This window comes from Pantherophis guttatus, chromosome 3, assembly GCF_059756535.1.
Source record: "Pantherophis guttatus breed Tessera chromosome 3, ASM5975653v1, whole genome shotgun sequence".
Lineage (NCBI taxonomy): Eukaryota > Metazoa > Chordata > Lepidosauria > Squamata > Colubridae > Pantherophis > Pantherophis guttatus.
Genome location: NC_142065.1, coordinates 35,542,783 through 35,673,410, shown reverse-complemented (window position 1 = coordinate 35,673,410; position 130,628 = coordinate 35,542,783). Strand labels below are relative to the sequence as shown.

The following is a 130,628-nucleotide window of genomic DNA, read 5'->3' as shown; positions in this document are numbered from 1 at the left end:
AAATTAACTGTACTTCTCTTTATCACTTTCTAAATATCCTCAGTGTGCTGTTAAATGCAGAATGAAATAGAGAAGGCCAAATTATATCTGTCTTGTTTTCTTCCTGACCAGTAGCAATTTCAGAACTATAATTTGAGTTGTGACTATAGTATATAGAGGAAAATATATGTTTCCCAGTTCTCCAGTTAAAATCAAATCCGTACTACCTCCCACAACTGCATATTAAATAAAAAAATACTGATAGCTCCAAATACAAATTTCTCACATCATGCATTATAACTATTAAAAGGTATAATGCTGTCTTACTCTGGACTTCATTCTATTCTTGCCTAAACATCTCTGCCTTCTTCAGAAAGACTGCTGTTCTCTGTTCGTTCAGTCCCCAGAACACATGCTGAATAGAAGGACTGGTGCTTCAGTTCTGCTTCTTTCTTTTGTTCTTATACTGCAAACACATCCCTGAATCTGAAGCCTTCAATGTTCCTTTATGTCATTTTGGAAGTAAGTGTAATTCTTTCATCAAATTTCTGGTCAGAATAACAGGCTCGAATTTCATGGAAACAAAATGTGAATGGTCAAGGAAATAATGTTATAGAAAAACAAAAATCAACTTTGTTCATTCTTTTTTTTTTTTTTTATTGTAAAAGTTTTACAATTACATTTTCACCCCGTTTTCACCCCCCTAACCCACCCCAAACTCCCCATCCCATCCTCCCTAACCCCCCCTATCCCTCCCCTCCCCCCCGGACTTCCATAGAGTGTTCCCCATCATTATCCCCTTTATATAAAAAAAAACCCCTTGAACTTTAAACCCCCCCAACCCCCATATCATTTTTCATCTTCACATAGTTCAAATATTTCTATCTTAATGTAATATAATACTATCAATAAAAAGCTATTTGATACTTCCTAGTTTGATATTTGTTCTGCACATAATCTATCCATTTTTTCCATTCACATTCATAAGTCTCTTGTGAGCGGTCTTTTAAATATGCTGAAATCTTCGCCATCTCAGCGAAACTGGCCATCTTCAAAGTCCATTCTTGAACGGTGGGCAAAGCTGCATTTTTCCAATATTTACCTATCAACAATCTCGCTGCTGTAATCATATACAAAATCAACTTTGTTTCATCCACTGTAAAACCCTTAGCTATACCCAATAAGAACAATTGTGGAGAAAATTGAATTTTTTTCTTCAAAACATTCTGCATAACCCACCAAATTTTTATCCAAAAAGCCTTAACTTTCTTACAGGTCCACCAAATATGAAAATATGTAGCATCTGTACAATCACACCTCCAACATTTTGGCTGAACATTAGGATACATACACGACAATTTCTTAGGGTCTAGATGCCATCTATAAAACATTTTGTAAAAATTTTCCCTCAAATTCTGCGACTGTGTAAATTTAACATTCTGGACCCAAATTTTTTCCCATGTTTCCAACTTCACTGGTTCTTCAAAATTTTGTGCCCACTTAATCATACAGTCTTTAACTAATTCAGTTTCTGAATCCCTTTCTAGCAAAACATTATAAAGCCTTTTAATATGCATTGGACCTTTCTCTCTTATATGTCTAACCAATTCTTCCTCATGCAACATAATACCAGTTTTTTGGTCCTCTTTCCATCTCAATTGTAATTGATTATATTGTAACCAAGTTAAATTAATCCCTTCGTCCAACAGTGTCTGCAAATTCTTCAACTGCCATCTGCCCGCATCTGTAAAAAGAACCTCTTTGTATAAAAACCCCCCGAGTGACATTATATTTGTATTCCACAAAGTATGACCAAGATCCAACCATAGCGGTATTTTATAATCCCATTTGAGTCGGTGCTTCTTCCAAACTCTCATCAAAGAGTCTCTAAGTATATGACTTTTAAATATTTTATCAACTTTGTCATCATAAAATAAGTAAGCGTGCCATCCAAATTCAAGATCAAAACTTTCTGCATTCAATATTCCAGCCTTTTTACTTCCAAACCAATCACTTGTTAAAGTTAAAGCTGCTGCATCATAATATAACTGTAGGTTTGGAAGTTTAAGACCTCCTCTTTCTGGAACATCTTGCATAATTTTCAATTTCACTCTCGGCTTCTTCTCGTTCCAGACGAACTTATTCACTCCAAATTGCCAAACTTTCAATTGTTTATCACTTTTGAGCACCGGAATCATTTGAAACAAAAAAAGAAATCTTGGCAAAATATTCATCTTAACTGCTGCTATTCTTCCAAGTAGAGACAGCTGCAGTTTTTTCCAAGTCTCCATATCTTTCTGCACCTCTCGCCACAACACCTCATAATTATTTTGAAACAATTTCATGTTTGATTCTGCAACCTGAACTCCTAGATATTTTACCTTAGGTACAATCTCAAAACCTGCCCTCCTTTCAAGCTCATGTTTGCGATCTTGTGTCATGTTTTTAACTATCATTTTAGTCTTTTTTGGATTCAATCTGAAACCTGAAACTTTACCATAATCTTGTATAATGTCCTTCATCAAGATTATTGATTCCATTGGTTGTGATAGGGTAACAACCAGATCATCTGCAAATGCCTTTATTCTGTAATCCTCTTGCCTAATCTTTATACCTTTCAAGGTATTAGAGTCCCGTATTGTATTTAACAAAACTTCTAGTGTTAAGATAAATAAAAGTGGGGACAACGGACATCCCTGTCTTGTTCCTTTTTCAATTTTAAACTCTGTTGTCAAACTTCCATTAATAATAATCTGTGCCTTTTGCTCTTGATGAATTGCCGAGATCGCCTGTATAAATTGGTCCCCAAAGTCCATCTTTTTCAAAGTTTTTACTAGAAAATTCCAATCCACTCTATCAAAGGCCTTCTCTGCATCCAAAAAAACCAGCACTGCAGGGATCTGTTTATTCTTCTCAAGATATTCCAGTAAATTTATTACTTGCCTTACATTATCCTTCATATATCTGCCCTCGATAAATCCCGCTTGATCATCATGAATCACCTCTTGAATTACTGGCATCAATCTGTTGGCTAATACTTTTGCGTAAATTTTATAGTCATTATTTAAAAGAGATATTGGTCTATAATTTTCCGGTTTTTTAGGACCTACATGTTCTTTTGGTATCAAAGTAATATATGCTGATTTCCATGATGGGGGTATTTTACCCCCTTGTTGTATATTGCAAAATAAGTCTCTAAGTTGTTCCACCATTTCTGCTTGTAAAGTTTTATAATACACTGCAGTCAATCCATCTGTTCCAGGAGCTTTAGCTGTTTTCAATTGTTTAATTGCTGCAATTATTTCCTCAACTGTTATAGGATAGTTCATTCTTTCTTTTTGTTGACTAGTAATTTTTGAGACTCTTTTCTCTTCTAGATATTTTTCTATAAGTCCATTCTGTATATCATCTTTGGCATATAATTTAGTATAATATTCTACAAAGACTTCTTTAATCAATTTTTGTTGAGAAATTTCTTTCCCTCCAATGTCAATACTCTCAATAGTCCGTATACTCTGCTTCTTCCTTAAGGTATAGGCCAACCATCTTCCCGGTTTATTAGCATTACAAAACGTGTTATGCTTCGCATATTGTAAATTTGTTGCAGCTTGCTCCGCCAGGAGCATTTGAAATTGATCTTTCAAAAGTTTTATAGCACCAGATATTCTTTCATCTGTTGGGTTTTTAATGAGTAGCTGTTCCTTATTCTTTATTTCTACTTCCAATTCAAGTCTTTTCTTTTGTCGATTCTGTTTATGTTTAGAATTCATATAAATGAGTACCCCTCTCATATACGCTTTACTCGCATCCCATACAATTTCGATTGGGGTACCCTTATTCAAGTTCATCTCAAAAAATTCTTTCATCTGTTTTTTAAGTTCTGTTATATTTTTTTCATATCTAAACAAATTTTCATTTAATCTCCATGACCTTCTCTCAGTTTTTCCCATCTCAATTTCTATCCATACAGAACTATGATCAGTTAAAGTTCTTGGAAATATCTTTGTTCTTTTTGTTTTAACAAGTAAATCATCTGATAGCAGGATAAAGTCAATCCTGGAAAAAGATCTATGTCTGTCAGAAAAAAAAGTATAGTCCAATTCTTTTGGGTTATAAATTCTCCAGATATCTTTTAATTCCAAATCTTCTTTCATATCAAAAAAAGTCTGTGGTAGTCTGATCCTTACTTTCGCCAAACTCTTTTTATCTAGTTTAGAATCAATTACTCCATTCCAATCTCCCATTATTAAAATAGATCTATAATCCCATTGCAATATTTTATTATGTAAAGTCTTATAAAAATGATCCTGTTGTTGGTTCGGAGCATAAATTCCAATCAGAAGAATTTGGCCAATTGCTGTATACAATTCAATTGCAATAAACCTACCACCTTCATCTGCTTCTATAATTTTAGCAGACAATCTTTTATTTACATAAATAACCACACCATTCTTTTTTTCCGAGTTTGAAGCTATAAAATGTGTTCCTAATTTAGAGTTTATCAGGTATTTGTGATCTTGAGTTCGAATATGAGTTTCTTGTAGACAAATTATGTCATTATTAAATTGTCTCAGATATGTAAATAACTTGTTCCTTTTTTGTGGTGAGTTTAATCCGTTAACATTCCAAGATAAAAGCCTAATTGTCATCTTGACCTTTCTGAAGCGATGAGCTGCCTTGCCTCGCTTCTTCTGAGGTCTTCGGCTTTGCTCCCCCCATAGCTTCACTTTGTGTGGTGCTTTTGGCTCCCCCTTTATGTTGGCTTACTTGTTGTTGTTTTTCTTTTATTTGCTTGGAGACTGCGCGAGTTATACGTTGGTCCTTAACTTCAGGTATCCGAGCTGGATCCAAAGCAGCATCTCTTGTTGACAAAATTGGTAAAGATTCTAGCAGGGATTCCTCCATAAGGCCTCCTCCTCCTACAGCTCCCTGCATTTCCACTAATTCCGTCTGCTTGGACTGTTGTTCCCGCTCATGCTGAAATTGCTTTTCCTTATCACATTTTATCTCCAGCATTGTAGATGTACGTGGGGATGATGATCTTTCTTTAAGAATATTATAGTAAAAATATTCCGCCTTCTGAAAAGTATTCAATCGGTGTCCTTCTCCATTGTATTTCAGAATTATACCAGTTGGGGCATCCCACCGGAATGGTATTTCTTGTTTTTGCAATTCATTCACTAGAAACCTATATTCTTTTCGATCTTTTAACATCTTAGGTGGCAGTTCCTTATAGACTCCAATTTGAGCTCCCTCCACTTGCACAGAGGAAAGAAAGGATCTTTGCAAAATATCATTTCTTATTCTTCTGTCTGTAAAATATATCACCACATCTCTGGGTAATTTTCTTTGTCTAGCCACCCATGAATTTACTCTATAAATTTTATCTATTTTATAGACCACGTCTGCTGGATCAATTTTTAACAATACAGCCAAGGCATCTGAACAAATCTGTCTCAAATCTTGCCTATCATTTTCTTTTATTCCTCGAAGCCTAATAGCAAATTCCATGGATCGAAACTGTAACATTGTAATCTCATTTTCAACTCTCTGCACTTTATTGTCCACATCAACAATTTTAGAATCAGTATCCTTCATTTTAACATTTACTTCTGATTTAAATTCTTCCAGTTTGGAATCCACTTTGCTGATGGTTTCTGCCAGATCAGAAACCACATTTGTCAATTTGTCAGACACCTTGTCATAATTCTCTTTCAACTTTGTTCATTCTTAAAAGTTGGTGCTAAGAGCTCTTCCTTTGCCAGTAAGAATATGATTTGTCCTAGACATATTAGTATTTCCAAGTCACTGGTTAGTATGATCTAACTGGGTAAAGAAATATATATTTTCCTTCTATTGCCAGAAATTATGATACTTGTTAGAAGGTTCTCACACGTTATTAATGGAATTAACATTTACTGTTTCCTTTTCGTGTCAGTTCTGCTGTAAAATTAGATCCTTTAAGATGATCTATGTTGTAATGCCAAAGTTTTTGTTCACTCTTTACCTCATAGTATTTTTTGAGATTTAGCTGCTTTTAAGGTAACAAATCTGGAAATATTAATTTCTAGATTCCAAATAAGGCCATCTTTTGAGAGTTTGTTATGAATTATATATACATCTATGCAGCAACATATGGATTATCCTGGGGTAAAGGCTATATTATTTGTGGGTTCTTACAGAAAGAGTAATGCAGCATTTCTCATCCAGGGATCATCCAAATATGTAGATTTTATTTCCCAGAATTCTCTAAATAGCATAACTGCCTAAAAAATCTGAGAGTTGAACTGTCACATTTCAGTTTGGGGGGGAGGGGCAGGGAGAAACTGGAATAAGGCAATATATCACATACCTATTTCAACTATGTTATCAGGCAGACACAAGTGATACCCATGGATCTGTACGTAATTGATACTTTAAACCTCACTAAACCCAAAATCCAGGCATTGATTATGATACATAAAGTTTCATTTGATGTAGTTGATTAGCCTGAGATTTCTGAGGAGTTAAGTGCTTTTCAAATAGGCTTCTCTACTAGAATTTGGCTAGTCCTCTTGATAAAATCAGAAATGGGATCTTAATTCTAAGTAATAAGGATTAGAATCCTATTAATTTGTACTTGGAGAAAGCCCCATTAAACTCAGTGGGATTGACTTCTGAGTAAACATTCATGTGATTGTTAAAATATTGGGTTATATCTAACATAATCCTTTCACTATTGTACACTACTGACAATTCAAATTCAGAATTATTTTTGCAGCTTCTAGGTGTCCTCCAGATCAGTTTTATAGGACAAGGAGATGAATAGAAGCGATTACTGTTTGAAGAGAAATACATTCACACATAACAGATGTAGTCCATCATGCTTTTGGTATTCCTCAGACTTACCAAAATGAGAGTTTCTTGAGCCTATTTCTATGACGATGTAGGAGATTCTGGATTTCCTTAGACTGGTTCTGTTTGTGCTATAAGTTTTCTATCCTGCATCTTTGTACAATGGGAAATATTAACCAATATGCAAGGTGTCATATATCTACCCTACTTTTTTAAATTTTGTATTTATTAATTTGTTTTAAGATGTTCTCTGATGCACACGTTTCCAGGTTTAAACACTGTTGACAACTAAAATATGATGGATAATTGTCACAATTATATCCCCCCCAGCATGTCACTATAATCCAATCATAAACTGACTATTCTTTAATAATGTTTTGTCCTACCCCTTCTGGGCAGCAAAATAGGTTAAAAAATTACACTGGATTTTTCCCAATATACTTGTAAATGTGAATCTGCAAAATATACTGTCATTGTTAAAGAATAAACATTTTGGTCAATACACCTGGTACTTTGAAAACAGGTTCATTTATTTGTAGATTTAGATCCATTGTTCCCAAATTGGTACCCTTTAGATATGTTGAACTGCAACTCCTAGTATTTCCAACCTGTCTTGGCCATAATAGCTTGGAAATCTGTACGTTATCATCCTACACTTTTGAAGGGCACAAATCAGATAAAATTGTTTTAAGTTCATTACCTGCAAGGTTGGATTCAAGTATATCAAATCAGCCATCTGAACATTTCACCATGATTATTAAGAGTACTTTCAGGTTCTTTTTAGTGCTATATTTGTATTCGTTGGTTTCTACTCATAACAGGAGCTCATTTGCTGCCATATGGAAAGTAACCCTTATGCAATATAAATGTATAGAAATGTGTTTTTTTGTTTTCAGATTCATGTTTATATATTCAAATATTTAGGCTTTTATTTAAACATATGAATATATCACTGAAGCTGATCCAGTAACTCTTCTGTAATCAACCAACAAAAATGTGATCCAAATGACAGAATCTCTGGCAGTACAGGTAGTCTTTGAGTTATAACCATTCATTTGGTAACCGTTTGATGTTACAATGGCACTGAAAAAGTGACATGACCATTTTTCACACTGACAACCATTGCAGGATCCCCATGGTCACATGATCAAAATTCAGATATGAGTCTTGGCAACTGACTCATATTGTTTCAGTGTCCTGGGGTATGTGATCACCTTTTGCCACCTTCTGACAAGCAAAGTCAATGGGGAAGCCAAATTCATATAACAACTGTGTTACTAACTTAACAAGTACAGTTATTCACTTAGCAGTTGTGGCAAGAAAGATCATAAAATGGGGCAAAACTCACTTAACTGTCTCTCTTAGCAACAGAAATGTTGGGCTCAATTGTGGTTGTAAGTCGAGGATACCGGTACAGGTCAATTTCATCCCTAATGGATGCAAAAGACAAGGTGGTAATAAAATCAAATCTCGCCGCTAATTAGGATTCTTGTTTTCCAGAGGCAGATCTATACAAATTACCTTGTAATAGTCTATCCTGAAAATCACTAAGGCAGGTGTGAGAATGTGAAAGGAAGAAAACAGAACAGGATATCATTCACAGATAAGGTCCCTCTCTATCAGTCAGGGTTCCAAGTAACACCCCCAACCAAGTAAGACTCCGAGGCAAGCATTTCCTCAAAGTTCCATTTTATTAGAGATGTCATATTGGCACATCAGGGAAAACCCGAATCTGAAGTCTCCTGGGTTTTCCCCACCTCAAAGGAAATCCAAGTCCTTTCCCCATGCACCCACGTGTCTATCACATGGTCCAATCAGGCCACCATCCTAACCGAAGTAGCTTCCCAGTCACGCCTCTCCAGGTGCAAGTTGAATGTCATTGACTCCCAGTGAAAGAATATTGTTGTTGTTATGGCTATACATCTCACCCCGTTGCCATCCAACCTCCCTCCCAGTTCCCACAGCATGCCCAACCGCTAAGTGTGGCAACCCTGAAGATCCAAAGAAAAAGATGGCCTCCAGGGCTGACACTATACCTTACAGATACCACAATTCCATGTTTCAATCAATTGTTACAAAAAGAGAGCACACCACAAACATTTATTTGAAAGAACACACATATCTGAGATAAATAAAATTTTAATAGCCAAAAATTATAGAGTGTATAATCTTTAACATTTTGCCCATATTCCCATAATTCACAGTTCTCCATTTTGGTGTAGTCATTTTGTTACTAATCACAATCCTATCCACAGAACCACTTTGTAACAAATATAAATGGATTAATGCATTACTTGATAAACTTTTTTCCCCTTAATAGCTAAAATTATATTTTCCCAATGCAAAAAGCAGTGTCCTGTAAACTAGAAATTCCATTAAGGAAGAAAATTTCAAAAGTCTATTATAATTTTGATGAAAAGTGCTATACACTTGTCATTATACAATTAAACCTACAGTGCAAAACTATTTACATTCTACATTTGCATTACCTAGATTCTTTAACAAAGGATTTCACTTAATATGGCTTCTATTGCATTGTCATTTTGTGTAGTATCACTAATATTGTTATATAACATGCCCAATTATTGAATTGAAGCATTAATTATATATTCTTATACTGCAATTTTAGTTCTATGCCGCTCAAGGGACAGATATGTTTGAGACAGATTGAAATAGCTACAAAATCTTATCACTAGCCCTGAATTGTATTTATATTTGGCACTTTTGACATCCTATTATAAATATGACATCCTTTAATACGGGTAGTATTCAACTTTCAACCATTCATTTAATCACTGTTTGAAGTTACAATGGTGCTGAAAAAGTATCTTACAAGAAGTCCTTGCACTTACAATAGTCAAGATGTCCCTATGGTCACATGATTACAATCCAGGTGGTTGGCAACCAGTTATGATAGCTGCAGCATTCTGGGGCCACATGATTACCATTTACAACCTTCCCAGCTGGCTTTAAGCAAGCAAAGTCAGTACTGGGAAGCCAGTAGGAAAGGTCATAGTTGTGTTCTATCTCAATGACTGTGATTTGTTTAATAACCCCAGCAAAAATCTAAAATCAGGTGTGGTTGGTTACATGATGTCTCAGTTAGCAATTGCATTGCTTAATAAATTTTCTGGTCCCAGTTGTGGTTGAGGATTACGCATAACAAAGGATTTTTCTCCATTTCCCTTTAAAATTTGCTAATTATTTTGTGATATGCCATGAAATGATGGATATTGAATGACTTGAAGGCAGTATTCACGCAGCACAGTATGCCATAGCTTTGCTTAAATACAGCTTATTAGAAAACATAATTGTATACATGACAAGTATATAGGAAAGCCAGTTTGATGTAGTGGTTAAGATGCCAGAATAGAAATTGGAGACTGTGAGTTCTAATCCTGCCTTAGGCACAAAGCCAGTTGGGTGACTTTGGGCCACTCTCAGCCTTAGGAAGGAGGCAATGGAAAGCCACTTCTTAAAAGCTCTGCCAAGAAAACTACAGGGGCTACAAAAGTTTCCATTATTAGGTTGTATAATGGAAGTCATGCAACTGTAGTATAAATTAGCTATTCAATGCTACATTTAGTTATGACTTCAAATTCCATTTTCTGCAAAAAAAAAAAAGTTATAGATTTGCATGATATAGCAACTAGTAAGACTGCAAATTTAATTGACAAGATCATGTGCTAGTACAGAGATGGCTAACCTTTTCTGGACTGAGTGCCCAAGGCACGCATGTGTGAACGAGAATGCGCACATGTGTGCCCAAACCCCAACAATGCAATGCGTGCACGACCCCTGAACATGTGCCCCGCCCCCTGTGTAGACCCGAAGACCAGCTGGCCAGCAGGAGGTGCATGCGCATGTGCAGCAAACTGAACTGGGGTGATGGCTTGTGTGCCATCAGAGAGGGCGCTGTGTGCCACTTCTGGCACACGTGCCATAGGTTCGCCATCATAGTGCTAGTACGTGTGGTGAAAAGAGTTATAATGGTGTATCTAACCTCAACCACATAATGTACTACAGGCACTTATTGTGTTAAACACATCAAATTAACTCAAGAGACACACAACTTGAGGTCCCAAGGCCACATGAGGTCCCGGAAAGATTTAAATGTACCCATGCATTTAGAAGGGAGATAATTTCAAAAGGTACAGATCAGAACATCATCATCATATCATTTAATACAGTATTTATAAGATATTCTAATCTATACAGACTGGTAGAATACAACAGCTTCAAATAAAATACAATTAAAATTATAACAACTCACTGATGGTCACTCAAACAGAATAATGGGCCAACAGCTAACTGGGACAGTAGCACTGTAAATTGCTTCCTTAAGGCAAGGACTATTGGGCCACCCATACTGGGGTAATACATACTGGTATTTCATAATGGAAATCATTCCTGAGAAGATCTGTTGCTTGTCTATGCATCACAAATCTTCCAAGGAATCGGATCTTCAACAGAATCTGTGTAAATGCTGAACAGATATTCTTTTGGAAAAGCATTGGCTGATCTAGCTCAGTCCTTCACCCTGAATGGCTTTAAAGGTAATAACTAAAACTTTGTATTGGTCCTGGAAGCCTGCTGGAACCAATTCAGCAACTCCAAAACTGGGTAGGAGTTAGCCCTATCAGCAATTATAACACTGCTTGCTATACCAATTGGAGTTTCCAGGTCATCTCCAAAGGCAACCCCACATAGACCATCTAATGAAGTGATGATTAACTTGCCAATACATCCTGATCAAGGTAGGGTGGTAACTAGTCAAAGTTGGACAGTCCCCTGGCTACAGCTTCCTTCTATTTTAATAGAAACTGACAATCCAGTAGACCCCAAGTCACAAACTTAACTGTTTCAGGGGTGTATGCCCCATCAAAACTAAGTACAGGACTATAGTAAATACAGTATAGGACTTCTCAGTTGTTTACTGGCAAGCAGCTCCAGCTTGGAATGGTTTAATCTGAGCTGCTCTTGTCCCATCAAGATCCTTAGAGCCTCCAGGAACTGATTCAGGACTTACAAGACAGGATCTTGGGCTTCAGATTTTTATACCAGGTTTGATTAGTACATGCATTGGGATTTTTCTTGGTAGTGGGCTAGGTTTATAAAATTGTATTCTTTAAAAAGTGTTTGTAAAGCAAATTTCAAAGAAGCACTTGTCTCAAAATTGTCATTTAATACCGTTTTTAAATTCCTGCAGATTTCTGAGCAAGAAATAACGCTTCTGGCATTATGTGGACGACCTAATGAGAATAGTAATAACATGTACAAGCAGCTTTGACAAGTGTCATTAGCTATTAATTATAGTGGGTGGGGCAGCTGCGCCAAGCCTCACACGTGAAGATTCGTGTAAGTATGTTGCTTCGTTCATGATTTAGTGTTATATCGAGCATAATCAAGAGGAGCGAAAGAATTTTCCAGTATTTCGGATTTCTTCTAGTTTGTGGGCTTTCGATTTTGATGAAATATACGGGAGCATATGTAAGGCTTAATCCACCCATTTATCTCTTGACGTTCCTTACTATACGGGTAAACGTGATCCTATGAAGCTGCCATGAGTGGGGTTAATTTGCAGCCCAGGATTTCCTCCAGTAGTAGACTATAACGTCTCAGGGCGAAGTCATGCCGAACCTGGTTACCGAAGATTCTTTTAAGCAACTAAAAGATACCAAAGAACTAAATCTGCACTCCGAATACGTGATTTCATATTACACCGCGATATCCTTTTTTTTCCGGTTTCTTTCTTTTCAGGCTTAAAGAGCGTGTAATTTTGTGGAAGAAAACTGTCTCTCCTCCGTCCCATTACGTATTACTTTGTATACTAGACTTAACAGCAGCGCGATGCTGTTGCGGATGCTCGTGGATAAAGACCGCTAGACAGCCGAGCGTTTCAGTTTCTGAATATCTGCAACACGACTCGAGATCCAGCGACAGCGACCGCGCGGGATCGGCGATCTCATTCGTCCACGGGAAAGGTTCCGAATGGGAGAGATTGTGAGTAAACTGTGCCTCTCCGGACTCCAAAAGCCACGCCCCCGCCCGCTCCTCCCACCGAAGACCCTCCCTCCTTTCCCCCCCCCCTCCTCCTCCTCACGGCGATCGGACTAGCGGCATTGCAGCCGTGGCGGCCATTTTGTGGCACTGCTGCGTCGTCGTCGGCGGCGGTTGTTTGGTTTCGGTAACAGGAGCTCGCGGGAAGAATCAGCTTCCACGCTCACGCCTTTTTTTTTTTTCCGTGCGAAGAACCCGGTAAGATACACGACGCTTCTTAGGGAACTCCCGGCGGAAAGCAGCCGGAGGGAAACCCGGCAGGGAAACACCAAGGGCTCCCGCCACGGCCTCACAAAGGCGGAGAGGGGCGGGGACCGGCCGGGAGCCTGTGGGAGACTCCCGGGATTTGGGTGCCTGATTTTTGCTCAGTGTGGAGCCCAGCGGCGCACCGTGTAGGCGAATGGCTCCTGAGCTGCCGGGTTCTCTGAAGCCTTTTTTAAGGGGGCTGGCCCTGGGGCCTGGCGTACCGGCCCCTCCGACTCGTAGCGCCCGCGTGGGCTTGGCGAGCGGAGGCCTCGCGAGTTCTTGCTGGGGGGCGGGAGGTGTTGCCGGCCTCGCCATGCTTTCCGCTTTGCCTCTCCCGAGTCGGAGGCCGGGGATGATGCCCGGCCCCTGTCCGAGGCAGAACGCCAAGGCGTAAACGCGCTTTCTTTCTGCCTAAAGAAGTGCTGGCTTTTCTTTTTTTTTCTTTTTTTCTGGGATGCCACGCTACTTTTGTGACCTTGATCGCCGGGAAGGTGCTGCATTCGCCTTTTAAATCGGAACGTCTGGCTTCAAATCGGGCCGCAAAGCCGCGTCGATGCCTAAACGGCATGAAAAGTTGTACTTCTGTGTATGACAAGCCTTGGCGCGCGTGGTTGCTTTTTTCATTCCGTCTCCTGTTTTCAGGGACCGCCTCCGGATTAACGTTTTTCAAAAATAGCCTTTTTAGTTAGTGGTCGCAGCAATTGACATCGCTGTGCTGTGATTATCTTTCAAAACTGCATTCCCCAAATCAACTGTTAGGATAATGAATAAGTGCTGACGAATCGCTGGGACTTGGGAGCGCGTATTATTAACTTGACAGGCGAGTGATGGGTGTTGCAGTTATATAACATTACTTTCCCTCTAATTGCTTGGCCTCGGGGTTCTTATTGTTTGAAGAGGTCAGTCCTCGGAAGGGTTGTACCGACCATAGACATTGCAAGGTTGTTGTTTTTTTTAATTTACCGAATTGTCTGCATGCTAGTCTGTATTGGTTTTTTTTTTTTAAATTACCTTTATGGGCGAACAACCTGGAATAAATTATTTTTCCTGCTTTTACCTAGAAATCTTGATAGCTTGATTTATTTTTCACAGAATTGGCCTTAATTGGTCTGACCAAGAAATCAACTAAACATATTCATTCTTAGTGGGGTTAGAATAATTCATTTTTCAAGTTTCTGAAGTTACCTAAAAGATGTTGGTAGAACAAAATAGTTGAACTTGTGTGTAGTTTTCTGTCTTTATTAAGGGTGATTCTTTATAACTAGATCTTTCATATTTCAAACATGGAGTAATGGTATGGCAACAGTGGAGTCTGAAATACTTTAAATTAAAGGAATTTATTTTGCGGGCTAATGAAAATACAGTATTTTTTCAGAAAGGTTTTTTTTTTGAAAATTTTATTTAAATAATAAATTCTTATAATGATGTTTCTTCATCACTTTGTCTAATTTAGCAGTAATGAAACTTTTGAAAATGTACTGCTAGTTCATTCCAAAATATAACATTTTTACTGCAGCATATGCCACTTAGAAAAACAGTTCTCCTCAAAAGTGGCTTTATTGAACCTGCTTGCCCAAGATGATAATGTGTGGCAGTTTGCCCATACAACCTTGTGCTGCCTTCCTGATGTGCTGTGTATCTTACATGTGTCATAATTGTTTGCAGACTGACCTCTGTTGGTCCAAGCTGGAACTGCACAGGTGACATATGGTTTTGAAAACTAGTCCTGCCCACTTCCCAGTTCTTAATATAAGAGGAAGGCAAAATTATGAAACACCATTGACTTTTGTTGTTCTTTTGCTTACTCTGTTTTTATCTTGACTGTGGTTTACGTTGGTGTGTTGTTTTTATTGTTGCATGATTTATGGTATTTTTAACTGTTAACTTTTCAGTTATATGAGATGGGAAGCCATATAAATTAAAAATTAAAAATGTTATTTAAGTGTAGTTTTTAAGTTTTTTTCTTAGCCCCATCAACTTTTGGATTTAGTTTGGCATAAACTTAACTGAACGAAAATCCTTAAGTATAGAATGTAAGAGAAACTATTAATTTTTTAAAATACATATTTCTGGTTTGATTATGTTGAATCTTAGAAATCAACCAGAAACCCCACATTCAAAATAATGCCTTTCTAGGTATATATTTTTTATCTTTTTAAAAATTAAACAAAAGCAAGGCAAACATTATTTAAAATATTGAATTAAAAAACTAAGATAAAAGAAAAAATCCAAATAAACATATGTATGTTTAACATATGTTTAAAATCTTCGCATTTCATCCTGTCCTACTTTCCTACTCTTTTTTATCAAGTATATTTTTACAACCTGAAAAAAACCTTTAGAACAACATTGTTACTACAGATAAAGAATAATAATCAAATTTAAATAAACCAATCAGTAATTGAAGGGTTTTTCAAAGCCTTCCTTTAATGTTTCAACTAAAAGTGATTGCCGAAATTTTTGAATACACTGCACCAAAAAAAGAGTACTTCAGTATTCAAGTTTGTTAAGATAAGAATTTGAATATATTTCTTATGTTGTAACAATTTAAGTGCCTTAAGAAACATTGTCAATGGCAGGAGTCCTATTAACATTTGTTGGGTGATTTCACCAATATCTTCAAAACATTTGACCAAAAAGAATGGATAATGAGCATTTCTATCAGAACCGATTCTAAATATGTTATAATCCCATCAACCCAATCTTTAGTTAATTTGATTTATATTTATCTTATGAGTTAAAATTTATGTAATGTAATTTTAGTGGTAGGAAATGCAGCTTTGGATGATTTTCCAGATCAATATTTGATGATTTTATACATAAATTTCTTCTAAAATTCATTACATTTAGATCTCAAACAATCCTCCCAGAATTGATTATTTTATGCACAATGGGATTCTTTAAAGAGTTGTGGCTCACTTATTTTGGTCATGTAATGCGAGGAAATTCACTGGAGAAAGCAATTTATGCTAGGAAGAGTTAGCAATAAAAGGAAACCAGGCCTTCAAAGAACAAGATAGCTGAACAGCATCAAAGCTAACACCAGCCAGAGCATAGTAAATTCAAAGAAATAGTGTAAGATCAAAAGATGTAGAGCAGTGGTGTTAAATTGGTGGCCTGCAGCCCAGATGCATGACACACACAGGCCATGCCCACCCCAGCTCTGCGAAGACAAAAAAGTCACAGTCACGTGACATCAACATGACACAGCAAGTTTGACACCCGTGATGTAGAGAGACCTGGCCTTATGAAATCACCAAGACTCTGACACAACTGAACAGATTACATCATCCTCATCATGAAAGAGTTTTATATAATATTGAATAATTATTGATTTTTAGTAAGAAAAAAATTATACCACTCCTTAAGTATCTGTCAAGCCATTTTAAAGATTTAGGAACAGTTCCAACAAAGGATAGTTATGAACTAAATAAATGTATTGATTATGATCTCCACATGAGTAAACCAATTACTGTTGCCACTACAAGACTAAATCTTCTGTTACTAGTTCCATTGCCTGTTACTTGGTTTCATAATACAGGTAATCCTCATTTAACATGGTATTGGGACCCAAATTTCTTCTGTTAAGCAACATTGTCAAAATGGTGATGTCATGGGACTGTGCCATTTAGCCATGGCAGTTCCAACACTTTTGGTTGCCATTGTTAACTGAATCCACTTGCCCTGAAGATGGCAGTGTAGGTCGCAAATTATGATTACATGACCACAAAACACTACAACATCATAGTAGCGAGCCAATTGCTGTGTGTCTGGATTGTGATACTGTGACTGCAGGAACAACCAGTTGTAAATATCACTCATTCAACTCTGTCGTAAATTCGGTCACTGAACAAATGATTATTAAGTAAAACTACCTATATGAAAATAATTTTCCTTTAAATTTTCACATGACAATAAAGAGGATTTAGCAAACTGCACACTGCAAGCAAAAATATGATGGAGATAAGTATAAGACAACTTTTTCCACTTATGCAGCAAATGTTGCTGAAGCAAGGCCCACCCACCGGTCCCCACCATTCGGCCATTTTTGGCCTGCATGGGTCGCATTTTTGGCATCCGCATACTCCTGTTTTAGACCCATTCCAGACTAGAGATCACCACAGCATATTGCTGCCGATCACCACCTCCGCGCATCGAGTTTTCGGCTGGTTCCAGGCAGCGGGGATTGGCGGTGGCAATCCCTGCCGCCTGGAACGGGCCAAAAACGCAATGTGCAGAGGCCAGAAACGCGGCGTGCGGAGGCCAAAAACGTGATCCGCATGGGCGGCAATGTGCTGTGGCGATCCTGGCAGCCTGGAACAGGTCTAAAATGGAGCGCACAGAGGCCAAAAACGGAGGCGGTGGTAGGCTGTGGCGATTCCCGCAGCCTGGAACAGCTGATTGGCAGTATTCCACAACCACCAATCAGCTGCTCGTGCTGAATCAGGGTGCGATAACGTGCTGAAGCTGACCAGGCTGTTTGCTGTTTGCTGCAAGGATGCTAGCCAGATGAATACATCTATGCTAGTAGGCAGAGGCAAAAAAAAATTTTCTTGTTTTCCTCCCCAAAAACTAATGTGTGTCTTATACTCCGGAGCGTCTTATACTCCGAAAAATACGGTACTTTATTTGAAACATTGATAATTTACAATTAAGGGAATGAATTCATTTTTAAAATTCAAATAAATTTGGGCATATTAATTCATATAGCATTGGATTCCCTATCTAACCTGTATCATTAATATCTGCTATCTCTAATCCATGTTTCAAAATTTTGGAAGCTTGAAAAAATGGAAAGAACTTTCAGAAAAGTTTTGCCAGGATAAACGAGAAGTTGGGGGAAAAGAATGAAAATAGATTTTTAACCTAAGGAATAGTACCTCTTTTGGCTGTACAGGATATTAACAAAGATATTTTGAAGAGAGAAAATTATAAGCTAAAGCCGAATTTAAAATAACACATGAGTTGTTAGCTAACTTAATATTTAACTGATGCAATATGCCAGAAGTAAACCATATTTATTCCTGTAGTGGAATCAGTCATTCACTCATCAGCACAAAAGCATATGAAACCTAGTATTATATAAACATCTGGCCAGTGGAAAACATGCAGAATAGTACATTATTTTAGCCTGAAAATAATCTCTTGAAAAAATTTAGTTTATAGTCTTGCTTCCATATTAATGAAATTAATTTTGAAATAACAATTGAGTAAGTTTTTTTCTGAGGGTTAGCAATGTAGCAATGAAAAAATGCAATATATATTTAAAATAATATATAAAGATACTGTATTTAAATTTAACTGCAGTATATATGTTTCAGAACCATAAACAAAGCTTTCTTTACATTTTAATTGTGCCTATAATTGATTGATTATGTGCCATCAAATTATTTTCAATTTTTAGTGAAAAATATAGATAGATTTTCTCCAGAAGGATATGTCCCCAACTTCAGATGGTCTCATAGTGCTATAACTGAGTCCAACCACCTTGTTGTTGGACATTTTCTCTTCTTTCTACCCTTCTCAACATTACAGACTTTTTGACAATTCACAAATTGTTCACTTTATGATAATTTGAGCTTGTACAAGTGAGATCCGTGAATTGTTTTGTTATATGATCTATTTGTACATTTTCTTACCTGTTCATGCTATTATCAGGAATCGTAATATTTCAAAAGCGTTAGTATCCTTGTCCTGTTTGAAAGTCAACTCACTTCCATAGAAAATCATAAGAAAATCCATTGCCTGCACTATTTGATGTTTTAAGGTCTAGACCAGTGATGGCTAACCTTTTTGGTGCCTAGTGCCCAAAGGGCGCGCAAATGCACGCACGTGTGTCAGAACCTCCAAAATGCAATGCGGGCCCCCACACATGCACGCATGTCCCCTGCATATGCACCCCCCGCGCTCCATTTTGGCTTCCAGGTTGGTGCAGGAGGCTTTACAGGCCCAAAACAGGGCACGGGGAGCCTGGAAAGCCTCCTGTATCAACCTGGAAGCCAAACAGGTTGTGGGGGTGCCGCACGCGCCCCCCCTGCATACCATTTTGGGCCTGGAAAGCCACCACCCCTGTGCATGTATCCTGCCCCCCTGTACATGCTTGTGTGCTTCCCCCGCATGTGCCCCCCCCATGCACAGCAGAGACCTGAAGACCAGCTGGCTGGTGGGAGGCGTGCACATATATGCAATGGAGCTGGGCTGGGGCAATGGCTGGCATGCCCGCAGAGAGAGCTCTGCGTGTCACCTATGGCATGTATGCCATAGGTTCGCAATCACAGGTCTAGACAAATCACAGCATATGAACATGTTTTCTAAAGTCTTCATAGTTACTGTATACAAGGAGGGTGTCAAACTCAATTTCATTGAGGGCCCCATCAGGAACAGGTTTGACCTTGGAGGGCTGGGGGGCGTGGCCATGGTGGGCATGGCACAGGACCACACCTCCGCAGACATGGTTTTATAAACTTGTAAAAATAGGGAGGTGTACACTTCTCTGATTTTGTTTTTTTAGTACTTGATCTACTTGATCACCTTATGAGAGAGATCAAATCAAGAAACTGACTCCATAGGAAGACTAGAACTATAAATTATTGACATTGGCAATAGTAGCAGAATCCTGAAGCCTGAAAATTAAAATATTTTACTTTTCCTCTCTTTTATAACCTTCTGAGTCAAGGACGGCCTCCTGGAGCACTCTGGAAGCCCCGTTTTAGGCCTGGAAGGCCCCCTGCACCACTCCGGAGTCCCCGTTTTGGGCCTGGAAGGCCTCCTGGACCAATCTGGAGGCCCTGTTTTGGGCTTAGAAGGCCGCCTGGACTACTCCCGAGGCCAAAAGCGGTTGCAGGGGGGGCACCCTGCTCGCTCCCCATTTTTGCTTGCAGAGGCACCGTGGGCCAGTCCTTTGCTATTTCCAGACCGACTCCATGGGCCAGAGCTAAACAAGCCGCAGGCTGCATACAGCCCACTGGTCTTAAATTTGATACCCCTGCTCTATACAGTGCTAGCATGCATCCAAAAAATTGTGGAATTCTAAGCATAGGGTTCTTACCATAAATCAATTATCTCCCCATTCATTTAATATTCTTATTCAAGCTATTTTAGAATAATAAGTACTTATTAAAAGACTGTATATATCCTTTTATAGTTAATTATTGCTATATTTAGCAGTAAGTATAGTAAAGTGATAAATGTTGCTCACAAAGAATATACTAAAACATTACATTACAAATGTACTAAAAGGTTGGGAAAAAGTTAAATTTTCATATTTTGTATTATTACAGCATAATTGAGCATTTCTTAAGCTTGTCTGATTTGAACCTTTTCTAGAAATAAACAATTTTTAGAATTCCAAGACTCACCAAATTGAGACAAGTATAAGAAGAATTAAAAGGCAGAATTTCTTTGATCATATTTAGTATATAAAAATATTTTTCCTGAATCAGAACTGCAAGTAAATTTGTATGTACATTCTACTCACCCAAATATTTCGTTTCAGTGATGTTTCTAATTAATTTCTACATTCAAATTGAACAATTATAGGTTGGAATTGATCTACATTAAACAAATCTATTTCACAAACATTTCTTTAGTACAGTATAAAAGTCATCCAGTTGCAAAGATCAAGTATCAGACACTCACTGCTGCAATTTTGGATTAACCAATCAAATCAAATGACCACTGCCATTCAGAATTGCAGGGGATGAACTGGATGAGCTTATCATTGTTCTTGATGGTATGGCATGTTTTACTATTCCTACTATGCTAATAGTAGGTTTTGAAGAGCTACTGTTATATGTGTGTGTGTTAACCTTTTTCCTGAAGATAGAAAGCTGATTTGGAAACATTCATTGCCTGGTGGGATGAAATTCAAGAGAATATTAGAGCATGTGCTGACCAATAAGTGCTGGTCTAAATTTTAAAAAATTCCCATAATGACTACAAGTAGTCCTTAACTTACATTTTCATTAATAATGACCTCAGAAAGGGTGGTTTATGGCTTGTAAATGCTTTATAGCATTTCTAACCATCACAAAATGTCTCCTACCCCAGCTTGTGATCACAATCTAGGTGCTTGGTAACCTGTTTATACTTACAGCTGGTTGCCAGGCACCCCACGATCATGTGTTAACCATTTGCTGTCTTCTCTGTCAGCTTCCCCAGAAATTCTAAAGGGAAGGTTACAAGATATGGGGGCTGGTTGAAAGAGCATCCTATTGAAGGATTTCAGCTCCATGCTTGAAATCCTTTGGCAGGAGCTTTTTCAACCAGCCCCTAGAGATAAGAAGGAACCAAAACCCAAGCAGGATTTTGCAGAGAGACAGCACACTAAGGTATGGAGCACGGGGTGCCTCAGAGGGGAGGGGAGGCCCTGGAAAGCCCAGCACAGATATTGTGAGAATGTCTCCCCACTCGGGCTGAAAATATTGCTTGGGTTTTGAGCCAAGCCTCCCAGGATCTTCCCCCAAAACCCTGAGGCACCCTGCACTCTTTACCTGGGATTTCACTTAATGACTCATGTAATCGCTTAACATCTGCAACCAAGAGTTCCAACATTCTGGTCATTGAACAAAGCAGTCACATGTCTCAATAACTTCACTTAATGACCAAGATTCTGGTCTCAATTGTGGTAATAGGTTGAGGACTACCAATACTTGGCTTCAGTGATTGAAATTCACACTTCTTCCCTTTGATACAATAAAGAAAATAAGATGTTCTTAACTACTATAATATTTTCAATATTATGAAAAATGTATTGGTAGAGATTTTTAGAGCAAAAATTGAATACTCACAGCAGCTTTTCAGCTATATAACTGCAGCATATATATTCAGTGGTGGTTAATAGTTTTTAGGAATAATAATAGCACTTAGACTTATATACCGCTTCATAGTACTTTACAGCCCTCTCTAAGCGGTTTACAGAGTCAGCATATTGCCCCCAACAATCTGGGTCCTCATTTTACCGACCTCAGAAGATGGAAGGCTGAGTCAACCTTGAACCTAGTGAGATTCGATCTGCCAAACTGCTGGCAGCTGGTGATCAGCAGAAGTAGCCTGCAGTACTGCACTCTAACCACTGTGTGCCACCACGGCTTTTGAGATGTTTGGTAGAGAAGAGTTTGTGCTAAATGATGATCTAATATGTAGCAGTAAATTGTTCATAGCATGCATATTATTAGAACTGTATGACCTGAATATTTATGTAGTTTTCTCTTTTTAATGTACTTGTTAACTTATTTTCTCACTCATTTGAGAAAAATTACTTTTGTGGCAATATCAGGGAGGATAGTTTTATTTATCAAATTTGTATAGCTGCCCATCCCCCCAAAAGCAATTCTTTGCAGTACAGACTTAAAAAGTTAAGATTTTTAGCATAGCATATTCCGTACATGCTATCTACAGTAAACACTGTCCCATGTATTTGCTTGTCCTTTATTTATAACAGTTTGTACATATCCTCTTTCATGTTTTTTCATCCATTCAGTTTGAATGCTTATATGGGCCTATGGTCTGTTACACTCCTCTGGTGAGGTGACACTGTCTCCCTGGCAGCTATTTCTGCAGTGGCACTCAGAGCCATGGCTGAGGTAAGTGAGCTTACTGCAAGCCATGGTACCAGTTTATGATTAAGATAAGAGCAATTTAACACTAATTTCAGCCTGGATTGGGTTGAACAGCATGTTAAACTTAAGCTTGGTGTAGCTTTGCATTCAATGGAAACTAAACCATTTGGAAAAAGAAAAGGTTATAAAAGCCAACTTCTATTTGTACAATTGTTTCGAAATAGAAGGTAATTTTCTTAAGGAGATAGTAAAGATTACTTCAAGATGAATTTTAGCTTTTAATCCCCTAGGTAAATCTGTTTTCTAGATCTATAAAGAAGAGTAAGAAGAGTAATATGTACAGTGTACTCAGAAAAGGAGATAATTACATTGCTCTGCTTTCATTAGACTGTCTGTACTAGAAGGGATAGTTTTGGTCTATATGGTAAAAGGCTTACCTAATAAACATAATAACACAACCTCCGGCTTTTTCATGGAATCTCAGAAGGGCATAAAACATTGTTTTAGAGAAAATCTCTGTCCTACAACTTCAAGTTGCAGAATACAGAATAGAATGTAGAGTAACTGAGTTGGGAGGGACCTTGGAGATCTTCTAGTCCAACCCCCTGTTTATACAGGAGACCCTGTAGGCTTTCACTTTAGCTGCTGATCTGTTGTGCTCTTTACAAAACTGCAAGTTTTAATCAAGTCATACAATTTATTTGTAGTTATTAAAACCAGTAGTACTGTACAATATACCCAAAATTATGCCAGTTTAAGCTATTGTATAATATTCTCATGAAAGAATTTGTACTGATGTGGTTTCAGTTTGTAGTTTTATTAGTTCAAATTAGAAATGATCAAATTCTGATCAGGAGCTTAGTTTATGATATTTAAAACAGCATTTTAAAGCTATTTTATAATTTGAGTTGTACATAAAACTAAACTGTAAAGCTGAAAGCTGATGAAACTGTAGGGATAATTGTATATTCCTTGACAGAAACTTGCAAACTTTTAAACAAGTGAGTTCCATTATATTAAATATAACACAGTGGGGTTACAGTGTTTGCAGTCTTACATTTAGTAAACCATTTCATGCCCCAAATTAACAATATGAATATCCTAAATATTTAGAAGAAGTTTGACCAAAATTGAAAGTTGAAATCTGTTGCTCAGATAGTTTGTTGACCGTTAAATGATTTAAATACAGTAGAATTATGAAACTAGTGGCAAAAGCACATTGATTATTGACTTGTGCCATCAAGTCAGTGTTGATCATAAAGATATTCTTAAGGACAATCTGTTCTCTATATCAGGTATACATTATTGCAAATTATAGCAATATTATATGCAGCTACTGAATGGAAGCCACTTGAAACAGTTATTACCTATAATAGCTATTCCATGTGGCACATATTCTTTGTCTGTGCTATTTAATTATGCTTAGTCTGTGCAGCTATACAGAGGTAAAACATTCAGAAAGATAATAGATCACGGATGTCAAACTTGCGTCGTCATGGTGGCATCACATGATGTATCACAACTTTTTTTCCCTTTGCTAAGCCGGGCATGGCTGTGACCAGTGTGTGATGCATCTGGCCTGCAGGTCCCAAGTTTGACAGCCCTTAGACGGAGCAAGTAAAGATATATAGAACAAATCATTTTGTACCAACACTATATTAAATTGTCTTCCCAGGCATAAAATGCTTATAATAAGTAATGGCCTAAAAATTACTTGCACAAGATACTTTAATTCCAAGCAGTCTGTATTTTAATTTAATTCATACACATAGAAGACACAATTCTTGAGATGGAACTTCTTGTATAATAAGTCTGACATGGCAGTCACAATTAAAACAATTCAGTTTTAATAAGGTTTGAGATAAAGACTATACAAATACGATCTTCACCTTGAGAAGACAATAACGTGCTTTCAACATAATGCTACAGATTGTTTTTACTTGAAATATGGATTGTGAATTATTTTAATTAAACAGTTTATCAAAAAGAGCATAACTCTAGTTCTGGTGATTGATGTTTAATTGCATTTTTCAGGGAAATAAAAGCAACGTCTTATAACAAAATGAAAAAACATCCACCAAACAGAAGAGGTATCAACTTTGAAGTGGGAGCCCAGTTGGAAGCCCGAGACAGATTAAAAAACTGGTATTTCTTATTTCATGATCAAACTTGGATACATCTTTTGTAATGCTGTCTTATTGTGTTGCAAACAAGGAGTCAAACCAACAAATCTTTCAATGCAGATCCATTTGTGATTTAGCTATTTATTTATTTACTTATTTATTTAGCTTGTTTGGCTTTATTCCAATAACATTTAAGGAAGTAATTTACCTGAACTTGCTGGCTGTATTCATGTGGAAAAACCTTTAAATTATTAAGCTGATTTAATAACTAATAAAATACCATAGTGACATTTGTCTAAGCTTTAATATAATGTACTGAACAAAAATAGCTAAATTTATATTGGTATTTGCAACAAATTATATAAAGAAAGTTTTTTTTTAATTGTTTGCCTTAAATGTAACTATGTCTTGGAGTGAAAATGAGCAGTGGACTTCAATATTTACTACTTCTCTTCCATGGCAAATCTGGTTTAAGAGGATTTTGGGATTTAATAAAATGTTGATTTCAGGATATCTAAGGAGAAGTTAATTTAAGCACCACATATATCAGAACTACTAATTAGAATCCTGGATTTGGACATTACACTAATCATGAATGGTTGGCTCTCAGAATCCCCCCAAGATGCTCCTATAGGATTAAATTTATGAAATCGTTTTTTGGTTTTCATTGGAAGATAAGAAATAGGTATAGTAAACTATAATATTTAATAGATTACTCTTCAATTATACTATCATCTTTCCAACTTTGGTTTGTAACCAGATAAGTATAAGCATAGTTCCCAACTGCTAAAAGCTTGCACGTCTTTGCTCTAAACTATTTTAGTGCAAGGTAGTGCAACTTTTTTCTCAGATGACATTTGCCTTTTGAATAACATGTTGGAAACCATACTCTAAAATGGACCGAACCAAAGTTAAAAAATAAGCATATTTTGAATTAAATATAAACTAATTAAATGCAATTAATATTATTCCTTTCCATATATTTAATAATTACCTTTTTGTTATATTAAAATTATATTAATATTTGAAACCATTTAATATGGTTTAGTCAAGGATTGAAGGGCTGCATGTCACAGGTTGTGCAAATATAAAGAGTTGTGAGTATTAACTTTCCCTTAGACCAGTGGTCCCCCAACCTTTCTGGCTTAGCGACCCAGCAGGGGGGAGGGGATGGTTATGTGAGAGCAGCCAGTGTGTGCTGCTGCTGCTCGCGTGAGTGGAGCTTCGCAGATGAATGGAAGCACACACCACTTGCGTGAGGAGAGCTGCACACACGCGCTCACCTGGCATTTTCTGTGGCCCGGTCCCAAACTGACTGCAGCTCGATAGTGGGCCGCGCAGCCCGGAGGGTTGGGGACCCCTGCTTTAGACTCATCTGCTTTTTCCTTTTTTCATAGGGCTTCCAGGATTGGTTAACCTCTATTTTTATAAATCAGTTAGTGACATTTTCTATTGCTATAATTAATCTGAGTTCTATTCATTTATTCATTCATTCAATTTCTATAGCTGCTCATCTCCATCAGTGACACTCTGTTTATATACAGTAGCTTGTCCTGTAAGTGTTGGTGGGAGTGTTGTTTTTTCCTTGGTAGTTTTTGATTAGATCATTGTTTACTGCTTGAGGAATTATCAGGGAGAAAGCAACACATCCATCAACATTGACAGGGCAAGCTATTGTATATAAACAGAGCAAATCCTACTCCCTTCTAATACTCAAGGAGTTATCTAGTCAGGTAATGAAATGTTTGCAAATAACCAACTAAACTAAGGTCAGAGAGCACCAAGGAGCCTATAGTTCAACCTTGAAATGCATCTATTCTCTTCTAATGGTTTGTAAATATGTTGAACCATTTTATATATATAGAACAGAAGCTATTAAATAAACAATTCAAGTAACATGTACAAGTAAATATTAATTATTAGAAGGAAAATGTCAATGACAATGTTAGGCAAACCATAATTGACATAACCCGATCATTTCCAGCATCGTACCTTTCTAGACACAATTCTATTCAGCAATTATTTGATTGGGTTTCTTTTAAAAGAGTAGGCTTTTACAAGTATCAGCTCACACAGATTTTGGACTTTTTCTGTTTCAGATATAAATTGAATACTTTACAAGTAAAGCAAAATAGTTTGCAAGAAAAGAAGTAGAGATAGTCCTTGACTATTGACACATTTGAGCCTGGAATCTTATGTGATTGAGCAAAGCAGTTGTTAAGCGAGATGATCGCTTACTCAATTACTGCAATTGTGGCTGATCCAGTCGCAGGCATTAAATGATTGTGTGGAGGATGAGTAGCTCAGTGGGTATGGCAGGCCCATAGACTACAGTGCCCATTGGCATATTGAAAGATGTTACAGGCAAGAGACCCCATTGGTTACCACTGCATGCAGTAAGCTGCCAGGAGACCTGGGCTGGGTACCACATGGCCCAATGGCATCTGCCAGGCTGGCTACAGGGCCCAACAGCACGTGTAAATTGCTTCATTTCTCCAACGCGCAGCTTGGAGAATCCAAAGCTTCGGGTTGTTCAGTAGTTGATAGCCTACACTGAGTGTGTTCCTTTAAGAGATTTCTCTTCAGACACGCCCACTTGCTCAACAGAGTCCCAGTTTAGTTCACTCAGTTGAGCCTGTGACACTGTCTGAAAATTTCTCTGATTACTATCTGAACTGTTCCAGAAACTTTGGATTCTCCAATTCCAGTCCTCTCCTTTCTATAATTGCCGGTGGTGAGTCTGCCTGCTGCTTCAGGCAAGCTGTCAGTTTCTTCCCATCTTCCTGACACTTGCATATTGACTGCCCTCTTTAAATTGCCGCCCTCACCATCTGGACTAAACTTCACCTTGGCGGCTGGAGATTGACGCCCTATGCTCAGCGGCGTCTCTCTCCCTTTCCCTTAATCGTCCTGAGGGCTTCCTGGCGTTTGGATCACTTCTGAGTGATCGCACGCCGTCGCCATCGCAGGGATCGCTGCAGCCTCCTCCCCCACGGACGCCTCGTCGCCGGAGCGATCCTCGAGCGCCGGAGCGCCCCACGTGCGCCCCTTCATCGCCGGAGCGCTCTCCCATCAATCTAGACAGCCGGGGAAGCGCTTCTGAGCCTTCGGCTGTTTTCTCTCTCGGCTTGCAACCTTTCCAAGGGCTCTAGGCGTCGTCGCTTGGACTGCCTTTTAAAGCGCGCGCCTTTTTCCTCCTATTCGCCTCAGCGCTGGGAGCTGCGATCAGCGCAGCTCGCGCCCCTTGGCCTTCCTCCTCCCCCCACAAGGACTCTTCCTGACGCTGGGTCTCCGTTCTGGGCTCAATCTTATCGCCGTTCTGCTCTTTCAAAAGGGAACAGCCCCCCCCATTCCTTCTGTCGCCCTCGCTCTGCAAGCCCTGTTTGGCGCCATTTTCTCTGCCTGACAAGAGAGGATTTCTAACGGCTGTAAAATTCTGCCTGGTGACAGCCTCACGCAGGCGCAGTGAGTTGCAGAGGCCGGTCTTCTGATTGCAAGCATTGGGGGACCTACTAGCCTGTCTCTTTGGAGCAATCGGCTAGTTGCACGGCTTCCATACCCCCCCCCAAATTCCTCCCCCCAGCCTCTACTTCTAAAATAAAATTAGAAGAAAAGACTTACCTGCTAGCCCTGGGCTATCTTCATTTACTCAGTAGTTCTTCAACTGTTTCCTGTTGAAAAAATAAATAAATAAATAAATAAATAAATAAATAAATAAAAAAAAAAAATCAACAAATTAAATACTTACTGAATCTTCATCTTCCTCCCTTCTAAACAAAAAAAAAAAAAAAAAAAAAGGAAAAGGAAACAAAGGTTACAACATGGCTGAACGTGTTCTCTCATCCGATCTGGAGGACAACAGCTCTCCCGAGCGCATTCACGACCAGGCCAAGCAACGTAAACGGTCCCGTAAACGCGCTTCACATTCATCTTCATCGGCGGCTCCACGCTCTAAAAAGACAAAGCACTCATCAGCTGCAGACAAGGACGCCTCCAGGAGACACAAGGCTCTGGAGCGCCAGTTCGAGAAAGCGCGCAACCAGTCAGCACAAGCTGTTTTCGCACACTTACCTACGCCACTCTCGCCAGTTGTCGAAGCTACGGTCCAGCCCGTCCATCAGGCTCCTCAACAACCGTTGTTTCCATCGCCAAACATGGAAGTTTTCCCTGAGGCGTTATCGACTCACTGCATGGAGCCCGTGGACCTCTCGTGCGCTGCCATTCTTCCTCGACGGTCTCAGCCGGAGGCGACCTTTACTCCCACGGCGGCAGGCTTGCGCGCCACGGAGGCAGCTCCTCCACCTTCTCAGTATGATATTCAGCGGATCATCTCTGACACGGTTTCTAGAACACTGGCAGCGACTTCTCAACGGGCTGCACCATATGGAGCCTGGCCTCAGCCACGTTTTCCTCCTCCTCCTCTGGCCCGGGACCCTCAACAGGCCCCTACCCAGTATCAGGCTATGACGCATGAGTCCGAGCTGTATCTGGACCATGGTCACCACGAGGAGTCGTCTTCGGAGGAGGGGGAGTGCGACCCGTCGGATATGGATTTATCTGATGATGCAGATATGCCACCCGAAAAGCCAGCCTTCTCTGGGCTCTTTAGACCCTCGTTATTCAAATCGCTCCTGCGCAAGGCCAAGTTGGCCACAAATATGGCTGACCCAGTCTCTCAAGTTGATCAGCCCGGTTCCTCTCAACAACATGAGGCCTTGTTTACGGCACCTAAGGCGCAAGCGGACTTTATTCCGTGTCCACAGCTTTTTTCTGAGGTGGTCCAACGATCCTGGACCACACCCTCATCCTTGCCCGCTCCTTCCGGGCTAGACAAAAAACTTTACTGTTCGGCGCCTAGTCTCCAAGATCTCCTTCAGTTACCGACTGTAGACGCGCCAGTGGCCAATCTGACGGCTTCCTCTGTAATTTCCAACGACGTCGCCGACGGTTTGCGCTCAGAGGACCGAAAAGCTGAGTTTAACTTCCGACGTACTCACAACGCGGCCGCCTGGGCGGTTAGGGCAGCCACCTCAGCTTCCTTCTTCAGCCGTGCCTGCTTAATCTGGCTCCGCCAACTTCACGAGCGCCTTCCCCCGGCGGATTCACGCCTCCGCCAAGACGTCAACAAACTGGTGGCGGCTACTGAATATACGGCGGACGCTTCGCTCAATGCCGCGAAGTTCGCTTCGCGCGCCCTGGTGTCGTCCGTCACATCTCGCCGGCTATTATGGCTTAAAAATTGGAGAGCTGATGCCAAGTCTAGGTGGCGCCTCGCTTCAACTCCATATAAGGGTTCCCGGCTTTTTGGAGAGGCCTTAGACCCCATCCTTGTCGAGGACAAGGATAAACGGAAGGTGATGCCATCCTCATATAAGAGGGCAGATCGTAGACCATCGTCCTACTTCACCAGGCAGCCCTTTCGGAACGACTCCGGCCCTTCGGGGTCCTTCCCCTCAAGGCCCTATTCTCAAGGATTCGACCGTTCCTTCGATAGACCCACCTTCAGAGACCGTGGTCGAAAGGCCCCAGCGACCAAGCGGCCATTTCGAGGTACGGGCTCCCGTTCCTTTAGAAGAGGGAAGTGACTACATCCATCTTCCCATTGGCGGCCGTCTGACTCATTTTCTTCCCCAGTGGGAGATCTCGACGTCGGACGCCTGGGTGCTCCAAACAATCCGTCTTGGCCTTACCCTGGAGTTCCGCTCCAGACCTCCCTCACACTTTGTCCAATGCCCTATTTCTCCCAACCTGGACAAGCGCCAGCTAATGGAGGCAGAAATCCATCACCTGCTTCAAATCCAAGCCATCGAACCGGTTCCCCACCATCATCGCGGGACCGGCTTCTATTCAATTTTCTTCCTGGTCCCCAAATCATCCGGGGGTCACAGGGGCATCCTAGACCTCAAGAGGCTGAACGAATTTATAGTATATCATCAGTTCAAAATGGAGTCCCTCCGATCAATTCTGGCTTCCATTCGACCATCGGACTGGATGACCTCTATCGATTTGAAAGAAGCGTACCTCCACGTACCCATACGACTGTCCCATCGTCGTTTCCTACGCTTTGCCTACAACAACAGGCATTACCAATACAGAGCAATGCCCTTCGGCCTCTCCTCCGCCCCAAGGACCTTTACAAAGCTCCTGGCAGCAGTGGCGGCCCATCTACGTCAACATCCGGTCCGCCTCCACTGCTACTTGGACGATATCCTAGTGCTCTCCCCTTCTCCGGCCCGGGCATCCCGAGACCTAGAAGTGGTGTGTCGCTGCCTTCGTCATCATGGCTTCTCCCTCAACATTCCGAAGAGCCAACTGCAGCCCACTACTCGCATCCTTCACCTAGGGACAATAATAGATTCCGTAAAGGGCCAGGTGTTCCTGTCAACGGACCGGCGTTCCAGTCTCCAGTCATTAACATCACAGGTCCTCTCCTCTCGGAAGGTGACCTTGCTGCTCCTGTCCCGCCTGCTCGGCAAAATGATTTCCTGCCTGTCTGTCGTCCCTTGGGCGAGATTCCATTCGCGCCAGCTCCAGTGGTTCCTCCTCCCCTTTCAGAGAGCCAGGAGGAGCAACTCTCCCACACTAGTTTCCCTCCCGCCAGAGGTCTCAAGGTCTCTCCTCTGGTGGTCCTCCCAGAGCCTACATCAGGGCAGCTACTTCCAGAATCTACAGCGCCTGGTAGTGACAACGGACGCCAGCCTGACGGGATGGGGAGGTCATCTTTTATCCCACGTTGCCCAGGGAACGTGGTCAGCAGAGGAGAGCCTAAACGAGATCAATTGGTTGGAACTCCGTGCGATCCGCCTCTCCCTTCAACGGTTCCAGCAGATTGTGTCAGGGCACCATGTCCTGATACGCACGGACAATGTAACAGCAAAGGCGCACGTGAACCGCCAGGGGGGGACGCGCTCGGGTCCATTGATGGAGGAAACGACCCTACTGCTGATCTGGGCGGAGACGCACGTCCTGTCCCTTGTGGCGGAGCACATCGCCGGGACCACGAACATCACAGCGGACTGGCTCAGCAGGCAACACTTGGACCACGCCGAGTGGCGACTTCACCCAGATCTGTTCGCCGAGATCGTCCGCAGATTCGGCACGCCTCTGATCGATCTATTTGCCAGCCGCGACAACACTCACCTACCCAGGTTCTTCACCCGGTACCAGTGCCCTCAGGCGGAGGGAGTCGACGCCCTCGCCTCTCCCTGGCCCAGGGGTCTCCTCTATGCCTTTCCCCCTCTACCGCTCCTTCCTCATCTGATCCGCAGGATAATAGCAGAGAGGGCAGACGTCGTTCTGGTCGCACCCCACTGGCCTCGGAGGTCCTGGTTTGCGGATCTGGTGGACCTGTCGGTGGCACGGCCGTGGAGGATTCCAGGGAACAGGATCGTTCTCAGCCAGGGGGTCATTCTGCACCCAGACCCGCAGTGGTTGCAGTTGACCGCCTGGCGCTTGAACGGATCTTGCTAAGGCGAGCCAACGTGCCTAGCAATGCGATCCCCACGATTCAGGCGTCAAGACGGCCGTCAACATGCCGCATTTATAACGCAACCTGGAACTCCTTCTGCTCCTGGTGTGCTAAATCCCACCTGGATCCAACGTCTGCTTCTGTTCCCGAAGTGCTGGGATTCCTTCAGCGGGGCATGGACAAGCACCTTGCGCCTAACACTCTTCGTCGCCAAGTTGCTGCACTTAGTACGGTCCTTTCGACTTCTGCAAAGCTTCCTCTCTCCCAGGACCCGACGATTCGCGACTTTCTGCGAGGGGCATCCAACCTGCGCCCTCCTGTTATACATCGATACCCGACCTGGGATTTGACTCTGGTCCTTCAGGCCCTCATGCACCCTCCATTTGAGCCTCTCGCCTCCATCAGCCTCCGCTTTCTGTCTCTTAAGGTGGCGTTTCTGGTCGCGATTACTTCGGCTCGCCGTGTATCCGAACTAGCTGCACTGTCGGTGAGAAGCGACCTTTGTGTCTTCCATGCAAATCGCGTGGTACTAAGACTAGATCCCTCATTCCTGCCTAAGGTAAATTCCACATTCCATCGAGCCCAGGAATTAATCCTTCCGGACTTCTGCCCCGATCCTCGACATCCTCGGGAAGCAGACTGGCACCTGCTAGATGTCCGACGGGCCCTGCGCAGGTATATTAAACGAACACAGCATTTCCGGAAATCAGAATCGCTCTTCGTTTCCTTTCTGCCCTCCTCCATGGGCCGGAAGGTATCCTCCACAACCATTGGGAGGTGGATTAAGTCCTGCATCTCCAAGGCTTATTCAGCTCGGAATAGACCAATTCCGCAGAGGATTCTTCCACATTCTACCAGGAGCGCCGCCACAACGGCCGCCTGGGCCACTAATGCCTCCATCTCTGACATCTGCAGAGCGGCCACCTGGTCATCCTTGAATCCCTTCATCAGGCACTACAAGGTGGATTCCTTTGCCTCGGCGGAGGCATCCTTCGGCCGCCGGGTGCTCCAAGCTGTATGCAACTCTTCAGACGACGTACAGCAGCCGGGTTCCCTCCCTGTCTGAACTTGCTTGGGTAAATCCCGAAGCTTTGGATTCTCCAAGCTGCGCGTTGGAGAACGGACGTTGCTTACCTGAACGTCCCTTCTCGACGCGCAGCTGGAGAATCCAACCCACCCAGCTTGGCTGCTGGACATTCCTTCCTGACGCTCTACTGCTCCTTACTTCGTGAACAAAACTGGGACTCTGTTGAGCAAGTGGGCGTGTCTGAAGAGAAATCTCTTAAAGGAACACACTCAGTGTAGGCTATCAACTACTGAACAACCCGAAGCTTTGGATTCTCCAGCTGCGCGTCGAGAAGGGACGTTCAGGTAAGCAACGTCCGTTTTCTTTGCATTTTCTGCAATTGTTTGCAGTTGCTCCCAGACAATGTGAGGCACAAATTTCCACAGAGGCTGCCTCGTACCATTCTGCAACCGGGTGCCACTCTTGCAATTGTTCAGAGGGCTCCTTTTCCAAATTGTGCAGTTTGGAGAAGGAGCTTCCCAAATGATTGCAAAGTGGTACCAGCTTTCCATGGTGGTGTATCAGGCCTAGGCCTCCCAGACCATGGCTTATTTCCACAGCTGATGGGCATTGTAGTAGTCAATATGGGTCTTCTGCCTGCAGCAGACTTCCTTGCATTGATGGACCATCTAGTGGCCAGTCTGGGCTTCCCAAGAGTGGTGGGATGCAGACTAGATCTAGGTTTCCAAGATTTGTGCAGTCCAGGTAGGCAGCTGAGATGGGAAGGAGAGCAATGGGTGGGGACAGTTGCAGTCCCCCTGTGTGATTGGTCATAAGAACGGGCGGACTGCCAATTGGCTGAATTATTTCTTGGCCATCCAAAGATTGTCCAGACAGTTTTTGGAGTTTATATGCTTCTTAACTGCTGCAAACCTGGCTGAGATCATTACCACAATATTTATGAAAAGGTTAATCGTAAAATATTCAAGGCCTGTTGAGCAAAAGTATGAATAACAATCACTGTTGCCTCAGTATTTGTATTTGTACTTTATATGTTTTGCCACCGCTGCTAGGATTTGAACTGGAAATTGAAAAAGAGTTATTTATTTCTTCAGAATAATGTGAAGAAATTGTCATGAATAAGATAAAAAAAAATTGTTCACAGATTGATAAACCTCTTAGAGTTAATAAGATATTGCAGGTTAATAAGATATTGGCTAGGGAGCTTCACTTAGTGGGGCCTAACCAACAGGCCTTTTTTGTTGAAGCCACCACATATGTGTGTGAGATGAGCTGTCATATAAAAATGATTAAATAAATAAATGTGTAAGAATATACTGTTGAATGTATATTTTCAGTTTTACTCAAATATATTCGGCAAAAAATACTTTACATTAACTTTGTTTATATAGGTATCCAGCTCACATTGAAGAAATTGATTATGAAGAAGGAAAGGTGCTTATCCATTTTAAACGTTGGAATCACCGCTATGATGAATGGTTTTGCTGGGATAGTCCTTATTTACGTCCTTTAGAAAAAATACAATTAAGGAAAGAAGGATTGCATGAGGATGAAGGATCTTCAGTAAGTAAAAACATTGGTCTAGTAACAGAATTACATATCCACCTAAATTAAATAATTTAGAAATTAGAGGAACTTAACACAATTGCCAGTTTTGCTTTTTTTATTGAACAAATAAGATAAAAATGTACAGATAGTCCTCGGCTTATGGTCACAGTGGAATCAGAATTTTTGTTACTAAGCAATATGGTCTAAAGTGTGGCTGCATCATTTACTACTGGTAATGCCGCAGTTCTAGTTACTGTCGTTAACTGAATTTGTTGCAGTTGTTGGGTGAGGCAGCTTCCTACCAGCTTCCCACGATCCAAACAAATGGAGAAGCCAGCAGGAAGTTGCAAGTCTCAGACCAGCAGGCAGGTAAGTGGCTGCTGCTGTGAGAGATGGGATTTAAAAGATGTGGGAGTATGGGAAAGATGTGAGCAGATGTACAAGAGGCGTCATGCGAGGATGCACGAGGTTGCAGCATGGGTCAGGAAGGGGACCATTTGGGTTAAAGAGGATGCACAGGAGTGAGGTGTAGGTTGGGAAGGGCTTGTGGGGGTGCATGAGGAGAGCCATATGCATTGGGAAAGAGGTGAGGGGGTGCTGTGTGGGTCAGGGAGGGTGCATGAGAAGTGCTACATGAGTTGGGGAGGGGAAATAGTATGTGTGAAAGGTGCTGGTTAGGGAGGGTGCACCCATGTGTGTGAGAAGTGCCATAGGAGGAGGGGTTGTACAAGTGACTGGCATGAGCTCAGAGAGACTTCCTCAGTGTGGAAGACTTAACACATCCACTTGCAACCTTCCCTGCCTGCTTTCCCATTGACATTTTGGGGAAGTCAGCAGGGAAAATTTCAAATGACAATAGCGTGATTGCTGGAGGCTTAGTAAACAGTCTTAAGTACAAATGGGTTGCCAGGTTCCCAGATTGCAATCATGTGACTGCGGGGATGTTGCAGCTGCATAACTTTGGAGACCTGTCATAAGTCCCTTTGTTCAGCACAGTTCTAACTGAACAGTCACTGAACAAATGGTTATAAGTCGAGGACTACCTGCAAAGGAAAATAAACTAGGAAAAAATGAAAAGTTGTTAAATATAAACAGATTTATTTTGCTTAATTATAAATAGTGTAATAAAAGAATGATAACTCGCTTTCTATTAATAAGGCTAGTTTCTAATGAAAAGCTGATGAATAACATGTATTGACTTTCATTCAGGGTTTCCATCATCACAGAACATTTTTCTGCTGAAAGTCAATTTTTCTTAAAACCATATAGATCAGTGGTTCTCAACCTTCGTAATGCCACGACCCTTTAATATAGTTTCTCATGTTGTGGTGACCCCCAACCAGGGGTGGGTTCTAAATTTTTTTACTACCGGTTCTGTGGGTGTGGCTTATTTTGTGGGCGTGGCTTGGAAGTCATGTGACTGAGTGGACGTGGCTAGCTGGTCATGTGACCGGGTGGCCATGGCTATGTGTATAGGGACTAAGAGGGCTGAAAAAAGTCATTTCTGACAGGTCCTCGCACTTTTGACTGGTCCTCACACTTATGACCATCCTCACATTTATGCCTGTGTAGCATTCTTAACAACCATGTCACTCATTTCACTACTGCTTCTCTTCAACATGGTTTAAGATAGGGCAAAAAACGTAAAATGTGAGGACAGTCGTAAGTTCAAGGACTGGTCAAAAGTGCGAGGACCAGTCAAAAATAACTTTTTCAGCCCTCTGAGTAGTCCATATGCATAAAAGGATACAGCAATAGAGAGGGATGAAGGAAGGGAAGGGAAATTAGAGTAGGAGTGAAGGTAAGAGAGGGAGGAAGAGAGGAGGAGAAGGAGAAAGAAAGAGGAAGTAGGGAGAAGAAGAAGGGGGGGAAGAGAAAGTAAGAAAGAAAGAAAAGACAGAGGTGGTAGGTTTGAGGAGAAAGATTGCTGTACAATAAAAAAGATGAAAGGGAAGAAAGCCAACCCCAAACAAATATTAAGATATTAAGATAAAGAATGAATTGTTAAACTTTAAAGAATAAAAGAGAACAAATAGCAATAAATAGCAATAATTAGAAACACACATACAAACATACAACGTGTTTTCTTTGAACAGAGTATTTGGCCGGATCACAAATTTAAACAGTTGTAGGAGGTTAGCACCCACCCCTTTCCTAGAAGAATGAAATATTTTGGGAAATATTAAAAAGGCAGAATATTATATTTTCCTGTATGAGAAATGGAGAAGCATATTTTACAGACAAAGCAACTCCCACCTTCCTGCCCCCCCCCACCCTTTGTTAATGGGCCAGAGGCAGAAACTCAATCCTTTGTCAAAGGACATTTGCAACACAATAGCAACAGAAACTAACACAATGGGCCCCATCAAGCCATGTGATCCTGTCCACCATTAAACCATCTTTCCAAGCAGTCTCCATGTTTCCAGTGTCTTTTTCCCCACTTGGAGCAGAACCCAGAAGGATATTTCTTCCAACACAGTATTTAGTCATTTCAATTAAATTTACAATTTTTATATTTCCTTTTTACCATATTTATTCCTCATCTATTTTTTTAAAAAACCAATATTACCCTTCATCCTCATCTCTAATCTTAATCAAATTCAATTTTTCCCTTCTATTCTATATTATACCCCTTCCCATTGTCATCTATTTTTATATCCATCCTCACATTGGTTAATTATGTAATACAGTTGTTTAATACAAATTCAACATTTTAATATAAATCAATTAGTTATATAACTACCTTTTTTGTATATTAATCAATATGAACATGAATATTCCAATTATTTCCATGCAATCCAATTTCTTACAAATCAATTAATTATATTTACCAATAATAATAAACCAAATAATTTCCCCCATATATTCCTCCAAACCACAACTTAACCATTTCTGCTTTCAACACAATATGCAATTAATAGTATCTCAATTATTACAATTCCCTAGTTAAATAGAGCTTTTTTTCTTCTGTGTTTTAAAATCTTGAACCTCCTCTTGCCCTAAATTTCCCATTGTTTGCAGTTTGCACCTACCTTTTTTGGTGAGGAAAAAGAAAAAGAACTCTCTCTGCCTCATTTTGTCACGTTGCAGCCAAGACCCTGCTTACTTTCAATTTTGCTTTTTCAGCATAGCTAGGGGGAAAAAAATCTGCTCCAGGAATTTACCTCTTTGCAGCTAGCTAGCAACAGAGCCCTCCGCAAAACAGCTGAGAGTAGGGCGGCTCTTTAAAGCCCCACGGCAAGAATTTAAAGTTTTTTTCCCCTCTAGCCATTAGCTGGGACTCCGGAGGCAGGAATAGATTGGGAGTGGGCGGGGTAAGCGAACAGCGACCGGGCGATCCAGCAGAGGCAGATGGTGAGTGAAGGCATGGGGGGGGTGAGAGAGGGCTTTGGCGACCCCTGTGAAATGGCCGTTCGACCCCCAAAGGGGTCGTGACCCCCAGGTTGAGAACCGCTGATATAGATAGTTACTCTGATTAATTTCATTTAAGTTAGCCTCTGGTTAACTCAAAAGAGAATAGCAATATTCAGTTTTCAAATATTTGTGCCATTTCATAGCAGTTTGTTCATTTTGATTATTTTAATTATATCAAGCACAATCTTTGTTATGAGATGCTATTATGATAATGATTTTCTTAATAAGCTGCATAACATGTTTATCATTCAATAGAAAGTAATTAATATATCTGCTGTTGAAAATATTAGTTTGTAACAATAGACTATTTTAAAATTACAATGCAGTAGCATATTTATTTTATACAACTTAGAATGATAAATGCTTCCTGTTTTTCTAGGAATTTCACATAAATGATCAGGTGTTAGCTTGCTGGTCTGATTGTCGTTTTTATCCAGCAAAGGTTACCTCTGTTAACAAGGATGGTAAGGCATCATATGTAACTTTTTAATATCTGGAACTCTGTAGAGATTCTCAGTCATCCAGGTCATGGTTGTACCAAAGGTGCTTTTTCAGGAGGCAACTGGACTTACTTGTTTTTTCTTTGAAGACTGTTCACTTCTCATCCAAGAAGCTTCTTCAGCTCTAACAGGATAATAGGAAATGGAAGGATTTATATTCCTTGCAGACAGCTGGTAATTTGCATCCTTTTAGAGGGCTGTTGAAGCAATATCTGGAAGTCTTCTCCATTACAGCATTCGGAAGTATCACAGAAAACCGTATCATTCTTTTCATGTTGTTCCTGATTTTTATGAACATAAAATGTTTGTTGTACTATTGTTTCTTTGAGATATATATCATTTATCTCAATGAGTATTTTAGGAAGATTAACTTCTTAAATTACTGGCATAGGGTCTAAGAAAACCTCTGATCCAGATATGGGTCATTTTTGGAGATCACCTTCAGCTCTTTAGAAGTTGTCTTTTCTGAATCAGAGCAGAGAATCATAGGCGGGAGTGGCAAAAAGAAGGGCAGATGGAGAAGTATATGTGATAATTGTGCAAATCCAATAGTTTACATGGTTGTGTTAGAGATTTGGCACAAAGATGTAATATAGGTAGTCCTTGACTTACAACCATTCATTTAGTGACCATTCAAAGTTACAATGGGACTGAAAAAAGTGACTTATGACTGTTTTCACACAACTGTTGCAGCTTCTGCAGGCTCACATGATCAAAATTTAGGCATTTGACAACTGACATTTATAACAGTTGCCCTGTCCCAGGATCATGTGATCCCCATTTGTACTTTCCCAGATAGCTTCCAACAAGTAAAGTCAATGACGGAAGCTGGATTCACATAATGACCATATGATTTATTTAACAACTGCAGTGATTTATAGCTGTGACAAAGGGTAAAGAAAGGACTCCCTGTGGATTTTACTCTGCTAGTTGTTGCCAACTGTAGGGGCAGTGCTCATCTCCATTTCAATGGCCATTGAGCCAGCTCTGTCTGAAGATGTTTCCATGATCATGTGGCCAGCATGATGTCATGGAACGCTGTTATCTTCCCATTGAAATGGTACCTATTTATCTACTTGCATTTGCATGCTTTCAAACTGCTAGGTTCATAGGAGCTAGGGTGAACAGGAGCTCGCTCTGTTGCTCAATGCTTGGATCTTGAACTTGGACCACCGGCTTTCCAACTGCCAAGCCCAGTATCTTAACCACTGAGCCATTGCAACTGTGGCAAAAAAGATAGTAAAATGAGAAAACTGACTTAATAACTGCCTTGCTTAACAATGAGAATTTTGGGCTCAATTATAGTCCTAAAACGAGGTCTACCTGTAATAATGATATTTCCTTGATTACATTGTAACATATGGCTTCATTGTTATCATTATGTTTTATTACAAGCATTACTTGTGAAAACTTTAAGGTGCATGGAAGAAAGGATTTTAAAATATAATACAGATTTTTTTCTCCATTAGAACAATTGTACTTTTGAAAGAAGCTAAGTGCAAAATTGCAGAATTTTTCATATTTATTTATTTATTTATTTATTTTATTTTATTTTTATTTGATTTGTATGTCATCCTATCTCCATAGGACTCAGGGCGGCTCACAACAATTAAAATCAATCAGATAAAAACATATTAAAATACAATTAAACATATATTAAAATTCATTAAAATAATCAAACCCCATCAGTCCAGGCTAGGCGATTTAAACAGCCACGTCTTTAGTTCGCAGCGGAAAGTGCGAAGGTCAGGGGCCAACCGGAGCCCCAGGGGGAGTTGGTTCCAAAGGGTGGCCGTGGCCACAGAGAAAGCTCTACCTCTGGGGGCCGCCAGCCAACATTGTCTAGCCGATGCCATCCTGAGTAGGCCCTCCTGTGAGAACGCACCGGTTGATGGGAAGCTGTTGCTGGTTGCAGATGGTCCGACAAATATCCTGGGCCTAAGCAATGTAAGGCTTTATAGGTCATCACCAGCACCTTGAATCTCACCCGGAGGGCAACCGGCAACCAACGCAAGTCACGCAGGAGAAGTGTAATGTGGGAGTATCAAGACCCTCCCATCACAAACCGCGCAGCCGCATTCTGTACCAGCTGAAGCCTCCGAGTGGTCTTCAAGGGCAGCCCCAAGTAGAGAGCATTGCAGTAGTCAAGACTGGAGGTGACTAGCGCATGAGTAACTGTGCGTAGGGCATCTTGGTCCAAATAGGGGCGCAACTGGCGCACCAGGCGAACCTGGGCAAATGCCCCCCTGGTCACGGCTGTTATATGATCTTCTAAACTCAACCGTGAGTCCAGTAGGACACCTAAGTTGCGTGCCCTGTCTAAAGGGGGCAAAACTTCACCCCCTATAGCCAAAGATGGAACCTCTCTATCGGACCGAGATGCCGGTACCCACAGACACTCGGTCTTGGCAGGGTTGAGCCGAAATCTGTTCCTCCCCATCCAGACCCGTACCGCTTCTAGGCACCGGGACATCACGTCGAGGGCATCACTGGGCTGATTCGAAGTGGATATAAAAAGCTGGGTATCATCAGCATACTGATGATACCTCACCCCGAAACCACGGATGATCTCTCCCAGCGGCTTCATATAAATGTTGAACAGAAGGGGCGAGAGGACCGACCCCTGGGGCACCCCACAAGTGAGGGGCTCATGGTCGACCTCTGCCCCCCCGCCAACACCACTTGCGTACGACCCGAGAGGTAAGAGGAGAACCACCGCAAAACGATGCCTCCCACTCCCAACCCCTCGAGGTGTTGCAGCAAGATACCATGGTCGATGGTATCAAAAGCTGCCGAAAGATCTAATAGGACCAGAACAGAGGAATAACCTCTGTCCCGAGCCCTCCAGAGATCATCCACCAGCACGTCTCCGTGCTGTATCCGGTCCTGAAACCCGATTGGAACAGATCCAGATACTCCGCTTCCTCCAGGGCCACCAGGAGCTGACGTGGTTTACTAAAGAACCACAACAAAAAAGTGTTTATTCAGTATTTGCTTTTAATTTGCTAGCCACATTCCTTATCAGAACAGGCATATTTACAGCTGGAGGTGCCAAGCTCTCCTCTTTCTGTTTCAAGGGGTCACAGCCATCTAAACTGCAGAATGACTGAATTTTTTTTCTTTCTTTCCTGAACATTATTATGTAACCTGTTTTTTCCTGATAAAACTATTGATTTTCCACTTATCTTTCACCACCATCAGTGACATTTGCATTTGCTAGATAGGTCCTGAGCTGCTTCCTCCACTTCTGTCTTTGGCAGTTAGTACCTTAGGGATGCACTCTTCTGCTTTGTGGACTTGAGGCCACACTTAACAGGCCTTCAGCTCAATCCAAGTCATTTTGCCACTTTACCTTATTCTTTATTAAAACCATAGATCTTCATCAGCCAGAACTACTTAAGTCCATTTTAGTTCCCGGCCATTACCTCTATTCTCACGGTTCTTCCTAGAGTTTCTCTCATAGTTTTAGATTATCCCTAAGGAAGCCCAGCATCTATGGCCTCTCCCCTTTGGGAAGATGCACTAAGAAAAAGTTATACTCCCAGGTCCTTAATATGCACATCAGTTCAAATTGTTTGTTTGTTTGGGTTTTTGTATGTACATGAGAGCAACCAGTGGGAAGCCATGACTAAATGCAGGCTGTCACACTAATTTTTTTTCTTTTAAATTTCAGGAACTTATACTGTGAAATTTTATGATGGTGTGATTCAGACAGTCAAAAATATACATGTCAAACCTTTTTCCAAAGATCAGGTAGGAAACATATTTTGAAATTTTATGCATATCAAATTGATCTTATTGGTCAATTTGATCAAATCAAAGTTGTTTTGCAGTTTAAGGTATGAGCCACATTTGCATGTCATGCAAAATCATTGTGAATATGAAATGCATTTCTAGCAAATCTAGATTATGCATTAATTCTCTACTTACATAATAGGAAAGAGATTTTTTTGCTTCTGTTTAATCAGGGTTCAGCATATTGTCCATATATGAGAAAAAAATGCCTTTTTAAAATAAAAAAACCACCTTGAAATAAATCTTTTTAATAACATATAAAGCTGTGATTGTTTGAATCAGTTTGTTACAATGTGCTAGTCACACATCACTAACCATACACTATTATTTATAAGGCGTAGTAATTTCATTTATTATTACTGTGCTATGTTAAAATAAAGCCATGTGATTAAAGATCATGTATATATATATATATATATATATATATATATATATATATATATATATATATATATATATATATATATATATATATATATATATAGCTGATGAGAACTAAATAGCTTGAAATATATATCTCTCTCTCAAGCTATTTAGCTCTCATCAGCTAGCCATACCCTTACTCGGATTCGAACTTGGGCTGCCTGAATATTAGGCAGTTGTATTAACCTCTGAGCCATAGGTTCTCCTCCCTTTATCAGCTTGAGCCAGGGGTGAGATTTAAGTGTTTAGAGTATGGCTAGCTGATGGGAGCTAAATAGCTTGAAATAGATCTATATACTAGTCTCCCTTTATTTCTTTATCAGCAAATATTTCTTTATCAACAAACCATTTTATTTGATATAAAATGGTTTGTTGTGAATGCGACTGCTTGAGGGCTCCTGGATTGGAGCTGAAAGGTGAAAGGGAAATAATATGCTCCCTCCCATATTGTGCTTTGACAGAAAAACACTGTGTGTGTGTGTGTGTGTGTGTGTGTGTGTGTTTGTCAATATGAGAAACTTGATAAAAGAAAACAAAAGCTTCCAAAAGTATCTAGGACTTGATGGATTTTAATTATTTCCATATGTCTATTGCATTCAAAACATAGTTTTAGCATGACGTGCAAACGTAGTCACAGAATCCAAGTTTTCTATCAATCTTAATTTTGATTTATTTATTTCTAGTATGTAACATTTTAAAAAGAAAGTATTTGCTTTTTTAAAAAACTTGATTATCATCTGTTTCTTCTGTCAGGTATATTTCTTTTGCAGAAGTTTTCAGTATTGATCATTAATGCTCTATTAAATGATTTTGTTTTACTAGCTTTTTTCCTTAGTTTAATTGCATATCTGATCATCCTCTCCCATCCTGTAAATAAATTAATAAATTAATTTGTAATAAAAATAAATCACACCCACGTCTTTCTTTTTAGTCTATTGTGAATAATTCAAAACCTAAGGAGAGATGTAATGAAATTCCTTCATCTCCTGAAAGATGGGAAAAATTTAAAGAGCAAAGGAAAACAGCTGAAAATAATAAGAAAGACAAGGATGAAAAGCCATTAAAGATTGAACGAAGATCTAAAACTGATAAAGAAGGAAAACTAATTGGTTCTTCAGAGAAAAATAAAGTTTCTGAAAAAGCCCTAGCTAAAAATGGGAAAGAAGACAAGGAGAATATATCTGAAAATGATAGAGAATTCTCAATAGATACACAGATTGAAAAAAAACCAGAAAATGATAATGTGAAGGTCCCATCAGAAAACATCAAAGAAACTAAGCGACGGCGTGGTAGACCACCTGTGGTGCCTCCAGCAGGTCAGTCAAAACTAAATGTTAGGACAAAGATATACAACCTGAGGTCCCAAGATCATATGCAATTTCTCTAAACTGTTAGATTTGGCTCCAAGTAAAGTGTCAAGGAACTATATTTTTTAATATGCTAGAAAGAGAAAATGGTTAAATATATGGGAAATAATCATATTCCCTGTGCTCACTGCATGAATTAGCTTTTATTGAAATGAAATAACATTTTCATTTGATTCTGGGCTTCTAATTTTGTTATCCTTGAACCAACCTACTTCTGGGAATGCAGCTCATAGTACATCAGTTAGTCTAAAACTAATACTCAGTGCTCCATATTTGCACATAAACATTATAGAAACTGTCTTTATGTGTTAAAAATATTTAAAGTGTTGTAGACTGAGTTCTATCTATGATTATGCAATTTGTTTTAAATCACACACATGTGTTTGGGTAGGACTTCTTTGTTGGAATTGGCAGCATAATAGCAATCTTGTTTTTTAAAAAGTATTGATAGTTTTTAAGAAACTGAAGACAGTGATGACATGGAGGTTTCCTTTTGACTTATTTTAATTATAGAATATAATGAATAATTTAAACTACAGTTGCAAGAAAAAGTATGTGAACCCCTTGGGATTACGTGGAGTTTTGCATGAATTGGTCATAAAATGTGCTCTGAACTTCATCTAAGTCACAACAATAGAAAAACACAGTCTGCTTAAAATAATACTACACAAACATTAGATGTTGCCATGGTTTAATTGAACATAACATGTAAACATTCACAGTGCAGGGAGGAAAAAGTATGTGAACCTTTGGACTTAATAACTGGTTGACCCTCCTTTGGCAGCAATAACCTCAACCAAACGTTTCCTGTAGTTGCAGATCAGACCTGCACAACGATCTGGAGTAATTTTGGACCACTCCTCTTCACAAAACTGTTTCAGTGTAGCAATATTCTTGGGATGTCTGGTGTGAATCGCTCTCTTAAGGTCATGCCACAGCATTTCAATCGGGTTGAGGTCAGGACTCTGACTGGGCCACTCCAGAAGGCGTATTCTGTGCTGTTGAAGCCATTTTTTTTGTTGAATTACTTGTATGCTTTGGGTCATTGTCCTGTTGCATCACCCATCCTCTGCGGAGCTTCAGTTGGCGGACAGATGGTCGTACGTTTTCTTGCAAAATGTCTTGATAAACTCTGGAATTCATTTTCCCATCAATGACAATCTGTCCAGGCCCTGAGGCAGCAAAGCAGCCCCAACCATGATGCTCCCTCTGCCATGTTTTACAGTGGGGATGAGGTTTTTTTTTTTTTTTAATAAAAAAGTTTTTATTTTCTAATCAGACAAGTATACAATATAAACAGTCATTCAAACTATCATCAAGAAAAAGAAAAAAAAAATCAATCCTTGGTAATCTCAATCTTCAACCCCTCCTCACCACCCCACCACCCCCGACTTCCCAGAACAGAAAACAGGGCATAGGTTTCACCAAACATTCGCTAAAATAAACTAACTAACTGCAAGATTTAATAACTCCCAAGACCCCTTAACTCCCCTTTTACAATTTCATCAACCTCCCTTTTTATAAACTCACAATAGCGTATAATCCAATAACTCTAAGAGTTTTAAAACCATTAACAAATATTAAACATTCAAACCTTAAAAATTCTCTTAATATATCAGTAAAGTATTCAATTGATTTACAAAAACATTTTTCCCCCTCCTACTTTTCTCAAAGTTCAGATATTTTAAAATCTCATAACAAAAAATAAACCTTAGATATTAGTAGTTAAATTTCTTCATTTTTTAAGTTACCCCTCAGTAATTATAACACCTAAAACATAATCATTTTTTACCATGAATAGAACAACTCTAAGAATTTTAAAACCATTAACAAATATTAAACATTCAAACCTTAAAAATTCTCTTAATATATCAGTAAAATATTCAATTCATTTGCAAAAACATTTTTCCCCTCCTACTTTTCTCAAAGTTCAGATATTTTAAAATCTCATAACCAAAAATAAACCTTAGATATTCAGTAGTTAAATTTCTACATTTTTTAAGTTCCTAAATTTTCCCCCTTCATTATTCCTCCCTCCAGCTTTTAGAATTTTGAAAGATAATCATCAACATAATTAACCATTGATACATCAACTAGAAAACCAAAAAGGGTTAATCTTACATTCAACCATTAATGCATCATATTTAAAATCAATATTTAACTTTATACTTTTTCCCCCTCAGTAGTTATAACACCTAAAACATAATCATTTTTAACCATGAGTAGAACAACTGCAAAGCCAAAAGAAAAGGTTAGTCTTCCATTCTTGCTTTCTTTTTATATTTTTTCCAGTCTTTCTGCAACCCTCCTACTTCTATTTTGAGGAGGCTTTTCATTTTGATCTGAGGTTGATGTAGCTGCAAAGATTGTCCCCTTTTTAAGAAAATTTCCTCTGATTTAGAGCCCCCAAATCGCCTCTTCTTGCTTATATAAATCAGTTCATTCCTTCGTCTATAGGACCAAAGTTTGTCAAGAGTTTGTGAAAAAAAGTTCAGTTGTTTCTTTTCAATTAATTGTATAAATGCCACTGGCAAATCTCCTTCATCTTCTGAAACTTCGAAAGTCTGGTCATTTACTGCTTTTTTCCAAACCAAGTCATAATTTTGAAAGATTCTATCAATTTTTTCAAAAAGAGCAGAGAATAAACTCGAAAATTCTTGAAAAGATTCTTCCACCTTCTCTGCTACAATCAGAATATCTCCTGAATTGTCATCATGCTCCATTCTTGTTTTTGTCTCCTCGGTCATTTCTGTTGTTATCCCTTTAAGAATTGCTATTTGATTACTTATAGCTGCAGTGTGATTATTCATGGCTTCTTTTATAAATTCTGTAAATTCTGCATCAAAATCCTTATAGCTCTGTAAATCAGACAACTGTTCCATTTCTGACACCTCTGAATAGCTTCCAGCACTTTCAGGATCTTCTTTCTTAGAAGCCATTTTATTTTAAAAAGATTTCCTTTCTTCCCACAACCATAAAATCATAAAGTCAGAGCCATCCTTTTAAGCAGCTTTCAGCAATTTCTTTATAAATCACCAAACGAAATAGTCTTTTCCCAAACAGTTCTTCAAAATCTATTCCAGCAACTTAAAGCCAGTCTCTGAGCACTTAGCGAAGACTTTCCTTTCTAACTTTCACTTTTAAAATCGCAACAAAGAAACGCCATCTTACTTCCAGCTCAGCAAGTTCAATTAGAAACATTGTATCCCCGGAGTTAAGTATTATACTTGCAAAAAGCTTGTCCTCCTGCTTCTGTTCCGCCTGCTTTTTTGAAATCATTTAATCTTCTGTTTGACAGCAGAAATTGGACGCAGCACCTAGCTCTGTAAAAAAAAACAGAGTCCCCCCGGATCCGGAGCTTCAGTGGGCTGAACGGGGAGCTCTCACCCTCCTAACCCCTGGAGTTAATCCAGGGGTTTCCGGGGAGCTCTACCCTCACCCACCTGCTCTCCTCCCCTTCTTTTCCCGAAGGGGAGATTTTCAAGCCGTTTGACAGCTGATTAACGCTGTCAGAACGGCTCAACGGGATCGCGGGGGCGGCGGTCTAAAAAGACCGTCAATGGTGCTGCGGAGCCAACCCGGAAGTCCAGTGGGGATGAGGTTTTGATGTTGGTGTGCTGTGCCTTTTTTTTTTTTCTCCACACATAGTGTTGTGTGTTCTTCCCAAACAACTCAATTTTGGTTTCATCTGTCCACAGTATATTTTGCCAGTAGTGCTGTGGAACATCCAGGTGCTCTTTTGCAAACTTCAAACGTGCTGCAATATTTTTTTTGGACAGCAATGGCTTCCTCCGTGGTGTCCTCCCATGTACTCCATTCTTGTTTAATGTTTTCCTTATTGCAGATGTGTCAACAAAAATGTTAGCGTGTGCCAGAGATTTCTGTAGGTCTTTAGCTGACACTCTAGGATTCTTCTTTACTTCATGAAGCATTCTGCGCTGTGCTCTTGCAGTCATTTTTACAGGACGACCACACCTAGGGAGAATAGCAACAGTGCTAAACTTTCTCCATTTGTAGACAGTCTGTCTTACCGTGGATACATGAACATCAAGGCTTTTGGAGATACTTTTGTAACCCTTTCCACCTTCATGCAAGTCAACAATTCTTGATCGTAGGTCTTCTGAGAGCTCTTTTCTGCGAGGCATGGTTCACATCAGACAGTGCTCCTTGAAACCAGTAAACCCAAAACAGGTGTGTGTTTTTAAAGGGCAGGACAGCTGTCAGCAACACATCCAATATCATCACACTGATTGGAGTCAAGGTTGGCTCACTCCTGGCTCCAATTAGCTCTTGGAGAAGTCATTAGGCTAGGGGCTCACATACTTTTTCCTCCCTGCCCTGTGAATGTTTACATGGTTCAATTAAACCATGGCAACATCTAATGTTTGTGTAGTATTATTTTAAGCAGACTGTGTTTTTCTATTGTTGTGACTTAGATGAAGTTCAGAGGACATTTTATGACCAATTCATGCAAAACTCCACGTAATCCCAAGGGGTTCACATACTTTTTCTTGCAACTGTAATAAAAACTACAGGATTCAGATTCTAAATCTTGCAAATGCCTCATACAAAATTACCTTCTCCTAAAGAATGAACTCTTTCATATATATAGAAATATTTATATATTTATATAAATATATAAATTCTATTTATATATTTAGAACAAGGTTCTCAAACACTGCAGCCAATAACTTTAGAACTGAGAAGACGAAAAATTCCTAAAGGAGGAGAGGTCCCTTCAAAACGTCCCCGGCTCCAGAAGAATATGTGTGAGTCAAGCTCTGTTTATTTAAATAGAATAGAAAATGTTCGAAAAAGCAAGTACAGTATAACCTGATTTCAAATTTAGGAATTTAGTGGGGCAGTATTTTTAAATAAAGGTGTATACATAAATGTCACAGTAGGTGCCAATATTATCCAACCTTGGTTCACTACCCTAAACAGGGTGGATGTGAAACTGCCAAGAAATAACTAAGACCGAAGAGTACATCACATACACAAAAAAACACAGAACAATGGGAAATCATAGCTACTCCCATGTAGCTATGAGAAATTTATACAAAGATGTCTATATAGACACCAGATGTCACGGTTGACTCAGGAGAGAAAGTACCTTTATAAGATAACTGTTCTTTATTTGTTTTGTGTATGCATAGCAATGTATTTATGATACTAGTGTACCAATTGCTGTTTGTTTAACAAAACTATTTTTAGCACAAGAGAAGTTGAAAAGTGCTCCAGACAGTGAAAAAGATTCCATAAAGAGACAATCAAGGCATTCTACTACCAGTAGCCATGACACTTTAGACAATAGCATTACCACGCCACTTCTGGATGAAATTGGGCCTTTAGAAGAAACTACTCCAAAAGAAGTTAGTGAAGGTAAAAAGCTCATTTTATATGTGTTGCCAGTAACTTTTGGAATCAAAGCCCAGTTCTAGAGTTGAGGGATCATGTGGCAGTTTGCCCAAAACCATTTTTTATCTTTTTTAAAGATCTTAAGAGGTGTTTTGCTCCTCCTTATAGATCCTAACTATCATCTAGGAATTGTGCCCAATAACCTAAAAGTAATTTTACATTATTTTTCAGGAAATGGGAATGGAAGGATTCAAGACAGGGTTACTTTTATTGGAACAGCTATACTAACAGAAGTTTAAATATGCTTCCTCTTCCTCACTTTGCCTTCATGTGGCTAGGGAGGGGCCTGTTTACTCACATTACTTTCTTGTAGTGGGATAGAACTGTACTTATCTGATTATTGCTATGATTATATTTACTCAAGATTACATTTCACAGATGTTTAATAAAAAATGTAAATTACTGATAGAATTATTTGTAAAACTGTTTAAAACTGTTTAAATGTTTAAAGTATTTTGAACAACTTTTAAATTGTATTTTGTGGGACAAGCAGAAGCTCAGAAATTAAACACATATGTTAAATGTATCAGCATTAATAGTTTTTTAATGCAGATTGTAGCACTGAAAAGAGTCAATAGGCAAGGGAGGTAGAATTTAAAAGTTTGAGGAAAACTTTTTGAAACTAAAGTACTTGGAGGATAAAAATTCTCTTCATGCTAGCTTGGATTTTATTGTTTCATAGTTTGAACTAATTCTACCTCTGAAACTGCACATTCAGTGTAAGCATGCAATTAAGTTACTTTTTTATAGTTGCTCAAAAATTCCTTCTATAATATTGTGTAATCCTCTGTAGATTAAGTTTATTCTTCTGTTTTATCTTTTAGATCTCTTAGAGGCTTGTGCTAAATCTGACCAAAAGATTACTGAAGAGTCTTCTCCACCTTCAGAAGTATCTCAGGCTTCAGTAAATGATAGCAGATTAAAGGAAGAGAACATAGCTGAGTCTTCCTCCTCACCCCGTTTGAAAGAGACTTCTGTCACATCTGTTACAGGTTAATTTGAGGGGGGTGGTCTTTGAGGAGAAAGTGCACCCTGAATTTTGATGGGGCTAGGGTGGTGAAATGCCAGTCTCTTACCCTGCATGCTTTTAATATCTGTTGCATCTTATAATTAAATGTAGGATTTTAAAACTGTTAATACTTGCTGTTTTTGTAGTAAGCAGTTCCTCTAAGAGAATTGATGGTTTTACTGCTTCCAAAACTGCAATCGAACACGAACCTAAATTTCGATGCAAGTTCTTAGACTGTTCCAAATCCTTTCGAAAAGCTAAACTGCTGCATTATCATATGAAGTATTTCCATGGGATTGAGAAATCGCCAGAGCCACAACAAAATCCTGCAACCAGAAATATTCAAACAAGAGGTTCCTTGGCTTCTGAAAAGGCTAGTCAGGAAGGTTGTAACAGAAGGCGGACCACATCTGGTTGCTTATGTAAGTGGTATTTTTTCTTTAAAAAATACATTTAATTACTTTGAATCAGATCACTTGGGTTGCTTTAAAGGCTAGTATTTTTAAAGTTTTTCCTGCTTTTCTTCAATTTAGTACTTAAACAACACAAACTTAACAATTTCACATGATTAACATGTTAATTATGCAGAAATATTAACATATATGAAATGAGGATGATAACTTTGTTTTTGTTTTTTTGAAATTATTAGTTGTTTACTGGCTTTATAGATACAGTTGTAAATTCTGAAAATGAGTGTAAATTTAGAGAGCTGAATAGAGGAAGTCAGTTTGGGAGAAACAGGAAGACATAAAAAGAGAGATGGCAAATAATGCTGAAATGGTGAATAAACATTACATTTAGAAGAGCCTACTGACCACCATTCACTTTCATCATATCTATAGTATATCTGAGTAAAAACCTAATGTTTCTCAACCAGTGGTCCCCAACCTTTGCAGCTTGGCAGCCTGCCTGGGGAAGCGGGGGAGGAGAACCAGGCCGTGTGAGCGGCAGGCTGGCACGTGCATGTACAGTTCCATTCAAGAGAGAAGAGAAGCCTTTGGAGCACAGTCTTGGCTCCTTCAGGCTTCTCCACTTTTGCAAAGGGACAGAAAGCCTGAAGCAGTGCAAGATCGCTCCCCTGAACCCTTTCATCCATTTGCAAAAGCTTTTGGCATGGAAAACAGAAGCCTTTGGGGGCGTGGTCTTGTGCTCCTTCAGACTGCGCAGGGAGTCTCAGTGAGTTAACGAAAATGAGCAGGGTGTGCTTGTCCCACTCAGCCTCTGCTCTCACTGCTCCGCTTTTGGAGCATGGGGAGTAGGCGGCTTGGCAGCTTGGCTGGGGGGGAGAAGGGAAACTGGGCCACACAAGTGGCAGGCTGGCGCATGCACAGCTCCACTCATACAAGAGAGAATCTTTGGGGCCCAGTTGCAAATAGGCCATGGCCCACAGGTTGGGGACCCTGTTTAAACTATAAAGGATAAAACATCATGATGTATCTTATTTTTTTTAAAGCTGCTAAAGAAAAGGATAAAAACAAAGAAAAGAAACCCAGAGACTTTGGAAGATCAAAATCAAAGAAAAAGAAAAAGAAAAAAAAGAAAATAAAAACAGGTAATATTTTAATGGAAAATTGCTACTGAGGGGGATGCCTTTTAATTTTCTTAAGCAGTTTGTACCATTTGAGAGAGAATATATCTAAAACCTATGTTGAAGCCAATAAAATAGATATGCCTACATCAGTTGTCTTTTCATAAAAAAAACCTTGTGAGCCACAGAAACAATTAATTATGGAAAAGAATCTGAAGATCTCTGCTGGTTTACCTGGTGGTCAAATTTTTCTTCTGTGAGAGGAGCTTGCCTCGTAATGCAGAAGTGGGCAATTAACATCCTTCATATATTTTTGATTTTGAAAGCATAATTCCCACTCTATCTCCCAAATGGATTCAAGTGCGATACCTCTGGGAAGTTTAGAAGGCATAGTTATGATCCATTTCCATACCTGTGGTAACTGAAGGAGATTATTATTAATAATATTGAAAGTTGAACAAAAATGTGGACAGGTATAAAGCTTTTAAATACAGTTACATACAGTAGTTGTCATTGCCTACTCATTAGAGATATAACCATGAAACACTAGATATAGCCTACCTATTTTATGGCTATTTTAAATACAGGTATACCCTGCATATTTTACAGCTGTTTCTGGCAGTATGTGGGTTATCTACGTGGTTAATGGACTGCGACAAAATACCACCTCTCTCTCATGTGCATCTTCCTTCATTCCTTGCCATCTTTCTTAATTTTAAGTCAATTTTAATGTTAATATTTATTTCAGTGTTCTATCTGGTTACTTTTGGTTGTAGGATGATTGTTACTTTTACTTTAGGCAAAATGGACAGCATATAAATTTAATAATGAATAAAAATGTTTAAATCAATAAATCATATTATTAGAGTTTGTGTGCATTCATTTTCTGTAATATTCAGTTCTGGATAATAACGCTTAATTAAATTTTCCAGAACATTCAGGAAGTGAAGAAAATGTTGACTTTTCCCAAGATCTTTCTCCTCCAAGGTCTGCTGTTACAACAAGATATAATTCAACAAATCGATCTTGTATACATTTGAGTACACAAATACATAGCTCTGATTCTGGGCATCGTAAACAGAAATTAAAAATCACTGGTAAGACTGCTTTTGCATTTTCTCTGATGGTTTTAACTAAAAAAATTAAAAATAATTCTGAATATTAATGATAATTGGGAATTATTTTCACAGGCTTGCTGTTTATGATTGAGTGTTGATAGCTTTTAAATTATGACATTTGAATTGCAGATTAGTATATCTCAGTTATCTAACACATATACCTTTTTTGTAGTTATTTCTATTCTTTTGTGTAATTTTGAATTATTTAAATCAGGGATATGCAAATTTCTTAAACTTGAAGTCTGCACTTAAGGAAAAAGGTATATAAAAAATGACATAGCATTTCCAGGACCAAATTTTGGGGGTGATATTTTCAGGATTCGAAAGCGAATTTGGGCAGTACAGTTGGTCCTTAAGTTTCACAAAGTTTATGCTTCTTGGCCCTCCACCTCATTTTAGAAGGAATTTTAAATCTTTCTGACAAAACATCTCTGCAAATTTAGATTCTATTATTCAGCAAGAGGCGTTGTTTGCAAAACTTACGAACGTAAGAATAGCCCTGCTGTCTCAGGCCAAGGCCCATCTTAGCCCAGCGGTTTGTTTCTCACAATGGCTAATTGATGCTTTTTTGCTGTTCACAAACAGGAGATGGAGACCATGCCCTTGCCACCATTGTTCTCTTGCAGTTCATGTTTGGAGGATTGTTGTCTTTAACCCAATGTAAACTGGGTTTTCATGACATAAGCATTAAGCTCTGCTTGCCTAGCTTGCACAGGGAGCATTGTGTTGATAGTCGTAGACTTTAGTTTGCTACCTGGTAGCCTAAATTTGATACCCAGGACTTCCTAGCTATATTTCTCAACATTACCGGAGCCAGTGTGGATCATGACTGCTGTTTTTCCCACAGCAATTAATTTAGATGGTCCATGGCATCTGTAGCCTTCACACCTGGTAGATGTATCACCACTTTGTACCACCAATACAAAGTCAATAACCTGCAGTCAGAAACCTTGTATGCTCCCTAAGAGAAATACTAGTACAAAAGAATGGAAATTTATCATCTGAGAGTTGTCCTCCTACAAAAGTATATACTTCATCTTTGAAATAATATGATCCTCCAAATCTCACATATTCCCCGAGAGCAAGAGATGTATCATTGAAATGGGATGAAAACTTAGACTTAGAATAATTTTATTGTCACTTTGAATGTACACTAATCAGCATACATTAAAATGAAATTTCATTGCATACAGCTCTAAAAGGGTCACCATGAATATGACAAAATAAATAAATACAAAATTATGTATATACCCACATATATTATACGACACAGAGAAACAACACAGTCTAGTCCGGATGTATACATGTTCATGGCGAGAAAAGCGAATCTTGGGAGTTTACCAGACAGATAGCATAGGGATCTAAGCTGTTACAGAATCTGGTAGTCCTGCTAGAAATACTTTGAAACCTCCTCACAGAGGGGAGCAACAGAAACCCAACTGAGTGTGTTGGGTCTCCAACAATGCTTTGAGCTCTACGCACATAGCGCTTATAAGCAGTATCCTGAGTAACAGGAAGCAAGCTTCCTATAATTTTCTCGGCTATCCTTACCACTCTCTGTATGGACTTTCTGTCTGAGGCATTGCTGCCACCAAACAAAACAGTGATGTAGTTTGTTAAAACGCTCTCAATTGTGCCTCTGTAAAAAGTAACCAGGACAGAAGGAGAAAGATGTGCTCTCCTCATCCGACACAGGAAATGCAGACTCTGGTTTGCACACTTCACAAAGGATGACATGTGGATTCAGATTTTTGGTTATCTGCACCCCCAGATACTTAATACTGTTGACCACCTCTACAGCTGCATCCTTGATACTGAGTAGAGTATGACTCTGCCGGCTCTTTCTAAAATGTACAACTTATCACATCCTGAAAGATGTCATCTATATACCTTACTGGCTCATCCTGACTCAGCTACTTCGTTTTCAAAGGAACTGGTAAACTTTGAGAGCTAGGAGTTCATTGTACTGAAAACAAACCCATATTATACCCCCAAAGCAGCTGGTACTTTGTTTTAGCCAAACTCATTTATATCAAAAAGCACTGTGGAATAAGATGAACATTTTTCTCTCCCATGCTATCTTTGTATTCCAATCTAGTTATGAATTCTAATGTCTACTAATAAAATACACGGGCTAGAGTCTGCGTAAAATCCCTAAATCTACCGCAGTGCATGGGGATTAATGGGACTCCAATTAAAATGTATAATGATAATGTCAGCAGATAAACTATTCAGGTTTTACCTAATGTAATACCTTTTGTAAAATGGTAAAATATCTAATGTAACAAAACTATATTATGAAGTAGTTTACACTCTTCTGTAAAACTACTCAATAAAAGTAGGGTTTCTCCTCCTCCTTCTATTACTATTATTCCTCTCTTCCAAACATGACTATGCCCTAATGACCTCTAGATTGGATTAATGCAATGTGCTGTACCTTGGGGCTGCCCTTTAAGATAATTTGGAAGCTGCAGTTGGTGCAGAATTGCAGGCAGCTAGCTGGGTCTATTTTTAGGGACCTGTGACACCACTGCATAGCACTGCAATGGCTGCCAGTGTGCTTCTGGGTTCAAGCAGTCGTGGCAGTGCAGTGGTTAGAACACAATTTTGCAGGCTAACTCTGTCCACCGTCAGGAGTTTGATCCTGACCACCAGCTCAAGGTTGATTCAGCCTTCCACCTTTCTGAAATTGGTAAAATGAGGATCCAGATTGCTGGGGACAATATGCTGACATTTGTAAACTGCTCAGAGAGTGCTGGAAAGCCTTATGGAGTGGTATATAGGTGTAAATGTTATTGCTATTGTTAATTCAAGCTGAAGTCCTTTATGGCTTAAGACCAAGTTCTTTAGGAACTGTCTCCTCAGTTGTTGACTGGCAGGCCCAGGAGATCCTTTTCTATCATGGGGCCCATCCTCTGGAATATAATGTTCCCTGCAGTTAGATTGGCAGTGTCCACGTTGGGCTTACTAAGGTGCCAAACGTGATTGTGTGCCTGAGCTTGGGCCTCTGGGTGAGGGTAGAGCTCTTTTCTCATCTTTTGGCTAAGATCAAATATTTCATTTCATTTATTAAATTTTTATACCACCCCTCTCCCGAAGGACTCGGGGCAGTGAACAGCCAGGATTAAAAAACATACAATATAAACATTAAAATAATTTAAAACATAATTAAATCTATATTGGCTATATTGGCATAAATATAGTATCTATGCTGTGGATTTTATATTTTTGTGTATGTTTTAATTATTTTTAATACTGTTAGCCATTCAGAGTCATATATGTGAGAGGAATAGCAAAATAAATCCACTAAATAAATACATGTCTATATTGGATTCTTTTGAATGGTTCTTTATCTGTGATTGTGTTGCAACAATGTCTTTCTGTTGTTAATTATCAATTCATCAGCTCTCCACATGTATGCAAATCAAAATGTATTAAAATATTGCTAATACCTATTGAGTAGCAGGCAATAATTTATAAACCATCCACAATCTGTTGGATTCATTCAAATTCAATGTTTGCACACAGAGGATGATACGCTGAGTGAATCATCTGCAGAAAGTTTGTTTTGGAGTGATGATGACTGCAGTAGAGATATTGATGTAACAACCAATCCTGATGAAGATCTTGAAGATGATGATAATGACTTTGAAATCGTTCGCTGCATTTGTGAAGTAGAGGAAGAAAATGACTTTATGATTCAGGTACATTGTAGAAGATGAGAGTATAACAAAAGAAATTGCCAGTCCCCAAAGAAATGCAAATAGGAATCATAAGATTATTGGAACTCTGTCTTGGATAACTAATTGGGAAGACTTCTTGATAAGTACAATTTTGTAATGGCTAGACAGAATGACCTTGAGAGACAAGAGAAAAAAACTGTCCTTTACTTATGACCACAATTTAGCCCAAAAGTTTTCTTGCTAAACAAGACAGTTTGTTAAATGAATTTTACAACCTTTTTTGCCCAGTTGTTAAGTGAATCACAGCAGTAGTTAAGTTATTAACATTATTGTTATGTGGATCTGACTTGCCTATTGACTTAGTTTGTCAAAAGGTGGCAAAAGGTGATTGCATGACCCCAGGACACTGCAACTGTCACAATTATAAGTCAGTTACCAAGTGGCTGAATTTTGATCATGGGACCATGGGGATGCTGCAACAGTTGTGTGAAAAATGGTCATAAGTCATTTTTTCCAGTGCCATTGTAACTTTGAATGGTCAAATGAACTGTTGTAAATCGAGGACTGTCTATACTAAAGCAATGGTGGGATAATGAGTCGGAACTATAACTTGAGAAACTGTTCCATGCAGGATCTTCCCAAGTTCTCAGGAAGATAAAGGGAAACAAGGGGGAAATGCATTCAGATTGGAAGACTCGGTTAATGTAACTTATAATAAAAATAGTATTGGCCTTCATACTTTTTCCTAGTCTTGTCTACCATGAAGAGATGGCAGATTTTTTCTCAATTTATTGTTTTCTTACTTGTTCTAGATATTTACTGTAGTAGCTCATGGACAAATGCTAAAAAAGTTCAGTTCAACTTATTTGTATTATTTCTGTTCTCCTATGTTTCTATTTATGGATAATGATTGTACTACTTTCCTACCAAAAAAGAAGGGAATTTGTTACCCAGCAGACTGAAGAAATAATCAAAATTATCATAATTTTAAAACAGTAATGATTTATAAGCCTCAAATTTGTTTTCCAACTCAGATTTTCCTTAACGTATCTGATAGATGTTGCTTTAGAGATGGTAACAACAGGATGGAGCATGGTCTAGAAACACCTTAAATGACCATACCTTGACTTGCCCCAATGTTATAGAGAGAGTTTGAAATAGTCTAAATCTGTTGTTTAGCTTATGAAATAGCAAGTTGTGCTTACCTGTTTGATCTAATTCTGCCTAATATTTAACAGTGTGAAGAATGTCTCTGTTGGCAGCATGGAGTTTGTATGGGTTTATTAGAAGAAAATGTACCTGAGAAATATACGTGTTATGTTTGTCAAGATCCTCCAGGTACAAAGATTTCTAAGGTTGCAGAGTCTTCTAATAGTATGTAATAATTATATTATTTTGGTTATTATTGTACTGCTTTTTGATAATACCTTAATTTTTCAAGTATTTGATAGCAAATTGTTTAACTTACCGTAATAGCCAATATAGTGAATATGCTACACTGGTAATATATATAATAATTTGTGAAATTTACTGATTTTGAATCTACATATCATTAATATTGTTCTTTCAGTTGAAAGGGTGGAATATATCTTGTTTAATTAGTAAAAATTGAATTTAGCCAGCTGCTTGAATCTTCCACTATAGTCCTGGCAAGGGGGAAGCTGCTACCACCAACATAGACTCATCATTGTTGAATGTTTAATATTTCTGCATAAAAGTTATCTAAAATATCACTGTTCTCAATACATTTTCTTCAATAAATAAATAAGTGTAATTTTTTACTTATTGATATAATTAGATTCGCTTTCTAGTTTTGGACTTGTATGCAAAAATATTGAAAATTCAAAAGTCTTCACACATTTTTATGCAACATTATACAGCAGAATAAATAAAAACCCCACTCTATTTTAAAGGATTTGTACAATATTCCTAATGTTTTCCTGTTTGTGCCTGAAACTTGATTAAAAGTACTTTCAGTTCTCTAAGAGAAGACAGAATTAGGAATCATGGTTTGGGTGAGAGAATAATACCATTGATATTATTGTGCTTTCTTTAATTAAAATAGTTTTAAACTCACAATTTTACTATTTTTTTACTAATTTATTCAAAAGATTATAATTAAAATGTAGTTTGTTGTAGCTTTTATTATTATTGAAAGTTTTTTCAGATTTGGAGGTTAAATTTCTATGCCAAATATGCAAATGTTTGCTGTTTATTTTAAAAGTGAAAATAGTGGCAGATTAGAATATGGCTAATAATGAGCATATACTTGCTTTTATTTTTAATTTACTTCCCTATTGTTGCTTTAGGCAAGCGATCCAGTTTGAAGTATTGGTATGAAAAGGAATGGTTATGCAATGGCCACATGCATGGTTTAGCATTTTTGGGAGAAAACTATTCCCATCAAAATGCTAAGAAAATAGTAGCTACACACCAGCTTCTTGGCGATGTGCAAAAAGTGATAGAAGTGCTACATGGACTTCAGTTGAAGATGAGCATTTTGCAGTAAGCTATATTTGAATGTATTTGCTTAAATTATAGTGATACAATTCAAAGAATTAAATAAAATTTAATTTCATAAAGCTATTGTATAACCTAACATTTAGATACTGGTGTGCTTATCAGTTTGGTCCAGGATAATATTAAACCAGGGGTGTCAACTGTCAAACCCCTTGACCTTGGATACCTTTCACCTTTCATTTTTCTATCGGTAGAAAAATACACCATCTATACCCAAACCCAAACTAGTTGGAAGAAGCTAGCTTCAGGCCATAAGTGGAATCATAGCAATCATTCTTATTAATCAAACTTTAATTGGTTAATGATTTGTTTTTATAAGATATCAAATAATACTGATAAGAAATAGCAAGGTAGTAGGGTTCCCTGCATTTTAATAGGTCTACTCCTCCCATCTGCTCCTCTTTACCACTGCCAAATGAAACTTCATTTGCAACATTTGTACATGACTATATTTATGTGAAATAACTCAGGTAGGAGTCACTAATCGTTATAGGAATGTTTGAAATAATAATTCATGGGGTAGCTTTTCTTTTTACCTTTTATAGGAGCCTTTGAGGAATATTCCGTGGCACATAATTTGGAAATAACTAGAACACATGCTTGAACTTGTACATCACACGTTCTTTGAAATCATTATGAAGATTTGTCTTCCATTTTACAGTGTTCTAAATACTTATTATATGATTTTTAAGAATCTACTTTTATTGAACATAACGATGGAATCACTGAAGAACTATGTTTTTAAGTATTAACATTAAATTCAGATAGGTTCATTTATGTCAGATGATGCTTTTACTTGTTTTATTTATTCTGTTTAAGTTAATGGTGCTTATAAATAGTAAGATATCTTACTATTAATATACACACGGCAAGCAGTAAAACTATCCTGATTTCTCTGAAATCTGATAGAAGGTTCACAATGGTTAGTTTCCAGCTATTTCAGATGAATTTAGAAGATAAAAGGTGTAAGCTGAATTCTAGTAAAAGTTTTCAATGTAATTTCCATGTATTTATCATTTTAACAGAAGTAAGGAACATCCTGACTTGAAACTTTGGTGTCAGCCTTGGAAGCATCTCAAAATAGAAGAAAAATCTCATACCACTAGACTCATTCACATTGAAGAAAACAGTTGCAAAGAGGAAACCACAAGTTATAGAACTTTTAATGGAACAGTTGAGAAGCCTCCAACCATTCCCTTTGTAGAGGAATCTTATATCACTAGTGAGCATTGTTACCAAAAACCTCGAGCTTACTATCCTGCTATAGAACAGAGACTTGTTGTAGAAACCAGAAATTCGGACATTGATGATGGTGTTAATAGGATAAGAGAAAATGGAGATGATGCCGTAGTGGAGAGATTAGGATGGGAACTGGATAGAGAAATATGCAAGTTGGAAAATGAATCAAAACATAACTATTCTAAGGTATGTTTTACTGAACCCTTTCAGTAAATTAAAAACCCCTAGTTTTTAATTAGAGTTTCCATGACAGATGGAAAATTGGAAATCCTATGCTATTGTGATGATGATTACATTAGTTGGGTTCATGTAGCTAAGGAGAGAGAGATATAGAGAAAGACTGACAGACAGACAGACAAAGAGGAAGGAAGGAAGGAGAGAGAGAGAGAGAGTGTGTGTATAACTTATGATGTATTGGACTTGTTAATTTGTACTTCATTCACAGACAGCCATTATCATTTAATCTTTTCTACCAAAAATATTAGGAATTAAACATATAGCAATACCACTTAAACTTGTATTGCTTTACAGTTGTCTCTGAGCAGTTTACAATGTCAGCATATGGCCCCCAACAATCTGGGCCCTCATTTTACCAACCTCGGAAGGATGGAAGAATGAGTCAATCTTGAGTCAGTCAGGATCAAATTCCTGGGTGTGGACAGAGTTAGCCTACAATACTGCATTCTGACCACTGTGCAACGACAACTCCCTATATATAATCTCTTGAACTGTTTTTCTTTAAAATTGTTCACTGTTTATAGGGAATGTTAACTTTTGTATTTTTCTAGGTAAGAGAAAAAATCACATCAGAAGAAGATACTGAAGTGAAATTGCTTGAGAAAGACAAAGATGGTATTATGAATTCCCAGCTGCAGTGGCAGCTTAACCTTTTAACCCACGTTGAGTCCCTGCAAGATGAAGTTACCCACAGGATGGATTTAATTGAAAAGGAACTAGATGGTAATGGCTTTTTTCTGCTACAAATTTTAACAGTTCAATTAAGATCTGTTCAATTGCTCTGTCTTGTGTTTTATTTCTTACATTAAATCTGTTTAATCTAGGTTCATAATCATATTGGGTTGGCAAACTGAGTTTAGAATCTTCCCGGAAAGGCCAGTGTTTTTCCCTTGTGTCTTTCTATCTATCCAGAGTTGTTCATCTAGGTTTTTTTGTGTCTTCAAAACTGAAATTTTAAAAAGTTCTTCATCAAGTCATCACAGGATGTTTTTCAAATACTACAGTAGCTTAGATGAAACTATCAGTATGCAGGCTGATGCAAGTCCTCTAAAGTGGATCAGGTTAAATCTTGTTAAAACATAGCTGATTCCAGGTAGACTTCTATCATGTATAATATTCCCTTAAATTTAACTGCAGTTTTCCATACTGAAATAGTTCTCTAGCTTTTGTAACTAAAAGAGGCATGGTCATTTACTTATTCATCATATTTATATAGCCATCCATCTAACAATCAAGTGAATTAATGTTGTTCATATAAAAAACAACCCAGAATAAAAAGAGATAAAGCAAAAAGGAGTTAATTACCCAGGAGCCATACCCACTATTTTGCCAGTCCTGAGGCTTGCTAACAAACAGGACCTCCCGAAAGCTAAAACACAGAAGGCCAGCCTCTGTATGTATGTATGTATGTATGTATGTATGTATGTATGTATGTATGTATGTATGTATTTATTTATTTATTTATTTATTTATTTATTTATTTATTTATTTATTTATTTATTAAATTTATATACCGCCCTATTCCTGAGGGACTCAGGGCGGTGAACAGCTAACGATAAAAATACATGTAATACAAACGTTAAAAAACCAATTAAAATATACTAAATACTCTGGTCCTAGATAATTCAAAACATCCCAGTTTATAAAATCACATGAATTAAAAATTTAAAAGAGGAGAGTTAGGCCAGGCCAGTCTGCTGAAATAAAAAAGTTTTGAGAACACGACGAAACCTGCGCAGGTCCGGAATCCTCCGTATCTCTGGGGGGAGCTCGTTCCAGATGGTGGGTGCCCTCACAGAAAAGGCTCTCCCCGTGGGGGCCGCCAGTCGACACTGTTTCGCTGATGGCACCCTGAGAAGCCCCTCTCTATGGGAGCGTACTGGGCAGTGAGAGGCTATTGGTGGCAGAAGGCGGTCTCGTAAGTACCCCGGTCCTAAGCCATGGAGCGCTCTAAAGGTGGTAACTAAGACCTTGAAGCACACCCGGAAGACCACAGGGAGCCAGTGCAGCTCACGCAGGAGGGGAGCCACATGGGAGCGCCATGCTGCTCCCATAACTACCCGCGCGGCCGCATTCTGGACCAGCTGGAGCCTCTGGGTGCTCCTCAAGGGGAGCCCCATGTAGAGGGCATTACAGTAGTCCAGGCGTGAAGTGACAAGGGCATGAGTGACCGTATTTAACGAATCCCGATCCAGAAAGGGACGCAACTGGCGAATCAGGCGAACCTGATAAAAAGACCTCCCGGCCACAGCCGTCAAGTGTTCTTCTAAAGACAGCCGTGAGTCCAAGAGGGCGCCTAAGTTGCGAACCCTCTCCGTGGGGGGCAATGACTCGTCCCCAATAGTCAGTGATGGCACCAACTGACTCTATCGGGACATCGGAAACCACAGCCACTCGGTCTTGGATGGGTTGAGCCTGAGTCTGTTCCTCCCCATCCAGATCCGTACAGCCTCCAGGCACCGGGACATCACTTTAAGGGCATCATTGGGGTGGTCCGGGCTGGAGATGTATAGCTGAGTATCATCAGCATACTGATGATACTTCACCCCAAAACCACGGATGATCTCACCCAGCGGCTTCACATAAATGTTGAACAGAAGGGGTGAGAGAACCGACCCCTGTGGCACCCCACATACAAGGGGCCTCGGGGTCGACCTCTGCTCCCCTGTCAACACAGACTGCGACCGATCAGAGAGAAAGGAGGAGAACCACCGCAACACGGTGCCCCCCACCCCTAACTCTTCCAACCGGTGCAGCATGATACCATGGTCGATGGTATCAAAAGCTGCTGAGAGGTCTAATAGGACCAGGACAGAGGAGCAACCCCTGTCCCGGGCCCTCCAGAGATCATCTACCAATGTGACCAATGCCGTTTCCGTGCTGTATCCAGGCCTGAAGCCCGACTGAAACGGATCTAGATAAGCCGATTCATCCAAGTACTGAGGAAGCTGTCGCGCTACCACACTCTCAACAACCTTCGCAACAAAGCGAAGTATGGGGGGAGGAGAGGGTGTTCCCTAAAGTGGGGGCTACAGCAGAAAAGGCACATTGTCTATGAGCTGCCAAATACAGTAAAATTGTTGATAGGTACTGAAGAAAGTTGTTTATATTTAATAGCAACTAAACTTCTCTGAAATACAGCTGTCTCATTTATTATGGTGGTATAAATTGAATTTGTAGCGCTTCAAAGAAAATGTAAGCCTTAAGTTTAATAGGAAATCATTACAGGTAGTCCTCAACTTACAACCTTTCACTTACTGAGTGTTCAAAATTACAACAGCGCTGAAAAAAGTGACATGACCATTTTTCACAAGTACCACCATTGCAGCATCCCCATGGTCATGTGATCAAAATTCAGACGTTTGACAACTGACTCATATTTATAACGGTTGCAGGTCCTGGAGTAACATGATCACCCTTTGCGATCTTCTGACAAGGAAAGTCAGCAGGGAAGTCAGATTCACTTAACAATTGCATGGATCCACTTAACTGTGGCATGAAAGGCCCTAAAATGGGGCAAAATTCACTTGACAACTGCCTCATTTAGCAACAGAAATGTTGAGTTCAATTGCGGTGGACTATCTGTAACTGATGCTTATGTGCTTTATTATCAGTCATAACATCAATTGGGTGCATTCTCCAACCATTTTAATATAGTATCATTTGAAAATTACATGGAGTAAAGTAACAATTGTTTGATTTCATATGCTTTTCCTGTGATTTCTTAGTTGGTTTCTTTGATTGATTGATTGATTGACTGACTGACAATGGTACTTTTACTGAACAGAGGCTCGATGTATCTGAAAACATTCTAAATAAAGTTACAGTAAATTGATGTAGTTTCCAAGTATAGTTTGAAAACTATATGCCACTAAATACTTGAAATGAAAAATAACAAAATTAATAAATAATGTTGAATCACATCTACTTTCAACTATATGCCTTCATTTACCTAGCTATAACTAGAAAATCAAGAAACAAAACTTTAAGGGAGGAACTTCTTGCTTTCCAGCATGAAGTATTTAGGGATATTATAATATTTTGAATCAGGTAGGTTTTGAAATTGTCAATCTTGTTGATTCTGTATTTTTTAAAACCCAAATGGCTATTAGTTTTGTTTGGGTATTGCCCAGAATCTATTGCTATCTCTTTTCATTTCATTCTTTTTTTTCTGTATTTTGTGCATTAGCATTGGTTCTGAAAAACCAGTAGCGGAAATTTTGAGTAGTTCAGAGAACCGGCAAATACCACCTCTGACTGGCCCCAGATTGGGGTGGGAATGGAGATTTTGCAATATCCTTCCCCCAGGAGTGGGGAGAGAATGGAGATTTTGCAGTATCCTTCCCCTGCCACACCACCAAGCCACACCCAGTGGAAAAAAATTGAATTCCACCATATATATATATATAATGTTTTCATTCTTTTTCCTCTGAATTTAAAAAATAAAACTAGAAAATGTCCTTAATGTCATTTGGATCATCCATTGTTTTTTATGAGCTAGGTTTGTATATTTTCACTGAGCTATTTCATCATAACTCCGATGGATATCAGTTCAAATACCATCAATTGACTTGAGTTCCATTTGCACCTCCTCAGTCTCTTTCAGTTTCACCATTATGAATATATTGGTATCATTTGCAAATTCCCCTAGTGGATGGCTCATCCCTAACTTTCAGGTTTTTGGTAAAAAGAATAAAGAGCACTTGTCATAACCCATATTAAAAGGTAATGGTTTCCCCTGCCAGTCATCTCTGACTTTAGGGGCAGTGCTCATCTCCGATTCACAGCCAAAGAACCATTGTTGTCCAAAGATGCTTCCGTGGTCATGTGGCCAGCATGACTATATGCTGAAGGCACACTGAACAATGTTACCTTCCCACCAAAGTGGTACCTCTTTATCTACTTGCATTCATATGCTTTTAAACTGCTAGCATGAGCTGGGGTAAGTAATGGAAGCTTATTCTGTCACCCAGTACTTGGGTCTCGAATGCCAACCTTCCAGTCAACAAGCCCAACATCTTAACCGTTCAATCACCACAGATATTAGGAGCATGCATAAAATGGGAAAAACATTTTAAACCTGGAGCAAACCGTGTTTTCAATGTTCTGCCAAACTTCTTTCTAATTCCAGGTTTTAAGCAAAATTCAGATGGGGCAAATAGGGCAAGACTGGCACTTCCTCTTACCTGTCATTGGTTCATAACATGGCATAACAAAACAGTTTGCTTACCCCACTAGTTTTCCCAGTGACTTTCCTTGTTCTGTCAACACCCTCCATTCAGCCACATATATCTTTGCTCCCTCCTCTATCCCAGTAGTATGCGTAGACCAATCCCTTCTCATTTGATCTGTGCTCAAATTAAAACATTCCAAACATATGTTTTGATCTAGGCACAGATTATAAAGTTCACTACTGAATGTCTATATTTGGGGTGCTATTTTAAATTTCTTGATAGTTAATATATTTTATTAAAAAGTATCTGAAAAATTGATTCCTTTAAATGAAAGATTATACTATCCTACTGAAATTCTTTATAGCTAATACAAATCTACTTAAATTTAGCCATCAGTAACTTAGACCTTTGTGATTATTGTGTACCTTCTCTTACAGTTTTAGAGAGTTGGTTGGATTATACTGGAGAGCTGGAGCCACCAGAACCGTTAGCAAGACTTCCTCAACTGAAGCATTGTATAAAACAACTTCTCACAGACTTGGGCAAAGTACAACAAATAGCACTTTGCTGTTCAACATGATATGAAATTTCTGCTGGATGGCTGGAGCCTGTCGTATGATGAGCACTCTCTATTTTAATGGAATAGCATGCTTGTTGCATGTGATGCAGAACTGACTTCAGGGAATTATTTAGGAGCAAGGGTTACTCTTCATAAAAGTAAAGAGATTTGCCCTTATTTTGTTCAGTTGGCCTTTGCTAGGCATTTTTTAACATTATGGAAACGGATTTATTCTTGTCTTCAAAATGTACGAGCAGGTTGGCAAAGGATTTTTTCATTCCTTGTATCAAGTTGAAATAACCATTAATGTTCTTTGCATATATACACTGACAAAATTGTGCCACTGGAGAACAAAGTTTTAAGAGCCAAAAAATAATTAGTGATCCAAGGCTGTAGATAACATTCTGCCTAGTTTATTTAAGTGACTTAATGTGTCAGAAAGACTCATACTTTATCCTAATAGTTTATGCATAACTACGGTATTTAATCAATAGAAGATATTATTTTCAAGCCTAGCAAGTATGAATGTCTAATTTTATAGTAAACTGTTACAAGAGGTTTGCATATATGATCTGAAACTAATCTACTATTTTAAATAGATGTAGTAGAAGGTCCCAATTTGGTTGCACTTCTTTTCCTAGTAAATTATCATTTTCCATATTTATCATGACATTGTAGCATGATTCTCATGGTACTGGGACACTCATTTATGTTGAGCTTCTGTGCATTCTTGAATTTCTAAATCTGGCCATGCTGTGCCTCCCATGTACTGATGACATATCCTAAACGCAGGGTATAAAAGTGTCTACACAAAGAAGGATGTATTACAGATTCAAATCTAGCCATGGCCAGTGACGGCCATGGTGTTGTTTTCTTCCCTACTGTTTATAATTGCCATTCCGGTTATAGTTTGAAACATAATCTTTTTCAATATTATAAATGTTTTCATTGTAGATACTTGTAAAGTGTGGTTTTGGGAATCAGTTAATTTTATATTTGTGTATAACAAAGAGTCTCAAGGTCTATGCATGAGGTACTGTTCCCAAAGGCAATGGGACATTATGTTAAACAATGTTTTTGAAACCCCTTTTTGTACTTTTATTTTTAGTTTCCTTACTAGCATTATTTGTGAGATCAAAGTGAAGAAATGCTGCTTACATTGAAGCTACATTATATAGTAGCTTTTCAAACATTGGTGTATCGTAACTATTTTATATGTTTAAGAATATCATTTGCCTGCAGATCATATTTCCATCACTACTTCCTTTTTGTTAGATAACATCTGGGACAAGAAATTACTTTGAGGTGGACAGAATAGGGTATTTTTGCATTGGGTGTTCTGAATGTTGGATTTTTCCTACCTTGATATTGGAGTTGTTTTTGACACCACCAAAGTTTAAATTAAAGCACATTTGTGAGTTGAAGACCTGTTTAGTGTACAAATTGGTAATTATGAATAAAAATCCTTAATGTTTATATGCTGCAGAATTATGTAGGTTTCAGTTATCTAGTGTTTGTCATAGAAGTAACATTTTTCTGACCATCTTATCTCATTCAAAAACAGTCTACTTTTTTTTCATTCTGACAGAGACTTTATGCCAAGACTAATTTCAGGGAATAATTTGTCTCCAATTATTTGGCTTATAGGTTATAAGTATAGCAGCTGTACAGCAGATAAAATTATTTTGCTGTAATAAATTGGAATAAAGTTTGTGATTATTAAAGACATCCAGTTGTCTCACAATAACATTATGGGGAGTTTTCTAGATGACAAGATATCCCTGAAAAAATATTTCTCTATCTTTTCGCTATAAACAAGTAAGTGCATTTTGTTAAGGCTTGATTAACTTATATTTCTAGCTATATCCCTTTAATGTTGAAGATAATCTTAAAACTATAGAGCAGGACCTAGAATTTTCAAAGTGTTACAGATTGTAACTGATAGAACTTCTAATTAGCATGACCAGTACTTAGGGACACTGAATTATCATTTAACAACATTTGGAAGTCTGCTGTGTAGGAAACTGAAAGGCAGACAAGTTCAATACTAAGAGTAACTACTTTATTTTTGTGGGCTTTGGACTGGTTTCCTGATTGTTCAGGCTATAATATAGTTACAATATAAGAGAATATATGTAACTCAGAATTGAACTATGGATTTCTTGGTGCTCTCTGAACTTGGTTGTTTGCTTGTAGACATTTCATTACCCAATTAAATAAGGTTGTGAAACATTTGCAAGCAAACAACCAAGTTCAGACATCATCAATGACTCCGCTATAATTTATTTTTAAATTTTTATTTGTATTCCGCTTTTATTATTTTTATAAATAACTCAATATGGTGAACATGTGAGGCTTGTTTAGTTTTAATATAAAACCAATGTATTGTGGCTTCATTAAGCAAACCATGCAGCTTATGAGTGCTGCCAAAAACTGCCATAGGTTTTTGTGTGCCTTTTATGTGCCATGTGTGGATACTGTATAGAGAACACTTGTATTTCCATTCTACCTTTGGTAGCTCCATTCCTACCATTCTTCCTCTCAGATCAGAGAAAGCATCTTTCCTTGCTTTCCTTTGTTGTTTCTTGAACTGTTGACATGAATGTTCCAATGCTCCATTACAGCCTGGTGAAACAATTATTTGGTTTATTGTGAATACCTCACTTTTTGCATTACTAATCAATTATGAATTAACAAGTGCAAAACCTGTAGGGAAAATACATAAATATACTTCACACACAAATACACAATATTTCAATGAGCCAAGCGTCTTGAAAAAGATGAAAAGTATAACTATGATAACACTGATTTAAGGATAACCACTTTGAATCAACTTGATAAAAATACCACAAATTCAACAGATCTTGTGTTTAAGCTTCATGTTCCAGAAATACTTCCAATATTTGCTTTATATATCTTCGGTTTGCCTTCCTTTTATGTTTGGTGTGCCCTGTAATGACAGGTCTTCGGTCATAAACAGGTAAGTAGTAACTGCTTCTCGCATGCCAAGACTGATGGGTGAGTCTTCTGCTAGCGGTTCTTCTGACAACAAGTCTGAGCTAGACAGAAGAAAACATTTCTGAGCAACATTGTTAAAAGAAGAATAATGACTTTGTTTTTATTTTGTTTCAAGTAATGCATGATGCTCATAAGAACAGGCAAACAACTATCAGCATATTCTGCTTCAGTACCCTGGAAAGTTTGCTTTAGCTAATGGCATGGATTTTTCCCTTGTAGCAACAGATGCAATACTTCCTTGCTGCAGTGGTTTATGTTTGTTACAGCTGAGGATTCTGGAGTTGCAAAGAAACACCTAGTCTCATGGATTGTTTTTAAAATGATATAGAACCAGTGTAGAGCAATGGCCCCCAACCCTTTGGGCACCATGGACCGGTTCCGTTAAGGTTTTTCCACGGACCAGACGGGGCATGGTTTCATGTGTTGCATGCATCCTGCAGATGGGGCTTTGCTTGTTCGCACAGACCAGTTGCTAGCATGTTGCAGACCAGTGCTGGTCCACGGACTGGGGGTTGGTGTTGGTTAAATTGTTGAATTAGAATCCAGGAGACCTCAAGTCACCTTCAGCTGCAGAAACTCCTTGAGAGATTGAGTCAATCATAGTTTCTCAATTTGCCAGTGCCACAAATCCTGGGAATAATTGAAGGAGTGCTAGAACATTAAATAATGCCCTTGCATCTGCTGAATTAAATCAAGGTCTAAATGAAAGATTCAGTATATTATTAGCAAGATGGCAATAGCACTTAGATTTATATACTGCTTCATAGTGCTTTACAGCCCTCTCTAAGTGGTTTACAGAGTCAGCATATTGTCCCCAATAATCGGTCGTTTTACCGACCTCAGAAGGATGGAAGGCTGACTCAACCTTGAGCCGCTCAGAATCAAAATCCTGAATTGAGCAGTGAGTTAGCCTGCAGTATTGCATTCTAGCTGCACCACACGGCTCTTAAAAGCTAAAAAGATAGTTGCAATCTATATATTTTTATCAGTAACAATTATTTCGTATCATTAAATTGTTTTATCAGAATCAAGGCGCTTGAAATAGTTTGGAGATTGTTGGGGATATTTTATCCTTACTTGCTTTTGTTGGCAGTGTGAAATGTTAAAACTTTCACTGAGACAATCATACATTTTTTAAAAACACTGCTTCAGATATAAATTTTTCGACTGAGAAAGATGAGAATTCAGCCATGGTGAAGTAACTTGATCCCATCTTAAAAACGTCACATCCTGCTAAATGCAATTTCTTCAGAATAATATTATACGGTACTTAGGGCTATTGTGTGCTGTATGTTTACTGCTGCAGGACCATGAAACTACAGCTCCAGCTCACTGTAGAGGGGAAAACATTTCTCTAAAGTAGATAGCACTACTTTAACCCTGTACTGGTCATCTTTGGCAGGGAAATTCCAGTGTGAATGTCAAGTTCCAGGGTGAATCCAAATTTCACAATTGGTCTGACCTCATCAACATTTCTATAAACTTAATGGGGGTGGGAGGGTTATCAAAAAGTCTGGCCCTCTCAGGGTTTTTTTTTTTTAATTGAAGAAATGTGGCTTTGGGGCAGCAAGGGTTGAGCAAGGGAAAGCTTTTGGAAAGCTTGTCCTGAAGCTGCCTTTTATGCAAGGATCGACTTCCCAAAACCTAGGGAGGCAGAAGAACGTTGCAGCTTCTAGAGCTCTGAAAACAGCTACCGTTTCAGCAAGGAATTGGGGCCCTGAAAAAGGCAGCTGCTTCCAGGAAGCATGGAAAGCAGTCCTGAGCACTCCAGGTCCTGCTAGGGGTGGGATGGGGGAAAAGAGGGGGGCACCACAGTATTACCCTGGTCTAAAGGGTGAATGACTTCAGTGGCACTGCAACTGAATGGTCTAACTGCTAAGTGGTCTGTTGCTTCCCAACACTACCTGCAGTCACTCATGCCTTGGTACTTGTTTTGATTATTGCAATGCACACATCATGAAATTGAAGACTATTGGAAGCTGTAACTGGTCCAGAACTAGCGATTTTGAGTTTCAGCTTACCTGCCTATATAACACCTGTCAGTTTTTCATAAAACTATTAAGATCTGTTTACTTCCATGGGCTGGCGAAGCTGAGGAATTGTTTTGTTTCTTATATAAAATTATATATATATATGTGTGTGTGTGTGTGTATGTATGTATGTATGTGTATATACACACACACACACACACACATACATACTACGGTTGCTATTCAATGCTCAAGAAATACATTGCTCATATTTTCACATTATTGTATTTAGTTTTTAATATTACTATTTTGAAGGTCCATAAACTATTTGGAATCAGACATAATTGGAGCAGCATATTAGTCAAATAAATATCCCTAAATTGTGCAAACATGATTTTGCAAAATATTGTTGGTTTGTTACCAAAATTTGAACAATCCAGCAAGCCATATTACTTGAGTTCTTGATAAAGGTTGAGTATAGGTTGAATATAAAAAATAAAATAACCTCTTGATCTGTTGCCAGTTGAGAGCAGATTTTTTTGCTTCCACAGGTTTGGGAAGATTATGAAACAAGCTGGAACTAGCTCCTTGGATGAAGCATGGTTTCTTCAAACAGCAACATAAGCCATCTCTACTTTCTATTAAAGAGAATAAACAAACATGATAGATTTTCATATACAGGGTTTTCTGACAGCCTACTGTCTTGCAGTGAAATACAGTTCACTACTGTATTGCAGTGAAAAAAATCCAGCTACAACAGTCATGTTGCTTTCCCAGCTTTTGGATAAAAATGCACTTTATTTTCTTGGTGAAAATACCCATACCCAACTTTAAAAATAATTCTTACAGCATGATCACATAACAGACCTAGACTTTTCACCACATTCTTACAAATCTTGGTTTTTTTTAATTAAATTTCTATAGCTAGCCATCTCGGCCAACTGACTCTGGGCGGCTTAACATTCTAAGACCATAAAACACTTAATCAAAAACATCCAAAACATAAATACAGCAGCCAAGAAAGTTAACCAACTAACAATATGGCCAAGAAATGGCTCCTAACACATTCTGAGCTTCAGGCTGGGCATACAACAGACAACAAATGGTAGAATTGAATAATTTATTTATTGACAAGCAAAGATCAAATTACGAGATCACATGAAGAGCTGGAAAACAACAACCTCCATGAACTTCAAAATTCTCTCTCGACAGTAGGCTTCTGAAAATTGATATTATAAATATACCAATTTTTCCAAATGTTAGTCAACATTTTTTACCCAGACTCTATTTTTTAAATTACAATAAAATAAATGGCAATTAGAATTACAGAAAATGGTACTCTCAGAATCAAGAGTATGGTGGCACAAAAGTTATTTTTCACTGAGAAGAAGCCAGGAATGTGGAATCTGTAACAGATCTTTGGCCATTTCCACCTTAGCTCCAAAGGGCTGAAGTTTTTGCCTATTGGCCTAACATTCTGTAAAGCAATTGTCTTTTTTTTTTTTCTAACACAGAGAGAGATTGCCACAACCAAAAACTGAAAAGAATGTATAATTCCCTTTAATTTATAATTAATTAAAAAAATAATTACCAGAATAATAGTCCACCAGTTCATGCAAGCTTGGGAAGGTAAGGCTGGGGGAAATATAAAGCCAGTTGTTCTCCAAGCAGTTAATGCGGTAGTGTTTTACACAATTCCAGGATTCATGATTTGTGCATCTGACTGATAAAGAATAGCAACCTGTTTGTCAGAATAAAATAACATATTTAGTATGTTAATAGTAACATATTTAGACAGAAAACAAGTCCACCCAATCCTACTGCTAACAGAGATTAATGAAATGTATATGTTTCATTAAATTCTCTTGAAAGCAATGAGATCTTTTTTCTGATGTTTAGAGTCATGCTAGTATCCTTAAAACTTGCATTATGTCTTAGTTGAAGAAGAAAGCTTAACTATTAATTTCAAAGCTTAATTAGATGTTATCACATTTAATCCATGGTAGGCCATGCAAAGCACGCACACTTGGTGTACCTTATATTTCCTCACACTTAAAGAACTAGGAAATTCCTTTGGACATTAGAATCCATACCTTTTTTTGCTTGTCTCTTTCTTATGATGAAAGAACCTTCCTGGTTTATAGGCAACAGTAACAACTCCTCAGCTTTTGCTCGATCAATGCCATTGTAGAGCCACCTGAAGACAAAAACGGGTCAGTATGAAAAATATGTGTAAATTAAGGGGGAAACTACTTTCCTTGTAGGGTTGAGGATCTCTTGGAACACAGAGGAAACCCCCCCCCCAATATTCTGTGATGTTACTTCAGATAGAGAAAAACCACAATGCTTACCTGTGTGAAATTTTAGCTATGTTGTTGCTAGGTACACAGCATTCTTTGCCAGTTGCTACTGACTTGACTTGACACCATTCACCCTCTCTGCAGGAGAAGAAATGTAACTTAAAGCCAGGACCTCAAGTAAAATTCTGCTGTACCTTGAAGAAGTTCCCATTTTTCCTAAAATTCTGGTCAAGGAGCAGGCTTTGTCATCAGAAAAATACTCTGCAATTATTCCTTTCTTGGGACTACATTAACACCCAAATAATCCAGACTTTAAATATGAATGATGGAGGTTAATTTAACCACCTAGATGTGTTAGGTTTACAATCCCCAGACTGACCAGCCACATGGCAACTGGAAATTTTGGGAATTATCTTATTAATGCAAATGAAGATCAGGTTGAGAAAGGCTGAATTAGCCCTTCTAACTACTCAGAGGAGACCTCAAATAATTGAGGCCAGCTCCATATGGTCTCCTAGTTTATTTTTTTAGTAGTTATTTACATATTTTGTGTATGCTATTTTTAATTTTAAATATCAGTAACATTAAATATAAATACAATATTGTAAAATGTAAAGAGGAAAAATGGAGAATCAACAACTAATAAACTAATTTGGACAGCTAATATAAAGTAGATATGGAAAACAAAATAAGGTCTGACCACGGATGTTTTCAAAATTGGATTTTCCTGAAGTGGGGATCTCCCTAACCTCTCCAGGATATATTCCTCTTGATGACCACCATAATATTAACTGCACTGCTTGATGTTTTGTCCCTTGTCTGTTAATACTCACTCAGATAGCAAATTCAGCTGTTCCCCCATCCTTAGTAGTGGCTCTGTGTCTCTAGAAGGAAAATCACTGACTGCAACAATCATGGGGGAATTGGCAACTGCAGATTAAAAGAAAAAATGAACACCAACCAGGTTATTGTGTGATTTTAACTTCTCAATATTTGAAGTATTCTTGCAAAGTGTTACTGTATGTCTCATTTTAAGATTATCTCACTGCTTCCTCTACACTAGAATGTAGAAACTGATGTGTTGATAGAAGCTAATTCCCAATAATATTGGGCAACACCAAATTGTTTCCCATTCATTTGTGGTCAAACAGAACATTTCATTATAGCATTACATAATTTGAATCCAGGATTCTACAAAGCCATATTTTTTATACAAATGTACTCAGATTAAGAAAGATTTTTTGCTTACTGCCCTCCCCCCAGGCTGAAGCACTCAAGTGAGAATGCCAGACAGCACTCTCTATAACCGGGCGCTATCAGTGGAATTCCCTTGTAAGGGTATTTCATCTTGTCTACTTCAACGTTTCAGTTTCAGGCTGTTTACCTGTTAAAACATTTTAAAACTAATCACCTGTTTTTTGCATCTATTTTACAACTGATGATGAATATTCATCCTAATGGCTATAACTACAGTAATATTTTTGCTATTTATTTTATCATTTAATTCTCTAAGAATGATACTAGAACTGGCTCTTTTGTTTTTAAAAGTCACTACCAATGCTACTGAATAAAACTTCAATCTTAAAATTTTATTATTATGGTTCTTCAAGTCTGGTTACTACATGGACAGATCCATGAAGTTTTCATGGCTAGCATAACTACATTCTTCCAGGATGTTTTTTGACTTTCCAAGCTAGGGTCACAGAAAATGACCCATAGTCATCCAGCTAGCTTCTCTATCTAAGGGATACCTAGTCCAGAATTTTTTTTCCTACTAAACCAAACTGAGTCTCTCTTGTAAAGTACAAAGTTTAAATAGAAACTTCCTGTGATCTTGACACTATACCTCCGTGATGAAGCCAAAACCTGCAGCCTCTTTTAGTGGCTCATGTTTAGTCTGTGATCTATCAGATTCTTCTCACAGTTACTACCTCTAAGGCAGGTATCATCTGTCTCATACTCGTGCATCTAGTTTTTCCTAGCTAAGTGCATAATCTTTCATTTCTCACTATTGAACATCATTTTGTTGCACTCCATTTGACTCTTGAGCTTGTTTTTTGGATTGTTAGCAATCTCCTCCCCTGCCAGTTTTATGTCATCTGCAAATTTAAGAGCATCCCTCGTATTTCCTCTTTTATAAAGATGTTGAAGAGTCTTTGGGCCAGGACAGAACCCTGAGATACCTTCCTCCAGGTGGATAGACCGATCAAGGAATTCAAATTGGCCAACTGCAAATATAGTGGGATAATCTGTCCCACATTGTTCCTCACTGCCACATTGTGGAGCAGACTAAATAGTTATAGTTGCTATGTTAATGAGTTTCATGTTCAATCAAGGATTTAGAATTTCTCAACCAAAATTAATAAAAGCTGCTAGATAACTAGCATGGAAGTGCTAAAGACTTCCATTTCCACTGGCACACAGAACCCGATCATAGTACATGACATAAAATTTTACAAACAATATGTATGTATGTATATCATGTGACTGTAACCTTTTCAGGTAATGAATCACATGACTTGTTTTGTTATGTATGAAAATAAATCATTGCATTCAAAACTTAAGACGTCCAGAAACCTATAAATATTTTCCCCTATTTTTCTGCATGGAGGTCTTTTCTTTTCTTTCTCTGTCCCCTAAAATCAATATGGTGAAGCACTAAGGAGATAAAGATTAAATCCCTCCTTTCTGTTGTAGAGAGCCACATTGGTATAGTCACTAGACCTGAAACTGGGAGACTATGAATTTAGTCTGTCATAGGCACAAAACCTGTGGGCATGTGTGTGTGTGTGTGTGTGTATTGTTGTTTTAAGACTCAGACTGATGGTAGCACAGCATAACCCCTACCTGGCAGGTTTATACTATCGCTCTGGATATGCCTTGTGTTCAGTTGTGGGCTTGTCTGGTTAGCAGTCTGTTTCCTCTTACTGGGCAAGCTTCCCATCACAATTTGTTGCTAACAGCAGTCTTCTAGTGTATCACTCAGAGGGGCCTATCAACAAAAGGAGAAAAGAAACTCATTCAAATAAAAATTCATTGTTGTCCTTGAACTGTTAGGAAAATACAGAAGAAACCAAATGCTGTTACAATTAATCAGCTGCCATTTTCTAGTTTCTTCTAAGGTAGATGTTTTATTAGTGTTGAAAGAGAAAGTATTAAATCATACCACAAACAAGAAGCAACAACTTCTGAAGGCAGGGAAAGGAAGAGGTAAGATGGCCAATTCTCCAGCATGGACTGATGAATATTGTTCAGGAATACAGTATCTCTCTTACATCAGTAGTGTAATAAAAAAAAAGTTGTCCTGAATTTAGGGCATCATAATTAAGATGGCTTCCATCTCAAAGCCTTTTTTTCTAAGAATTTGCCTTTTTAAAAAAAGCCTCTTGCCCTGTAACCTGGAAGGCATGAACTTAATAACAGATACTGAAATGTTCATGTTATGGTAGTAAAAAATGTTTTATCTGCTACTAGCATAATCCTATGAATAAGAAAAAGTTCAGAAACATATCCAGTGCTGAAAGTACCCTTCCTATTGGAGTTTGTTCAAAGTTGATGGCTCTTTCCTGGAAAAAAAAAAGTATGGAGTTTCATGCTCTTCCTTCTTTATCCTACCTCTCTGGCTTCCATTGCGCTACTCCTAACAATCATCTTTGCTACACAATAAAAAGCTATAATTATACCAGTCCATGAGTTTTTGTATGATCGTGCAGTTGTTTTTAACCTTCCCCATTTTAAAAGTATTCTAGTTAAGAGTATAATATCTCATATTTTTGTATAACTCAAAATGGTTTGTACTCACCTGTCATTATATCATAGCCGGGTCTTCAGATAGGTGATGTAGGGAATTTTTCTTTCATTGTAGCTCTGGAAATTGGTGACAACCCCCAATTCTAACTAGAACACAATTCATATGAGTGCTCCAGAGAAACCCCAGCCTTTTTCTTCAGTGGAAGTTTCTCAGAATACAAATGTCATTGAGTTGCCTGCAAACTATTTTTCTATTGGTTTGGATCTTTTGCTGCAATCTTTCAGGCAACTATTGTCATGTAGTATACAGGGGCAAATTAATATTAAAACAATAGTTATCTTGATCCTTCTTCATGCCAAGTGCACCCAAGCGTGATACACAGCACATTGGTATAGCTTGAGTGCATGTTATTAAGAAATGTTAAATTCTAAGAACTCACAAAAACAGTTCAGTTTCCTTTGACGTAATGGAAAGGTGGTTGATGGCTGTTTCATTTTTCTGCACAGAAAACCGCTGTGTGATAAATTATATCCTAAATACATTGCTATAGTAAGTGTTTAGCATTCTCAAAAGAGTGCACAAGGGTAGAAAGTGCACTCTATTCTATAGTCAGACTGTTTTTAAATTCTTTTAAGGAATTAAAACGATAAAGTGAGCATTGCAAAGTAAATCTCCAAAACAAACTTTATTTCTAAGAAGACCCAGTTATAAAAACAACTTTTTGGTCGGTGTTATGTTTTGCAAATCTTCCCCTCAAAACATAAAAGGTGGAAGGGATAATAACAGTTTTACAGGGGTAAAATCTGTGCTAAATGGATGATTTGCAGCTCACCTACCATGGCAACTATTTGGCAAATTCACTGTTCACTCTCAATAATTTCAAAGGTGTCTTCAGATTCCAAAGAGTGTGGATTAGTGCGTATTAGTGAATAACAAATTCTTACACAGGAGAAAAATGTAAGTTCCCTTGAAGGCAATACACGCTTATTTTAGACTTAATTTATTTTTAAAATAGATTTGAACTCATTGCACGTGAAGCATACCCAAGTTTAAATATCTGTCACCATCATGCCACCTTCCAACTGGCAGACTAATGTTAAAATGTCACTGGAGGATTTGGGGTTATTTAGTCCCTGCTGGTCACTTATGAAGTCTTATCCAGGGGTGAAATCCAGCAGGTTCTGACAGGTTCTGGAGAACCAGTAGCGGAAATTTTGAGCAGTTCGAAGAACCGGTAGCAGAAAGTTCAGAGAACTGACAAATACCACCTCTGTCTGGCCCCAGAGTGGGGTGGGAATGGAGATTTTGCAATATACTTCCCCCAGGAGTAGGGAGGGAATGGGGATTTTGTAGTATCCTTCCCCTGGAGTGGGGTGGGAATGGAGATTTTGCAGTATCCTTCCCCTGCCATGCCCACCAAGCAACACCACACCCACCAAGCCCCGCCCACAGAACCGGTAGTATAAAAATTTGGATTTCACCACTGGTCTTATCTGTCTCAGTAACCTAAAAGTAGCATAAATTATCATCACCTCTATCTGAACTATAACCCTGTACATTTCTGTGTGCACAAACACAAACCACATTGTCAAGTTTCTGACAAAACCAGAGCAACAATGGTTGGAAAGAAAGGTGGAGCCAGAGATCAATGACGTTAACATATTTCTGTTCTTGCTCAGTCAGTTTTCTTGTATCTTGTACATTTTGCTAACATCTAAAGCCAGTTAATCTTGTAATAGTCTCTTGCCCAATTATTTTTAGATAGGTTGTTTTCTCTTCAATGCCGTTTCAAAAAAAAAACGGCTTCATAATTTTAACCAAATCATACCAAACCAAACTCTTTGAACACAGAGGCTGCAAACACACTTATTAGAGCATATGGGATTCCAAATGAAGCACTTTGAACCATGAACAGTTATAGTGCCTCAGACTGCCAACAGCAGAGCTTTAAACCCCTCACCTCCACTAAACAAAAGTTCCACTAAGGCAGTGTTTCTCAACCTTGGCCGCTGGACGATGTGTGGACTTCAACTCCCAGAATTCCCCAGCCAGCAGAGCTGGCTGGAGAATTCTGGGAGTTGAAGTTCACACATCGTCCAGCGGCCACGGTTGAGAAACACTGCACTAAGGCCAAGTGGAGCTGTCTGACAGCATAATTAATCATAGGTAGAGTTTATGCAAAGGAGAAGTCACAAGTCATGTTCGGAACAAACTTGGCTTTTATTTGCATATGACACAATGAAAGGTAATGTGAGGGTAGGCGGGGGAGGAACATCAGGAAAATATGTGCACACTGGATATTAATACAAAATTAGAAGTTGATTCACACATGGTAAGAAAAAGGATGCCAGAAGACTGTCTCAGGTTTCTTAGATCCTGTTATTGCATATATTATTTCTGTTGAAAGTGTTATTAAATTTTGTTATTTTTTATTTAAAATGTGCTTTTTTCTTTTTTTCTTAAAAAAGAATGTTTATTTCCTAGGAGGAAAGAAAAATGTACATTTCCAATTTTCTATTTGTTATTGGCTGGCTTTAGTCTTATTGGCTTCTAAATCTGGGTTCCATCTGAGGGAAGAAAAACATTTTTTTCTGAAGGGAAGAAATAAATGCCTCTCTCCTCTCAGTTTTTTCATTTGTTTCCTCCTTTCCTTTTGCCTCGCCTCATAATATCTTTTTTTTTAAATTTCCTTCTTTATCTGACTTCCAGGCTTTGGCTCTATTTATTCAGCCTCTTTTTTCACAAGACCTGTGGTGGCTGAGCTCCCAGGCAGCCATCTTGCTTTCTCTCCTTCTTGCTTCCTATCCCACATTTCTATTTGATTAGCAATTGGTCATTGGAAAAAGGAAGAAAGCTTCTCAATTTTTGTGCTATCTTTAAGCTGAAGGAAACTAATTTGTTCATTTTGGAACTCAGCTGATTGTATATCAATATTATTCAATGATCTATTAATGTACTCTTTAAAAGACAATTCAAAAGGGAGGAAAAAAGGACACAGAGACAATCACCTTAACAATTAAAATTGATTATACTTTATTTAACTGGTTTGAATTTTCCCCCCGGCAAAATCTTCCAATCCCTTCTTCTACCTGAAACAGAATTGAATCTGACATTTCCTGAAGATCTTGGCCTTATAAACAATACACAGCAGTAAAAAGTAGATAATCTGCCATATTCATGAAAAATGCAGCTCATTTCTCTTCCCAATAGCAGCAATCTCACTGTCTAACAGATCATAGATTTTCTCTCTTCCAGCTAAAATTAGAAAACACAAAATTATTGTGAATTCAAGAAAATAATATGATTTAGGAACTTCCTAATTTTCATGGCAAAAATCTCCCATAACTACCAGGCGCAAAGAATTAAATTTAATAGCATTGCATGGAATGAATGTGTATATGTGTGCGTGCGTGCACACACACATACACACAGAGATACCCTATATAAACACATATGTAATATACAGGCCATAAGCAGAGCACACTTTTACAATATAAAGTACACCAAAGCATTCCTTTAACTAGTTATTTAAATGAAACAATAGTTTTATGTAACTCAAGAACAACAAATATTTCAGTTTAGATATTTCCCTTTTGTATTTTTAGTAATGCATCTGCTTGAGAGAGAAAGGCTACAAAACTAGCTTTGGGTTCAGAAATCCTGAGTTAATTCTATTCTATAGTCTTTTTAGAATAATATTCTGAAATCCCAGTGAAGCAGATTTTAAGTTATTTCCAAAACTGCCTGATTCTTAGTGCACTTAATTTTAATCTATTTCCATCAGAATATAAATTATATATATTTATGTGTGTGTGTGTGTGTGTTGAGGAAAAAACATATTATTTTCCTTCTAAATTAACAGAAAAAAATTTCTGTAATAGTCCTTAGTAAAATATTTGTTTAATGAAAATAGTGGAGGGAAATTTATATAAAGAACCAAATGGTCTTTCACAGATATAGAATTAGCATTATAATTAATAAATGTTAAGCTAGTCTTTCAAGTACAGAATGAATAAGTTCCCATTTTATATATATTCATTCAAGATTACTTGTCTTCAATCCCCACATACACTTAGGTGGGAATGAAACCCATCAAACTCAATGAGGTTTACTTTAGGGTCAATGTTCATAGCATTGTCTTCTTACTCACTCAACTATTCAAAAACCAGAATTTAGAATTCAGTTGTTCAATTCAATATAATTTATCTTATTTCAATAACTATAAATATATCTCTGAACTAGTACATTTAATTCCCTTTAGAAATTAAAAGTGTATAATTTATTGTCAAAGTTACTGATCACTTGTGAAAATTAAGATATTTGGCTTAGTATCTTTTTTCAACTTTGGAATTTTTGTTTTGTTTTTAGCTTCAGGAACGAATTGTATACGGTGTTGGGAATTATACTAAATATCATCTGGTTCCATTTCTAAATCTGCTATAACTTTACCTATTTTATAGTGTGTAAATCATTTACATACAGTAGAATAATATGTTGGAAATTTGTTGGAAATTAAGCTGGCTAAATACCTCATTCTTCTTGTAACCTAATTAATTACCTAGTAGTAACCTAGTGAGAGATGCCTCTGAATAAACCAACAGGAAAGAGGTTCCTTTCTCCTGCTCAGTTATGAAAGATAGAACTCTTGTACAACTGATACATTATGTTATGACCTCAAGAGTTTGAACAGAAATAGAGCCACTCTTGGGAGTTCTGAATCAAAGTTGTCCTCTCTAATCAAAACTCCAAAGACACTGTTAGGACCACAGTCAAAAAGCCTTAAAGTCTTTCAGCAGAAGCACACTAGAAAGCAATTCTAAGTGAAAAAAACACAAAAATGATCATCTGAATTTCGAAAAGACAGGAGAGACACACTGTTCCCAAATGATCGGATAGCAAAGGAGGCCAGGGGAAATGAAGACATCTTCATCTTGCCTAGCACCAATGGAAGTTAGTAGTTAATGGATGCATACAGATGTATACAATTTCAGTGGCAAGCCCACTGTGGAAGCGCATTTACCACATTTATGACACACATATTATTTCTTCATATTTAACTGAGAACAAGCTAAATTTGGATTTATACAGCATTAATCAGCAAGCCCTTGTGTCACCCATGAAAGTATTTCTTTTTCTTGCATGTTACAGAGCAAGATTCTGCACATAGAATTAACTGGCTGAACCAAACTGCCATTTTTAAGAAATCAAAACCACCACCACCACACCAGGGAACATCTTTTAAAGAGCACCAAATATTTCAAGCAGATAAACATGAAGGTGTGATGGAAAGGTGGAAGGAATGAAAACAAAATGGGCAGTTTCCTTGGTGTGGGGAGGGGAGAAAGGCAAAAGGAGAGACCCAGCTTTTGATCTAGAGTCTGCAAAAAAATATCAGAGCTCAAAAATAACTCCTGTACCTCCAGCAGCTATCGTTCGGTACATCTGTAGGCAGCTAAAAGTTTCTGTACAAACATAACTAAATATAACACCAAGGAGACAGGTGAAAAGTTAGCAGGCATAATGAGAGGGAAAAACCTGTTAAAACTTGTTCAATGGGTGCAGAAAAGAGAGAAAAAGAATGGTCTGGATTCACATGTTGCTTAACAGGATACTTCCATAGTCTGAGGATTGCCATGGACTTCAGTAGTTTCAGCTATTCCCATGTTCACCTCCTTTAGGCTGCTGGCTTGAAACCGTGCTTGAGTGCCTTCTCCTGAACCTACACTTGAAGATGACTGGGTCCGGGAACGGATCAACCTGGTCATGCTTGCAGATGGCACTGTAAGGAGACAGGCAAGTGAATGCCAGAAATAATAAATGTTTTTTAACTGCCTCAGAGGTCTTATAATGGAGGAGGCACAAAGAAAAGGAGAGCTGCTGCTGAAAAGCAAATCAGGCATCACTCTGTTCACATTTCTTTAGTCTGTACTTGCTGTGGTAAAATGCAGGAACATTTGTATATAATAAACAGCTTAAACCTTTTTCTCATCTTCAGATCTTGCTTGCAAATAAACTTCCTTTTCACTCCTCCCTCCCAGTTGAGCTTAATTTTCACTTTTGCTTCTACTTGTAACTGCTTCCTTAGACATACCCGCCAACTACGTCTGTATTTTGCTGAAGAAGAGTTAGGAATAGTGTTTTTCCTACATATCATCCCACTCTCAGAATTGAAAGGGTTGTTCAAGCCTATGATCAGGGAACACCCTGATACAGTCAATCAGCAGAAACATTCTGTGCAAGGCAGTCATGCCCTCTCCACTCTATACATATACATATACCCATGAAGCTTTTTCAGAAACTTCAAATTCATATATCTGATTCCTGCACCACCAGCTAGCTGCAAACCATGCAATAGTCAAACCAAGGCAAATTAAACCACTAAAAAGGATTGTAGCACAAAAAGTGTACAATGAGATGGCCTAGAGTGCGAAAGATCACCAGGCCATGCTGTAAGCGGCATAATGCATAAGAAAAATGGAACTCAGCCAAACCAGACATATACTTGTAGATACCTGGCTCAGTGTTCAGGTGACTGAGCTGCATGTAAGGGACTGGAAGCAGAGATAAGAGAGGGAATGGGAAACAAAGTTAGGGAAGTTATAACAAACTTGAGACAATGTAAGCCTTGTCTGACCGTAAGCGTTTCCATATTTTGAATTCTATAGCTTTAAGAGTTGCTTAGTAAAACAATAAAGAATATTTTGGGCAATTTATAATATGTTTTCAATTGTTTGACTTTTACTGAACCTGATATTACTTTCTACATTGGAAAAAAGCTCATGCATATTACTTTACAGATAAACATTTTAAGAATACCCTACCATCACCTCTGCCAATAAAGTTATTGGTAAGAAAAACTATAATGATAATCTTTTAAGCACAGGTTAGATATTTCTCTCTCCAAAACAGCCTTTAGGAAACTAGAAAGATCCAAATCTATTCAATAGAGAACAAATCACTAAAAGGTAGAACTGTCATTCAAGGACTGATGATTAATACTCCTTTACAAATATCCTACTGTGGTAGATAAAACTATCTTATAGTACAATAATGTGTATGAATTTACGATGGCCAAAGTGCAGAATAGGATCTATGATTGAGAAATAAATAATCTCAATCACGTAATAGGCTCTAAATTGAAATTAATGCAAGGACAATATATTATCACTTACTATAACCCATTCCTTGAACGAAGTATTTGAAAGCTTCAGTTAGCTTCCCAGGCTGGAAAAGAAAAATAATAATCAAAAAGTATAAGCAAGTATTGCTATACACAATTTGAGGCATTGTTAATACATAATTAGATGGATATGATATATATTTGGGTGATTTATATATATTTGTTGATTTTCAGGATATTTTCCAGTCTAATTTTCTATTTTTTTTCTTTTATTGTTCATTTTGCTATTTCATAATTAATTATTTTGTCAGATATTACAAATTCTTTTGGTATTTTTTTTTAAACTGCAATTAAACATGACAATAAATGATTAGTTGGATATCTTTTAGATGCATTAAGTATGACAATTCCTAGAATAAGAGTTTACCTGAACAACTTGGGGCAATCCCCCACAATCTGCCATCTGGAAGAGAAAAGTGGATGGTTAAATTAAAAAAAAAAATAGTTGAGCTATAAATCTATTAAGTGATTCCATCATAGTACTATGATGGAGTACAGAGAGGCAAAAACTTCTATTTCCAAGCACATAACATTTTAAAATTGAAGTTTTTCATGTAAATACAGGTCGCTGGTGTACTGAAATGGGAGACAATGAAACATAACATTGGCAAAAAAAGGAAGAGACAAAATAGAGATATGAAACATGTAATAAATGCACTCACACCCACCCTTATACATACCTACTTGATTAGAATAAATAACATATCAAGACTTGTTCTTTTAAGGTGGAAGAGATTTGTGAACCATGTTAGCTGAAAATTTATAAAATTAATACTGGAGGGTTGTAAACATATAATTCCCTAGATGTCTCTACAGGAAGTTCTCGCCTTACAACAATTGGGACTGAAATTTTGGTTGCTAAGCGATATCGTAAAGTAAGACTTCTCCATTGTGGGTGGAGACAGCAGCCAGGATGGGGTGTGGTCATCTGTTAGGCCGATAGACTGAGCCCATCAAATTTGCTAAGTCCCGCCCTTGTTACCGGGCAAACCCAGCTTTTGGCTCAGTCTGTCAGCCTAGACAGGCGTGTGGGACTGATCCTCTTGATCAATTTCTCCTTTCCTGACTGCTTTCTCAGCTTTTCCTAACTACCTTTCTGGTTTGACTTGGACTGTTTATTGGATATTCTTTGGACTTCGATTTCAACTTGGCAGTAAGCAATTCCTTCAGTAACTGGCTTTGCTGACTACTTGGGGGGGGGGAGACACCTCTGCGCCCCTTCCCTTGCGTTGGGGGGACCCCTGGGAGCATTGTGGAGTGATTGCGCTCCCCTTTTACCGCCACAGCTGGCCGTTTCGGGGCTTAGGGGCATTCCTAGGGTCTGTGGAGCTTCGCGCCCCCTTTTCAAACCTCCCGGCGGCCATTTTGGTTTTTAAAAAAGCTCCGTTTTTTTCCTGTTCGCCGTTTGCCTCATTGTCAGCACTTTCGGCTGCTTCGTGGAGTTTAACTCTCCCAACGGCGTTGAGGGAAGCTCACAGACCTTCCCTGTGACCACTGCTGCCCTTAGTGGCCGATCCTACAGCGCAGTCCCTCCTAACGGCGCAAATCAGCTGGTGGAGCCCATCGGCTTAGGCGCCTCTCCCCACAGCGCTGCTCGAGCGGCTGGAAAGGTTTTTTGGCGCGAAAGTTGGTTGAGGTCCTAAACGGAGCTGCGCGCCATTCCCTGCGGCATAGGGGCCCTTACTGACCTAAGGGGAGTATTCCTTGCTGGTGGAGCTTTGCGCCCCCCCCCTCTCCCTTCTAATCCTCCATTTGGTTTCTGGACTGCTTGGGCCTGGGCTAAGGGAACTCTCTTGCGTGGGGTCTCGCGCCCCCCCTCCCCCCCCCGCCTGCCTTGTTCCTCCATTATATGTGGAGTGTCTGCGCTCCCTTTTGTGATAACGGGTGCTGAGCCTCATTCACTGTTGGTGCCACCTTGTGCCTAGTTTGGGTCAACTACTGACAGTTTTTCCCTCACTGTCATCATGCCTAAAGCTTCCCATAAATCCAAGCACTGTCACAAGGCCAGGAGCTCTGATAGTCATCATCATCATCATGGAGGCTCTCCTGCTACTAAAGAAGTCCCCTCTGGATCTTCTTCCAGACTAGGCCCTTCTGGCCTTTCTCAGCCGATCAGCAAGACACCCTCTCAATTGCTGCCTTCCCGTGCGGAGGCTCGCAGGGACAGGGTCCTGAAGAAAATTTGCGCCAAGGCCAGCGGCGCTCAGTCAATGGGCAAGGAGGCTCCTTCGACCTCAACCCAACCCCCTATGGATGCTGATTCCGCATCTCAAGGGGATCGTCTTTCCCTTCAGGACTGTCCTGCGGTTACTGCAGCGACGGATCTGTGGGGCTCGGCTGCACCTACGACCTCTGTTCCTCCTCCGGAAACATCCCCAGTTCAACCTGCTAGTGAGGCCGTTCCAACTGGGACACAACATCACACCTTCCCATCCACGGAACAGATACAACAGATGATCGCCGCAGCAGTCCAACAGTCGTTGGCCTCACATTTTCAGTCCGCCGGCAGACCGGCTTCGGTGCGTTCCGTAGTCTCCCATTCTCGAGGGGATGGGGATCTGGATGATGCTTTGTCCATCGACGCCCCTGACTCACCCGTGTCTTCTATGGCCAGCAGATCTCCCTCGCATGCGGCTGATGACCCTCATGACCTGGAGCTCTCGGAGGATGATGACCTGCCTCCTGAACAACCCGCCTTTACGGGTATTTTTCCCCAGGCCTTGTTCAAATCCCTGCTGCATAAGGCCATTGCTACGGCGCAGCTTAGCTCCCCTTCGCCGCTACCGGCTTCGGATTCTGCATCTAGGGGGCATTTAAGCCCTCTCTTCGCCGAACCAGCTAGGACCGTGGATACCATTTCTACTCCTCCTTTGTTTCTCGATGTTATCAAGAAGCAATGGTCTTCACCGGGCTCTGCTCCAACGCCTACGGCTGCGGATCGACGAAACTTCAGTATCGCTCCGGATCTAGATTCTCTTCTTCAGGTCCCGTCTGTGGACGCTCCCGTGGCGGCCCTCTTACCTCACTCAGCGGTTCCCGGTGACCCCGAGGAAGGCCTTCGTCCGGAGGAGCGCCGGGCAGAACACGTACTTCAACGAGCTCACCAAGGTGCTTCATGGGCCATCCGAGCAGCTTCTACGGCCTCCTTTTTTAATCGGACGACTCTCTTATGGCTTCAACATTTACAAGACTCGTTACCTATGGAGGACGTGCGAATACGACAGGATTTACACAAGATTATTGCTGCCACACAGTTTTCGGCAGACGCTACTTTGAACGCCGCTCGTTTTGCGGCCAAGTCTCTAGCGTCTTCGGTTACTGCACGTCGATTAGTTTGGTTGCGCCATTGGCAGGCCGACGCCAGGCATAAATGGCGCCTGGCGTCTGTTCCTTTCGCGGGTTCCAAGCTTTTCGGGGATTCTTTGGACCCCTTCCTTTCCGAGACAAAGGACAAGAAGAAATTCCTGCCGGTTGTCTTTCGCAGGGGGGATTCCAGGTTCCGCCCTTACACTCCTCGCCCCCAATCTCGCCCGTATGACGGCTCTTCTTTCTCCCCTTCCCTTCCTAGGTCACAGGGGAATTTCCAACCTAGACAACGGGGCGGTCAAGACAGACCTTCCAGAGGTAGGACCTTTGCGACCAAACGGCCCTTTCGAGGGGGAGGAGGTCGTTTCTCCGGTCGCCGTCGCTAAGTGCATCCCGGACCCTCCCATAGGGGGCAGATTGGCTCTCTTCGCCCCTGTTTGGGAGGGCTCCACATCGGATAAATGGGTCCTGGCCACCTTAAGATCTGGGTTGGCCATTGAATTCCTTTCCCCTCCTCCGAGGTCCTTTGTACGCTGTCCGCTTTCTAATGACTTCCAGAAACGATCCCTTATGGATTCGGCGGTTAAGCACCTTCTTTCTATCAGGGCTATTCAGCCGGTGCCCGTGAGTGAATGCGGCACGGGATTTTACTCCCGTGTCTTCCTCGTTCCCAAGTCCTCGGGGGGGTGGAGACCCATTCTGGACCTTAAGCGTCTCAACCGGTATGTCTTATACCGGAAGTTTAAAATGCACTCCCTAAAATCTATCCTAGACGGTGTCAGGAGGGGCGATCTCCTCTCTTCTATAGACCTCACTGAGGCCTACCTCCACATCCCCATCCGTCCCTCCCACAGGAAGTTTTTTCGGTTCTGTTACGGGGGGCGCCATTTTCAGTATCGGGCCATGCCCTTTGGCCTTTCCTCGGCTCCCCGTACCTTTACCAAGGTACTAGCTGCCCTGGCAGCTTCCCTTAGGGCTAAGTCTATTCGTCTGCAATGCTATCTAGATGATATTCTGATTTTGTCTTCTACTCCCCAACAAGCTGCCTCCGATCTCCAATTCACCCTCCATGCCCTCGCTGCCCATGGGTTTTCAGTTAATTTGGAGAAAAGCCAGTTAGTTCCTTCTACTAATCTGGTTCACTTGGGGGCCCTGATAGATTCCGTTGAGGGGAGAGTTTTCCTTTCGCGCGAGAGACAGGAGAGTTTAAGATCCCTTGTCTCCAGAGTTGAACGAGCTGCATCCTCCTCTCCCTTGATTCTGTCACAACTCCTGGGCAAGATGATTTCGGCCATTTCAATAGTTCCTTGGGCCCAGTTGCACTCGAGGGAACTTCAGTGGTTCCTGTTGCCTCTGCAGAAAGCGGGTAGAGGTACCTCTCCCGTGAAGGTTTCTGTCCCTAGGAAGGTAATTAGGTCCTTACGGTGGTGGCGGTCTCCGGCACTTTTTCGAGGTTGTTTTTTCTTTGATCCGCAGAGATTGGTGGTGACAACGGACGCCAGTCTCCAGGGCTGGGGTGCTCATTGTCGGGGCCACCTGGCTCAAGGTGTCTGGACTGCCGTCGAATCCCATCGCTCCATCAACTGGTTGGAACTACGTGCGGTCTACCTGGCACTTCGGGCCTTTCATCATCTTGTCTCCAACTCCCACGTTCTGGTCCTCACGGACAATATCACCGCAAAGGCCCATGTCAACCGTCAGGGCGGCACTCGGTCTCTCTCTCTGATGTCGGAAGCATTACGGTTGGGTCTCTGGTCGGAAATCCATCTGGCTTCGTTGCGGGCAGAACACATCTCCGGTGTCACCAATCTGCAAGCCGACTGGCTCAGCCGTCAGCGGCTGGACCATGCGGAGTGGCGTCTCAGTCCTCGGCTCTTCCATCAGATCACGATGCATTTCGGGATGCCGGTGATCGACCTTTTTGCCTCGTCGGTCAATGCTCAGCTACCGCGGTTCATCTCACGATTCCCGTCGGCTCAGGCAGAGGCCGTCGATGCTCTCCGCTGCCCGTGGCCCCCAGGGCTCCTATACGCCTTTCCTCCAGTTTCTCTGCTTCCCCGGGTAGTTCGCAAGTTGTTGATGGAACAGGCGGAGGTCATTCTGGTGGCTCCACATTGGCCACGCAGACCTTGGTTTGCGGACCTCGTGTCTTTGTCGATAGACCAACCTTGGCAACTGCCTCAACCGCAGGACGCTCTAACCCAAGGGACCTTAACGCACCCAGACCTGCAGTGGCTCCGTCTGACCGCTTGGCGATTGAGCGGCATGCGCTTGGGAAGGTCAACGTTCCTGCAGACGTGATTTCCATTATTCAAGCGTCGCGAAGGCCGTCCACGGACCGGATTTATTCGGCCACTTGGAAGTCATTCTGTGCCTGGTGTGATCAGGCAGGGGTTTGCCCTCTCCAGGCTTCCATCGTAAATATTCTTGTCTTCTTAACAGAAGGTCTTCACAAAGGACTGTCCCCCAACACATTGCGGAGACAAGTGGCGGCAATTTCATCGGTCCTTACTGTTGGGTCTTTATCGTCTTTGTCACAACACCCTTTAATCCGCCGATTTCTGCGAGGGGCTACAAACCTTTCCCCTCCTGTGTTGCACAGATATCCAACTTGGGACCTTTCGGTCGTTCTAAATTCCCTTACGTCAGCTCCATACGAGCCTTTACGCACGACGAGCCTTCGCCTTTTGACGTGCAAAGTCGCCTTTTTGGTTGCAATCACCTCAGCCCGACGCATTTCTGAATTAGCCGCTCTTTCAATTCGGGAGGACCTGTGTGTGTTCCATGCCGACCGTGTGGTTCTCCGCTTGGACCCAACCTTTGTACCCAAAGTGAATACCACCTTCCATCGTATGCAGGAACTTATCCTGCCCAACTTTTGTCCTCATCCAAACCACGGACTTGAACGAAGGTGGCACTCTTTGGATGTCCGACGGGCCCTACGGATCTATATTAAGCGGACGGCGGATTTCCGAAAAGCGGAGGCCCTATTTGTCTCTTTCTTACCAGTGTCCTTGGGTTCCAAGGTGTCTTCATCGACCATTGGCCGGTGGATCCGGCAGACGATATCCAAAGCATACGAGTTACGATCTCTCCCGAGACCATCTCGAGTGACGGCACATTCTACCCGCAGCGCTGCGACATCGGCAGCCTGGACTACTCAGGCCTCATTGCTCGAAATATGCAGAGCGGCTACATGGACATCGCCTTCTCCATTCATTCAACACTATAAGATTGACAAATTTGCTTCAGCAGATGCCGCCTTTGGTCGTAGAGTATTACAACGAGTTGTCTCTGGGGGGGGTACTTCGGACCAGACTGGTCCCACCCAACTGTAGGGACGTGGATCTTTGGCATGTCCCATCCTGGCTGCTGTCTCCACCCACAATGGAGAAGGGGCGTTGGTCTTACCTGAGACGCACCTTCTCGTTGGGTGGAGACAGCAGCCAGACCCTCCCTCTCTTTCGCCAGTCTGGCCCCTTTTTGGGTTTCTTACCTGTCTCCTTTTTCTCTACCATGTTCTTGGTGTCCCACACGCCGAGCCTGTCTTCTTGTCCTCGCCAAAAGCTGGGTTTGCCCGGTAACAAGGGCGGGACTTAGCAAATTTGATGGGCTCAGTCTATCGGCCTAACAGATGACCACACCCCATCCTGGCTGCTGTCTCCACCCAACGAGAAGGTGCGTCTCAGGTAAGACCAACGCCCCATCACATGACTATACTGCTTAGCAACCGCCAGCAACCAGCCTGGCAATCCCTACTGCCATTGTTATGTGAATTTTACCAGTTGTTAGTGGAGAACCCATCCCAATCCAAGCCATTCTGGGTTTAGTCCCACCTATCTCTTCCACTATTCTGCCCTTTCAGCTGCCCAGCTGTAGGGCGGCAAGTGGCTCCAGATCCACCATGCTCCAGGAAACTGCAGGCACCCCAGTCCAGTCCCAATTGCCTTGCTAAACTGCACTTTGAGACCCCTGCTGCCATGTGCTTTGCCACCCAGGCTCACGTTTGCTACCATTTTCTTGCTTCTGGCCTTTGTTCCTTTTTCACAATGCAAAACCATCCCCAAACAGTCCAGGAGTATGGCAAAAAGTAGTATTTTGGCATGTTCTAGCTCTGGGAGAGGCTACTTTGTGCCTCCCCCTTTTTTTTTTTTCCCCATCATGCAAAGCCACCTCATATGTCTCAGCTGCCAGGCCAGACATGTTTTATCAGCAGCGGGGACAAGGTGGTGGGGGTAACCTGGGGCACTACAGGGCAGGGTGGTAGGGGACCAAAAGGGCACAGATGTGGGGGAAATAGATGGGTGGGAGAATTGCAGCACCCCTGTGGTTGTAAGTATGAGTAGACTGCCAAGCACCCTAATTTTTATCACATGACCATGGGGGCACTGCAGTGGCTATAACTTTGGGCATGGGTGATAAGTCGTTTTGTTCAGTGCCTTCATAACTTCTAGTGTAATTTTAAACAGTTGCTGAATGAATAGTTGTAAGAATCCATTCTTCCCACAATCCCTTTCTGTAGACTTCATATAAAGCCCACAGTAGGGGATCACTTGTCATCAGAGAAGTCTTTAATTTTTGGTTACCTTCAGGAGTGTTGTATTTATTGGATCTAGGCGTGAATTGCATTCAACCTACGAAACACAAAATAATGCATATATATAGTTATTGCTGACAAACTAACTATAATTCAAAGCCCTCCCTAAGAAGCCAATGCCTCAACAACAACAGTATCTATGGATTAGAAGCAAAGCTTAAAACTAAAATACTATAGTTACAGTCACTAATTTTAAAGACAATATTCCTGTCTTTCCTGTAAATAAGGATTTAATTTCAGATCTGACTGCTAGCATCAGACTGCTAGAACATGTCAGCAGCTATAGTGGCAAATTGCATGTTGGACTCAGATTTATGTTCAATACCCACCCAGTCCAAAAATTCACTGGGCATGTCTCTATTTCACAAACTAATTTTTACACAATTGTTATCAAGATTGTTATCAAGAAAAAAGAAAGGAAAATCCCATGTACTCCGCAACATGAAGAGTCTAATGTGGATGAGAGTAAGAATCCTTAAACCTTTAGGAAGTGACAAATCCAATTTATATGGCCAACTCCCTCAGAGATGCTTTTGGCATTTGCTTTGTCTATATATACAACATGGAGACTAAATCAACTCAGAGAAGTACAGGAAAGCATGCAATTTTAGATCGTCTCCATTGAAATCACAAAGTGCTATATGGTTCTCAATATACAAATATTCTATTATTACTATTTTGAAAGGAAGATTCAAACTTCTTTAGATACATATTAATAGAATAGAACAGATCAGAACAGAACAGAACAGAACAGAACAGAATTCTTTATTGGCCAAGTGTGATTGGACACACAAGGAATTTGTCTTTGGTGCATATGCTCTCAGTGTACATAAAAGGAAAAAAAGAAAAAATACATTCATCAAGAATCATAAGATACAATACTTAGTGATATAGGTTACTAATAAGCAATCAAATCATACTAGGAAACAAACAGAACAATATAAATTGTAAAAATACAAGCAACATGGTTATAGTCATAAGTGGGAGGAGATAGGTAATAGGAAGGATGAGAAGAATAATAGTAATACAGTCTTAGTAAATAGTTTGACAGTGTTGTGGGAATTAGTTGTTTAGCAGAGTGATGGCATTCAGGAAAAAACTGTCCTTGTGTCTAGTTGTTCTAGTCATAACTGTTGAGATCCCCCCACTTAGGAACCTTTGCTTGTATCTTATATCTTAAAATACAGAAAATTGCCTATATTAAACTATTATAGTATATTATTAAAATGCAGATAAATTATTTGCACGCTTCAAATAAAGCAAATTCCAAATTTAGAAAATTTTACTTCCTCCAGTAAAAGAAAATTTGAAAAAGTCTAGATGAAATTACAGCATGATAATGAGTTGAGGAAATGACCAACTAATGATTAGGTTACTTACCACAGCCTCAACTGCAGGAGAGCTGTCTCCAACTACTAATAAGGCAGGGCACCTGTAAAGGAGTCACAGTTTAGCATTATAATCTATACCAATGATGGCTAACCTTTTTGCCATCGTGTGCCAAAAGCTGGGGGAATGCGGGGTGGTCGTGGGCATGCGTGCCCACACCCATAATTCTATGCACCCTGCCCACCCCCATGCGTGCGTGAGTGACCCCCCCATGGTCCCCTCACTTTTGGCATGTGATGGCACAGTGGGCCCATTTTTTTGCCCTCCCCAGGCTCCAGAGGCTCTCTAGGAGCCTGGGGAGAACAAAAACAGCCTTCCCCACCTCCCCGGAGGCCCTCCGAAGGCCAGAAACAGCCCGTTTGCCGACTTCCATTGGGCCCAGAAAGCCCATAAATCAGCTGGCCAGTGCACGCATGCGTGCTGGAGCTGAGCTAGGGCAACGCTCGCGTGCCCATCAATATGGCTCCGCGTGCCACCTATGGCACGTGTGCCATAGGTTCGCCATCACGGATCTATACAATCATCAGCTGAGTTTTCTGCAGGTTCCAAAGCTTTGTCAAATGCCAGAATTAACTGTGCGCTATCACAATGCAAATTCCATCCCTTATGTATGTGCAAAATGATTATGTACAAAATGTGGGGGATGTGCTGCAATGCTTTCATCATTTGCCACTCTGTGATGTTCCCTATAGATATATCTGATTAGCATTAACACTATCTTCTGTTGTCAAAATCCTGCTTTTTAATCTTTTGATCATGCTCACAACTGGATCATGTTTTAATAGTGCAACATTAAATCAGAACATATAGGGCACGGGTGTCAAACTCGATCGCGTCATGGGCCAGATTATGACGTATTGCAATGTTTTTTGCCTTTGCAGAGCTGGGGTGGGCTTGGCTTGCGTGTGATGTATCCGGCCCGTGGGCTGCCAGTTTGACAGGCTTGATACAGGGCATCAAAACACGTTCATTCATTTCAATGGGGACAGAGCCTTATGAAACAAGTCTTCCCAGTCTTGCTCAGCATTTGTTTACAATACATAAACTAATATATATTGGCCATAAAGTCCTCAAACACTTTGCCATATATCAGAGCATCAATTCTAGCTGTTATTTATACAGATAGTTTGAAGGGTAGCAGCATTGGGTATAGTGAAAGGAAAACACAAGCCTCCCTAAACATAAAGACTGCTCTGAATAAAAGGCAGGTGTGGAGGTTGGAAAAAAAAAGGGCTAAGGAAGATGTCAGAAGACAACAAAGAGAAGTCTACGGAGAAAACACCTGCTGGATTACCTCATCAAGCAAACAAACCCCCACCTCCTCCATTTCTATACTGCCTGGCTGGGATTCAGCTTATTGCCCTGGCAGAGAAAAGAGCAGGTTCCTCATGCTGGAAAGTCTTACTCAGAATAAAGGAAGGGGCCCTCGTTAAGTTAGGAGTTGTTTATAGGCTCACAGCCGAAGCTGGAAAACTTACTCAGACTACTGGTGTGAAAGCAGAACAAGCTTCAAACTGCTGCTGCCACCAGATCCATTTACTTTCCTGGTTAAGTACATGTTTTGAGCATTAGTCTGAGCTCTAAATTTGGACTGCTGAGTCCCCAAAGAGTCTGTTTTGTTTTCAGTCCCTTTCTCTGAATGTTCAAGGGACTAAGAATAATAAACTTCAGTAGATTCTTGGAGAGCTCAATGTTTCTATTGCTTTCTAGTCAGTTCCCCACCTCTCTGTTACAAGAGTCTCTGCCATGCTGGGGAAACACACTCAGCATGATGGATTCATACAAACATTTCTTCGGGGCAAAGATCAACTCTGCAATTCACCATTCAGCAGAAGGCTTATGAAAACTAAAAACTCAGCCCTCACAAACAGTTTTTAAATATCTTGTATGTGCCTGTAGTGCACACATATGTACATGTAATATATGTAATTTTATATGCAATATATAAAATATATAAAATGGACGTTGTCTTACCTGAACGTCCCTTTTCTGGGCGCTGCGTACACTATCCATGCATGGGTTAATCCTTCAGTGCTTGGCAAACAACTGAGTGAAAACAAAAGGCTTTTGTTCCCCTTTCCGGCTCCCAAGCCACGCCTCTGGTCCCATGATCCCCCAGTCTGAACGAAGGCGCAGCGGATAAGAAACCACACCATGGTAACATATAAAACTCAACTTTATTAACTCAAATTAACGTAAGGTAAAAGACGGACTAGTCTCAGCCATAAGAGTGGCAGGCAGCCGTAACGGGCGGGATATGGATAGTGTACGCAGCGCCCAGAAAAGGGACGTTCAGGTAAGACAACGTCCATTTTCCTGTGCGCTGCTCCCACTATCCATGCATGGGATATACCCAAGCTTAAACTCCCTGGGTGGGGGGCTGCCTGCTCCCAGAGTCCTCCTCTGTCAGCACTTTTTGCAGGACTCTGCGGCCAAAGGATGCCTCAGCTGAGTTGAAGGCATCGATCCTGTAGTGGCGGATGAACGGTGTGAGGGATGACCACGTTGCAGCTCTGCAGATGTCCACGACCGAAGCTTGTGTGGCCCAGGCCGCCGTAGTGGCCGCACTGCGAGTCGAGTGCGGAAGGATCTTGCTGGGGGTCGGTTTGGCGTTCAAATCATATGCCATGGCGATGCAGGCCTTGATCCATCTGCTAACTGTGGCTGCTGATATCTTCTGACCCATGGACTTTGGGTTGAAGGAGACCAGGAGTCCCTCCGTCCGGCGGAAAGGAGCGGTCCGTTGGATGTAAAGGTGGATGGCACGTCGCACGTCTAGGGTGTGCCACCTCTTTTCTCTGGGGTCGCGAGGTGAGGGGCAGAAATCCGGCAGGATGAGCTCTTGAGCTCGGTGGAACCACGAGTTGACCTTCGGGATAAAGGCCGGATCCAGGCGTAGAGTCACCGTGGATTCGCGGAAGATGCACAAATCTTTGCGAACTGACAAGGCCGCTAGCTCTGAGACTCTCCTCGCTGAGGTGATCGCCAGCAGGAAGGTCACCTTAAACGATAGGTACTTAAGCGATGTCGAGTCTAGGGGCTCGAAGGGGGGCCCGGTCAGTGCCTGCAACACCAGCGGTAGATCCCATGAGGGGTAGCGGTGAACTGTGGGGGGCCGCAGGTTGGTGGCCCCATGCAGAAACCCCTTGATGCGTGGGTGGTGCGCGAGGGATTGATACGGAACGCACACAATGACCGTTGACAACGCTGCTGTCTGTCTCCGTAGGGTCGCGGGGGCCAGGCCCTTGTCTAGGCCGGCCTGTAGGAACCGCAGAATGTCCTGAATGGTGGCTGATGTGGGATCGATGTGCTGCTGGGCGCTCCATCGACAGAACGCCTGCCATGACGACTCGTAGATACGGGTCGTAGCTGGACGTCTGGCCGCCTGGATAGTGGCAACCACCTCATCTGGTAGGCTGTCCTTCTTCAAGATGACCCGTTCAAGTGCCAGACGGCTAATTGGAGCCACTGGGGCTCTGGGTGCGTGACTGCTCCCTGGCACAGGACGAGCTGCTGTGGTGGGATCAGCCATGGCTGTTCTACGGACAGTGCTACAAGGTCGGCGAACCAGGGTCTCCGGGGCCAGTTCGGGGCTACCAGGAGTAGGTCGGCTTTTTCTGCCAGTAGCTTCCGAATGACTCGCGGGAGGAGCGGGACTGGTGGGAATGCGTACAAGAGACCCTTGGGCCACCTGCATCGTAGCGCATCGTGGTCCTCCGCTTGTGGTGTCGGGTAGCGTGACACGAAGCGGGGAAGCTGAGCGTTGGTCGGGGTTGCGAAGAGATCTACGACCGGGTTGCCGAATCGTGAAGTGAGTTCTTGAAACAGGTGAGGGTGGAGCTGCCATTCCGCTTGATCTATTGTTTCGCGGCTGAGCCAGTCCGCCCTCACATTGGTTGCCCCGGAAATGTGATCTGCTCTGATCGAGAGCAGGTGTTTCTCTGCCCAGCTGAACAGCTCCGCGGATTCCATCATCAGGGCACGGGACTTCGTGCCCCCCTCCCTGTTGACGTGTGCCTTGGCCGAGATGTTGTCGGTCAGGATTAGGACGTGATGCCCCTGCACCGTCGTCTGGAAGTTGCGGAGCGCCAAGCTGATCGCTCGAAGCTCTAGGAGGTTGATGCTGCATTGTCGTTCTTCTTGCGACCACTGACCTTGTGTGACTAGGTTGTGGAGATGGGCTCCCCACCCCCGAAGGCTGGCGTCGGTGGTGAGTATCAGACGGTCTGGCTCTAGGAAGCTGGAGCCCTTGAGGAGCGACGGTGACGTCCACCACCCGAGGGACCTGCGGACCTGTGGAGTGAGGCGAACCTCCTTCTTGGAGTTGGCCCTTCCCGTTCGCTGGAAAGGAAGGAGGAACCACTGCAGGGGTCTCGAGTGTCTGCGTGCCCACGGTACGATGCCGAAGCAGGATACCATCTTCCCGAGGAGGGTTGAGAGGTGAATCAGAGAAACTTTCCTCCTCGTCAGGCACTGCCGTGTTAGGGTTCGGATGCTTTGGACTCTGTCCGGTGATAAGAATACCTGGCCGCTGGCCGAATCTATCTGTGCCCCCAGGTGAAGGAGTCTGGTGGTGGGCAGGAGCTGACTCTTTGTAAAGTTTATGGTGAAGCCGTGATCTTGGAAGACCTTGATCACCATCTCCATGTCTTTGTAAGCTTGGTCGGGCGTGGACGACAGGACCAGAATGTCGTCCAGATAGCATAGCACCCGGATCGGGACGGCCCGGAGTCTGGCCGCCACCACCGCTACCAGCTTGGTAAAGGTGCGCGGGGCCGAGGAAAGTCCGAATGGCATCGCGCGATATTGGTAGTGACTGCCCGCGTATGCGAACCTCAGGTACTGCCGGTGAAGCGGGTGAATCGGCACGTGCAGATAAGCCTCCCGGAGGTCGACTGATTGAAGGAAGTCGCCCTGTCTCACTCCCGCAAGGATGGTCTTGAGGGAGTGCATCTTGAACCTGTGGTATTGTACCGACAGGTTCAGGCGCTTTAAATTCAGTATGCCCCTCCAGCCTCCGGAATTCTTGGGTACCAAGAAGAGGGTCGAGTAGAATCCTGAGCCCCGCTGGCTGTGCGGAACAGGCTCTATGGCCTCGACCTCCAGAAGGTGGGCGATCTCCTGCGACATCAGGTCCTGAAGTTCCGGGGATCGAGGGGTTGGACAACTGACAAACCGGTGGGGCGGCTGGCCGGAGAATTCGATGGACAGACCTAAAGAGGTCGTACGCCTTACCCAGGAGTCCGAGGTCGATTTGGCCCATTGTTGATGGAAGAGGATGAGCCGTCCCCCTATGGGCCCCGAGGGCCTGGAGTCATTTTCCCCTTCTGGCGGGCTTAGGGCCGGCTCCGCGGAAGTTGCGTTTGGGCTGTTGGTGTCTTCCTCGGTCTCGGAACTGTTGTCTGTCGTTAAATCTGTCTCCCCCTTGGTAATGGGGGCGGTGCGAGGAGGACCCCCTGGGTCCGGCGCCTGCACGAAAGGGCTGATGGAGCGGGTAAGGTGTGTACCTGCGCTCCTGGCGCCTGTAGGTCGATGGGAGGATCTTCCTCTTGTCCTTCCCTTCAATGAGTAGGGGTTCCAGCGATGCACCAAACAGATCTGGTGCTTTATATGAGGAAGCCGCCAGCTTCCATTTGGCCTTGAAGTCGGCTTTCCAAGGCCGAAGCCAGAATAGTCTCCTAGCTGTAAGGGTAGAAGCCAGCGCCCTTGAGGCGAACTTGGCTGAATTCAGGGAGCTGTCAGCGGTGTATTTGGTGGCAGCTATTATCTTATTCAGATCCTGATGTAGTCTAGTGTCCTCAGGAGGGAGCCTGTCTTGCAGGTGCCGAAGCCAAATAAGCGAGGCTCTGTTGAAGAAGGACGAGGCTGTCGCGGATCTGATTGCCCAGCCAACGGCCTGGTGCGCCTTGCGGAAGGCCCATTCCATCCTCTTTTCCTCTGCCTTGAGCGAGTCTAGAGGGTCGGTAGAGATCAGGGAGCTGGAAGACAGGGTTGCCACCGGCTGGTCTACTGAGGGGAGCACCAGGAGATCCTCTAACTCTGGGGCTGAGCAGTAGAGTTTTTTATCTAGGTTGCTGGGTGTCGCCATGGATGCAGGCTGCACCCAGGGGTTCTGAATCACCTCTGTAAATAGCTGTGGACAAGGGATGTAGTCCTTCTGCGGCTTTGAGGATTTGAAGAGGGCGTCGTGCGGACCCGCCGTTGGCGTGGAGGGCGCTGCGATATCTCCTGGCACTCCAAGGTTGGTCGTGAGTCGTGCCTTGTGGAGGAGCGACTTGAATAGGGCCGGGCGGAAAAGGCCTGTAAAGGCCGGAGTGTCCGGTGCTAGTCCTTCGTCCTCCGATAGCTCCATCTCCTCTGGGCCCTCCTCCGCTTGGTCTGATTCCTCTGATGAAGAGTCGTGACCTCGCTGTGGGATGGGATGGGGCTGAGGGTGGACCGGCCGCGCCTGGCTGGGTGCGGTTTGTACAGGAACCTGCGCCGCCTGCTGCATTGATGCCGTGAAGAAGGATGACAGAGCCGCCGAGAACATGGCCTGGAAGTCCACTGGGGGTGCCAAGCCCAGTCCGCCTTGACCCTGTGGGTCTACCCTTGAGGGTGTGGCACTTGCCTCCCTGGCCCGGCGGTGCTGGTTTGGTGCGGGGGAGGTAGGAGTCTCCCGTCCGGGCCTTGACGCTGTCTCGGTGCGCGGTGTTGCGCGCGAGGGCCCAATCCCCTCAGGGGTACTGGGGGTGACTGTGATGTCGGCCACAGATGTAAGTCCCCGTTCCGCCTCTCTTGGGGAGATGGGGGTAGGCTCCCCAGGTGTAGGATCCCTGGACGGGGTTCCTGAAACCGCCTTGTGCGCCCTCTCCCACTGTCGCTCTAGGGCGTTGTGTCTCCTCAGGGCGTCCCTATCTTGGAAGGGTAGGGAACCTTCTGAGGCCGCCCTGCTGGCCGAGCTCGCGTGCCTCTTTTTTGATTTCTTCTTCCCCCTTTTTTCGCATGTGCGTGGGGGGCTTAATTCCAGCTCCATGTCTGACGATGGGGGGGAGTGAGACATGGCTGAGTCGGCTGTGTGAAGTAGGTGCCTTGTTCTGTCGCTCACAGGCGTTGAGTGAGCGCCTCGGGCCCCCCCCGAACCTCTTCAGACGGTGGTGGTAGAGGTGGTTTGATGCCCCTTCCAGCTGTGGGGGGGGGGGGTGCAGGTCTGCGGCTGGCTCCCTGGTGGGTTAGGGAGGCACAAGCCTGAGAGTCTCGCGCAAAATGGCGGCCCGAAGGTCCACCAATATGGCGCTGCCACGTGGTGCGCTTCACCACTGGGGCAGACCTGGCAGCGGACTTATAATGGCGGCCCGAGGGTCCGACCAAACGCCGCGCAATCCCCTTAACGAGGGCTATTCTGTAGTGCAGGGGGGGCTGCCTCCTTCTTCCGGCGCTTGTTCTCGCGCCCTCGCTCCGATGCAGCCCTGCGGCGTCGGCTTGAAACGCGGCTTCGGTGACTTCGCCGCGTGGGCGGCTCGCTTCCGGCTCCGCCGGCCAGCTGATGTGCGCGCCGGCGCTCTTCAAGGATGCCTCGTGGGCGGCCGGCGCTTGGGGCTCCGCCGGCCAGCTGACGAGCGCGCCGCGGTTTCTGAAGCTGCCGCGTGGGCGGCCGGCGCTTGTGGCTCCGCCGGCCAGCTGATGCGCGCGCCGGCGGTATTCACGGTTGCCGCGTGGGCGGCCGGCGCTAGGGGCTCCGCCGGCCAGCTGAAGCCTCCGGCGTGGGGCGAAGAGCAAAGAGCCTCTTCAGAGGAGAGAGCTGTATGAGGCTAGGGGGCTGGCGAGCGAGCGTGTGATCGCTCTGCTCCACTCCCCCTCCTCCGCTCAAGTTCGCCCCACACAGTAGTCAAAGAATAGGAAAAAAAGAAAAAAAGGAGAAAAAGGTTAACACGAAGGGGAGCTATTCAAAAATAACGTAAAAGCCTAACGCTCAAGGAAAGGAGAAAGCCTTAAAAGGAATGGAGAAGAAAACCCCCACAGACACACAATACCTTAGCAATCTGTGGAGCTCCAAAAATCACTACAGTGTTTGCCAGCAACTGAGTGAAGACTGGGGGATCATGGGACCAGAGGCGTGGCTTGGGAGCCGGAAAGGGGAACAAAAGCCTTTTGTTTTCACTCAGTTGTTTGCCAAGCACTGAAGGATTAACCCATGCATGGATAGTGGGAGCAGCGCACAGGAAAAAGGCACCTGATGTAATATAAATAGGAAAGAAAAATTGAATACAAGATTATTTGGCTTGCTACTACGTCTATCAAAAGCATTAGAAAAAGTGAGGGAAGGGAAGTAACTTTTCCAACCAAAGGAAATATAGGCGGGGGAAAAAATCCACCCAGTTTCAAGCAATATGGTTAAAAGACAGTCAAAAGCATCTTACTTGAGTGTTTTTGCTGCTTCTTCATTCATACCCAAGATTGGTCTTTCAATATCCAGATCTCTACGACTTGAAGGCAAAGAGAGACCTATTTAGTCTATTGTGATTGAAGAACATGGATCATGGATCTCTCACATTGTATCTGACTTGGAACTCATGTCTAGCTTGATGAAGGAGCCCTTTCTAAACATTCTGTTTCTAAAGGGATACTCATGTGCTGCTTCTTTTGTAAACAAAAACAAAAAAAAAGAAAGCAGAAAAAAAAAAGCAGAAAAATATGAAGAGATAATTAGAAGAGGTTTTGTTGTGGAGAAAAATCTACAACATTACGACTTTATGGAAATAAAACAGGAAATTTAAGACAAAAAAGAACAAGAATTTTCCCTAAACTATCTTGCAGGCCTTTTACAATTGAAATTAAGGCTAAATATACTGATTTGTGAATGTGCGTTATCTGCTGCTTAACACATTATTTATACTTTCAAAACTGGAGTGGAGAAAATAAAAGAGTTTTCAGTGTGGATCCAAAATAGACACATTACCTGTTATAGGAGGTAACAAAGAGCTGAAGGTTTTCCTGATTGATGTCTTGTGCAATGTGAAGTCTGTATGTCTGAATTAGGTCCAGATTAGCCTGCAGTTCTTCCTGAGGAATGACAAATATTATAATTATTTATCTGGTTAATTGTATTATAAAACAGTAAGCACACTTCAGCTATCTTGTAAAAACTAAGAAGATAAATGTACACTGCAGACTACAAGCAGGTAAAAATCAGCTTGCATATCAGCAGAAGGTTTGAGTTCCAGTTTACATTTACTATCTATTATAGTCTTCTGCCACACCTATCTCAGGAATAAAACTTAAAATTATGAAAGCATAAGCATTCTTATAAACAATTTCTGTGCTAGGAACAAGAACAGTTCATTAATATATGTGAAGTTGATTATATATATTGGTATTTTCAATATTAAAACTTGTAATTAACTTACATGGCCAAAATGGTGAGCTAAAACAATATCCACAAGGTTAGTTGTCCATCCAGAAAACTGAAAAAAAGAAACCAAAATTACATATTGGCACTGCTCAGTTTTATATTAACACGTCCTGCTTTTTCACATGCTATTTCATCCATCTGTAATTCTAGCATTAAAAATACATGCAGATATTCTCTCTAAATCATGCACCGTTTGACCTAAGGCCAGGTTTATGGCTGAGAGAAACCCTATAATACAGCTACATAAAATGTATCAAAATACATTTCAGTATGTCGAACCAATAAAGCCACTTCTGTATTCTTTCATCTTCCTTTGGGTTTAGAAAAGAAAAAAAAAGTGATAGTCCAAAACAAATATTCAGTGTTTTTTGAATTTCTAGTCATGTCAATATTATCACCTTGGTCACAAAACAGAGAGTTCCATCCTACCTTGGATGCTGCCCAATCTATCCAACCTTTTGCGCATGGATCAATATTAATTAGCACTAAGCCTTCTACCAAGTCTGGATGATTCAACTAAAAACAGAAATGGAAAATATTAAAGTTTTACTTTTCTGACTGTTCGTGCTGGAATTCTATATTCTATAAAATTCTATAAATTCTATAAAAAAATATTTTTATTATGACAGTATAATAAATATATCAAATAAATATATAAACATAGGAAATAAACACATTTATTGTGGGAAGTATCATGTATGCCACCTTCAGTTGTACAAAATAATCCAATAATAAACTATAAACTATGAGTAAAAAGGAATAAAACATAATTTTAAGGTGACCAGCAAAAAAGGCCATGGTGTTGGAGAATATAACTTAGAACACAAGGAAATGCTGGCAAGTTTATAGTGATTTTCAAAAGTAAATGCACTCTTTTTTATAAGATGACGATGCACTATTTTTTTTTTCAATAGCATGATAATCATAATCTTGAATTAACTGCCTCAAATTTACTCAATATTTTACAGCATTCATACCACTAAAGAATGAGACTGTTTTTGCCACTATTGCCACTATGGGCATTTTCATTTCATTTCATTTCATTTTATTAAATTTGTATACCGCCCTACTCCCAAAGGACTCAGGGCGGTGAACAGGCACAAAATAAAACACATAAATACAAAAGTTAAAACATGATTAAAACCCAATTAAATAATGTCCTTCTCACTACTACATGTATCCTATGTTTGGATTCTACCTGGACATCTAGCGCCTAAACAGACTTAATTTGCTGAAACAAAGAAATGAGCACAAATGCTATTTACCGCAAACTTGCTGAGAATATAGGCACCAGCTCCAACTCCTATTCCAATTACACTTTTTAGGCTGAAAAAAAGTTGAAAATGAAGAGAATCCCTTAGTATCCTTTCTATTAGCAGGACCCATCACATTTATGTAACCTTAATATCATACCATTTATACAATTTTCCTTTGTATGATTTTATGATAAGAAATAAGAAATAAGAAAGATTCTGCAAATGGCATCTGAATAAACTTTACAACCATTGGCTTTGTTGCAATATGATAACAGCTGTTCTTTTTCCTCTGGACAACATCAAAGAAAGGCTATTTAGCATCTGTGATTGTTAATAAAGGAAAGTCAGCATTATTCTGCATACTTGCCTCAGGTGCATAAGAACAGCAGGAAGCATTTCAGCGAGTTCATCAGTACTAGGATACTGATATCTGAAATTGGAAAAGATGAAGTTGACATAAAAGGACTTTATTCCAAGGCTAGCTCATCAAATATATGCCATTTTGCAAGGAGATTTCAACAGTTCCATAGTAATAGATTCTAGGACATGGTTAATTAAAGTATGGATTTGTAGTGATCAAAAGACTTTCAACTCAGAGGCCTAAAGGTCTCACAAAAGAGTTGTCCCACCAATAACATTTCTACATACATTTACCCATGGCATTATTCTTACTTGTATTCCTGTATCTCCCAAATCAGTACTGTATCTATTTACATACATTAAGCAAATACAGGAAATCTGGCTATTCCCCTATCTATTTCAATTTTAAACATTGTGGATCAAAGGAATATTACTACACTTACCCAGAAGGGAAAGGAGGAGCCCCCTCTTGTTGTCCAGGTGCATCAACATGGCATACAGCAAAGTGTTGTGTGATTTCCTGCATGTCTTCAAAATTGAAGAAAGTATTGAAGCAGGACTTATCTGTAAAACAAACCCACAAAATGACCATGAAAGCACCACTCCAGTTCCTGATTCTTACTTTGATAAATACAAGTTAAGACTGGTAAGGTTCATGTTTGTTTTCTAGTTATGGTAAATTAAAAGAACTGCTTCTGCATCAAACACTTCTATTCTGAAAATATGAATACAACATAGTCAGTGAGTCAACATGAAAATACCATGAAAAAAAGGACTCACGGTTGAGGCCAATATCATGATACGTTAGGATGACGGGTCGATTGCCTTTTGAAGTGCCTCGCATAGTGACATGGACAACTCCATAAGCTGTCTCTATATCATGCTCCTACAGAACGAAATGTCAATTTTGAGATTAAAGAGGAATAATCTCTACACAGAAAACATGACATAGTCCCTAGTATATAGCTCAAAAACTGAGAACATCAGGGAATAAAAAGGACATTATTTAATCTGAAGGAAAAGCCTCCTGATTAAAAAAAATGATTCTATAAATCTTTTTACAAAGTTCTCATCAAATAGTGAATTTTAAATTTCAAGAACTGCTCAAAGAAAAGAATTTTATATAGAGGTTGTTAAAACAGGAAAAGTACTCTTTTGTACTCTTTCAGTTTTCATTCAAGAAATAAACATTGCTGTAATGGGCATGCTTAGATATTCTGTTTAGAGTATGCTACAACTCTAATAGAAGTTAAAGAACCTTCTCAAAGAATTTGTGCCTATATTATAAAAAATAGATTATGCCAAACAATTGATTTTACTCAATCTCATTAACTCTGTTTTGTCCAACTTTGATCCAGCCTATATGCTACAACCACAAGAAATCCTTCCGTGTAATTCTTTATTGGGCCAATATATTGGAATACTTTTGAAATATTTTCAAACTACAATACTTCCATACAACGGACACTTTCTGGCTGCATATGATCACTTACTTTCTAAATGCTTTGTGTCTTAACAGAGCAACAACCACATAGAAATCCTTCTCACCTATAGCATTATTAAGATTTGAAAAATCCTGACAAACAGGAGCAAGATTCCATCTAATACGTAGATTTACTCTTTTACACATTTTACTTAGATTCTGAATAAACAGTCGAAATGCAAAACTACATTGTGAAGTAAAAATCATGCTAAGCTAGTTGCTCAAATATAAACTAGCACAGTAAATTAAATTATTCAAACTCACACAGGGCAAAACTATTAATAGAACAGCAACAGTCTATGCAAGCAATGCTGGTTTCTATGGTATTCTATATAAATAGATGAAAGTGTAAATCTAGAATGATTACTTTGTGAAATGTAAGCCAATTATGTACACAATGACTCCAACAACTCAAGATGTGCCAAAGAGTAGAGTCCAATCAGGATTTTTGTCTGAACATATTCTAGCATGTGAATACAGAATATTGTTCAACCAACAGAATAACTTTGCTTAGGCTCCATATTTTTTACATGCATTTTTAGATGATTACTAGACAACCCATAACTATTAGGTCATAATTTCAGAGATATTTCTGTATCTAATACTTGCACATCCCCGTGTACCCTTCCTTGTCCTCGATATACCTCCCTCATGGCCAACCAAGTGATAAATCCAGTTAATTTTATGATTTTCTCTTTTTTATACAGTATATATCTAATCTGTTTTATACCACTGAGTGGTATAGAATAATCTCTATTCTACAGCTTCAAAAAAACTTTTAGGTGAATTAGCAGAAAAGAAGATGTCCAAAGCATGACAAGTCCCTTGGATCACCATCTTTAAAGCACTCCATGGCTTAGGACCTGGGTGATCTCGTATCACCTTCTGCCACTGATAGCCTCCCACCGACCAATACGCTCCCACAGAGAGGGATTCCTCAGGGTGCCGTCGGTCAAACAATGTCGACTGGCGACCCCCAGGGGGAGAGCCTTCTCTGTGGGGGCACCTGCCCTCTGGAATGAATTGCCCCTGGAGATTCGTATGATCCCTGACCTACATATCTTTCGCCGTGCCCTTAAGACTCTACTGTTTCAACAGGCTGGGCTGGCTTAAGAATGGATTTTAATGGGTGATTTAGTTTTTAATATAGGGCCAAACCATTTAATATGTGTTAAACTGTTTTTTAAATTTTATAGATACACATGTTTTAGTATGGCTGTGCACCGCCCTGAGTCCCTCGGGAGAAGGGCAGTATAAAAATGTAAATAATAAATAAATAAATAATAAATAAATAATAAATTCCAAAACAACAGCTAGTAAATCTTCTGAAACTTAAAATAACTGAGCTTTCTGGCAACTAGGATATAGACATATTTCTTTGTATGTATTTCTAAAATTAGAGTTGTCATTACATTATCTTTTAATATCAACATAATTTTGTAACTAAATTAAAACATTGTTAATAAATTTCATAAACTAATCAGTCTATATAAGCGTAACAGATATTGCACTCTTATGAAGGAGGCTTTGCATTCTTTTGTTGCATAGGGCCATGTATTTCCCTTGGGAAAAAGAAATATCTTTTTAGCAAGGAAAGGATTCCAGACAGAATTTTAGTTTATCAATGTCAGGCAAACAATATTAAGGCCCATAGTTTAATAGCTATAAATTTGTAATTCGGGGATTACAAAATAAGGTGACGAAGAGATTGTTCCCAACTACTGTAAACTATTTTATATTCCTTAATAAGGTCATGAAGCCCAAACAAATTTATGCATTATGGTCATATGCATTTCAATGTGCCTTGTTTTCTATGTCATTATGAAGATTCACTCTTTAGTAATATTTAACATTGTGCAAAGAAATACATTTCTCTATTCTGTATATCTTTGTCAAAAGGTACCTATCAACATGTCCAACATATCATTACTTTTTGAGGTAAGCAGTTGCACAAAATAGAAAAAGAGAATATAAAAAAATTATTCAAAAGGTAACCAAAAACATACTTTGGAATAATCATAACATAAATCTCCCAAAACACAATTCTTTAAGATCTAAATCAACAATATTTATTTGTTGCATCTGCTTTCCTCCAAAATCAATAAAGGTGTTAAATATAACTTTCCTAGGGGGGCTTCTAAAAATTAAGTCAACTGGAGAGTCACTTGACCACTGCAAAATGGCCATAACATTGGACACAACTCACTTAAAAACCATATTGCTTAGCAACAGAAGTAGATTGATGACTACCTGCCACATAAATAAGTGTCCTTTCTTCCTTGCTAAATCATAGCACTATCATAATCTAAATTGGTAACAGATATTGTAATAAAAAAGAATGGTTCTTCCATGGTTATAAAAGGCAGTTTTAAAGATTTTTAAACCTAATAAAATCAGACTCCAAATGTGATCTGAGGAGAAAATTGATTTCAAAGATTTAGAGTTAGATAGGAAAAGAGTCCAAAATGTGATATGGCCATACTGAGATCTGGGAAAACAGCCTTAACAGAAATGTATATTTGCATCTGAGAAATACTTTATACAACTGTAGCAATGTAACCCTCATTTCGATTCATAAGTTAATGGAAAACAATCTTCTCCAAACCAGACTTTTGTAGTTTAATGGCAGATACATTTTTTCCCAACATGCAGATAACCAAAATGAGTATAAGGGAAGCAATGGCCTACAGCTTTCTCAATTTCATCTCAACAATTTATCTTAAAAATAAGAAGACTGACAAAGCAGAAACATTCCAGTATGAGTACTTACTTGACAGTCAAAGTCCTGGAAGTTTCGAGCTGAATTCTGTCAATATAAGAATGGCCACTGATCAACAAACCATAAACTTTGCTTTACACCTGTTTGAAAAGCTTATTCCAACACTTCAGTTACAACTAAAAGTATAGTACTGATCCGACGCTTCCTGTATTAAATTGCAATAAACAAGTGCACAATAGTAACAATTCCCTCACCCCACCACACCCCACTAGAAATCAATCTATTCCATATCATGATGGAAATGTCAGGATTTCTAACATCAAACTGGATATTCTCAAGGAACAAATTCTTCCAAATTTTAAGATAAAGTTCTTGGCCATAAATTTAAGTTTTTATCTTCAACTGTATTTTGAAAGACATCAAAATTATATAGGCTAAAAGTATGCATACATTACAGCAATGGGACTACTGCTGAATAATGGTTGCTTTGCATATAAAATGTTTCCAAGAATTATCATTGGAATGACACCTTATAAGGCTGAGGTCCCCAAACACCGATCCATGGACCAGTACTGGTCCGCGGTTCATTGGGAATGGGCCACGCAAGTCGCAAGTGAGTGTGTGAAAAGTCCATTTGCGCATGCACGGGATTAAGTTGGGCGTGCAAAACCATCCCCTCCCTTTCAGCTGTTACACTACATTTCCTTCCAGATTTTCTTTTTAAAAAATCATTATTCACACACCCAAAATTTATATACATGGATATGCCCCTTGAAAGTGTACTAATTTTAAATTTTTAGCTAAAGAAACTTCATCATAAAAATAAAACAATACTGTTTAAATTAACCTAATTTGTTTACTCAGGTAACATTCCTTCTATGCAGTCTATACAGAGCAGTTAACCTAATAAACAGCATAAAATCAAAACAAAATAAAATCCCTTTATTTTGGGATATCTATGTATCTGAAACTCTGCATAATACAAAATAGAAATCAATATTTTGTATAAATATATTCCAAGATCATTGCACAATATATTCTGTTTATGTTACCAATTAGAAGGTCATGAGAGACAGTTTGGTCTAGTGGTTATGGCAGTGAGCTAGAATGCGAGAGATTGTGAGTTCAAAACCTGTCTAAGCATAAAAAAAATCATCTGGATGACTTGGAGACAATCATTCTCTTCTAAGGAAGGTGTGTTGGATATGTTTACTGCCTTGAGATATTTGTAAAATAATAAAGATGAACTATGTGGGCAATAAATCCACTGGAGTTTTTCCCCCTACCTTTGAAGATTTCACTAAAAATATGCCTGGACATTTATAAATATTTTTATAGCAATTATTTTGCCTTTGATGTTTTCAAGTAGACTTCAATCAACAAAAGCTTAACCATAATAGATCTGTTTGCTTTGAAATGCCACAAGACTATTTGAAATCAATATACATGGCACTTCAGTGAGCAACAGCAAAGACTAAGAGCTTGCTCCATGAAATCTGAAACCTAGAATTTGTTTCAGGGAAGCAAGAAAGAAAGGTTTGGGAGAAGAATTCTCTGTCTACACTAAATATAGGAACTTTCAAGAGTTTCAATGGACCTTCTCAGTGAATTAAATTCTACATTCACAGGAGAAAACTGTAATATATATTCCTCCTACACAATAATTCATACTCCGCCTAGCTGGCATGTAGTACAAAATTGTTAGGGGTTTTCTCATGCTCAAAACAACTTTCTTTACCTTATTATTTAAGAGAGGTTTAATTTCTGTTAACTGGACATCTTGCAATTCATCCATGTTTGCTGAAATCAATGAGATTCACTGCTGAACAGCAAAGTACTCCTCCTAAAAGCAAAACAAACAAACAAACAAAAGGTTTACAATGCAGGAAATGATCCCAGATCAAAATAGAATATTTTAAACTATAGACTATGATTCTCAAACAGTTAGAGGCTATGTTGAAGCCTCTAGAAATAGTAACTTCTTCCTCTTTTCACAAAGATGAATGCAGGTCTGGCTGAATCATAAACATAAGATGATATTTCTGGAAGAAGATCTAAACATTTAAATCAGACAACTACTTAGATACTCCATGCCTCATATTTTCTGTAAGATAGCATTACACAAAAATAGCAGTGTAATGCAATTTAACTTTCTTAATATTCAAGGTTAAGTATTATGCATTTAGTAACAGCTAAGGGAAATAAAAAGAGTAATTATATGAAACAAACAAAATGTTAAAAAGCTATTATATTTATGTAGTTATATCTAAATTATATTAAAGTAACCAAAATATCTTTACAAACCCCAAGGCATATCACAACTTTTGAGCACAACTAATGTTTGGAAATTAAAAGTTGAAAAATTTGACACACCCTATAAAATTTCGCTTACTGGTATTTTATTGCTGTGAAAATGTTTACAAGTTGATTTGAGGTCAACAAAACTGAGAAATTAACAATTTTGCCTTGCTTAGTTTTTCCTCTATTTCATCTTTTAAGCTAGTTCTAGTTTGTATAAATTTAAGATTACAGCAGGAATATAAAATAAAAGCCCAGAAAGCATCTTCAATATATTTTAATAAAGTTAATTTATTATTGATAAATTAAATTCACATTATTTTTACAATTATTCTTCAATTTTAAAACTACAGTAGTAAAATTAGTAAATCAATTTTTGCTAGACCCAAATGTGTTGTTGACTCTTTTAGAAAAATTTAAATCAGAAACAGGAAGCAGTTTAATGGCCAGAGCTAAAATTTTTGGGGAAAGGGACAACAGCGGTGGGAGCTTGATTATGCAACTTTAAGAGTCATTAGGTGAGTCTCTCTTCAATCCATTTAAAAGGAAAATTACATGTTTCCAGCTTTGTAAAATCTTTTCCCCCTGGTATGCAGCAAAAGGGCGATTATAATGTTATTTTGGGAAAGTCTTGCAAGTTTTGGATGAAATTGATTTAAAAAAGAACTTTGAAGTTAATTAGAAAGATAGTCCCAAAAGGGAAATCTGTCCTATAGTATTTGCATTTCAAACTAATAACAAGTCTTTGAAGGTTGGTCATTAGAAGACATCGGATGGCTACTTTAAAGGAAACTGATCTATGGATTTAAGAAATGCTTGAGCATTTTAACTCTACATTGGAACCAAAAATTATGAAAGAGGAACAAGTCCCTCTGAAGACAAAAATGGACTTTAAAATGGATTAGGAAAGAGATGGAAATATTGGATTTTAAATGGAATAGGATGACCATTTAAAAAATATAAAAGACATACAAATAATATATCAAAAGAGCCATGTGGATTATCCTTTTAAATCAGAATATAAGAGAGATATTGAAGTTATAATTTCTACATTGAAATTACAAATAGATTTGAATAAAGATGACAAGAATTTTTAGAATAAAGATAGTAGAAGAAAATAGGAGTTAGAACTTAAGAATGGCTGTAAGGAAAAAGAAAAAAAATATGTTTTTATTGTGGTTAAATAAGTTGCTATCTCTGATTATGCTTAATGATTATCTTGATTGGATAAGTATTTTTGTCAGAGAAATAATGAACTGGGATAATAGATTTTTATTTATCTATTTATTTTTGTCCACTTTTATTATTTTTACAAACAACACAACACACCTTCCTCCTCCCGTTTTTCCCATAACAACAATCTTGTGAGGTGCGTTGGATTGAGAGTGACTGCCCAAGGTCAGTGGCCAAAGGTCACTCAGCTGGTTTTTAGTGGGGAGTAAAAACTCAAGATTTTCCTGGTTTCTAGCCTGGTGTCTTAATCACTATACCAAACTGGCTGTTTTTGGTTTGCAATATCTACGTATAGATAAATAAGGGGCTATTATTTCTGGTAATGTTTATTAGTTTTAAATGTTTATAATGTTTGTTAATTGCATTAATTTTGATTATTAAAAAGAGGCATGAGGGAGATTTAGATTAAATGGAAAGGGGGATTATATACTTATATTGTTAGGTGTTTTTGTTAAGTTTTTACTGAACTTTTGCTGATTAATAAGGAAAGCTAAACATTTAGAGATGAGATTATAGAAAATGGGGTGAGTTATGGAATGAAGATGTATTTGTTTGCATTTTAAGAGACAGTGATCAATTGTTAAAGTTGGAATATACGTTTTGAGGTTGAAGAGGAAAACATCTTTTGCTTACAACTTCCCTTTTTTCTTTTTGCAGGGGATTTGTTTCTACAAATTTGTTTCTTTTTAATATTTATTTTTCCTTTTTTAAAATATATATTTTTGTATTAAGTTCTTGTATTAGTTTTATCTGTTTAATAAAATTCTTAATAAAATTTATTGAGAAAAGACTGTTTGATATTTCTTTTTCATATAAGACTCTGTGTTGGATTACCATAATCATGATTTTGCTAGCAAGTGAAATTAAGGATATTGTACGGTAGTTTGCATACTTTGTTAACTCTCTTATTTTTTGATATTGGAATGGACATAACCACTTTCAAATCTGTTGGCCACTGTGATGTTCTCTAACTTTCCCGGCACAGCTTGGTTAGAACCTTTATTGATTCTTCTGATACTTGCCACATTTCTGAGTATTCCATCAGTTCCTGTAGCATTCCAAGTAATCACTGGAGTGCTGATCTAATTTTATCTTCTAACACTAGAGGTTTTGGTGAGAAAGGAATTTCTTCTAACGTATATGTTTCTTATCTCTGCTGCCCCATGTAGGTTTTTGCTTGCTTGCTTTAGCTTGGGAGCTGGTTTGACCTTTAGGAGTGATCCAGCTGAAAATGTATATACGGTACTTGACTTCTTTACTCATCTCTCCTAGAAACACTGCTCCCCCCACCACAATGAAGCAGCACGGCAGGAATTGGGGCAGTATCCAGTTTTGCTCATTAAAACAGTGCCTGATTGCTCTAAAGTATTATCTATCACTACTGGGTAGGTACAGACGGGATGATGGAGGCCGGTCTTGAGAATGTCATTTGGGAGGAGTTCGATCCTGTTGCTCCCAAGGACGTGGACAGGATACTGGGGTGGCTGAATGCTACCACATGTTTATTGGACCCGTGTCCCTCCTGGCTGGTACTGGCCTCCCGGGAGGTTACGCGAGGCTGGCTCCAGGGTATTATCAACGCTTCCTTGGGTGAGGGTGTCTTGCCACCAGCCTTGAAAGAGGCGGTGGTGAGGCCCCTCCTCAAGAAGCCTGCTCTAGATCCGGCTGTTTTGGCTAACTATCGTCCGGTCTCCAACCTTCCCTTCATGGCGAAGGTTGTTGAGAGTGTGGTGGCACGACAGCTGCCTGGGTACCTGGATGAAGCTGTCTATCTGGATCCACACCAGTCTGGCTTCAGGCCTGGGCACAGCATGGAAACGGCATTGGTCGCGTTGGTGGATGATCTCTGGAGGGCTCGGGATAGGGGTTGCTCCTCTATCCTGGTCCTATTAGATCTCTCAGCGGCTTTTGATACCATTGACCATGGTATCATGCTGCGCCAGTTGGAGGGGCTGGGAGTGGGGGGCACCGTTCTACGGTGGTTCTCCTCCTATCTCTCCAACCGGACGCAGTCAGTGTTGGCAGGGGGGCAGAGATCGACCCCGAGGCGCCTTGTGTGTGGGGTGCCGCAGGGATCGGTCCTCTCACCCCTTCTGTTCAACATTTATGTGAAGCCGCTGTTCAACATTTATGTGAAGCCGCTGGGCGAGATCATCCGTGGCTTCGGGGTGGAATTCCATCAGTACGCTGACGATACTCAGCTGTACATCTCCACCCCAGGCCATCCCAACGATGCCCTTGAAGTGATGTCCCTGTGCTTGGAGGCCGTGCGGATCTGGATGGGGAGTAAAAGGCTTCGACTCAACCCTTCCAAGACCGAGTGGCTGTGGCTTCCGGCGTCCCGATATAGCCAGCTGGCGCCATCACTGGCTATTGGGGGCGAGTTATTGGCCCCCACGGAGAGGGCTTGCAACTTGGGTGTCCTCCTGGATGCACGGCTGTCTTTAGAAGAGCATATGACGGCTGTGGCTAGGGGGGCTTTTCATCAGGTTCGCCTGATTCACCAGTTGCGTCCCTTTCTGGATCGGGACTCCTTACGCACAGTCACTCAGGCACTCATCACTTCCCGCCTGGACTACTGCAATGCTCTCTACATGGGGTTCCCCTTGAGGTGCACCCGGAGGCTCCAGCTGGTGCAGAATGCGGCTGCGCGGGGGATTATGGGAGCGAGAGGGCGCTCCCATGTGACACCTCTCCTGCGCGAGCTGCATTGGCTCCCGGTGGACTTCCGGGTGCGCTTCAAGGTACTGGTTACCACCTTTAAAGCGCACCATGGCATCGGACCTGGGTATTTGCGGGACCGCCTTCTGCCAGCAATAGCCTCCCACCGGCCAGTATGCTCCCATAGAGAGGGACTCCTCAGGGTGCCGTCGGCTAGGCAGTGTTGGCTGGCGACCCCCAGGGGGAGGGCCTTCTCTGTGGCAGCACCTGCCCTCTGGAATGATTTGCCCCCGGAGATACGAAGGATATCAGATCTCCGGGCTTTTTGCCGCACCCTAAAAACTTTTTTCTTCCATCAAGCAGGGCTGGCGTGAAAACCCCCCCCCATTTTTGAGATATTAGATTTTTTAATTGTTTAATGGGTTTTAGTCGTAAGGTTCTTAATTTTCGGCCAAAGGGTATAATTCTTTTAAATTTTTAAATTTTGTATTGGATGTTTTTTACTTGGCTGTGCACCGCCTTGAGTCCACCAGGAGAAGGGCGGTATACAAATTTAAATAAAATAAAAATAAATAAATAAATACTGGTGAGGGCACTTTTTAGAGCTCTGTCTCTGATAATAAATACCCAGGACAGCCCTCTATCAGAAATGAACCCATCCATATGTACTTTCCCCCTCCCCATCCTTTTTCTAAATGCTTATTTTAATTATATTCCCTTGTCTCTAACTCATTTCTTTATGGGTTTAATATCACAAAGCTAACAGCTGGGATAATCCAAGAAATAAGTTACCCATATGATGCTAAAAAGAGCAGTATCCAGAGACCTTAAAGCTTTGTTCAACATAATTGGGAAATATAGTTGATTGTTGTTTCCAAGGCAACTGTATGTGCTCTCTTTGCAAATATACAAGAAGCCCAGCATCAGGCTGACTAAGGCAGTCTCTTGCCCAACTCTTTCTTTTTCTAGGACTGATAATTGGCATCTTAAATCTCCAACACTGAGCATGCAAATAAAAAGTATTAAAAATAGAATGAGACTGGAGGAAGTCTTGTGTGGGGCTTTGAATTTAGATTTTACCCATCTAGCTCAGTAAATCTGGATTGTAATATTTTTTTCTGGGCTGGTGAATTTATCTGAAATATGAATTAAGAGTTGTACGCATTTCTCATAAAATACTTACTGCCAAAATGAGCAATTAAAAAAACCACATTATTTTCAGGAGGCTAATTGGTGAAGCTACTGAATTCAACCCATATTGCTTTCCAAAAAGGTTACCATGTCTTGGCTCCTGAAATCAAGATGACACTAAATAGTTGCAAAGAGATTCAATAAACTCTAGGTTGTTGCTATTTATTGAGCATCTGGGTTTTGCAACTCTGACATAGAAGTCTTATTTTTCCTGCCATTCCACCTTACCTTTGTTCCTTTCCCCCCCCCCCAACAGATGGCTACAGTAGGTCACAGCATTAACCATTTTTATCCTCTTGGAATACCAATGGGCCTGTACATAGCCTAGAGCAGATGTCAGCAACCTACAGCTCCTGAGCCACATGTGGCTCTTTTGCCCTTCTCCTGCAGCTCCATGTCACACCGCCGGTAGTTATGTTTTTCAGCAGTTCTGGCTGATCTCACCACTGGCTCACCCCACCCATCGCCCCACCCCTTTCAGTCACTACTCACCTGACCTGAGAAGAGATTCGCTCCGGGCCTGCCGCACTCGTCTTGTTGCTAGGAGCGAGTGCGGCATGGTCGCATTGTGGCTCTGCATCCTGGGAGGAGGGGACCCATCTCCCCCATTGTGAAGCACGCTACATTTTGCTGTGCTGCACAAGGCGCTGTGACAGTGCCTCATGGCCTGCCCAATGCCTCATGGCCTCTGTTTCATGGCCTGCCTGCTGCTCTCACAGTGCCTTGCATAGCGCAGTGAAATTCAGTGCATCTCCCCGAGCATCCGAGGCGCACCCAGCACCAACAAAGGCTGGAAGTAGCCACCTGCCATTTCCTACTTCAGTCTGTCGGGCAGCGAGACCCCTGGATGAGACACCGAAGAATCAGAATCAGAATTGGAGAGAGTGAGGGGGGGGAGAGAGTGACAGAGAAAGAGGTAAGAGAGGGGGGAGATAGAGAGGGAGGGGAAGAGGGAGAGAGAGATATATACAGAGGGGAGAGAGGTGGGAGACAGAAATACAAAGAGAGCAGGGAGAAAGATACAGAGAGGGGCAGGGGGAAAGGGACAGAGAGATACATGGAGATACATGGAGAGAGAGCGGAGGAGAGAGGGGGAGGGAGAAATACAGAGAGAGGGAAAGATACATAGAGAAAGAGGAGAAGGAGAGAGGGGGAAAGATAGTCACAGAGAGAGAGATACAGAGAAAGGGGGAGAGAGAGGGAGGGGGGAGAGCTATACCGAGAGAGGGAGGGCGGGGACATCATTTGACATCATTTTAGATGTCAAAGGGGTTTTGTGGCTCCCAGTGTTTTTTAACAACCGGTTCTCTGCCCTAATGACCGGCTGGGTAGGCATGGCTAGGGGGTCATGTGACTGGATGGGAGTGAATGACGTCGAGTTGGCCCCAGGTTTTGTGGCTCCCGGTGTTTTCTTTTCTATGGGAAACGGATCCAAATGGCTCTTTGAGTGTTTAAGGTTACAGACCTCTGGCCTAGAGATATTCTTAACAAAGAAAGGTATTGTTTTTCAGCATGCCAGTTTCCTCAATCAATCATTATATTTAATTAATTCTTCCATGCTGGGAAGGGTGAAGAAACAAGTTTTTGACAGGCACCTAAAAGTAGGTGTTTCCCAAAGTGCAGGAGAACACATTCCAAAATATGGGTGCTGCTAGAGGTAGCAGCCACCTGCAAGCAGTCACCTGCATTCAGCAGCATTCAGTATATGCAGTACTTCCCTTGATGATCTCAATTAAGTAATCAGGTCAATAATACAAAGACAGTTATCCTGGTTTTCAGATGCTTAGGGCTTCATACCATATCCAAAATTCTGAATCTGGCTTTGTAACAAATGGACATCCAGTGTAGTTCCTTCAACAAATGGCTAACAAATGGTTCATTCAATAACCTGGTTTCTACATTCTGTATCACCTTGCATTTTCAAGAGCAACCACAAACAGAATATATTACAGTAATCTCAATATGAAGTTACCGTACGAGCAAATGGACTACTGTTGTCAGGCCCAACCTAAAGATGACACAGCAAAATCCAATTGAGTCCAAGCCTTTATTTGCTTATATCTAGTGGATAAAAACTTAAACTAAAGCTATTCTAACGTACCAGATATATCCTGAGAGATTCTACAGTGTAGCTACCCTGAACCCACTCCCCTCTCCAGTTTAGTCGGTCTCTTAATCTGCCTCTCTCTAGGAAACGCTTGTGTTATCAAAATTTGTATCCACTGATTCTCCAGGTGCACATTCCATCACAGCTGTAAATAGGCTGTTCCTGTCCAGGAAATAGTATAGTTACCTACCAGTTGGAACAGGCAACAGTAAATCCTAGCTTCAGGGATCGCTTAGGACTCCAATGAAATGATTCTAGAAGCACTTCTAACAATGGATTTGTTCTTTCTGAGACAATGCAGCCCATTTAGAGCAGATACATTCTCTAGTTCCCAAACCTGGGAACTCAGTCATAGTGTTTTGCTGAAATTCAGTCTTACTTCACAGTACTGGCCCTCATCCACCTATTGTGGTAGGTAGTATTCTGGTTCAAAACATATACAGCTTCTCCTGATTAAGTTGTTATGGAGAAGCAGAGCCAAGTGTCATGTATACATTGATGAACCCCACCCTCAAAAATCCTGGTGATGCCTCTGGCAATTTTCTACAGATGTTAAGTACCACTAGACATAAAATAATGCATTATGGCATCTCACAGAATAGCTGTCAAGAGTTGAGAGTCAATAGTACTATTCTTTGAGATTGCCTGCTGAGAGACCAAATGGGATCAATAATCACATTGCTTCTATCTCATTCCTGCAAGAGGTCAATTTGGCTGTGGCCGATTCTCTCCTCAAATCAGGTCTGAACTCAGACCAAAAGGGACAAGATAATCAATGCTTTCCATTAATGTTTGCAATTGCAGAGCTGCCACCCTCTCAAGCACCCCACACATAAAGGGAGTGTTTGTAATTAGATAATAGTTGATAAAATCCTCTGGATTCAAGAGGTTTTCTTCAGAGTTGGTAGGCCAACTTCCTTCAAGTATCCAGCATCACCCTGATGCTAAGGCTCACCATTTCTTGGAACTGCCAGTCACCACCCTCCAGAAGTATAATTCATATGAAGCAAGATGAGCAGGGGTTAAATGAACAAAAGTAGGGCTAGATAGGGCAGGAAGCTTTGATTATGTAATGTCTATGATTCATAGTTTCTGTTGCTGTAAAACATTATCAATATTCTTATTTTTGCTAAAGAGAGGTTTTATTTCTTACATTATACTAACATCCAACAAGCCAACGAAATGACTGAACAAAATTTTATAAGTTGTAGCCTGAGGGTTTTGTATTTAAAACGTATGTAACTGAGAACTAGATTTGTCATTCTTTTCCATGAAATAGCATTATAGCACATACATAGCAATTAAGACTAGTACAGCTTGAATATAACATATTCAAAACATTACTGTACTCATTCATGGTGTCACATGAACTGTCACTCTCAGCCTTCTCCCATGTAAATAAGCACTGGAATTTTGGAAAGGTTAATACCATATTATTAATTGATTTATTTCTGTTTTCCATTTTATATTTTTAAGAAAATGTAGTCTGGCAATTTTTAAAAATCCAATAAATATGAATTTAAGAATGGAGAAGTAATAATTTGATTTGACTTTAATGATATGAATTAAGATCTTTATTTTCTCTCTCAACCAGACTGGTACTAAACTAGACTGAGGGCATCATTTAGGTTTTTGGATAAAGAAATATAGGATAAAAGAATGAGAGTAAAAAGAAATAGCATTTTAAACCTTTAATCAGAAAGCTGGAGACATATTCACACTTCAGCACAAACTACATAACAACACTGAACCCAAACAGATCACTTCAGAGGTTAAGATTATGAGAAGTTCCACAAGGAAAGTAAATACAAGCCTTTTTAAAATTCACCATAGCATAAATGAAATAGATATGTAACTTGTTTATTTCAATAGAAGGGAATGTCTGTAGCTCAGGGCTGAACTGTGGAGTTCTTGGTGCTCTTGAGCTGGGTTTTTTGCCTGCAATTGTGTTGTTAGCCAAATAGTGCAAGGATATTACTTATTTGGGTACAGCATGTTGCAAACAAACAACGTTGCTCAGAAAGGAACAAGAACTCCATTTACTCATTTATCAACCTATTAGCTACTATTAATCAAACATCTATTAATACTGCAAATTCACAAAAAGAAAACTTTGATCACATTTATTTAAAAATGATGTGTTACTTTCACACTAGGGCCTGCGGGCAGCCTTAAAAATTGAATTTTTAAGAAAAAATAAAATAGCCCCAAGAATTGGTAAATCAGAATGAACCTGAAATGAACCCAAAATACAATATGAAACATTGTATTGAAATATTTGAACTGAATTGAAATACTGTATTGAAAGAAAATATAAGAATTGAGTTTATGTAACTGAGGACCTTATAGAAGTTTAGATAGCTAAAAAAAAGCATACACTAAATCACGGTGAAAACTTTGGATTTTTTGGTAACCTTTTCCTTCTTTAAAACTGCAGGTCTTCTATTTATTTCATATTTGGCTTAATTTTCCAATTTTCAGAAAAAAATATGCTTATATACAAAAAGTTTTATGCTCATAAGCAAAATGGGCATCATTCAGAAAATGTTTAGGCTATTAAATACATATTTTAAAATAGCAATTTTTGTGTGGAAATTTTTTATTTTTTCACATGCTTGCAAAATACAGAAATAAATAAAGTATTACAATCAAGTTTAGATACAAATTTAAAAGCTAGCTTCTGCCAATTTATAAAATTCTAGCAATGGCTTTTTAAAATAATGATCACATTGATTTAGTCAGATATTTAAAATGGAGCATTCATTATTACAACTAATAAATATTGCACCATACAATTCATGGGAGAAATCTACATTACATGGAATGTTTAGCCATAAATATACTTTTACTTATTGTTATACAAAATCATTATATAGACACTAAGTATCCCACAAAGGAACAGAATGTAGTTGATAGGAAATTCCATTTGAGCTACACATTTAAGTGTTATACAAATGGCGTTCTTTTTCCACATATCTGAAGCTCAGCTTTAAATAAATATCCACAAATTGTTACTAACTATTGACAAATGATACAAAGCTAATTCTAGGACTCAGAATTGTGTAAATTAAAATGTGCTGTTACTACTATTATGTCAAATATTTTATTTATTTTATTTACTTTACAAATCTCATGAAGTATTTTAATCTTATTTATAGAAATATATAACTTAATAATGAAATTCATGTTGTCTTTCTACAATTAAAAACCCGCTATTTCTAAAGATCATTTTCTTATTATTTCATTACTCTTACCTCTGGAAGCTCAAGATAGCATACCACTGTTGCCCCTTATTTTATTTTATCTTTACAATAATTATTACTCTGAGGCATGTTAGAGTGAGATACTATGTTTCCCCAAAAATAAGACCTGGTCTCCTGGTCTTGGGCTCCAAAATAGGCACTAGGGCTTATTTTTGGGGAAACACTGTTTCAGGATGATCAGCCTGGCTGGGTGCCCTACCTCCCGGCGCACACACAAGAGGCAGCAAGCATGCAGGACTGACGGTATCCAGCAGCAGCTGCAGCCTGCTGGGCTGCACTCTGGGGCTGCACAACCTGCGCAGTGCAGGTGAACTGATTCCCTGTCCAAGCAGCAGATAGAGGCAAGGGCACGGGGGGGGGAGAGGCTGGCAATCTGGCTGTGCCGTCCACAGGAGAGCTGAGAGGTTGTAGGCCGGAATGGGCAGTCAGCCACAGGAGGCTTATCTTCACATAGTGGCATTGGCAGCAGATGGAGGCAGAGGTGTGGGGTGGAAGGCAGGTGATCCTGATGCATCATGCGGGCCGTAGGCAAGCTGAGAGATACAAAAACGAGCCTCCCACCTGCTCTGGCACATCAACTCTTGGCTTTCCCATGGCCCGCCACATTTCGGGAAGACACAGTAGCTGTGTTTGATCTATAACTATGTTTTTCAAACTTGGCAACCTTAATGTGTGTAGCCAACTTCCTTTTCATTTTTTCAGTTTAATATCAGACTGCACAAATTGGTTAATCAATTAACCAGTGGAACAGCTTGCCTTCAGAAGCTGTGGGTGCTTCATCACTGGAAGTTTTTAAGAAAAAACTGGACAACCACTTGTCTGAAATGATATAGGGACTCCTGCTTGAACAGGGGATTGGACTAGAAGACCTCTAAGGTCCCTTCCAGCTCTATTTTGATTGGAATACACCAAGTAGCCAAAATTTAAGTATTTATTGAGGAGAGAACATCCCATCCAATGGATGTTTGATTATGAACATTCAGACAGAATAAACTGCTAGACAGAAGTCATTTTTAAATCCTGCTCACATGTCACTTCCTATCAATCTCTTACAAACTAGCCCTCCAGAACAATGTTATTTATGTATGTGGGAAGTGGTAGAATCAATTAAAAATCCATTCTGCTAATGAAGAACATCTGTTGACAGGTTTATGTCATTGGGTCCAAGTCTTAGGTAATCAAAATTGAATTAAACTTTTTTTTCATTTTTGATTTGTGGCTGATTAAATATGCATAAAAATGTTTCTCCATTTCAACACTGAGCTTCCTTCCCATTTGAAATACATAATTTTAACTGAAAAATTATTTGTATAAATATAACTTACATTTTAGGCTAAAAGGCATTTTTTGAAAGTCATTAAACTCTCTTTTTATGATCCTGTAATCCCTTAATTTGGGATACAGTCGGGGCAAGTGGATGAAGCTGAGTGTTTACTGGCCAGATGCCAAAACTCATTCAATTCCATTTATGGGTTTTCTCCAACTATTCCTAGGTTTAGGAAAGAAAACAATATGCGGAGACAGAATGCCCAACATGCTATTCTCAGCCACCACAGTGGTTGAACTTAGAATATAATACATTGAAGAAATATGAGTTATGAAAAACTGAAGTTGGTTGAATTCCTCAGTATTAAAAAGTCAATCAAAAAAGGCAGAGGCCTTGAAAGCACACGTTTATAGAAAATATTTAATAAGTGGACCTGTGAATATTGACTGAAAGGGATACATTCATTTTAGATTGTTTTAAGAGTACATAAAGTATTTGAAAGCATACACGCCTTTAGGCGGTTTGTTTCCCAACATTTCCAAATCACCATATCTGGTGTCAGGACTGAGAGACAGAGCCAAAAAAAAAAAAAAAAAAATACAGAAGGAGTAGTTTACTTCTAAAATACCACTATCCTTATATAAAGTGGAGGGGAACCTATCTGAGTTCACAGCTTATTTGGCAACTGAAGAAAGAAAGCAATAAATTAAAAAAATAAGGTCATGCTTGCTCAAATATCTTATTTGCTAAATGCCTAAATTATGTTTGTGACAAATCTTTTAATAACAGCCAACAGGAGCAGATCTCCTACATCTGCTCTGCATATGTAATGGAATGTGGATGACTTGGGGGATGAGGGGAAGAAATGATAACTAAGAAATAATCAGACAATATAGGCAGGAACCCTAATTGATTAAAGGTCAGAGCAAAACAATTTAGGAAGAACTTGCCCTAATTCTTCAGTCAGTTAAAAGTGTCAGTGGGAATTTTGGAGCTTCAGACTTGAAAGATTCTGTTAATGTAGCCTTACAATAAAGTTGCTCATCTAATTGTGTTTTCTGACTGGTTAACCCATGAGAACTGATATCATGGTTGAGATTCTCTCAAGGAAATTTAGGAGCACATAGAGGAATGCAGGACGGGACAGGACAAGGCAATTACCACTGAATGAGCAGAAGTTGGCTTGTAGACATAATACAATAATGTAGGCCATTACACATAAATAATAAAGTACCTAATACAGTACTAGTTGTAATCAGATAAGCCTATTGGGAAGATTACAGGACTACTTAAGGTAATGATCTTCCTTTAGCTAGAAATAGGCCAATGGTAAGCATTTGTTGGAGTTATAATTCAAAATATTTGGAAGGTACAGGCTGCCAAACTGACTGAGTTGAAGAAGCCACTGGAGCCATCTGGAGCAGCTCATCTTCACTGTATTAAGGCTACAGTTATGATCATTAATCCATATAATCTTATCAATACCATGAAGGTTGGCCTCTTGGATGCTATAGTAGCCCTTACAGATCCTGGAAACTTGAGGGATAGAATCCCGAGATACGATCGTTTTTTGTTTTTTTTTACCATACCAACCAGTATCTCTCAGATGCAGCAGCATCAACTTTGAAGGTGTGAGCATTATTTTAATAAATGTTACTACATTATTGTGCTCTTGAGGTTCTGAAGCATCAAGCTGAGGCCTTTCACTGCTTTCTCCACAGAGGGAGCTCTGATTAGATAAACAGAACATATAAGCAAACATAAACGTGGACATACTGGGACCCAAAGCATTCTACAACATATGTCAAATTTTTCAACTTTCAATTTCCAAACATTAGGGGTGCTGAAAAGTTGTGACATGCCTTGGAGATTGTAAAGATATTTTGATTACTTTAATATAATTTAGATGTGCTTGGTAAATAACTACATAAATATCATAACTTTTTAACATTTTGTTTGTTTCATAAGGACTGTCATTACTTCAATGAATTTTCTAGGTGTTGAGGCCAATCTAAAGACAGTGCTTTCAACTGGAACTTCTTATATGAAATTTGAGGTCACTGATAAGTCCATTCAAATAACTAACAACAAAAAGAAAAAAAAAAGGCTGGTAAAGAGAAAAGCTTGCATTTCTTCCCTAAAAGTAGAGAACATGGGAGCTGAGTGTAACTGCAGAGGGGTGGAGTAACACAGAAAAATACATCCCCCTCCCCATGTGCCACAGAAAAAAAACTCAAAAAGTAGACAGAACTTGAGGATGGTCTTTAATGACCAGGCACGTTTATAGCAAAATATACCTCAGACAGTCAGACTCCAAGCTATTTAGGGTTTTGCAGTAAAAACAATCCCTTAAATTATGCCCAGAAAATAATTGGCTATCTGTACAAGACTTTTAATATCATCTGGCATTGTGCACTATGTAGAAACTTGGCCACTGATTTTTGGATTGAAATTCACGACAGTCATTATGGGCAGCTCCATGAAGACCACACTGCAGTTGTTATGGTGGAATTAAGCTATTTGTAACTTGAAAAAGAGATGACTCCCTTTCTCTAAAAATTAAATTATTTTGGCCTGTGAATTGCCCAGAAATAAGGGTGCACTTGTGTAATGCCAGAAAGTGAACAACATTTTATAAACATACATATTTCATTCTTTTCCATATCAGATTGTAAGCTCTAGTAATCATCTTTCTATTTCAGTTGCTACAGAAGCTTTTTCCGATTTGTGTATGCCACTCAGCCTTTTAGGAGCATGTCCAATAGAATTTCACAAATATCCATATTTTTGCAAATATCAAACTAATGATTTATGCCTATTAGTATATCACTGTGATCCAATCTGAAATTCTATTTATGAAAAATATTATAGTATATTACAATAGAATTTGTACCTATGCCTCAGATTACAGTCTCATGATAACATAATAAAACAGAGCAAGTGTATTTGTTTAGGTCAATTAGAGTATTTGTAATACATATGTTAACAATGAATAAACATCATAAAATAGAAAATTATTGGAGATCATCCCACTCAATTGAAAAATCTGCAGTGCATAGGGCAATGACCCCAATTGTTCAAGTCTTTGCTGAAATGGAAGCAATCATCTTCCAAAATAATCCATCTGTAAAAACCTGGGAGAAGGGGGAAAGCATCTTTACCTCCAAACACTAAGCATGCTGCGGCACCATCTGTGTGATCCACATTTATTAAACTTGAATTTAAAGAAACCCAGGGCTAACAATTGCATAGAAGAAGAAAGCATTGTTCCAAAGCTTTCCTTTTCCTTCTTAAGTACCAGTAAGCACGCGCGCGCACACGCACACACACACACAGAGTGGGTTTCAAATCCCATTGCTACTGGTTCGCTTGCGTGCACGACGCTTCTGCGCATGCACAGAGACATCCAGGCGGGTGGGTAGAGCCTCCCACCATCGCCACTACCGGTTTGCCTGATCTGGGGCGAACCGGTAGCAACCCACCCACACACAAATATCTCCAGCAGTTTAGCACATGGGTAAGACATTTCCTGTATACAGAGCAGTGAAATCAGCTTCAATGCCAGTTAGAAAACATTAAAAATTCCTGAAGAAAAAAGTCAAAAACAATCAACTATCATTTAAAATAAAACTTTACTAATTAATACTTGTCAGGTTTAGCTGCTTTACTTATTAGGAATCTTGAAATTTGAGAATACCCTGAATACTACATTCAGCTTTCACTCTCTGCTAGCCTCCTGGAGATACAATAATCCAATAGGGACTTTCCTTGGGAGGTGAAGGTAGTTTGGAAGAAAATTCAAACTGACCTATCAGTGATATGGATTCCATGTGTTTTGGGTGATTTCTACACCATCTGTCTAGAATAAGGTTGGATGGAGGAAAATTATACTGGGTTGTAGAGTCACGACACTTTTTGTCCAAACTCGCCTTGCGGTGAGATGGGCAGCAAACAAATTTAATAAATAGTCTTTGACTGCAGTCATGATCTAAAAAGTGGGGAGAATTGTCTGCATCCTTCCAAAAGCTCTTTCAGAATTTTCTAATATTTAGCTGAAATCTGGATGCTTAGAATCGATGCAGTGCTTCTAATCCTACCATTCCATGCCCCATATTTACAAATCTCAGGCCATTTCTGCATCAGAGTTTCACATGTAGAGACATTTTTTCCATTTGAACTTCGCCAAACATAACACATACTCTTTCAACAGATATATGAATCGCTTTTCAAAACTCTTATAATCATGATTACTTTCATTGGATGTGCTCCAGTTTGTCATCCACAATTAGTGACCTAGTACAAGGGTACCTACAATGTTACATCCATTATTGGAAACAGCACTCCAAAGGTGTCCTAATAAACCCAACTTTTAATCTGGTGATCTGAATATTATTCGTTTACCAAACTACCTTATGAGTGTTAATTGGTGCAATATCATAGATGTAAACTGTGCACTTAATTTTAACCTTCCAGCAATTTCTTGTTGTATAAAAAAGTCTTCAGTAAACAATTTCAAATATATTGGCTATACCATGAAAATATACTGCTTTCAATGTTGCTGGTTAACAAGACTATGTGGAAAGGTAGGGGCTTTCTATAAACACTGACAAGAATCCCCTTCCACGTTTTAGAAAAAAACAGAATATCCATCCCTTTATTAAAACATATACAAAAAAAAGACACTAACATATAAAAAGCAAAGAAAGCAAATCCCATTAATATGGGGGGTGGGGTGGGGGAGAGAAGCAAGGAGGAATGATTCAGATGACAACCCCATTGTAAAATATTAAGTGGTAACAGAGCTTCCAATCACAAACAATAGGTCTGAAACAAACCAGGTAAATCCAGGTCAAATAAGAGATGCAACTATATTTGAGCTGTAAATCAGTTGGGACTAAGAACTGACGCCCAAGAGAAAAGTCTAATGTAGCTATTCATTAACTACCCCCCCTCCCCAACATTGCCTGCAAGCACAATAATCCTTATTTTTGTTAGTAGCTTTAGCTACATTTCTTTCTCCTCAACAAAAGCATGCAACATAAACATTAGAAAAGATGGTGAAAGATCTTTAGCACAAACAATGTTTTGTTACAAAAAGGTCATAATACGAGAATTTGAAATCTACCCTAATACAAATTTACAGAGATGTTCCACCAGTTTTAGGACTTTGTATGGTGCTTGTTAAAATTACAGCCTTGTAAAGATTTACTACCTTCAATCATTGCCTCCACTGCAAGAGGAGAGCAGGCGTTAGTTTATGGTGGCAAAAAAAAAAACAACAACAAAAAATAGCACTTTTCCCCACTAACACATTTGATTAAAAGGCACTAGCTTTTGTAAACTGCAGCACACTTCATCACATGGCTGGACTCTTTGGGGAGGAACGGAAGACAGGATGCAGGTAGGTCGGTCGTGAGGAAGATTACAAATATATCCATTAAGAATCATACCGCGTCAAAAAAAAAAACCCAAACAAAAAAACCACCCTATCAGCTTATCGAGACCTTCTGAGACGGTCTGAACCCTTTCGATGCGAGTTTCAATTTTTCTCTCTCAATGTTAAAATCCCAACGCTTTTCCAAAACAGCCTTCAGTCGGACTCCCTTTACGTGCACAAGGTGAAGCGGCAGAAGAGGGTCGCCTGCGCTCTTTTTTCCTTCCAAACCTTTTACAAAGAGAGAGCGGCTACGTAACAGTGGCATTTGCCCTGGGCTTCATTCAACGGCCAGAGATCGACAATCGCGTCCCTTTCCCCTTTTCCTTCTGCACTGAATCCCCACCCCCTTCTCCAAGGAGATCCATCGCACCGAAGGGCAGAGAAGCATGCAACCGACAGAAGAGACGGTCTTTAGCTGGCCGGACTCCGGAGGGACACGTACCTGCAGGGTATTAAGCATTTCCCTCCGAGGGGGCCTGGGAGTACCTAAACAGGGCTGTCGGGTGGGGGGAGGGGGGAGATCGGGAGGCGGAAACATCCAGGCCACGCGAAGGGACGGCAGCAGCCTCCCCCAGCGAGGGGTCTTCCAGATGGCCGCCCTGGTTATTAACGGATTAAGGGCTCGACTGGGGAGAGGAATATACAGGAATCCTCCATGGCGAAAATATGTTTTTTTGTTTTTTACCTCTCGTCTTCCCCGAATGAGTTCAGACACAAGGCACGCAGGGCGAGGGAGGAAGGAAGGAAGGACGGACGGGTCAGCCTTGAAGAAACGGAACAAGCCTTTCCCACAACCCCACAGCGACTCTCACGACGCAACCCGGAACGTACCTCTACAGGGAAGACACCGCGCAGGTGATGTTCAACCTCCAACAGCGGCAACAGCAGCAGCATGTGTAGAAAAAAAAAAGACAGACAGAGAACTGCGCAAGCGCACTGCGCCCCAATGCGCGTCTCCCCGGCTGGCGCGCAACCGCAGTTCTTGGTCAGTCTTTTAACAGAAGAAAAGGGGCAGATTTGGGTTGAAAGGGGAAGCGGGCCTCGGGGACAGGACAGGGAGAGGCTGAGGCGGGAGGGGGCGGGTCGATGGGAAGGGGAGAAAGTTTTGCCTTCGCGCTGAAGGGCGGCATAGACGACTCGACGGCTGCGATGGGAGCGACTCACCTGTTGTTTTAGGGATGAGGAGAGCCGGGTTCACATGATTTTAGTGATTTTAGGCTAGTCCTTTACTTTCTGCACAAGTTGCTTCTTAGGAGGGGATTTTTAAAGAGCAAGCAAGATAGAGATAATCGAGCGATGGGAGCGATGAGGTCTGGAGCTCTTAAAAGAAAAATACATATAAATAAAATTACTACGTTAATGGAGGTGGGGATAGATGGCTTATGGTGCTGTGTAAAGATAACAGGTAACAGTAACAGAGTTGGAAGGGACCTTGTTAGCTTAACTAGGGGAGCTAGGTTTCTGTTGTAGTTATTTCTTACTCTTCCACATAGACTATCAATTTATGGATCACAGGCTTTCTTATTCAATCTGCTTTTGGATTATGGATTTCCTGTCTGGCGCTCTCAGAGGGTCAGATTAGGGAATCATATCTCTTCATCCCTTATTCTTAACACTGGTAC

At 40.2% G+C, this 130,628-nt stretch overlaps 4 protein-coding genes across 23 annotated transcripts; 2 read left to right on the top strand and 2 right to left on the bottom strand.

The window, feature by feature from the left end:
* The first annotated feature begins 12,872 nt into the window (after positions 1-12,872).
* Positions 12,873-68,557, top strand: PHF20 (PHD finger protein 20). Of its 11 annotated transcripts, XM_087889261.1 has the most exons (20): positions 12,915-13,071; positions 22,601-22,703; positions 24,714-24,824; positions 34,689-34,860; positions 35,124-35,214; positions 38,639-38,723; positions 42,433-42,512; positions 43,909-44,293; positions 49,006-49,113; positions 49,559-49,726; positions 50,587-50,754; positions 50,918-51,193; positions 52,225-52,323; positions 53,232-53,396; positions 56,946-57,121; positions 58,339-58,474; positions 59,410-59,605; positions 60,646-61,045; positions 61,648-61,819; positions 66,708-68,557. In XM_087889261.1, the coding sequence occupies exons 4-20, from the start codon at positions 34,841-34,843 to the stop codon at positions 66,848-66,850; spliced, it is 2,868 nt and encodes a 955-aa protein (XP_087745387.1). In that variant the 5' UTR covers positions 12,915-13,071; positions 22,601-22,703; positions 24,714-24,824; positions 34,689-34,840; the 3' UTR covers positions 66,851-68,557. The 11 variants fall into 11 exon arrangements, with proteins under 11 accessions (XP_034270000.2, XP_060545678.2, XP_087745387.1 ...); XM_034414109.2 differs by lacking the exon at positions 35,124-35,214 and having other exon boundaries at positions 12,873-13,071; positions 58,339-58,438; XM_060689695.2 differs by lacking the exon at positions 35,124-35,214 and having other exon boundaries at positions 12,873-13,071.
* An 895-nt stretch (positions 68,558-69,452) lies between these two features.
* On the bottom strand, positions 69,453-78,009 carry SLA2 (Src like adaptor 2). 3 transcript variants are annotated; one of them, XM_034414107.3, is made up of 8 exons: positions 77,920-78,009; positions 76,965-77,109; positions 74,951-75,047; positions 74,169-74,255; positions 73,911-74,014; positions 73,409-73,558; positions 72,323-72,455; positions 69,576-69,883 (listed from the first exon to the last, which is right to left on the bottom strand). In XM_034414107.3, exons 2-8 carry the CDS (start codon positions 77,059-77,061, stop codon positions 69,700-69,702), a joined length of 852 nt encoding a protein of 283 aa, XP_034269998.2. In that variant the 5' UTR covers positions 77,062-77,109; positions 77,920-78,009; the 3' UTR covers positions 69,576-69,699. The 3 variants fall into 3 exon arrangements, with proteins under 3 accessions (XP_034269999.2, XP_034269998.2, XP_034269997.2); XM_034414108.3 differs by lacking the exon at positions 77,920-78,009 and having other exon boundaries at positions 69,453-69,888; positions 76,965-77,848; XM_034414106.3 differs by lacking the exon at positions 77,920-78,009 and having other exon boundaries at positions 76,965-77,191.
* Positions 78,010-80,877: 2,868 nt separating this feature from the next.
* Positions 80,878-130,060, bottom strand: NDRG3 (NDRG family member 3). Of its 8 annotated transcripts, none has more exons than XM_034414100.3 (17): positions 129,838-129,981; positions 111,288-111,392; positions 109,601-109,636; positions 106,128-106,233; positions 105,791-105,911; positions 105,355-105,417; positions 104,997-105,057; positions 104,161-104,247; positions 103,727-103,783; positions 103,279-103,382; positions 102,740-102,805; positions 94,332-94,383; positions 92,941-92,988; positions 85,416-85,451; positions 85,041-85,092; positions 84,381-84,419; positions 80,878-83,647 (listed from the first exon to the last, which is right to left on the bottom strand). In XM_034414100.3, the coding sequence occupies exons 2-17, from the start codon at positions 111,342-111,344 to the stop codon at positions 83,469-83,471; spliced, it is 1,164 nt and encodes a 387-aa protein (XP_034269991.2). In that variant the 5' UTR covers positions 111,345-111,392; positions 129,838-129,981; the 3' UTR covers positions 80,878-83,468. The 8 variants fall into 8 exon arrangements, with proteins under 8 accessions (XP_034269991.2, XP_034269992.2, XP_034269994.2 ...); XM_034414101.2 differs by having other exon boundaries at positions 129,692-129,852; XM_034414103.3 differs by lacking the exon at positions 84,381-84,419 and having other exon boundaries at positions 129,838-130,060.
* On the top strand, positions 86,340-89,832 carry LOC148114545 (uncharacterized). The gene has a single exon (XM_087889250.1). The coding sequence runs from the start codon at positions 87,013-87,015 to the stop codon at positions 88,738-88,740; it is 1,728 nt and encodes a 575-aa protein (XP_087745376.1). The 5' UTR covers positions 86,340-87,012; the 3' UTR covers positions 88,741-89,832.
* Positions 130,061-130,628: the final 568 nt, after the last annotated feature.

Bases quoted from the DNA above. Each gene is read 5' to 3' on its own strand.
- PHF20 (XM_060689693.2), top strand. From the start codon at position 22,606: ATGCTTATATGGGCCTATGGTCTGTTACACTCCTCTGGTGAGGTGACA. The intron at 51,194-52,224 runs GTAAGTGGTATT...TTTTTTTTAAAG, and splicing joins GACCACATCTGGTTGCTTAT to CTGCTAAAGAAAAGGATAAA. The intron at 52,324-53,231 runs GTAATATTTTAA...TAAATTTTCCAG, and splicing joins AAAAAAGAAAATAAAAACAG to AACATTCAGGAAGTGAAGAA.
- SLA2 (XM_034414107.3), bottom strand. From the start codon at position 77,061: ATGGGAAGCTTGCCCAGTAAGAGGAAACAGACTGCTAACCAGACAAGC. The intron at 74,256-74,950 runs GTGAGTATTAAC...CTTCTCCTGCAG, and splicing joins CAGCTGAATTTGCTATCTGA to AGAGGGTGAATGGTGTCAAG. The intron at 73,559-73,910 runs GTATGGATTCTA...TCTGACAAACAG, and splicing joins AAAGAGACAAGCAAAAAAAG to GTTGCTATTCTTTATCAGTC.
- LOC148114545 (XM_087889250.1), top strand. From the start codon at position 87,013: ATGCCTAAAGCTTCCCATAAATCCAAGCACTGTCACAAGGCCAGGAGC.
- NDRG3 (XM_034414100.3), bottom strand. From the start codon at position 111,344: ATGGATGAATTGCAAGATGTCCAGTTAACAGAAATTAAACCTCTCTTA. The intron at 109,637-111,287 runs GTAAAGAAAGTT...TTATATTGACAG, and splicing joins AACCTCTCTTAAATAATAAG to AATTCAGCTCGAAACTTCCA. The intron at 85,452-92,940 runs GTAACCAAAAAT...TTTCTCTTCCAG, and splicing joins TAAATACAACACTCCTGAAG to ATGGCAGATTGTGGGGGATT.